Below are 144,179 nucleotides of genomic sequence, written 5' to 3' on the forward strand. Positions count from 1 at the left end.
AATCAATATTGCGGTTTTATGCAAATTATTCTTCGGCCTCTAAATCATACATGCAAAGTTACACGTTCATGGCATTTGGCAAACATGTAGAGGGTTAGTCAAAGTATCACTGAAACCAATCTTATTCCGATTGGCCAAAGGGGGGCGCTATACGAAGCGTCTGAAAATTCAAACTTCAAACGGGCATAAGTCATGACTCGTTTTGTTTGAAGACATGCAACTTGTTACACGCGTGCTTTGACTCAAGCGGAAGACATCTGTGTCGTTGTTAAGTAAGCTCCGCCCTTCAATTTTCCGCCATTTTGAGCAGTTTGTAAAACGCGAAACCCGCTTTTATTCTGGAATTTTCGCGTCACGTGCACAAAACTTTTTTTACGTGAACTTTGGACCGATATCTAAAGATCTGTCAGATCGGATTTCTTTAAAATTGAAACATGCTTTTTTAAATAATTCAATCAATATTGCATTTTTATGCAAATTATTCTTCTGCCTCTAAAACATACATGCAAAGTCACATTTTCATGACAAAATAGTGTAGAGGGTTAGTTCAAATATCACTGAAACCAATCTTACCCCAAATGGCCAAAGGGGGGCGCTATATAATTTTGAGCAGTTTGTAAAACGCTTAAACCCGTTTTTATTCTAGGATTTTTTTTTGCAATTTGCATGAAACATTCTACACACATCTAAGGACCTTTATCTAACATGCCTATGAAGTGCACACAAAGAAATTATAAAATTATAATAATAAATATAGCTGCAAGCAGCGATAAAGTGTCCAAAGCCAAAAACACTTCAAATCATGAACACAGCCTGGGATGTGCGTGAAATCTTGCAAGCACATTCCCAATAGGTCAAGGAACAGATACCAACCTTCTCACATTGGCCTGTTATAGCGCCACCAGCGGGTCAACTTTTGCATAACACATTTTTGGAACAAAATGGACCAATCTTTGACGTCAGTAACGTCAAAGAGAGCACTGCCTGCGATCTTGACATGTTGTGCTTTTATAGCCATTGTTTTCTGGCTTGAAGCGAGCCCACAATTGTTTCGAAGGAACAATATTTTTCTAGTTGTGGGCTCGCCTATAAGGCGAGCACACTTTAGATATTGTCATTATTTCTTTATTTATATACTAGTGCAAGTATCAAAAACTTCGGTTCCTTTCTACTCCTACATACTTAGTGAGAAAATGAAAATAAAAACATCAATGTGTTCAGTTTACAGTGGCGAAGTGTGCTATTACTTTTTACAGCAATCGGCCAAATGGTGGCGCTGTAGGAAGCCTTCGAAAGTGCGAACTTTGAACAGGTATAGCTCATGCTGTGTTATACATACAGCCATGAAACCTGTATACACTTATGCGTCTCCTCATGCCGAACAACTTTTACCCTCTAACTTTTGACCTCTGACCTTTAGGTCTCCCACAATTCGGAATAATATGAAAAACAGTAAAAATCTATCTCCTCCTGGGATTTTTGAGTTAAGCGCACAAAACTTTTTTCACATGAACTTTGGACCAATACGGTCAGATTGATCAACCAGATTTTTTTTAAAGTGAAACATTATTTTTTAATAATTCACTCAATATTGCAGTTTTATGCCAATAATTCTTTTGCCTCTAAATCATACATACAAAGTCACACGTTCATGGCATTTGGCAAAGATGTAGAAGGTTAGTCAAAATATCACTGAAACCAATCTTATTCCAATTGGCCAAAGGGGGGCGCTATACGAAGCGTTTGAAAATTCAAACTTCAAACGGGCATAAGTCTTGACTCGTTTCGTTTGAAGACATGCAACTTGTTACACGCGTGCTTTGACTCAAGCGGAAGACATCTGTGTCGTTAAGTAAGCTCCGCCCTTAGATTTTCCGCCAATTTGAGCAGTTTGTAAAACGCGTAAACCCGCTTTTATTCTGAAATTTTCGCGTCACGTGCACAAAACTTTTTTTACGTGAACTTTGGACCGATATCTAAAGATCTGTCAGATCGGATTTCTTTAAAATTGAAACATGCTTTTTTAAATAATTCAATGAATATTGCATTTTTATGCAAATTATTCTTCTGCCTCTAAATCATACATACAAAGTAGCATGTTCATGGCATTTGGCAAAGATGTAGAGTGTTATTCCAAATATCACTAAAACCAATCATACCCCAATTGGCCAAAGGGGGGCGCTATATCATTTTGAGCAGTTTGTGAAACGCTTAAAACCGTTTTTATTCTAGGATTTCTTTTTAGCAATTTGCATGAAATATTCTACACACAATCTAAGGACCTTTATCTAATATGCCTATGAAGTGCACACACACAAAAAATATAATAATAATTATAACTAGAAAAATATTGTTCCTTCGAAACAATTGTGGGCTCGCTTCAAGCCAGAAAACAATGGCTATAAAAGCACAAAATGTCAATATCGCAGGCAGTGCTCTCTTTGACGTTACTGACGTCAAAGATTGGTCCATTTTGTTCCAAAAATGTGTTGTGCAAAAGTTGACCCGCTGGTGGCGCTATAACAGGCCAATGTGAGAAGGTTGGTATCCGTTCCTTGACCTATTGGGAATGTGCTTGCAAGATTTCACGCACATCCCAGGCTGTGTTCATGATTTGAGGTGTTTTTGGCTTTGGCCACTTTATCGCTGCTTGCAGCTATATTTATTATTATTATTTTATTATTTTATTGTATGCACTTCATAGGCATGTTAGATAAAGGTCCTTAGATTGCGTGTAGAATGTTTCATGCAAATTGCTAAAAAGAAATCCTAGAATAAAAACGGTTTTAAGCGTTTCACAAACTGCTCAAAATGATATAGCGCCCCCCTTTGGCCAATTGGGGTATGATTGGTTTTAGTGATATTTGGAATAACACTCTACATCTTTGCCAAATGCCATGAACATGCTACTTTGTATGTATGATTTAGAGGCAGAAGAATAATTTGCATAAAAATGCAATATTCATTGAATTATTTAAAAAAGCATGTTTCAATTTTAAAGAAATCCAATCTGACAGATCTTTAGATATCGGTCCAAAGTTCACGTAAAAAAAGTGTTGTGCACGTGACGCGAAAATTTCAGAATAAAAGCGGGTTTACGCGTTTTACAAACTGCTCAAATTGGCGGAAAATCTAAGGGCGGAGCTTACTTAACAACGACACAGATGTCTTCCGCTTGAGTCAAAGCACGCGTGTAACAAGTTGCATGTCTTCAAACGAAACGAGTCAAGACTTATGTCCATTTGAAGTTTGAATTTTCAAACGCTTCGTATAGCGCCCCCCTTTGGCCAATTGGAATAAGATTGGTTTCAGGGATATTTGGACTAACCCTCTACATGTTTGCCAAATGCCATGAAAGTAACACTTTGCATGTTTGATTTAGAGGCAGAATAATAATTTGCATAAAACCGCAATATGAATTGAATTATTAAAAATTAATGGTTTAACGTACAAACTTCTCACCACATAGACTGTATAGGTATTGGTCCAAAGTCCATGTGAAAAAAGTTTTGTGCGCTTAACTCAAAAATCCCAGGAGGAGATAGATTTTTACTGTATTTCATATAATTCAAAATTGTGGGAGACCTAAAGGTCAGAGGTCAAAAGTCAGAGGGTAAAAGTTGTTCGGCATGAGGAGACGCATACGTGTATACAGGTTTCATGGCTGTATGTATAACACAGCATGAGCTATACCTGTTCAAAGATCGTACTTTCGAAGGCTTCCTACAGCGCCACCATTTGGCCGATTGCTGTAAAAAGTAATAGCACACTTCCCCACTGTAAGCTGAACACATTGATGTTTTTATTTTCATTTTCTCACTAAGTATGTAGGAGTAGAAAGGAACCGAAAATCCCGTCTACTTACTAGATAAATAAATAAATAAACTAGAAGAGAAAATTTCTAAGAAATTTTAAGTGTGCCTGCAGCTCGCTAAGTCTGTGCAACCTTGTGTAGCGGTTGGTGTTAGCATTAGCGTTATTTCATTTGACGCAACCCGCGTGTCTGTATGACAAACGGTTCACGAGATCAAGGGTCACTTCCTGTTTGGTGAGGGGCACTTCCTGTTTGGCGAAATAGGCCCCAATTAAGGTCATGGACGATTAATGAATTAAAGCTGCAAGCAGCGATGACCAGGCCCTCGCAGCTCTACCCACGTCACAAGGCCAGCAGCCAATCAGAAACCAAACAGGAAGTCAGCCATTTCGACTAATTAGTGGCGTTTTGGAGCATTTTTGGCCGTTATCACGGGTCGCACTTTAACGACAGTTTTTTGAGAAAAAATTGTTTTGTGAGAAAAAAAAATTGAGAAAAAGAAATTTTGAAAAAAAAATTGTGAGAAAAAAATAATTTTGAGAAAACAATTTTGAGAAAAAAAATTTGAGAAAAAAAAAATTTTGAGAAAAAAAAAATTGAGAAAAAAATTTTTTGAGAAAAAAAAAAATTGAGAAAAAAATTGAGAAAAAATTTGAGAAAAAAAAATTTTTGAGAAAAAAAAATTTGAGAAAAAAAAATTTTGAGAAAAAAAATTTGAGAAAAAAAAATTTGAGAAAAAAAAAATTTGAGAAAAAAAAATTGAGAAAAAAAAAATTTTGAGAAAAAAAATTTTTGAGAAAAAAAAAATTTGAGAAAAAAATTTTTTGAGAAAAAAAATTTTTTGAGAAAAAAAAATTTGAGAAAAAAAAATTGGAGAAAAAAAAAATTGAGAAAAAAAAAATTGAGAAAAAAAAATTTGAGAAAAAAAGAAAAGGTATGACACCAGCCGCAAGTCTGTACGACAAACGGTTCATGAGTTATAGAGGCACTTCCTGTTTGGTGAAGGGCACTTCCTGTTAAAGAGGGGGCGAGGCTTAATCAATTACAGCTCATCCCTATTGGTCGGAAAAAGACCAAAGTTGTGTGAGCATTTTACATTTTAAATGACGTTGCTAGGCAAAAGTATGGCAGAGTTATGTGGCGCCAAAGTTTCTGGGTTTTTTTCGGAGTCCCCCATTCAAAGTCAATGGAGTTTTTGGGCGTTGTTTTTTGCGAATTACATCGCAATCGTAAAGCGGATCGGAAAGAAAAGTAATAGCACACCATTCCCGGCCGAGCCGCACATTTTGATGTATATATTGCGGGGGTGGCGTAAATCGTGCGGCAGTTATTACGTGCCGAAGTTTCCCCCATTCTAAGTCAATGGGGTTTTTTGGCGTCGTTTTTTGCGTATTACGTCGCAATGGTAACGCGGATCGGAAAGAAAAGTAATAGCACACCATTCCCGGCCGAGCCGCACGTTTTGATGTATATATTGCGGCGGTGGCGTAAATTGTGCGGCAGTTATTACGTGCAGAAATTCGTGGCGAAAGACTTAATGACTTAATGACTTAAGTATGGCGGATTACAATAAGTGTTTTGCTATTGCATAGCAGGCACACTTAACTAGAAAATGTGCAATTTGGGAAATTGCGAGTGTGGTTGCCCGGCGCCCCCTATGGGTCGAAATGGAAATGCTTTTGGGGATTTGTTGAGTATACCACCCCCGACTAGTGGTTAAAATGTGGTGTTGACTGGATGTTTCGTTCCGGATTTATGGCTATTTTTTGCGAAACGGGCCCCTCCCGCTAACTTTGGAAGGCTGTTACGGAGGAACGGTATGGACTATCGAAATATCGCTTGAATATGTTCATCGCATGGGTCCAGAGATCATGTGTACTGATTTTTGTGATATTTGGAGAAAATATGTAGGAAAAGGAGCAAAAAGTGTGTTTTGAAGAAAATTCAAAATGGCGGAAAATCTATCCTGACGCAAATGGGCGGGGCCTATATGGGGAGATGCGTCATGACCCAAGGAATCCAGGGAAAAAGGAATTTTAATTTTCCGACCTACGGTTAGAGAGTTATAGGCCGAAACGTAAAGTGGGCTGTTATAGCGCCACCATCTGGCCGATTGATGTAATTATTTTTCAGTTAATCCTTAGAAGCACTAGGAATCTCCTCTCCAAATTGTGAAACTGTAGCCCTTAAGACTTTTGAGAGAAAAATACTTGAACTCGGCTCCCATTATAAGTCAATGGGAAAATTAATTCACTAATAAATTAATATCAATTAAACTATACAACTTTTCTCTTAGAAAAGTAATAGCACACTATTCCCGATCAAGCCGGTCGATTTGACATATGGCGCGAGTGTGTGGCGCAAAAACTGTGGGAGGAGATTCGCGCCGAAAAAAAGGTTACTCCAGTAAGTAAAGAATAATAAAGTTACCCTAGAACTATAGTGTGGTTGCCCTTACAGGGCAACCACACTAATAAAGTTTCCCTAGAACTATAGTGTGTTGCCCTGTAAGGGCAACCACACTAACTAGAAAATTTGCAATTTGGGAAATTGCGAGTGTGGTTGCCTGCCCCGCCCCGGCGCGAGTCGCGGGGATGCGCCGCCGGGACCCTGAGCAAAACGCGGGGGTCCGAGGGAGACGACGTCGGGACGGATAGCGCGGGGGCCGTGCGTCGCGCGATTAGAAAAGGTGCCGGTCGGATCCTGCGTTCCTGAAGTAAGGATATGGTTTATTGTTTTTAAGAAATAGGCTCCTCCCACGAGTTCCGCAAGGCGATTACGTTGTCGCGTCGCTCCCGAGATCGTTTGTGTTTCGTTTTGAGAGGGTCGTTCCCCCTGAAAAACGCGTTTTGGCATGAAACGGTTACGTTTAGCGCGTTTGTGGCGCCCCCTAAGGGTCGAAGTGGAAATGTTTTTGGGGATTTGTTGAATATCCCACCCGCGACTTGTGGTTAAAATTTTGTGTTGACTGGATGTTTCGTTTGTGATTTATGGCTGATTTTTGCGAAACGGGCCCCTCCCGCTAAATTTGGAAGCCTGTTACGGACGAACGGTATGGACTATCGAAATATCGCTTGAATATGTTTATCGCATGGGTCCAGAGATCATCTGTACCGATTTTTGTGACATTTGGAGAAAATATGTGGGAAAAGGAGCAAAAAGTGTGTTTTGAAGAAAATTCAAAATGGCGGAAAATCTATCCTGACGCAAATGGGCGTGGCCTATATGGGGAGATGCGTCATGACCCAAGGAATCCAGGGAAAAAATAATTTTAATTTTCCGACCTACGGTTCAAGAGTTATAGGGCAAAACGTAAAGTGGGGTGTTATAGCGCCACCATGTGGCCGAATGATGTAATTATTTTTTATTTAATTCTTAAAATTATTATGAATCTCCTCTCCAAGTTTTGAAACTTTAGACCCTATGGTTTAAGAGAGAGAAAATAATTGAATGTGAGTTTTTGCTATTCCCATTATAAGTCAATGGGGGAAATTAATTCACTAATAAATTCATATCAATTAAACGATACAACTTTTCTCTTATCGCAATAATAGCACACGATTCCCGATGAAGCCGGTCGATTTGACATATGGCGCGAGTGTGTGGCGCAAAAACTGTGGGCCGTGAAACGCGTCAAAATAAAGTTTATCTATAAGAAGAAAAAGAAAAAATTAAGTTTCCCGAGGACTATAGTGTGTTGCCCTGTAAGGGCAACCACACTAACTAGAAAATGTGCAATTTGGGAAATTGCGAGTGTGGTTGCCCGCCCCGGCCCGGCGCGAGCGGCGGGGATGTGCCTCCGGGACCCAGAGGAAAACTTTTGAGAGGGTTGTTCCCCCTGAAAAACGCATTTTGGCCTGAAACGGTTACGTTTTTCGCATTTGTGGCGCCCCCTAAGGGTCAAAGTGGAAATGCTTTTGGGGATTTGTTGAATTTCCCAGCCGCAACTTGTGGTTAAAATTTGGTGTTGACTGGATGTTTCGTTTGTGATTTATGGCTATTTTTGGCAAAACGGGCCCCTCCCGCTAATTTTGGAATCTTGTTACGGACGAACGGTATGGACTATCGACATATCGCTTGAATATATTTAGCGCATGGGTCCAGAGATCATGTGTACCGATTTTTGTGACATTTGGAGGAAAAATGTAGGAAAAGGAGCAAAAAGTGTGTTTTGAAGAAAATTCAAAATGGCGGAAAATCTATCCTGACGCAAATGGGCGTGGCCTATATGGGGAGATGCGTCATGACCCAAGGAATCCAGGGAAAAAATAATTTTAATTTTCCGACCTACGGTTCAAGAGTTATAGGGCAAAACGTAAAGTGGGGTGTTATAGCGCCACCATGTGGCCGAATGATGTAATTATTTTTTATTTAATTCTTAAAATTATTATGAATCTCCTCTCCAAGTTTTGAAACTTTAGACCCTATGGTTTAAGAGAGAGAAAATAATTGAATGTGAGTTTTTGCTATTCCCATTATAAGTCAATGGGGGAAATTAATTCACTAATAAATTCATATCAATTAAACGATACAACTTTTCTCTTATCGCAATAATAGCACACGATTCCCGATGAAGCCGGTCGATTTGACATATGGCGCGAGTGTGTGGCGCAAAAACTGTGGGCCGTGAAACGCGTCAAAATAAAGTTTATCTATAAGAAGAAAAAGAAAAAATTAAGTTTCCCGAGGACTATAGTGTGTTGCCCTGTAAGGGCAACCACACTAACTAGAAAATGTGCAATTTGGGAAATTGCGAGTGTGGTTGCCCGCCCCGGCCCGGCGCGAGCGGCGGGGATGTGCCTCCGGGACCCAGAGGAAAACTTTTGAGAGGGTTGTTCCCCCTGAAAAACGCATTTTGGCCTGAAACGGTTACGTTTTTCGCATTTGTGGCGCCCCCTAAGGGTCAAAGTGGAAATGCTTTTGGGGATTTGTTGAATTTCCCAGCCGCAACTTGTGGTTAAAATTTGGTGTTGACTGGATGTTTCGTTTGTGATTTATGGCTATTTTTGGCAAAACGGGCCCCTCCCGCTAATTTTGGAATCTTGTTACGGACGAACGGTATGGACTATCGACATATCGCTTGAATATATTTAGCGCATGGGTCCAGAGATCATGTGTACCGATTTTTGTGACATTTGGAGGAAAAATGTAGGAAAAGGAGCAAAAAGTGTGTTTTGAAGAAAATTCAAAATGGCGGAAAATCTATCCTGACGCAAATGGGCGTGGCCTATATGGGGAGATGCGTCATGACCCAAGGAATCCAGGGAAAAAATAATTTTAATTTTCCGACCTACGGTTCAAGAGTTATAGGGCAAAACGTAAAGTGGGGTGTTATAGCGCCACCATGTGGCCGAATGATGTAATTATTTTTTAATTAATTCTTAAAATTATTATGAATCTCCTCTCCAAGTTTTGAAACTTTAGACCCTATGGTTTAAGAGAGAGAAAATAATTGAATGTGAGTTTTTGCTATTCCCATTATAAGTCAATGGGGGAAATTAATTCACTAATAAATTCATATCAATTAAACGATACAACTTTTCTCTTATCGCAATAATAGCACTCGATTCCCGATGAAGCCGGTCGTTTTGACATATGGCGCAAGTGTGTGGTGCAAAAACTGTGGGCCGTGAAACGCGCCGAAAAAAGGTTTATCTAGAATAAATAAAAAAAAATGTGCAATTTGGGAAATTGCGAGTGTGGTCGCCCGCCCCGCCCCCTCCCACGAGTTTTGCAAGACGATTATGTTCACTAACTAGAAAATGTGCAATTTGGGAAATTGCGAGTGTGGTTGCTCGCCCCGCCCCCCTCCCACGAGTTTTGCAAGACGATTATGTTGTCACCTCGCTCCCGAGATCGTTTGTCTTTCGTTTTGAGAGGGTTGTTCCCCCTGAAAAACACGTTTTGGCCTGAAACGGTTACGTTTTGTGCGTTTGTGGCGCCCCCTAAGGGTCGAAGTGGAAATGCTTTTGGGGATTTGTTGAATATCCCACCCGCAACTTGTGGTTAAAATTTGGTGTTGACTGGATGTTTCGTTTATGATTTATGGCTATTTTTGGAAAAACGGGCCCCTCTCGCTAACTTCGGAAGCGTGTTCCGGACGAACGGTATGGACTATCGAAATATCGCTTGGTTATGTTTATCGCGTGGGTTCAGAGATCTTGTGTACCGATTTTTGTGACGTTTGAAGAAAATATGTGGGAAAAGAGGCAAAAAGTGTGTTCTGAAGAAAATTCAAAATGGCGGAAAATCTATCCTGAAGCAAATGGGCGTGGCCTATATGCGGAGATGCGTCATGACCCAAGGAATCCAGGGAAAAAATAATTTTTATTTTCCGACCTACGGTTCAAGAGTTATAGGGCAAAACGTAAAGTGGGGTGTTATAGCGCCACCATGTGGCCGAATGATGTAATTATTTTTTAATTAATTCTTAAAATTATTATGAATCTCCTCTCCAAGTTTTGAAACTTTAGACCCTATGGTTTAAGAGAGAGAAAATAATTGAATGTGAGTTTTTGCTATTCCCATTATAAGTCAATGGGGGAAATTAATTCACTAATAAATTAATATCAATTAAACGATACAACTTTTCTCTTATCGCAATAATAGCACACGATTCCCGATGAAGCCGGTCGATTTGACATATGGCGCGAGTGTGTGGCGTAAAAACTGTGGGCGGTGAAACGCGTCAAAATAAAGTTTATCTATAAGAATAAATAAAAAAGAAAGTTTCCCTAGAACTATAGTGTGTTGCCCTGTAAGGGCAACCACACTAACTAGAAAATGTGCAATTTGGGAAATTGCGAGTGTGGTTGCCCGGCGCCCCCTATGGGTCGAAATGGAAATGCTTTTGGGGATTTGTTGAGTATACCACCCCCGACTAGTGGTTAAAATGTGGTGTTGACTGGATGTTTTGTTCCGGATTTATGGCTATTTTTTGCGAAACGGGCCCCTCCCGCTAACTTTGGAAGGCTGTTACGGAGGAACGGTATGGACTATCAAAATATCGCTTGAATATGTTCATCGCATGTGTCCAGAGATCATGTGTACTGATTTTTGTGACATTTGGAGAAAATATGTAGGAAAAGGAGCAAAAAGTGTGTTTTGACGAAAATTCAAAATGGCGGAAAATCTATCCTGACGCAAATGGGCGGGGCCTATATGGGGAGATGCATCATGACCCAAGGAATCCAGGGAAAAAGGAATTTTAATTTTCCGACCTACGGTTCAAGAGTTATAGGGCAAAACGTAAAGTGGGGTGTTATAGCGCCACCATGTGGCCGACTGATGTAATTATTTTTATATTAATTCTTACAATTATTATGAATCTTGAAAGAGTTTTGAAACTGTAGACCCTATGGTTTGCGAGAGAAAAATACATGAATGTGAGTTTTTGTGATTCCCATTATAAGTCAATGGGGAAAATTAATTCACCAATAAATTAATATCAATTAAACGATACAACTTTTCTCTTAGAAAAGTAATAGCACACGATTCCCGATTAAGCCGGTCGATTTGACATATGGCGCGAGTGTGTGGCGCAAAAACTGTGGGAGGAGATTCGCGCCAAACTTTTGGTTACTCTAGAAAGAATAATAAAGTTTCCCTAGAACTAGAAAAGCAGTTCCTGCAGAAACTGCGTGGGCTCGCTCGAAACTGTTATGAAGTAATATAGTCCAGTCATTTTAGGGTTAGACCTAGAACAAATTGCAATAGTAGCAAACTCAACTGATTTTGTATCCTCATTATGTCCTTAGTGAGGGAAAAAAAGTCCCAAGGAATCCCACCGGGGCAAAGTTTTGAAAACGACCTACCTACCTTCAATTACTATACACTACAATATAACGGAAAAAATGACTGAAAAAAAATCTGCTTTAAGTGGGATATGAGGGGTCAAACTAGGTGTTTTTAATTATTCTGAATCCATTGCAAGCATTTGTTTTGCATGAAAAACATTCCTTGGGCTAAAAACGGACCCCAAAAGACTGAAAATTGATGAAAATTGATGAAAATTGACGTTTTGAGTGGCCATTTCTGGACTTTAATGTTATGTTGAAATGTTTGGGGGAAAATAAAAAAGTCCGAAAACCAGAAAAAAAATTACTTGAGGTGAATGGGGCGTCTGAGACGCGACCCGGCACTCAGAGGGCCATAAATGAAATTCTGTAAGTCTCTGTTTTATTTTAGTTGCACTTTACGAAACACGACGAGCGTGGCTACAAACGTGCCAAAAAACATGCATACATTTTAAATATTCTGGCCGTGAGGACGATTCGTTCAGAGAACTTCATTACTTTAAGAAAAAATCTCCTCCACTCTAGCCACACTCTAGGAATGGTTTTCCCGCCAAAAATACACCCCAAATACCCCAAACCACTCTACCTTTGGACTGCGATTGTGGAAGAACGGTATGACGTTTTCGAATACCGTTTGAACCATGAAGAAGTCCAAAGGCGTGTGAGCGTTTTTCAAGTTTGAATCGCGTTCCTACGTAAAAGTATGCCAGAGTAATGAGGCTATAAAGTTTTGTGAAAAAGTGAAAATTTGAAAGTCAGATCCCATTCATTCTCTATGCGATGAAAGATTTATGAATAAAGTTAAATATTTCAAACAGTATAAACTTTTAAATAATTTCGAAAACAACAATGAAACTTCAAACCTCGCTGAACATTTCAAAGTTGGAACGAAGTTTTTATGTGAAAGTATGAAAGAGTTATAAGAGCACAAAGAATTTGCACCAGAAAAGTGGGCACTTTTTTGCATAGACTCCCATTATAAGGAGGAAAAATTTAAGTTTAAAAGTTAAATATTTCCAAAAATATGAAATATTTTGAAAAGAAAAGTACAAGCACACATCACTGTAGAAAGCTGAACATGTTGAAGTTGAAGTGTGAGGGAGTTGAAAGATGCCGAAGAAAGTGGTCGGACCCTTGGAAGTTTTAAAGAAATAAATATAAACTGGGGTATAACAAGCTGGACTCGCCTTCAGCGAGCCCACAACTATAGTGTGTTGCCCTGTTGGGCAACCACACTAACTAGAAAATGTGCAATTTGGGAAATTGCGAGTGTGGTTGCCCGCCCCGCCCCGGCGCGAGCGGCGGGGATGTGCCTCCGGGACCCTGAGGAAAACTTTTGAGAGGGTTGTTCCCCCTGAAAAACGCATTTTGGCCTGAAACGGTTACGTTTTTCGCATTTGTGGCCCCCCCTAAGGGTCAAAGTGGAAATGCTTTTGGGGATTTGTTGAATTTCCCACCCGCAACTTGTGGTTAAAATTTGGTGTTGACTGGATGTTTCGTTTGTGATTTATGGCTATTTTTGGCAAAACGGGCCCCTCCCGCTAATTTTGGAATCTTGTTACGGACGAACGGTATGGACTATCGACATATCGCTTGAATATATTTAGCGCATGGGTCCAGAGATCATGTGTACCGATTTTTGTGACATTTGGAGGAAAAATGTAGGAAAAGGAGCAAAAAGTGTGTTTTGAAGAAAATTCAAAATGGCGGAAAATCTATCCTGACGCAAATGGGCGTGGCCTATATGGGGAGATGCGTCATGACCCAAGGAATCCAGGGAAAAAATAATTTTAATTTTCCGACCTACGGTTCAAGAGTTATAGGGCAAAACGTAAAGTGGGGTGTTATAGCGCCACCATGTGGCCGAATGATGTAATTATTTTTTTAATTAATTCTTACAATTATTATGAATCTCCTCTCCAAGTTTTGAAACTGTAGACCCTATGGTTTGCGAGGGAAAAATAATTGAATGTGAGTTTTTTCGATTCCCATTATAAGTGAATGGGGAAAATTAATTCACTAATAAATTAATATCAATTAAACGATACAACTTTTCTCTTAGAAAAGTAATAGCACACTATTCCCGATCAAGCCGGTCGATTTGACATATGGCGCGAGTGTGTGGCGCAAAAACTGTGGGAGGAGATTCGCGCCGAAAAAAAGGTTACTCCAGTAAGTAAAGGATAACTAGAAAAGAAAATTTCTAAGAAATTTTAAGTGTGCCTGCAGCTCGCTAAGTCTGTGCAACCTTGTGTAGCGGTTGGTGTTAGCATTAGCGTTATTAACATTAGCATTTTTGTGCATAAACTTTAACATTATTGTTCTTCATATGACACCACCCACATGTCTGTACGACAAACGGTTCACGAGAAAACGGGTCACTTCCTGTTTGGTGAGGGGCACTTCCTGAAAAAAAAATTTGTGAGAAAAAAAATTTGAGAAAAAAAAAATTTGAGAAAAAAAAAATTGAGAAAAAAAAATTTGAGAAAAAAATTTTTTTTGAGAAAAAAAAAATTGTGAGACAAAAAATATTGTGAGAAAAATAAATTGAGAAAAAAAAATTTTGAAAAAAAAAAAATTGAGAAAAAAAAAATTTGAGAAAACTAAAATTTGAGGAAAAAAAATTTTTTTTAGAAAAAAAAATTTGAGAAAAAAAAATTGAGAAAAAAAAATTTGAGAAAAAAAAATTTGAGAAAAAAAAATTTGAGAAAAAAAATTTGGGAAAAAAAAATTTGAGAAAAAAAAAATGTTTAGAAAAAAAATTTTGAGAAAAAAAAATTTGAGAAAAAAAAAATTTGAGAAAAAAAAATTGAGAAAAAAAAATTTGAGAAAAAAAAAATTTGAGAAAAAAAATTTGAGGAAAAAAAAATTTTTTTAGAAAAAAAAATTTGAGAAAAAAAAATTTGAGAAAAAAAAATTGAGAAAAAAAAATTTGAGAAAAAAAAATTTGAGAAAAAAAATTTGGGAAAAAAAAATTTGAGAAAAAAAATTTTTTAGAAAAAAAATTTTGAGAAAAAAAAATTTGAGAAAAAAAAAATTTGAGAAAAAAAAATTGAGAGAAAAAAATTTGAGAAAAAAAAAATTTGAGAAAAAAAAATTGAGAAAAATGACACCAGCCGCGAGTCTGTACGACAAACGGTTCATGAGTTATAGAGGCACTTCCTGTTTGGCGAAGGACACTTCCTGTTACAGAGGGGGCGGGGCTTAATCAATCATCCCTATTGGCCGGAAAAAGACCAAAGTTGTGTGTGCATTTTAAAGTTTAAATCACGTTGCTAGGCAAAAGAATGGCAGAGTTATGTGGCGCCAAAGTTTCTGTTTTTTTTTCGGAGTCCCCCATTCTAAGTCAATGGGGTTTTTGGGCGTCGTTTTTTGCGAATTACGTCGCAATGGTAACGCGGATCGGAAAGAAAAGTAATAGCACACCATTCCCGGCCGAGCCGCACGTTTTGATGTATATATTGCGGCGGTGGCGTAAATCGTGCGGCAGTTATTACGTGCCGAAATTTCCCCCATTCTAAGTGAATGGGGTTCTTTGGCGTTGTTTTTTGCGAATTACGTCGCAATGGTAACGCGGATCGGAAAGAAAAGTAATAGCACACCATTCCCGGCCGAGCCGCACGTTTTGATGTATATATTGCGGCGGTGGCATAAATTGTGCGGCACTTATTACGTGCCGAAATTTGTGGGATCATTATTATTATTATTATTATTATTATTATTAAGTATGGCGGATTACAATAAGTGTTTTGCTATTGCATAGCAGGCACACTTAATAATGACAATATCTAAAGTGTGCTCGCCAGGTACTGGCGAGCCCACAAATATAGCTGCAAGCAGCGATAAAGTGGCCAAGGCTAAAAACACCTCAAATCATGAACACAGCCTGCAATGTGCGTGAAATCTTGCAAGCACATTCCCAATAGGTCAAGGAACAGATACCACCCTTCTCACATTGGCCTGTTATAGCGCCACCAGCGGGTCAACTTTTGCACAACACATTTTTGGAACAAAATGGACCAATCTTTGACGTCAGTAACGTCAAAGAGAGCACTGCCTGCGATCTTGACATTTTGTACTTTTATAGCCATTGTTTTCTGGCTTGAAGCGAGCCCACAATTGTTTCGAAGGAACAATATTTTCTAGTGACAATATCTAACCGTCATATCAAGTTCTCCTCAAAACTTCGGTTCCTTTCTACTCCTACATACTTAGTGAGAAAATGAAAATAAAAACATCAATGTGTTCAGCTTACTGTGGCGACGTGTGCTATTACTTTTTACAGCAATCGGCCAAATGGTGGCGCTGTAGGAAGCCTTCGAAAGTGCGAACTTTGAACAGGTATAGCTCATGCTCTGTTATACGTACAGCCATGAAACCTGTATACACGTATGCGTCTCCTCATGCCGAACAACTTTTAAGCTCTGACTTTTGACCTCTGACCTTTAGATCCCTCAGAATTTGGAATTATATGAAAAACAGTAAAAATCTATCTCCTCCTGGGATCTTTGCGATACGCGCATGAAACTTTTTTCACATGAACTTTGGACCAATACGGTCAAACTAGTCTCGGCGGATTTCTTTTAAAGTGAAATATATTTTATTAATAATTCAATCAATGTTGCGGTTTTATGCAAATTATTCTTCGGCCTCTAAATCATACATGCAAAGTTACACGTTCATGGCATTTGGCAAAGATGTGGAGGGTTAGTCAAAGTATCACTGAAACCAATTTTATTCCAATCGGCCAAAGGGGGGCGCTATACGAAGCGTTTGAAAATTCAAACTTCAAACGGGCATAAGTCATGACTCGTTTCGTTTGAAGACATGCAACTTGTTACACGCGTGCTTTGACTCGAGCGGAAGACATCTGTGTCGTTGTTAAGTAAGCTCCGCCCCCCGATTTTCCGCCATATTGAGCAGTTTGTAAAACGCGTAAACCCGCTTTTATTCTGGAATTTTCGCTCCACGTGCACAAAACTTTTTTTACGTGAACTTTGGACCGATATCTAAAGATCTGTCCGATCGGATTTCTTTAAAATTGAAACATGCTTTTTAAAATAAATTCAATGAATATTGCAGTTTTATGCAAATTATTCTTCTGCCTCTAAATCATACATGCAAAGTAACATGTTCATGGCATTTGGCAAAGATGTAGAGTGTTAGTCCAAATATCACTAAAACCAATCTTATCCCAATTGGCCAAAGGGGGGCGCTATATCATTTTGAGCAGTTTGTGAAACGCTTAAACCCGTTAGGATTTTTTTTTTGCAATTTGCATGAAACATTCTACACACAATCTAAGGACCTTTATCTAATATGCCTATGAAGTGCACACACAAAAAAATAATTATAATGAATATAGCTGCAAGCAGCGATAAAGTGGCCAAAGCCAAAAACACCTCAAATCATGAACACAGCCTGCAATGTGCGTGAAATCTTGCAAGCACATTCCCAATAGGTCAAGGAACAGATACCACCCTTCTTACATTGGCCTGTTATAGCGCCACCAGCAGGTCAACTTTTGCACAACACATTTTTGGAACAAAATGGACCAATCTTTGACGTCAGTAACGTCAAAGAGAGCACTGCCTGCGATCTTGACATTTTGTAATTTTATAGCCATTGTTTTCTGGCTTGAAGCGAGCCCACAATTGTTTCGAAGGAACAATATTTTTCTAGTTATTATTATTATCATCAGTTTTGTGTGTGTGCACTTCATAGGCATATTAGATAAAGGTCCGTAGATTGTGTGTAGAATGTTTCATGAAAATTGCTAAAAAAAAATCCTAACGGGTTTAAGTGTTTCACAAACTGCTCAAATGATATAGCGCCACCCTTTGGCCAATTGGAGTAAGATTGGTGATATTTGGACTAACACTCTACATCTTTGCCAAATGCCATGAACATACTACTTTGCATGTATTATTTAGAGGCAGAAGAATAATTTGCATAAAACTGCAATATACATTGAATTATTAAAAAAGCATGTTTCAATTTTAAAAAAAAATCCGATCTGACAGATCTTTAGATATTGGTCACAAGTTCATGTCAAATTCCAGAATAAAAGCAGGTTTAAGCGTTTTACAAATTGCTCAAAATGGCGGAAAATCTAAGGGCGGCGCTTACTAAAAAAAAACACAGATGTCTTCCGCTTGAGTCAAAGCACGCGTGTAAGCAAGTTTCATGTCTTCAAACGAAACGAGTCATGACTTTGGCCGATTGGAATAAAATTGGTTTCAGTGATACTTTGACTAACCCTCTACATCTTTGCCAAATGCCATGAACGTGTAACTTTGCATGTATGATTTAGAGGCAGAAGAATAATTTGCATAAAACCGCAATATCCATTGAATTATTAAAAAATAATGTTTCACTTTAAAATAAATCCGACCAGACAGTTTGACCGTATTGGTCCAAAGTTCATGTGAAAAAAAGTTTTGTGTGCGTAACGCAAAAATCCCAGGAGGAGATAGATTTTTACTTTTTTTTCATATAATTCAAAATGGTGGGAGACTTAAAGGTCAGAGGTCAAAAGTCAGAGCGTAAAAGTTGTTCGGCATGAGGAGACGCATACGTGTATACAGGTTTCATGGCTATACCTCCAAACACAGCATGAGCTATACCTGTTCAAAGCTTGCACTTTCGAAGGCTTCCTACAGCGCCAATGTAGTAGAAATATTTATAGAGTAACAAATGTGTGTATATACTTGTTTTCCTTCCATTCAATCTCATTGAATGAACGGTCAACCAGCCTTCAAAGTGCACATGCTAATTCAACTCAACTGTCAATCTAACAGCTGAGCTGTCTCCCCCAAGCTTACTTCTTAGTCTGTCAGCAAATCCTTATTTCTGTAACTGTTTCTATGTTGCTGTGTTTAGAACATATCCTTATAAGACCATGTTAACATGTTAGAATAGCATCTTGGACTATAAGAGCTGTATGGTAATGGTACTAGGAAGGCTTGTGCCCGGAGGGGCTGACAGGAGAGGCCAGGCGGCCGGCTCCTCAAAGGATCTGTACTGCTGTTACATCTGTTCAACTTTTTGCCTCTTTGAATAAATCTTTGACAACTCTTCAAACCCTTCATCCTTGTGGAACATTAATTAATTTCTATCCATTTGGCCGATTGCTGTAAAAAGTAATAGCACACGTCGCCACAGTAAGCTGAACACATTGATTTTTTTATTTTCATTTTCTCACTAAGTATGTAGGAGTAGAAAGGTGCCAAAGTATTGAGGAGAACTGTCTGATATGACTGCCTGACCTACTGGATAAATAATGACAATATCTAAAGTGTGCTCGCCTTACAGGCTGTATAAGTAAGATGTTAATCTAGCGTTATTATCTACACATACAGTCTGAGGATGGTCGAATAATTGTTTATAAGATCAAAATCGATCGAGAAAAAACACTGAATCTTTTTCACTGGACGAGTTTCATCCTACCGATAATAGCACAGCATGACCAACCAACATATAGTCAGCCAGCCAGCCAGCCAGCCAGTCTTTTATACTGGCTGGCTGGTCAGACCACAATAACCAACTTCTCCCAGTGAGCAGCACGCATGCATATGCACAGCGTTGCTTGTCCCCATGGATTTACATTAAATCGGATGGAAGCGAGGACGAAAGCACGTGACATGAGATTGAACAAGATGGAGTCTAATATATTATTAATCTCTCAAGACAGACTCTGAAAAAGAGTGGGCGTTCCCTTTTATTTGACGATGGTTAGCCACATTTATATAATATTGATAGAATACTCATATTAGTTCTAAAGCCCCCTTTCCACTGGTCCAACTCCACACCACTCCACACCACACCGCCCACTTGTGCCAGGTTTTCCACTACAAGGACCTGGGTAAAGTGGTGTGAAAAGCCCATTTTCCACTGGCCCAACTCCACACCACTCCACACCACACCGCCCACTTGTGCCAGGTTTTCCACTACAAGGACCTGGGTAGAGTGGTGTGAAAGTGTTACTAAACAGGGTACTAAAAAGTATCCACTCTAGAGTAGGTCTGAGCTAGGCCAAACAGGGCCAAACACTTCATAATGACTGATCACTCACTGACTTTTCATTTAGACCACCAGGATATAGTTGTAATACATGATAATAGATTCTATTGTGTTATAACCACTATTATAATCTATTATAGTGTATTTTAATTATCATAGTAATACATTAATACTTTATAATGTATTATAATCACAGTTATAATCCATTACAGTGCATTAAAATTAGGATAGTTGTAATACAAATTTATATTGTATTATAATGACAGTTAAAAGGGTCAATTTGTTTCTTATCGATAGGGGTACTTTTTTGTAATGGAAAATGTAGATATTTTCATGTGGTGCGGTGTGGTGTGGTGTAGTGTGGTGTGGTGTGGTGCTAAAACTGCAGTCGAAAAGGGGCTAAAGTGGTACTAAACGGGGTACTAAAAAGTATCCACTCTAGAGTAGGTCTGAGCTAGGCCACACAGGGCCAAACACTTCATAATGACTGATCACTCACTGACTTTTCATTTAGACTACCATGATATAGTTGTAATACATGATAATAAATTCTATTGTGTTATAACCACTATTATAATCTATTATAGTGTATTATAATTATCATAGTAATACATTAATACTTTATAATATAATTATAATGTATTCTAATCACAGTTATAATCCATTGTGTGTGGTGTGGTGTGGTGTGGTGCTAAAACTGCAGTCGAAAAGGGGCTTAAGTGCAGTTTGTCTGCTCAAAACACACGTCCTCCAAGCCCACCGATAAACCCAGACTTAGGTTGAACACATTGTCCAGTCCACAGATTGAACTTTAGTTTGCATATATTTTACTTATCTACAAAGTGCATTGGTACAAACAGTTTCAGCTTCTGTTGCTGGCATTTTTTTGTGACTTTGGTTAAAAAAAAAAAAAAAGTCCACCTCATAAGGCCTATATACCCTTGCTGTCAATCAGCCAGGCCTGGGAGAGGCGTGCCCTTGGTGCCCAAAATCATAATTAAACGGTGAAATCAAAAACATGTTTTTCACACTTTTAGAGCATATCTGTAGTGATAATATGGCCATACCTAACACTAGAAGCAAAAAAAAAAAAAAAAAAAAAACTTTTTTGTGTAAATTTCTATCAAAGGTCCCTAAATGGGTCATTCTTCAATGACTTTCCTCAATTCACCCTTTGTCAAGTCCCGCCCGTTGTCCTGCCCCTCTCCACACCCATTGGTTGCTGTGTCTTGGTGGGACATTCAGTGGGACACTCCATCCACTACCATGTTAATTCAGTTGCTTCGTATTGTTATTCTGTGTGCTCAATTCTAATTTCAAACTTGGTTTCAGTCAAATGGAGCTGCTCAGTGGCAGCATAGTGAATCAGCATGTTTTTATATGTTTTTATTTCTCCATAAATTATGTTTTAGCAAATTCAACATAAAAAAGGCGGAACCAGGGCGGGACAAGGCAGATAGAGCCTGCTGGTTGGTCAGTCAGGGACCAACCAGAAGGCTAACGAAGGGTGAATTCAAAAAGTGATGACATAGACAGGTCTGCTTGCATATAAATGAACCTTTGATTGCATTCACCTGTTTGTTTCCCATTGCTGGCTCCCATTACTCCCATTACTCAGATGCTAAATCCCATCGCCTGAAGGGCAGGTCCCCTCGGATTGGTTCAGAAACACACAGGCTTCCTTTTCAAACTGAAACTTCAAAATAAAATACCCCAAATAGTCACGTCATTGGGTCTTTAACCAATACTAACTAATACAACTAATAATGCCAAATATACTAAATAATCACACATATGATAATGAAAATAACTATAATCTAACAAACAAAGGCAGTGCAATAGCTTTTACAAGTATTTTGCAAAAAAGGTACAGGAAATTACAGTTCAATACAAGGTCTGCTAAGAGGATTTTAAATCCATGAAAGACTATGGCTTGTTTCCATTGGGGTCCTTTGTACTCAATTCATTGTAACGGCGTGGTTCAACATAGAGCTTTAACATTTTTCATGACATCATTGTAATTTTTAACCAAACATTACCTTACATCACCTGTGATTAAATAGGTGTTAATGGCAATAGCTTCATAGGATTTTAGATCCCTCAAATGGTAAAAATGCTTTAATCTGCTACTGCTGATATTTATATTGGGGTTTTCATTTATGTTTTATTTCATTTTAATTCTTTTTAGAAGGTAAACTTGTCTACCGTACTCTTATAACATATTACTGTATCTTAAACCATGAATATGTAGGATAGGCATTCTTGATTTGCTATTGTTGATGTATATGGGTTTGACGCACATGTTCCTTTATTTGCATTTACTTCTTTATATGGTGAACCTGTATGTACACCCCTTTAACATATTACTGTATCCTAAACATGCAGGACAGGCACTCTTTGGTTTGTTATTATGCTGATGTGTTTGGGGCTTGTTGCGACCGAAGGTCGCATATACTCTGAAGAACCGTGTCGCTTGAGTGACCTTCCTTCCGTATCCTCGTGACTGTCCTTCCGTATCCTCTGTGATGTCAGTGTGATGTCAGCGAGTTGTGACATCACTTCCTGTACAGGGCGGCTACACGAAATGTGGATAACACTATATATGGAGATAGTCCAGTCCATCATGTCATATGGGACTACCGTCATAGAAAGTAGCCATTGTTAGGCCGGAGTCAATGGCTGTCTAAACATGGAGATGTGGATAACACTATATATGGAGATAGTGTAGTCCAATATGTCATATGGGACTACCGTCATAGACAGTAGGCATTGTTAATCCGGAGTCAATGGCTGACTGTCTGTACAGGAAGTGATGTCACATGACGTACTTTTTATGCCCATATATGAGTCCTAACATGGAGATGTGGATAACACTATATATGGAGATAGTCTAGTCCAATATGAACTACCGTCATAGACAGTAGCCATTGTTAGGTCGGAGTCAATGGCTGTCTGTTTGACTGTACAGGAAGTGATGTCACATGACATACTTTCTGTACCACATCCTTCTGTACCACATCTCCATGTTTAGGCAAACTCCACACAGAAAGGCCCTATCGCCAACCCAACCTAGGGTGTGAGCGATAGGGCCTTTCTGTGTGGAGTTTGCATGTTCTCCCCGTGTCTCCTAGGGTTGATACCCTCACAAAAACATGAACAAACTCCCCCCAGAATGACAACAACTAGAATCGTCAGAGAAACGCTGTGGTTGGCCAGATGGTCAAGAATTGGCGCAACCTCGCCCTTTAGGGCGAGGTTGCATGTCACCCTGAGGTCGCATTCCACCCTCAGGTGTCTTACTAGTAATTACAGTTTATTTTTATTTACATTCTCTTTATTTGGTAAATTTGAACACTTTTATAACATTAATGTATTTTAAACCTGTAGGCATGTATTAGCTTTTTTTTTTAGCTTCAGCCTATTCCTTTTGATCACCTTAAACAGTGTACGTCTAAGTGTCCTAACACATTATAAAGGTTCTTTCAGATTGACATTTGTTGTATGCGAGCTATTAAAGGCTACTTAACATGTTAATTCCATTTTTCTACTGTAATCCATAGAAGAGCTTGCATCTTGGGAATGGTCTTATTGTGTCTAAAATGACATCAACAAGAGCTATCAATTGGTTGTTGATACAAGTAGGCTACACCTAATTACAGGTAGGTCTAGTTACTCTTACTAATAATGCCTTTAATTATCAATTTTACTTTATCTGTTTATTTAGCTGGGACATATGGTAGGCTACTATAGGCTATAGGCTATTAATGTATTAATGAAAATACACTTTGTGTGTATCTACACCAGGGGTCTTCAAAAGGGGGTCCGGGACCCCATATGGGGAGGCACCAGATCTATGTGTGATAGGACCATTCTTTTAGAATAAATTAACAACCCTCTCATCCCTTTTCTGAGGAGAACTTTAGCCAAAAATAGCAGATCTACAAGCTTGTAGATCTGCTATTTTTGGCAAATAGGTTTGGTGTAGAGGTAAAAATAAGAGTGGACAAAGTACAGAGTAAAGGTTAAATTTACTAAGTAAATGATCAAGGACATAAGGAGTTAAATGTCTGAAAAATATAAAATAATATAAAAAACGCCCCCAAAAGCGCAGTTTTCAAACTCTAATGGGAGCTGGACAGCAGGTGGCTCTCCATGTCAGCATTTTTGACCCATGCACGTGTTCGGGGACACCTCCTCTTACACACCACACTCTCCGCTAAGCGGCAGAGGCGGCATTGCAAGTGCTCCTGGCCGTCCAGGGCCAAGCGCTCAAAACCGCTTCAAAAGGCGCCATTTTCAGACTCTAGTAGGCCCTGGAGAGCAGGTGGTCTTCGTGTCGGCACTTTGGACCCACACACGTTCGGGGAGATGTGTGTGTGTGTGTGTGTGTGTGTGTGTGTGTGTGTGTGTGTGTGTGTGTGTGTGTGTGTGTGTGTGTGTGTGTGTGTGTGTTTGTGTGTGTGTATATAAGCATTCAAAAGAAAAATCATAACACATTATAAACCATTCTATGACTTACTGTATATGGTAAAGGATAAATGCAGTAACACTGTGTAATTACTGTTATAAGCATTCATGAGTGCTCATAATGCATTCATAATACATTATGAACCATGTTACATTATCTGTTTAACATATACTCTTACCAGCTTGTCAACACTATACTATATACTGCTTGTTATAACAAAGTACAATTAATATCATGCAGAATTCAGTTCAACCTTTTGGTCCACAACAATATTTTCTGCTGTTCATGTGGCCCCATAGAACCTTTTGAAGCGGTTTTGAGCGCCTGGCCGCACTGGACGGCCAGCAGCAGTTGCGATGCCGCCTCTCCCACTTAGCGGAGAGTGTGGTGTGGAAGAGGAGATCTCCCCGAACGCGTGTGTGGGTCCAAAGTGCCGACACGAAGACCCGCCTGCTCTGAAAATGTCACCTTCTGAAGCATTTTTGAGCGCCTGGCTGCACTGGACGGCCTGCAGCAGTAGCAATGCCGCCTCTCCCACTTAGCGGAGAGTGTGGTGTGGCAGAGGAGGTCACCCTGAACGTGTGCATGGGACAAAAGTGCCGACACGAAGAGCTGCCTGCTCTCCAGTGCCCACTAAATTCTGAAAATGGCGCCTTTTGAGGACTTTTTGAGCGCCTGGCTGCACTGGACGGCCTGCAGTAGTTGCAATGCCGCCTCTCCCACTTAGCGGAGAGTGTGGTGTGGCAGAGGAGGTCTCCCTGAACGTGTGCATGGGTCAAAAGTGCCGACGTGAAGAGCCGCCTGCTCCCCAGTGCCCTCTAGAGTCAGAAAACGGCACCTTTTGAGGCATTTTTGAGCGCCTGGCTGCACTGGATGGCCTGCAGCAGTAGCAATGCTGCCTCTCCCGCTTAGTGGAGAGTATGGTGTGACAGAGGAGGTCTCCCTGAACGCGTGCATTGGTCAAAAGTGCCGACACGAAGAGCCGCCTGCCGTCCAGCACCCACTAGATTCAGAAAATGGCGCCTTGCTAGGCCTTTTTGAGCACTTGGCTGCACTGGACGGCCTGTAGTAGTAGTGTGGTGTGACAGAGGAGGACTCCCTGAACGCGTGCATGAGTCCAAAGTGCCGACATGAAGAGTTGTCTCCTGTCCAGTGTCCAATTTGTAAAGGCTATGCACTCTATTGAACATCATTTATCCATTTATATAATTTTGTTATTAAAACTTTTTTATTTTACCCAAAAACATAATTATCATTGTGTATGTTCGTATAAATGCTTAATCTATGCTTTGATTGTGCATATCATGGGAAAAAATATCGTTTTTCAACATTTTTCAATTGGCTGAGGGGTACTCTTATTCTGAAGAGAGATCCTTATATTCGCCAGTTTCACAGAAGCGAGAGACCTGCATCCATACCCGCCTCTCTTCAAGAGCTGCGTAAGCTGAGCAAATATAGAACTTCCGGTTTTAGAGATATCACACATAAGACTTCCGGTTTGATTTATTCGCCTTCAAAATAAAATGCTAGTAATTAATGCCATTGAAAAACGTTTAATTTGCAGATTATATGCTCATTAAAAATATTAATTAGGCATTTGAACAAAGTCATATAACAAAAAATATGTTTGTGTAAAAAAAAAGTTTAAACAAAATATATCTAAATTGATACATGCTGTACTGGAGTGCATAGCCTTTACAAATTGGACACTGGAGAACAGACAGCTTTTCGTGTCAGAACTTTTGACACACGCACACGTTCGGGGAGACCTCCTCTACCACACCACACTGTCCACTAAGCGGGAGAGGCGGCATTGCAAAATTAGCCGCCTCTCCCGCTTAGCAGAGGGTGTGGTGTGGTAGAGGAGGTCTCTGTGAACGCTTTGTGTCAAAAGTGCCGACACGAAGAGCTCTCTATTTTCCAGTGTCCAATTTGTAAAGGCTATGCACTCCATTGAAGAGCATTATCTATTTGGATGTAGGCTATATTTTTTTATTTTTACACATAGACATAATTTTCGTTGTATGGCTTCAATTAAATGCTTAATCTATATGTTTAATTTGTATATGATAAATCATATAGAAATTAAACGTTTTTCAATGGCGTTAGGGGTACCGTTATTCTGAAGAGATCGATCCCGGAAGTCTTATATTGGCTGGCACTAAATTTGCTCACCGAGCGAAAAGAGCAGGGTGAACGAACAGCGTGTATCAAAACATGATGATACAGTAAAGGTCAGTGTTATAGGCTACGTTTGCGGTGCACAAGCCTTTGTGTAACTGGCGTTGGACAGTAAAGAGTGACATGCTGTCTGGTTGTGAAAACGGGAGAAATAAATGACATTTTAAAGTTTTTTTGTGCGGGCTAATGCTAAGCTATGGAACCTAGAATTATATATTTGAACCTTAATTGATTGATTTAAGACTGTATTAGAAGTTTGCATAGGAAAGGGTTCAGCTTCATGACGGTACAGTTCACTAGTACAAGGTCAACCAAAAGGAGATCCTAGAAAACACTTGGCATATTTGTACAGGAAACCATCTAAGTAGGCGATCTCAAATAACATTGAATGACGTATACAGTACTATGTAGTAGATATAGTCAGAAAAAAGAAAACTGTGCAAAATAGGCCTACAGTAAAGAAGGGTCAGTGGGAAGGTAAAACTGGGCTAGGGTGTCTTTCTTTTCTTTTTTTTTACCAGTTACAAGTGTTTTTTTTTTTTTTCAATTTTAGGGCGATTTTAAATTAATTAATATTAAAGACATTGCAATGAAAAAGAAGAAGAAAGAAATACTATTATTGTTGAAGTTCTGTTGAGTTTAAGTGTTATTCTTCTTAACAAATCCTGATGATAAACTCTGGTATTCTATTCTATCTATACTGTAGCGAACCTGCAGATGAGAGATGACGTAAGCAATGACAAGTGTCACTCACAGACTGATGGCACACACCGGAGTTGAATGAGAGACGGAGCGCTGATCAGTCACGGCTGGACGTGATTGCTTGGGTGAAGGGACAATACAAAATGGTTTGCTCAGTACGACCGAGTCGTGTCTGGAGAGCGGAGCTCAGTCCACGTTAAAGAGGCTGCTAGCCTGCTGAGCTATATCAAGTGAACTTGCACTCACTACTGGGGGGTGGGTGCCGTTCGCACGCTGTTTAGGGCTGCCGGCGGTGAAGATAGTCAGTGGGTTTAGGGCCAGGTTCCTGCGTTAGGCAAGGCAAGAAGTTTGTAGCGGGGCTAATATAGGAGTGCTTTAAATCCGCTCTCCAGTTGGTGCGAGTGGTTTCCTATTGTCGACGGAGACTGCTCATACGGCGTTGGACGGCACTGACGCTGACTCCCACAACCACTGTCTAAAGCGGCCGTCCCACGCCAAGCTCAGACCCTGTGGGGGGTCTCCGAACATGGGAAAGTTAAGTACTGACTTGATTGGCTCTTTATAGGATGTCAATGACTGAATAGGCTTATGAATTATGCGGCTGATGATGAAATGTAATGCTGATGAATTGTAATGTTGATGAATTAATGGGGTTGAATTAAGGCTGATGAAATGTGCTTAGGCTCGTTATGAATTAGACTAGACTGTGATATGATTATGAATTTATGCTTTTAGAATATAGGACTATCTGCTGGCAGCTCTGGTACTGGGTGGGAGGGGCGATGAAATGATTTGGGTAAAGTAATGAAATGTGTATTGCTCTAGTTAACTAGTTTTATTATTGTGTCTGTACTCTACTCTGCCTTAGTAAAATAAAGTCTGTATTTTGATAATTGTGACACCTGAAGTTCTGCCTCCCTCATTATATGCTCACAGTAGAAATATTCTGTGGGCGGGCTCTTTACATTTCTCATACCTGAGACAAGGTTTATTACACTGGTGGCAGCGGCGGGATCTTGTATCTTCCAAATTTAACATTGGTAAAGTTAGCCCTTAGAATGTCGGAGGCAGACAATAACCTGTCACAAAGGCAGAATAATGCGGAGGTTAATGAGAACACACCTTCGACTAGTGCTAGTCACTCTGTGCGTCCTGCGAGTGGGCAGACCCCTCGCCCGGTCTTTATGCCTGAGACATTCACGGGAACAGGCCGTGAGTGGTCTGATTGGTCAGAACAGTTTGACTTAGCAGCTGAAGTGAATAATTGGGATGAGGGGCTCAAGCTCAAGTTCATGTCTCTCTTGCTGTCTGGGCGTGCCCGAGACATGTATAGTGGCTTGCCTGGGGAAGCTAAAAACAACTATGCACTGTTAAAAGCAGCTATGTCACGTTGTTTTGAGCCCTGTGACAGTGATGCTTTGAGGAGGCTCGCAAATAGAGCCTATCCTTCAGCTGATGACTGTACCCGCGATATGTTGGCCAGAGACCAATTCATATTGCATCTAGCTACAGGTGACTTTCGGGTCAGCTTACGAGCCGCTAAGCCTAAAACATTAGAAGAAGCCATTGAATTGTCCTCCGAAATGGAGCTGCTTAGAGATCTGGAACAGTGTCACGTGACTCCAGAGGCCAAAGTGATGGGTGTGTCAGTGGGAAAATCCAGCAGTGAGGAGCAGATGGGTGTCTTATTGGGGGTGGTGGAGGGATTAAGACAGGATGTTGCGAGTCTGCAAGTAACTGTTAAAAACATGCAATTCCCTCCAAGGGCACCTAAACCCTTGCAGCCCACAGAACACACCGGTGGGGAACGTGGGCGTAGTGTGCCATCTAGTGGGGCCGCCAGCCAGGGGTACCGAGACAATGGAGGGGGATGTTGGGAATGTGGATGTACCAAACACTTCAGACGTAACTGTCCATACCTGCAGGGAAACTAGAGGGGGCAGGTACCGCAGGCCAACTGCCTGCCCCCGAACACAATAAGACAACTGTGGCCGTTGCAGGTAATCATGGGAGTGCTGGGTATATTTCTGCAAAAGTAGGAGGGTTTGACTCATCCCTATTAGTTGACAGTGGCGCAACATGCTCTGTGATTCCCAAAGAAATCTGGTTGAATATCACTAATGGAGGGTCAAAATTGGAGGGACACCAAGGGGAGGTCTCTGCTGCAAATGGTGGGGGGATGGGAATTCTGGGGAAATGGCAAACTGTTTGTCAGTTTGATTCACTGGCAGTAGTTGCTGAGTTCTTAGTGGCTGATGTCCCATCTCAAGAAATCTTATTGGGATTTGACTTTCTCCACAAATATGGAGCTGTAGTGGATTTTGAAAAGAACGAATGTAGAATAATGGGCAAGTGTCTTCCCCTTATTGTGCCAGCAGACCTCGATAAACCCCAAGTTGTCACAGTTCCTGTGGACACTGTAATTCCCCCCCGCAGTGAAATCATTATTGAGGGAAGGGTGGGAAGCATTGTGGGGACTGGGCGAGAGGGGATGTTCGAGCCGGTTGAATCTGTGTCTGAACATTACAATGTCATGGTGGCCCGGGTGGTTTGTAGAGTAGAGCGGGGCTCCCTACCGGTCCGGGTCATCAATGTTACTGATGAGGCTCTCACTTTAAAGGGAGGGGTTAAAGTGGGTATGTTGCATACTAATGTTGAAGTGGGGACGAAGGCAGAACATTGGGGGATGGCGGATAAGGGAGGGGGCTTACCTGTACCTTGGTCCGCAGACTCACTATTAGACCATTTCGGGTTAAGACAGAAAGGTTTTGAGGCCCCAGAATTGACAGTTATCCAAGATTTACTGCACCAGAATTTGGAAGCATTCAGTACAGGAGATAATGATTTGGGAAGAACTCACTGTATTGCACATCAGATTGACACAGGTGAGGAGAGGCCAGTGAGGTTGCCGCCACGGCGTGTCCCACTCCATTTACAACATGAAGTGTCAGGACAGGTGAAGCAGATGCTCGACAATAATATTATTCGTCCCTCTCACAGTCCCTGGGCAGCCCCTGTAGTTTTGGTTCGCAAGAAAGACGGAAGTCTACGCTTTTGCGTTGATTACCGCAAATTGAATGATTTGACTCGAAAAGATGCATACCCTTTGCCACGTATTGATGATGCCCTTGACATCTTGAGTAAGTCGTGTTGGTTTTCCACTCTCGATTTAGCCAGTGGGTACTGGCAGGTCGAGATGGATCCCCAAGACAGACCTAAAACGGCATTCACTACACGCCAAGGCCTTTTTGAGTTTAATGTTATGCCTTTTGGTTTGTGCAATAGTCCGGGCACATTTCAGAGATTAATGGACCTGGTGTTGGCCGATCTGCAGTGGGTAACTTCTTTGGTTTATTTGGACGACATTATTGTGTTTGGTCGAAACTTTCATGAACATGCTGCAAGGTTAGGAGAGGTGTTGACTAAATTACGGCAGGCAAACCTCAAAGTAAAACCAGCCAAGTGTAACCTATTTGCTACGCAGGTTAAATATTTGGGTCACATTATCTCTGAGCAGGGGGTGCAAGCTGATCCAGCCAAGGTGGATTGTGTGCGACAGTGGCCAGTGCCAAAGAACCAGACTGAGGTCAGAAGCTTTGTTGGGCTTGCGTCGTACTATAGAAGATTCATAAAAGGTTTTGCAGACATTGCTCGCCCTCTGCATCAACTTACCGAAAAGGGTAGACGGTTTAAATGGTCTGATGGCTGTCAGGCAGCCTTTGAGTCGTTAAAACTTAGCTTGATGTCAGCTCCTGTCCTTGCCTACCCTGACCCCCATAAACCATTCATTTTAGACACAGATGCTAGTGATACAGGAATCGGGGCGGTAATATCACAGGAAGAGGGAGGGCAGGAGCAGGTCATAGCTTATGCCAGTAGGGCATTGTCCAAAGCAGAAAGGAAGTATGCAACCACTAAGAAAGAGTTGTTGAGCATGGTCATGTTCACTCAACACTTTAAACACTACTTATTGGGCAAAGAATTTGTGCTCAGGACTGACCATAATTCTTTGAGGTGGTTGCATAATTTTCAGGGCGTCGAAGGACAGCTAGCTAGGTGGTTGGAACAGTTGGCCAGGTTCCAGTATAAGATTGTGCATCGTCCAGGACGAGTGCATTCTAATGCAGATGCACTCTCTAGGTTGCCTGCATTTATGTCAGAGAGGGAGGCCCCAGTAACACAAGCTATACGTGCAGTACATCAGGCTCGTCCCAAGGGGCCGCCAGTTTTAGAAGAGGGAGATGAGTTGGTGCAGGCTCAGAGAGAGGATGTTGAGTTACAGCAAATTATTGCTCTTAAGGTGGGGAAGAAGAAGTGTGGGCAACCACCCAGAGAGTTACAGAAGTTTGCACCAGTATGGTCGCAACTGCAGGTGCAGGGTGCTAGGTTGGTGAGGATACCTCCTAGTAATTCAGATGCAGCCAATCAGGTTCAAGTTGTTCTCCCTAGAGCTTTGGTGCCTAAAGTGTTGGAACAGTTGCACAATTCAGTTACAGCAGGCCATTTAGGGGTACAAAAGTTGCAAGCTAAAGTGAAGGACCGTTTCTATTGGCTGGGGTGGTTCGGGGATGTTAAACGATGGTGTCAGGAGTGTGTTGATTGTGGTTCTCAGAAAACAGCTGGACCACAACGGCGCGCCCCTCTCCAGACATCAGTAACCTCCAGGCCATTCGAACGGGTGGCATTGGACATCTTGGGGCCACTGCCTGAGACTCCCAATAAAAATAAGTATATCTTGGTAATTGGGGATTACTTCTCCAAATGGACAGAGTCTTTTCCTATCCCTAATCAGGAAGCTCAGACAGTGGCCAAGGTGTTGGTAGAGCAGTGGGTTTGCCGATTGGGGGCCCCGCGCACTATTCACACAGATCAAGCTCGGAACTTTGAGTCTAACTTGTTTAAGGAAGTGTGCCAACTATTAAACATGCATAAAACTCGCACTTCACCTTATAGGCCAGAGTCTGATGGAATGATTGAAAGGTTTAATAGGACATTAATCTCGATGCTGGCATTGTTTGTGAAGGATAATCAGACAAATTGGGATGTGCTGTTACCCTATGTAATGTTGGCATATAGGAGCAGTGTACACTCAAGTACTGAATTTACGCCCTACAAGGTTGTGTTTGGCCAGGAGATAATTCTCCCGGTCGATCTGATGTTGAATCTTGGTGGGGGGGAGAAGTTCTCTACAGCTACAGAATATGTTTCTAGGTTGGCTGACACACTGTCCACAGTGATAGGTGCAGTGAGGCGACACCAGGTCAGGGCCTCAGGTAGGCAGAAGGAAGCCTTTGACGTTAGAGTCAGGTGGCAGTATTATTCAGAAGGGGAGCTGGTATGGGTCCGGTCTAAGGCTAAAAAGAAAGGTGTCTGTCCGAAACTGCAAAGGCGGTTTAAGGGCCCGTATAAGGTCCTAGAGAGAGTGACAGAAGTGTTATATCGGCTAGTGTTAGTTGAGGGAGGACCAGAGGTTGTTTTGCACTTCAACCGACTCAAACCTTGTCCTTCCCCCTTACCAGAGAGAGATGACCAGAGACAGCAGACGGTGCCTGCACAATCTGGGACATCTGGTGGTGCTGGTTGGACCCGCTGGCAAACACCGAACTCTGCAGCAAGGTCGGGAGGGGGAGACACAGACACACAGCGGCCAGAGAGAGCAGCAGTCCCCAGTCAGGGGGTCGGGGAAAGAGTGCAACAGACAGGAGCCCGGGTGGGAGACCAGCCTTCAGCAGAGCCAGGGGCAGCGACTCCAGGAACCAGCAGTCGTCAGGCCTTGGCAGGGGAAGGGCGAAGTATGAGACCCCCCTCGGTGGAGAATGCACAGACCCCCAGTCCGGGGGTTGGAGAAAGTTCGAGGGGGCGGCAGGTGCTAACATCCTCTCGTCAAGGACGACAAAGAAGGATACCCGGGTGGGCCAGTGACTACGAGCTCTGGTGACTCGGGGACGAGTCTCCTTTAAGGGGGGGAAGAGTGTAGCGAACCTGCAGATGAGAGATGACGTAAGCAATGACAAGTGTCACTCACAGACTGATGGCACACACCGGAGTTGAATGAGAGACGGAGCGCTGATCAGTCACGGCTGGACGTGATTGCTTGGGTGAAGGGACAATACAAAATGGTTTGCTCAGTACGACCGAGTCGTGTCTGGAGAGCGGAGCTCAGTCCACGTTAAAGAGGCTGCTAGCCTGCTGAGCTATATCAAGTGAACTTGCACTCACTACTGGGGGGTGGGTGCCGTTCGCACGCTGTTTAGGGCTGCCGGCGGTGAAGATAGTCAGTGGGTTTAGGGCCAGGTTCCTGCGTTAGGCAAGGCAAGAAGTTTGTAGCGGGGCTAATATAGGAGTGCTTTAAATCCGCTCTCCAGTTGGTGCGAGTGGTTTCCTATTGTCGACGGAGACTGCTCATACGGCGTTGGACGGCACTGACGCTGACTCCCACAACCACTGTCTAAAGCGGCCGTCCCACGCCAAGCTCAGACCCTGTGGGGGGTCTCCGAACATGGGAAAGTTAAGTACTGACTTGACTGGCTCTTTATAGGATGTCAATGACTGAATAGGCTTATGAATTATGCGGCTGATGATGAAATGTAATGCTGATGAATTGTAATGTTGATGAATTAATGGGGTTGAATTAAGGCTGATGAAATGTGCTTAGGCTCGTTATGAATTAGACTAGACTGTGATATGATTATGAATTTATGCTTTTAGAATATAGGACTATCTGCTGGCAGCTCTGGTACTGGGTGGGAGGGGCGATGAAATGATTTGGGTAAAGTAATGAAATGTGTATTGCTCTAGTTAACTAGTTTTATTATTGTGTCTGTACTCTACTCTGCCTTAGTAAAATAAAGTCTGTATTTTGATAATTGTGACACCTGAAGTTCTGCCTCCCTCATTATATGCTCACAGTAGAAATATTCTGTGGGCGGGCTCTTTACATTTCTCATACCTGAGACAAGGTTTATTACAATACTATAATTTTGCGAATGTCTGAGTGAGTGAGTGAGTGAGTGAGTGAGTGAGTGAGTGTCTGTCTGTCTGTCTGTCTGAAACAGCGTTTCTCCTCAGTGGCTGGAGCAATTGATCTGAAATCGCATCACAATTAGCATATGAACACACCTAACATAACTGTGAAGCCCGTTTGTCACTTTCACAAATCGTATGCTGTATATTAGCATTTTTATGGTGTATCTACTATCTATTCTGCATCTAGCTTGAGGCTAATCAATTCTGCATCTAGCATGAGGCAACATGTTTAACCAGCTCTGTGTGTGTGTGTGCAGGCGGGTGGGCGGGCGGGGGGGGGGGTGTGTGTGTGGGGGGGGGGGGGGGGGGGGGGGGGGTGGAACACAGTATCTCTGTAGCCATTAAACAAAGCGGGTATTTCTTACATTGATGCGCCTACATATTATCATGCAAACACCAGTTAAAGTTACTTTCCATCCCTCATAGACCCACACACATCCCATAACCCACACACTGCACATCATTTCGGAGCTCATATCTTTGAACGGGTAAGGGCTAGTTAGTTTAATTCCAGAGTCTGTGGAGTCCAGACTGCAAGTGAAACAAGAGGAACCTGAACACCAGCCAGAGCTCAGTAAGTTGTTTCACTGTCTCTCTCCTTCTTTGCTTTTTTCCAAAGGTGTTTATACCAGGGATTTTCAAACTTTTATCTTTTTTTTTTCTTTTTTTTTTACTCAGGGCACCCCTGTAAATAACCAGAGTTAGGGCTGAAGTAGGCTATTCTGTACATTTTTTATATTTTATTTTTTAGTTCACATCGTTACATGACGCAAATATGCCCATCTTTCTTTTCACAACACCAGACCAGAGGGTGCTCCACAAATCATGTTCAGCCCAGATTTAACTCTACAAAAGCCTCTTATTCGTTCTCCTGCAGTCTGCTATACCACCAACATGTGGAACGTCCTACCGCATGCCTTAAATGAGAGCAAATCCCTAGACTCTTTCAAAATAGGTCTGAAAGGTCACCTACAGTACAGGCTGCTTCTGAAGCCCATACCTATACCTCCCCTTTTCCATTGTAAATAGCTCTTATTTCTCTATTATTTATTCTTCCCTTGTTATTGTTTATGCTTGCTTTTTTCCCCCTTTTGTTACTGATAATTTACCTACTGTGTTCTATCCGTCTGTCTTTCAATATTATATGAGATGCATAAGTGGTTCCTGTGTAAATAAGCTGAAAATCTACTAGGATCTTCTTTTAGTTGACCTTGTACCAGTGATTTGTCATGAAACTGTACTGTTTCTATAAAAACTAATACATTCTTCAATCAATCAATCCACCTGAGATACGGTAGGGCCTTCCGAAACGGAAATTTCTCTGTGACATAGCCTACCGGGTAGGCTATGTCACAGAGAAATTTCCGTTTCCATCAGAACTGACTGAAAATATATTTATATTTGACGTTTAACCACTTGAACCCCTGCATCCCTATTCTACGGGGAAGGTTCACCAAAGGTAGCTGATCTACAAGCTCACAACAGGTCTCAACGAGACACGTTGTGAGCTTTGTAGATCTGCTATTGTTTTGGTGAAGAGAGTTAGCTGTAGATGGAAAAAGAACTCATCAAGTGCAGTGCAGATCAGGTCTGTTTTACAGCATCCAAATGACTGGCATCTCGGCACCCACTTTGGGAAATCCTGGTTCATACATTACAGCTATATGGACGGTGTTAAGCCATTGGTTTCCATGCTGCGAAAATGTTTTTTTTTGTCCCTTGTACGGGTCATTGTAGAAATCAACGTTCACTGCTAGAAATGGTACCTTCTCGAATGCTATTGGCTGCCAACGGTCACGTGCAACCGCAGGGATACTTGGGAGCATGTGGTGTTGAGCTTCCCAAATAAAGCACACGAAGAAGAACCATGACAAGCCTATGATCACAAGCCCCTCCTACAGCATACCTTGCTTTAACATCAAACATAACATAAATTGGACCATATTTTCACAAAACGCATATCATGGTGATTGAAATGAGGCTTTAAACTAGCGACAGGAACCATGAAGTACCTATGAAAATGGTTATTAAGGTAAGAAAATCGAATGTAAAAGTTTGGGGGGAATAGATTGGAACCAATGGAGAACAAGTTGTTTCTGGTACCAGAACAGCGCAACTAGTGGCCAATCATAGGAACTTTATGTTCCTTGTTGCTTCATTTTAAATCCTGACGCCTGTCCCCCTGAGGCAATTACTATAGATTTAACACTTACTACTGATCTGATGCCCAAATGGCCTTTCCTCTGGCGCCATCTTTTGGCCAAACTCTCCACTTGCACACATGGTGTCTCAAAAATGTAATGGGCAGATTCAGATCATCATGAAACTCGATCAGGCGCTTTAATGCTTCCTGGAAGATTAACCCTAACCTGTTCCAATGACCTACCATTTAGCGCCACCATCAGATAAAAAATAATGACGTTTCACACAAGGTTGGGGCTGCTCGATTATGGCATTTAAATATCTAAAATACGTTTGTTTTATATGATTATTTACTTCTTGAAACCAAAGTGTTGACAAACAGATGCTTTGGTTTTACCTTTTTTTCTTCAGAACGAAATATCTCACAGCTGAGATTGAGTTTTAGTTTTTAGGATTTTAGTAAGTGAAAGTGCAAAAAAAAGAAATGCATATATTTTTCAACCAGGTAAAAAAAGGCTGGCTACAGTATGAGATCTATTACGATACAATATGATATTACACTAATCTATTATAGTGTATTCTAGTTATCCTAGTAATACATTAATACTTATATAGTGTATTATAATCACAGTTATAATCCATTTTAGTTAGAGATGGTCCGATCAGGTTTTTTGGAACCGATCACCAATCACCGATCACCTACGTTTAATCACCCGATACCGATCAATCACCGATCCGATCAAGTTGGGCAATATTATTTCTATTTATTAAAACAATCAAGAAAGAAAAACCGTTTTCCCATAAAGACAGTGGCAATATTGTCTGCCATTCATTATTTTCAATGCAAAAAACAAACCATGTCACTCTCTTTCAATTATATACAATAACATTTCAGCTTACTTGGTTAATAGCATTTCTATTTAAAAGCAGAATCAATAATTGGCCTAATAGGCCCTTAAGATTGTTTTTCTGTACAGTATATTTTACACATTTGGGGTCCTTGCTCTTGGCATGAAAATGTTTGAGGACCACTGTTAAAGGGCCTACACCATGCTTTTAAAACTATATTTTTTGTATAAATATATGCTCAAAATTGAGTCTTAGACAGGTTTTAACCCTCAAAAAACACTCTGACCATTCTTTTTGTTTGTTCTAGCTCTACTATAATGAGGCTCTCCAGCTGCAATACCAAAACGGCCTCTGTTTGCTCAGGGGCGCATCTAGTGGGGTTTTTCCAGAAAAAAAATAAGTTTTTTGAAAAAGAAAGTTTTATGAAAAAAAAAAAGTTTTTTGAAAAAAAAGGTTTTTTGAAAAAAAAAAGTTTTTGAAAAAAAAAGTTCCCTAACATCACTAATTTTAGTGTATTATAATTAGGATAGTTGTAATATAAATGTATATTGTATTATAATCACAGTTAAAATGGTCAATTTGTTTCTTACAGATAGGGGTACTTTTGTGTAATGTAAAATGTAGATAATTTTAAGTGGTGTGTTGTGTAAGTGTTGTGTAGTGTGGTGCTAAAGCTGCAGTCGAAAAGGGGCTTTACTTGCAATGTAATGCTTACTTGCAATGCTTCCTCTGTTTCACATAATTTCTAAAACGAATGACACGTCAAATGACCAACTTCCGTAATCCAGAAGTTGGTCTTTTACTAAGTCTATACAGCCTTATAGTAAGTAGTAGTAAGTAAACTTTATTTATATAGCACCTTTCGAAACAAGGTTACAGAGTGCTTTACAGTATATAAACATTAACAAGTAACAGGGTAAAAATGTGATCAAGAATAAAAATACAAAAATACAATACAAATTAAAGCTGCAAGCAGCAATGACCGGGCCCTCGCAGCTCTACCCACGTCACAAGGCCAGCAGCCAATCAGAAACCAAACAGGAAGTCAGCCATTTCGACTAATTAGTGGCGTTTTGGCGCATTTTTGGCCGTTATCACGGGTCGCACTTTAACGATAGTTTAAAGTTTTTCTCAAAAAAAAATGTTTGAGGAAAAAAACATTTTAGAAAAAAAAAGTTTTGAGAAAAATTCTTTTTGAGAAAAAAACATTTTTTGAGAAAAAAAAAAATTTGAGAAAAAAAATTTGAGAAAAAAAAAATGTTTGAGAAAAAAAAAATTGAGAAAAAAACATTTTGAGAAAAAAAAATTTGAGAAAAAAAAATGTTTGAGAAAAAAAAAAATTTGAGAAAAAAAAATTTTGAGAAAAAAAAATTTTGAGAAAAAAAAAATTTGAGAAAAAAAAAATGTTGAGAAAAAAAAAATTATGACTCCAGCCGCGAGTCTGTACGACAAACGGTTAATGAGTTATAGAGGCACTTCCTGTTTGGTGAAGGGCACTTCCTGTTTGGCGAAGGAAGCGTCAATTAAGGTTAAGGACTCTTAATCAAGTCATATGATACCAGCCACAACTCTGTACGATAAACGGTTGATGAGTAACAGGCAAAAAAGGAACAATCAAGTTTCGGCCAATCAGAAGAGGGGGCGGGGCTTAGTTAAACCAATTAAGGTGAAGGACACTTAGTCAAGTCATATGATACCAGCCACAACTCTGTACGATAAACGGTTGATGAGTAACAGCCAAAAAAAGGAACAATCAAGTAAGGACCAATCAGAAGAGGGGGCACTTCCTGTTTGGTGAAGGAAGTTTGACCCTTCGCCACGGGCACGCCGTTTTACGAAAACTCACGATTTTGATAACTTTTCATCGTTAAGGTGTCTTGAGTATGCCGAGCGAACTTGAAGTTGATCCGATTAACCCCCTAGGAGGAGTTCGTTAAAGTGCGACACGTGAAAACGTCCAAAAATACACCAAAACGCCACTAATTAGTCAAAATGGCTGACTTCCTGTTTGGTTTCGGACGTGGCGCCGAGAGACTTTTTTGTGAGTCCGGACACAATACAGATGTGTACCGATTTTCGTACATGTAGTGAAACCGTATGGTGGGGCTTGAGGCACGAAGTTTTGTAGGGGGCGCTATTGAGCCATTAGGCCACGCCCCCTTTTGATTTTTTTAAATACGAAATTTTTCGCCACTTGTGATGTGTGTGCAAAGTTGCGCAACTTTTGGAGTACGTTTTGCGGCTCAAAAACACGATTCATTCGGCGGAAGAAGAATAATAATCTTTGCAAATACAATAGGGTCCTCACACACTGTGTGTGCTCGGGCCCTAAAAAGAAACTCAGGAAAAAGTACAATGACCTGAACAATGAGGCCAGTAAAAACATCATGAAGTAAAATTAATTTGAAACAGATGTGTTTTCAGCATATGTTTAAAACTGACGACTGACAGTAGTTTTTAATGGCAAAAGTAAGGCGTTCCACAAAGTAGGAGCCACCACTGCGAAGGCCCAATCTCCCTTCGTCTTAAGATTGGACACGGGGACTTCCAGAAGGCACTTGTTAGAGGATCTAAGTAAGCGATCCTCTAAGAGAGGGTTTAGGAGGCAATATATCAATAATGTAAAGAGGGGCCAGCCCATGCAACGCTTTATATGTAATCAAAGTATTTTAAAATCTATTCTAGCTTTTAATAGGTAGCCAGTGAAGTGAGGCTCACACCGGGGTTATATGTGCTCTACAGTTAGTGTTGGTGAGGATTCTTATAGTAATATATACTTGGTAGAAGGCTAGGGGGTATATATTATGGTGGGGTGAGATGGACCTATAAGAAAGTATGGCTGCAGAAACATTACAAGCAGATGGGCTACTTTCGTCTCATTCACTTTAGTTTAGATCATTATTTGCTTATTCTTAACACCACATGTGAGAAGTTATTAAAAGTCCAATTTCAAATCCTTCTGTTAATTTCAGACCAGTGTGTGGAGTCCAGACTGCAGGTGAAGATGAACTCTCCAGACTCAGCCAGGGACATTTCTATTAAACAGGAAGAACCTGAAGACCACCAACACTTCAGTAAGTTTAACCACTTGAACCCTAGCACCCCTATGCAGGGGGGAACATCGTGTCACAAGCTCACAACGTGTCAAACATTATGTTTTAATATATTAACTTTTTATAATTTCATGATTGAAATTGAATTCTTGCTGTGTTGACACTATATGTATTTTGTTAAAAATCATCCTAAAACGTTAAAGCCAGATTTGTCATAACTTCAGTTTCAAACACCCGTAATAACCAGTAACTTTACTTGTTTAGTCATTCTAAAGGTGCGTTCCCACAGACAATAAAATAGTCGTTCTGTAATTGCAAAGACGCGACTCGGCGTGGCGTTGCATCAAGTTGTACAAATGAGGCAAAGGAAGCGTTTTGTCGCTTCGGTACTCTTCACTCTAACTGAAAAATGGCAACAGAGGCAATGTTTGCTTCTCCATCACTTCAGACTTTGCACATTAAAGTTGTTATGTAAGAAATTATCTATATAAACTCACTACAAAAAGAAAGGAAACTTACTTCTGTCCATTATATCTCCTCTTTAATAATACCAATTTGTATTGTGTTTTATACTGTATACAGAGATACAGTTTGTAAGCATCGGTCATTCGTGGAATGAGCACCACAGCCAAACGTGTGGGTAGCGCCAACCCAAAATTCGCCAACATTCGGTCCATTATATCCCCGTTGAATTATTCCAAATGGTTGATTTGTCACCTTTACAACGTGGTACAGCTTGTAAGGATCTGGCATTCGTGGAATGAGCAACACAGCCAAATGTGTGGGTAGCGCCCCTCCAAAAATGGTCAAAATGGCCTGGTAGGCTTGCAATCAGGCATGCAAACTTGTAATTTTCGGCAAAAAAGAACGATCAATTTGAATCCAAATTGATCGTTTGTTTGATTTGTTCAGATTCGATGTAAAAATATTTAGGGGGGGTGTCTTGTCATCTAGGCTGCGTTGAGCAGCAGTGAGAAGAGGAGCACTTTTTTCTCTTCTTGGCTTCGTCCGTTTTGTCAGTGCAGTAGTGGTTAAGGTAGATGGGGAATATGGTTGTTTTATTTTTGAACAAATCAAGCGCTCGCTTTTTCTTGCCTGTGACGTCAACACCCATGCTTGACTCTGTCCAGTGCCCTGCAGCCGTGCAGCGCTGAGCGGAACGCTCAGCAGCCAGTCAGCACACAGCCACAGACGGAGCGGAGAGCTCAAATGGAGCACATAGTAAATAAACTTGGCTAGTTTTTCGTTGATAGTGTGGTGTAGTTGTGGATTGGACTTTTTAATTCGCTTGAACACATCGCTTCTGCATCAAGGCAGTGACGTGACATAATCGATTATAGCCTACGTTTGTTGATTTTCCTCAACAGTGATGTGATAGCTTAGCTACATGCTAACGCTAAATCAACGCTATCATGCCGTTCCATCTGCCTCTTATTAGATTTCTCACATTTATTATAAGATGAGGCAGAGAGAGAGAGAAAAAGAATGATGCAGCGAGTCACAGACAGTTCTCAAAGCGGAGAATACAATAATTTCCCAAGCACTGGGTTGGGACGCATTGTGGGTTGCGAAAACATTTTTATGGGTCCCTTAATGTTTGGTTTCCTACATTTAGTTTTGTATCATTTAAAAACTTTCAAAAAACACATATAAGAAATGATCTTAGAAAACACACGCCTATTTAAGAAGTACTGAAAATAGCCGATCTACACGCTCACAGCGTGCATTGTGTCTTTGTCTATGCCTGTCTATTAAAGACAAGTCCCTAAATATTATAGGATATTCCTAACTATATCTGTAGGCTATATATCTAGAACAATCAGTGGTAGGCAACAAGTCCAATTTTGTGAGTGAGTGAGTAAGTCACTGTTTTACCCAGTTAGAATCGTGCAAATTCACCCGACCCGACCCGGAAAAAGTCAAACGGTTTGCGCCGCGCATATGCGCGCCCTACATTTTTGCCCCAGGAAAAGTCGTCACCTTTTTCGACTTGGGGCTGTTTGCATGTCTGTGCATACTGTTCTTTTGGTGTTCACCTTTGTTGCTTGGTTCATTGATTGATTGCACTCTCTGACAGTATTAAAGAGGGAGAAAAACACATATTGGACATTTTTACACGTTGTTAATGATAAGCTCAGTGTCAGGGAAGCCCAAAACGAGAGTCAATGCCAGCAGAACAGTATTGCTAGCCATTTTGGCAAAACTTTGGTCGGCGCTACCCACACGTTTTGCTGTGTAGCTCATGTCTCGAATGCCCAATGCTTACAAGCTGTACCTTGTTGTAAAGGTGACGAATCAACGATAAGAAATACATAAAACACAATACAATTTAGTATTATTATAGGGGAGATATAATTGACCAAACTCAAGTTTTGAGTTTATTTTAGTCTTGTTGAAGCTTTCTTATTTTCAGGCATACAACTGCTGTATTAAAACTTTATTAGAATACTTTACTGTTTTCATGCATAGTATGTGTAGTAATTGACAGCATGGAGAGATAATTAGCCATCACAACACCCAGCGACCAATATGACACGATTCAAGCGCTAGAAAGATATTTTATATTTCGGTGGCAATGCACCTTAAGTAGATAGATAGATAGATAGATAGATAGATAGATATATACCTTTATTATCCCAAGGGGGAAATTCAGTTGTCCAGTTGTAGCACAGCAGTATACAGTTATTTACAAAATTACTAAGTTACAGAGAAGTACAAAAAAAGATAGATAAGAGGGAAAAAAAACAAGAGCAGTACAGTACCAATAAAGAGAAGGTGCATCAATAGAGGGGGCGAATAATATATAAGTAGCCTATATATCCATAAAGTGTCTTACAAAAAGAGACCGAAGCAGTCAATGCTAGTTAGTGCAACAAGTGTCTCACTGTCATTGTTAAACAAAGCAAAAAAACCTAGTAGATGATACCTCATTTTGTGCACGGATTACAGAACATGGAGGATGGAAAATGGTATTCACTAGGGATGTTAAAAATCAACTCGAAAATCGACTGATGCTCACCGCGACTCAAAAAGTATGAGTCGGAAAAAAATATATATATTTTTTTTCTAAGGTTTTAGAAAAAAAGTTCCCCCCCAAACATGTTTTAATCGATTGTTCAAAAACATTATAAGCGTTAATGTTTTCCAATTGTGAGAGGACCGGTGTGTGTCTGTGTCGGAGACAAGTGCATCTCTGTGTTGTGCATGCATATGCATCGCAGATTCGCATGCGTGTGGCGCTAGTCAGGGCCGCAGACTACTGTTTGAGAAACACTGCTGGACTGGTCTGATGCGCGCGTCATAGCAGTGCGTGCTGACTGGATGCGTTTTGTTTACCTCGATCCTGCCTTTGCATTCATGCTTGACACGAAAGCTCGCTTGTTAATGGCAGCGTCGCCTCGTGTGCGGTGATTTTGTCAAGATTGACAATAAAACACAACACAAAATACTTTACTCATCGTTAATGTGACACACTCGTGGATGCGGTCAGGGAGGGAGAGTGAGGCAGACCAAAGCTCCACATTTGATACACTAGCCTGGGGTGCCAGCCAGAGCGATCCCACTACGTTCCATGGACTTTGTCACTCCGCTTCTAGTCTCTAGAGAACAGACTCCATGCTAACGGAAGGAAGAGCAATTATTTATTATAATTATTATTAGGGCTTTGAGTCAAGTTCTGATGGGTGCAGCTGCATAAGTTGTGTTGCTTAAAGTAATGTGCCGTTGTGCTCTCCTCTCAGCTGCTGCTTAGCGGGAAAAAAAGTGAAAAAAATGTATATCGAGGCGTCGATTTTCGGCCTCTGCGCGTCGATTCACAATTAATGTGTTGATTAACATCCCTAGTATTTACACTCAGGAATCCAGAGTTGACTGTCATGTTGTTTTTATGCTCCTAGATATCCTGACTGTGCCTCCACACATTAAAGAAGAACAGGAGGAGCTACTTCAAGAACCAGAGGAGCCTGATGGGTCAATGTTGACATTGCTAGCAGTGAAAAGTGAAGTCGATGTCAAAGACATCTCTTCACACTGTGCCGAAGTTGAAGTTAAACTTGAATCTGACTCTGAATTCACTAATGACAGTGATCATTGCGAGGAGACCTGTGGAGGTTAGTCAATGTTGAACACATGACCTACTTGTGTGGGGGAAATTGGCCTTAAAGGGGAGAACCACCCATTTTCTAAGGATTTTTTGGGGGCTTTTATGCCTTCATTTGATAGGACAGTAGACTGACAGAAAATGGGGGGAGAGATGGGGAGTGACATCCGGCAAAGGTTGTCTATTTTCACATTTAGGCTAGATCAGATCTCAGTTGGTAGGCGGTCGCCTAGTCCGCCTAACGCTGCGTACGCACCTGTTTAAGTTATGTGGAAATGGCTTGCAAAGTACATCCTACAGTCCTAGGCAACACAGGAGGGGGAGGGGGGGGGGGGGGTTATTAATAACATAGGTCAATATTGTAAATGGGTGGTTCTCCCCTTTAAACAAGAGAGAGAGGAGAGAAATATCAACAGAGAAGCTGTATGGCTGATGGAATATTTTTGATCTATCTGTACACACCCTTTTAACCTCCCCCTCCCCTCCCTCTCTGTCTCTCTCTCTCAGGAGTGAAGTCCCAGCCTTCTCAGACCAAGGTCTTCTCCTGTTCTGAGAGTCCATACACCCTCACATCTAAGGTCTTCCTCCATAAACACAACGACCTCTACTGCCAAATGCAGAGGAATGGACACATCAACCCAGCAACCTGTGAGAAAACCACCAGCTCAACAACCAGCCAGAAACGAGGAGACACTGATGAACAGAAATCCTCTGGTCATCATCGATATAAGCAACCTGAAGAACTTAAGGCTTACATAGACTTCCTGAAAGACTACCAGTATGTCCACACTGGAGAAAAACCTTTCCACTGTGAACATTGCGACAAGAGTTTCAGCGAGTCTGGTTCCCTGAAGAGACACCAGTATGTCCACACTGGAGAAAAACCTTTTCAATGTAAACATTATGACAAGACTTTCATTTCATCATATGAACTGAAGCAACACCAGAATGTCCACATTGAAGAAAAAACATTCCACTGTGAACATTGCGACAAGAATTTCAGTCAGTCAGGTCACCTGAAGACACACCAGCGCGTCCACACTGGTGAAAAACCTTTCAAATGTAAACATTGTGACAAGAGTTTCACTCAGTCAACTCGCATGAAGATACACCAGCGCGTCCACACTGGAGAAAGACCTTTCAAGTGTAAACATTGTAACAAGAGTTTCAGTCAGTCGCGTTCCCTGAAGACACACCAGTTTGTCCACACTGGAGAAAAACCTTTCCACTGTGAACATTGCGACAAGAGTTTCAGCGAGTCTGGTTCCCTGAAGACACACCAGTATGTCCATACTGGAGAAAAACCTTTCCACTGTGAACATTGCGACAAGGGTTTAATTTCATCATATGAACTAAAGAAACACCAGCGTGTCCACACTGGAGAAAAACCTTTCAAGTGTAAACATTGTGACAAGAGTTTCACTCAGTCAACTCACATGAAGACACACCAGCGTGTCCACACTGGAGAAAAACCTTTCCACTGTGAACATTGCGACAGGAGTTTCTCTTCGTCATCAAACATGAAGACACACCAGCGTGTCCACACTGGAGAAAAACCTTTCAAGTGTAAAAATTGTAACAAGAGTTTCACTTGGTCAAAAAACCTGGAGAGACACCACCGTGTCCACACTGGAGAACAACTTTTCCACTGTGAACATTGCAACAAGAGTTTAATTTCATCATATGAACTGAATAAACATCAGCGTGTCCACATTGCAGAAAAACCTTTCCACTGTGAACATTGCGACAAGAGTTTCAGTCAGTCCTGTTCCCTGAAGACACACCAGCGTGTCCACACTAGTGCTTCATCAGTGTGGAGTAAGTAGTAGGATATAAAGGAAATAGTATTTATCTAAATAAAATAATGTAAATACATGTTAAGAAAAAGATCCACGACAGTATTTTGAAATTGATCATAACAGTCCAAATGACCTGATTCTTCATCAGGCCAAAATGGTGGCAACAAAATGGGCTATTTTGCTTTTGCATGTTTGCAAATACTATTATTCTTGACACCATCGGGTCTTCAGTTATTAAAGCCCTTATTCAATTGCTTCATTTCAGACCAGTCTGTGGAGTCCAGAATGCAGGTGAAAATGAACTCTCCAGACTCAGCCAGGGACATTTCTATTAAACAGGAGGAACCTGAAGACCACCAGCAACTCAGTAAGTTTCATCTGCTTATTCTTTCTCATTTTTAGTTCTGTTGTAGGGCTCAAGGGCTTTCACAATATTTTATCTATACGATAATCATGACAATATCTAGATCCACCCATCATTACAATATCTCTGAAAATGTATCTTTTAGGGCACTCGGGTGGCACAGTGGTATAGTACCTGCAGCCCAGGAGGTAGTGGATTCGAATCCACGGTGGTGCATCCGGCTTTGCCCGAACATGGGCAAATTGTGTTCGTATGGATGCTCGGTTCATATGAACACAATTCGCCCATGTTCGGAAGCCGGGTGAGGAGAGTGATATCACTGCACATATTCCTACGGGCTGGGGTGGCTCCTGTCAGCAGGGCGTTTTGGGTGGGAGGAGTAAAATACAACAGCAGTGGAAACACAAACGTTTTTGCGGAGGAATTAATTGGTATAAAAAAGGTCTATATAATTAACTTTTTTAGCGCCGGTCGACTTTTGGATCGACTATGTCATTATGGACGTCCCTGCCGGTCGACTTTAATATAAAAGCATTGTTTAAGCTTTTATTTGGGTTAATAGACGGAGCGAAACGGTTTCCTTACCTTCAGCTGGTAATAACACGAGACCGTGAAAAAAAAGGATACGATTATGACGTCACCGCTAAACCAGGCCTTCCTGTTTACATTAGCTTCTGCTTGCCGTTAGGCTCAATGCAAACCATCCGACCCTTACGCAGCTTCACTAGGTCGGATTTTGATTCTTAAACTTTCTGTGTGGCGTCTGTATACGTTCCGCTGCCCAGACCGATGGTGGTTTTAGACGATCAAGCACAAATTGAACAGGATTGAGTACAGATGGCAGCCCGCGGATCTCCCATTTTGAGTCAATGGAGCGACGTCACTTTCCCATCCTTTAATCATGGTTTAAACATGGCTTCTTCTGAAGGTTTTAGTGTTACGATGGCGCACTCTAGTGGTCTTTTCGTGGTGGTTTATCATCATGGCTTTGAAAACAATGAAATTATATCCTATCATGTTGATAAAATATAGCTATTTCCTGGCGTTATTAGCGCACATTCATATTTTAAGTTGGCTGCAATGGGTAATACTAATTACAATTGTTATATTTGTAACATTCATTGCCTTATTACTTTTTCTAAAACGTCTAGTTCCATTCCTTGATTCTGATTCTCTGGTTTCCCTTTAATTGCTGTGGTATATGAGACTATAACCCACACCTCTAATCAGTTTATATCAAACTCAGGTGTGTTATTTCTTCCCACTGTGTTGTGAAGCTAGACTAGAGAACTTGATTGCAAGTAACAGGTGTGCTGTTTCTGCAGCCTTCCCGGGAACTACTTTCTTGTGCTGGGGACTACTTTCTTGCAGAGCAGAGCTTATAGTGAATTATTAGTGATAGAACCGTTTTAATTGGTACATGTCTATGATTTTTCATGTTGCCATATTGCAACCGTTTTAGAAAAGCAATGAGCCACGCGAGGCTTGTGGTTATCCTTATTTTACACCGGCTGACACTCGGCTGCGCCTCTTGTCTCCCTACGCCTCTCAGCCGGTGTAAAACACCAGGTAACCACTCGCCTCTTGTTGCTTATTGCTTCAATGTATATCCAAAAGCACATCCTCTTATGCCATTCACCGCCTGCAGCTGGTGCAGAATGCGGCGGCCAGGCTCATTATTGGGACAAGGAGGTCTGAACACATAACCCCAGCACTGGCCGCACTATGTTATTTATAGGATAGATTTTAAAATGTTATTATTAACTTTTAAAGCTTTAAATCTCTCTGAACTGGTGGAACCCTATGTGCCTGTCCGTCAACTGAGGTCCTCCAACTTAGCACTTCTAGAGGTTCCGAATTCAAATATGGTGACCAAAGGGGACAGGGCATTTGCCGTCATGGCCCGACCTTATAGAACAGCCTTCCTGTGGAATTCAGGCTTTCTGGCTCCATAGCCATATTTAAATCTAACTTAAAGACTTACTTTTATAGAAATCCTTTTTAACCCCATAACTGACCCCTTTGTGATACTGCTGTTTTGTGTTGTTTTTACTCTATTTTGTTTTTGCTGTAATTTTATGATATATGCTTCACTAATTGTTTTCATCATGTTGTTAAGCACTTTGTAACATTGTTTAAAAAGGTTCTATATAAATAAAGTTTATTATTATTATTATGTGCAAATGCAATGTAAAAGAAAAACTGCATCATATCACTTTAAATGTTTTGCAGCTTTACATTGTAAAAGTTAATGCACTATTATTATTGACTGCAACCCATCACCTATATACAGTAAATGTTATTGGTCTAAAGGCCCTCTTACATCTAACAACTTTGTAAAGATTTTGGAAAGATTTGGAAAGATTTCTAAAAGACTACCCTCTCACACTACAAGATTTTAAAAAGACTCCCTAAAGACTTAAACGATTTCAGTTGTTAAATGTGAGATGCCTCTAACGATTTTGTAAAGACTGGTTCAAGATTCCCTTGTATTTACTGTAATAGGCCTATTATAGCCATGCCCATGTGTTCATATTCCTCTGACTAGCTCACACACACACACACACACACACACACACACACACACACACACACACACACACACACACACACACACACACACACAGAGAGAGAGAGAGTGGTATAAAGTAGCTAAGTACATTTACTTAAGTACAATTGAGGTAATTGTACTTTACTTGAGTATTTCCCGTTTTCAGTACTTTTACTTCTACTCCACTACATCAGAGGAAAATATTGTCACTGTCACTATACACGACTTTGAAAACTTTTGTTACTAGTTTCTTTGCAGATATAAATTATAATATTATAAAACATCAAGCCAATCTACAAGCTCACAACGCGTCGCATCACAGTATTGCAGTATGAGTACTTTTTCCATCACTGCGTCTGACTGCATGCCCACACACCGAGCTCCGCCCTCCTCCCTCAGCCCTATCTCTCCCCTCTCCTCTCCATAGCCGGCGCAGATTGATCCTGTCAACTTAACTTATTTTCAAATTCTCATGTTTGGAAAAATACGCGGTGAAATAAAGGGCTACCGTAGCCGAACCAACAGCTACTAGTAGCGAGTCGACCAGGCTGGCAGCTCAGCGTTTTGGAGAATGAACTGGCTTTTGTTTTGGCTCAAAGCATTCTGTTTTGGTTGTTACCTCATTGTATTCATTCAGACTCAGCCCCGATTTGTGAAAATATCAAACCAGTTTGATATTGTCGTAACAGAATCTGGGTCTCAAGTCGGGGTAAAAATCGAGTCGGACCACTACCTCACATTTAACGATTGAGTAACGACTGAATCACCGGAGCGCGGCGCGACTCGCCTCGATTTTATTACGACTGAGAAATCTTTTCCAAGTTGTTAGATGTAAGGCTAGCTTAAGAGGATTTTGCACCAGAAGAGTCGGAGTGCGGTGGCAACAGAAAGTTGACCTACCGGTACTCAAAAGTAGACCAATCACAGCTGTTGTCATCAAAAAGAAGCACATCTGTCCATGAAAGCCTTGCAGGCTTTCATGGACAGATGTGCTTCCTGGTTAAAACTTGGGTCATAGTTGAGAATCTATTAATGTAAATTAATGTTGTTTTTCATGGTGTGGCTCAGTTGGAAGCAGGCCATCTAGAAATGGGACATGTGAGAACAAATCTTTGTCAACCCTTTTCTCAGCGGGATCCACCCTATGTTCCCCAGGTTCTATGTTCCCCAGGTTCTATGTTCCCCACAGGTTAAAAAGCGCCAGGTTAGCATTCACCAGCGTTAGTTGTATTGAGGTTAGGGTTAAGGTTAGGTTTAGGTGGTAAATGGGGAACATAGAACCTGGGGAACATAGAACCTGGGGAACATAGGTACGGTACCTCACAATAGCTCACTAATAGAAGGTTGGCTCACTAACTATAGAAGGTTTTAGTCTTTCTATCGGATCAGGCACCCTGAACAGTTTTAAATTTGCTTGATTCAATATTTAGATATTTAATGTAAATGTTACCAGGCCCTACTCCTCCAGGGCTTCTCCCCGTACACACCCATTGTAACTTCAAACTCCATTTTAACCATGATAGATACATTAAAAACACAGCCTGCTCACGTATTAGGAGGGTAGTATGAGTCACCAGAAAAAAAATAATGGGTGTCTATCATCATGGTTAAAATGGAGTTTGAAGTTACAATGGCTGTGTATATGGGGAGAAGTCCTGGAGGAGGAGGGCCAGTGCCATGGCACCGCGAAACAAACACTAATAGATTGTAGCTTTTAACTCGCTCTTAACGCTTCCAGTGCCAGCCCCTAGATGGCGCCATAGAATGCCAGGCTTTCTCCCATAGGCGACTGCATTAGCATCCGGGGACTCACGTTGCAGTGACGCGCGTGCTCACGTTAGTGCACGTCATGGAAAGGTCCCGGATGAAAAGGGCTACAGAATAGCTATTAGCATTTTGTCATTTTAAAGATCATTTTTAGGCGATTTCGCCGTAAATAAACCTCGGCGCGCCTCCCTAAAAACACAATCCAGAGATATGGCCCTTCAAAGATGTGGTTTTTCATTGGATTCGGCGGTGATTTCGCGGCCACGTTACTCGCTACGGCTGGCCGGGGGGCGGCCGGCCATCGGCCACTGGATTGAAAATTTAGGCCCAGGCTTCAGAAGGCCTCGGATCATTTTATTCATTTCATTAAAAAAGCCGAACATGTTCGGGATAGGCACACTGGACTACGTTCCGGAAGCGGCGCTGAACATTCGGTGAACATTGGGGGGCTCAAAAATGTATTTTAAACCATTTTTAATGGAATATATCGTCGGACCATGTAAAATGGCTAGCTGGCTAGCGTAGGACGAGCCAGGACCACCCACGGCTCTACAAGCAGCTCAGGGTAAGTAAAATAATAAAAAAAAAAACTTGTATTGGATTGAAATAAAGCCGAACATGTTCGGGATAGGCACTCAACCAGTTAATAGATGTAACATCGCCTGAATCAATGTTTTTGTTTGTCTATTGTTTATTGCGAGCGCAACCGACGGAGCGGGAGAAGTAGAACGTTTTTCTTTTTTTTTTTTTTCAGCAGGGAATATGTTTGCAGGGACACCTCCTTGAATTTTCTCTGCTTCATATCTTGACCAGGCTTTTCTCTTCACAGATGAGTAAGCTTGGCTAGCCAAGGCTACTTAAGAACATACTAAAGTTCTAGGAAAATAAGGTTTATTTTCCAAAACCTTTAGTTTATTCTTAACAGGACTGGTGCCAACCCCGAGTTTCCGGAGTTTGTATTGGTGCCACCCCTGTGCCAACCCCGAGTTTCCCGAGTTTGGGCCGTTTTTTTTTTTTTTCTTTTTTTTTTTTTTTTTTTTTTCAAAAATGTTTTTTGGACCTCCAGAAATGTATTGGGTATGATCGCGATCGCGAAATTGCATGTTTAACGCCCATACCAACCCATTCTTTCAACATGGCAGCCATGTTTGTTTACATCTGAAGAAAACATAATGGCTGCTAGATCATGAATGCCTGAACGAATTTCCAGATTTTTTTGTTTGAAAGCTGTGAACAGAACATGATCTAGGCATGGGCGTGCATGGATCCGTGCACTATGAATTACATGAAAGTCTATGGAGACCATGGCATCTTGGACTTTTTAAGGAGATTTATTGATGTTGGGTCATCTCTGATAATTCCTAGAACTTTAGAACATACTAAAGTTCTAGGAAAATAAGGTTTATTTTCCAAAATCTTTAGTTTATTCTTAAAGGGGCACTCCACCACTTTTCAACCTATGTTCATATAATTGGTCCTCACTCAAAAAAAGTTTGTTTTTATTTATTTTTTATTTATTTATTTTTTTCAGAGGAGGGCTGTGGGCAGGTCACCCATCGTCTTGTGACATCATCGATTGCCAATCCAGCTTATAGAACCTGCAGGCTTTCTATTCCTGAAAAGTTGCAATTTTAAAGTGGAAGCCATTGTTCTCGCGATAATAAAAATCTATATATATATATTTTTTCTTTTTCAAAAATATTGATTAATTGTTTTGGGGGAAAATGATGATGTCACAAGACGATGGATTCTGCACTTCCCACAGCTCTCGAAAGTCTCGAAAGACTTGGACTGAGTAGGAAAACAAATGTGATATTTTATCATGAACATTAGTGAGGACCTATTATATGAAGACAGGTTGAAAAGTGATGAACTACTCCTTTAAGCATGCATAGTTGGGTCATTTCTGATAATTCCGTGACCGTGAGAGCAAAGGTCCGTTTCTCATTGGATTTGTCACAAATTGAGCTCCCACGCCCCTCGCAAAAAATGCGGGCAAAATTTGTAAGAGCCCAAAATCCAAAATCAGCTATGACGAAAAATGTTCAAGGGTTTGACCTACGGTGATGAGTAGAACTAGTTTTCTGTGACTTTTTGGGTTGAGGAATCTATAATTGATGTTAATTTAAAGATTTAACCTGTTTTTTGAGCGGTGCAAAGCGCTCCTATGTCCCGCTTTTTTACCAAAATGATGATGTCACTAATGATGATGACATGAGTTAGCCAGACCAATGAAACACTTCGATTCTGTTGATTTGTCCATGATGTCATAGGCACAGAGGCACCCGATTGGTTCACCCTGATTTAGAACGCGTTTAGGCCGGAGAAAATACGTCATAAAACATGATGTCATAGACACAGAGGCACCTGATTGGTTCACCCTTTAAGCCAGGAAAAAAATAAACATGGTGTCTAATCAAATGCACAGACCAATGAATTTGAATTTCAAAATTGTATTCGATGAATATCACCCACAAGCAGAGAAAATAACCACACTTTTAGACAGACTGTGGATAATTTCACAGGTTATAAATGACAGGCAGCTAATACAAGTTTAAAATAAACAGCCTTTGAAAAACCTCTTAGGTGTTACTCGTGGCCATGAGCTCTAGAGGCAAATAAGGTCACATATCGTTGTGACTTGGTTGTCTAACTGACGACAAGGACCACCAGAGTCCTCAGGCTCTGGTAGCAGAGTTGGTCCAAACCTCTTATAAGGTCTCGGTGTAGATGCGATATTACTAATATATTCATCTTCTGGCTTCTTTGGTTCTCAAATGGTTTTCCCTTCAAATATTTTGGCTTTGCCGAAATAATTAGTAGAGTGTCATAAACAAAAATAACTACACTTCAAAGTATCTAAATATCCATCCATCCATCTTCAACCGTTTATCCGGAATCGGGTCGCGGGGGTAACAGTTCCAATGACTTCCAAAACCGGTCATGTTATAAATTGACCAAACTGAAAGACCATTGAATTTGAATTTCAAATTTGTATTAGATGAATATCACTCATAAGCAGAGAAAATAACCAAAATTTTAGACGGACTGTGGATAATTTCACAGGTTATAAATGACATGCAGCTAATACAAGTTTAAAATACAAATGAACAGCCTTTGAAAAGGTCTTGGTCTTGGCCTTATGCTCTAGAGGCAAATAAGGTCAAATCTGTACGTAGCTCTACTTATTTTGGAAAAGATAAGTATCCACACGCTTCCCCTCTGCTCCAAGGCTCCACCATGGTCACCTTGTCCTAATGGCTGGTTGGTCTCTCCTGGGTCTTCCCTCTTTTGGTTTCCTCTCCCAGTAAGTACCCCCACAGACAGATCCACTATGGGTAGACAGATCTACTATGGGTAAACAGGACACCCCCACATAGAGTGCCTGATTAATTGTGGACCACGGGTGTCCCTGTCCTGATCTCGGTCCTGACACTTTTCTATTGCTGTCCCTTTTGACTGGATCTTATGTTATGTTTGCTATATACCATCTATTGTGATGTAGACATGACATCATATACATGATTGAATAGGTTTATATTGATAATGTATATTGTGAATGTTAACCTAGTGATTGTGAATGCTAACGTGTCGATGCTGATAAATGCTGACTTGGTGATTGTGAATACTAAACTGCTAGTGTTGAATTTGGCTAATTTATGGTTAGAACAGCTAGCTATTGATGGACACACACACACACACACACACACACACACACACACACACACACACACACACACACACACACACACACACACACATATTAACCATATTTATATGTAATGTGTGTAATAATAAAGATATTATTTCATATCTTCAATTTAAAAAGAAAAGGCTTGAAAATCGAAGTCCACAATATATCATACTCCCTAAATATTTTTGCACCACTCACTTCGCACAGGTGCGATTTTTTTAAATTCTGATCTGAAAGTTATTACACAGAGGTCATCTCAAAGGTCATTTCAAAGGTCAAAAGGGTCACCTTTTGTCTTATACAAATAAGACAAAAGGTCTTAATAAACCGCTACACTTCATCAGAATCTGTTGATTCTCCACACTGGCTCCACTCATCATCAGTACTACTGTCATCTGAAGAGTCACATAAGTTGGGAGCTGCTGGGGCAATGGGGGAAGGGTGTGACGCACAGGACGGCACTTCCCATTCACAAGTTCCGAACCATAACCCAAGGGGTAAGGGATGCTCTAGCAGGTCGTAATGGAGCAGGCAAAATGTAAGGTAGTTTGTCCTTTCAAAATGAAGATTCAGTGAGTCATCTTCAGGTGGAAGACGGAGTGTAAATTGTTTCTTATAAGTTCCACTTTGAAGCTATGGCCTGCCCACGGGTAAAAATTGATCTGGAAAAGCCCTGTTGACTATCATGTTCTTTTTCTCCTCCTAGACATCCTGCACATGGTTGTGTGTAAAGAGGAGGTTTCTCCTGAACAGGAGAGGAGCCCCAGTCTGCTCCAGGAGGAACCAGAGCCCCAACAGATTAAAGAGGAACAGGAGGAACCAGGGCCTCCACACATTAAAGAGGAACAGGAGGAACCAGGGCCTCCACACATTAAAGAGGAACAGGAGGAACCAGGGCCTCCACACATTAAAGAGGAACAGGAGGAACCAGAGCCTCCACACATTAAAGTGGAACAGAAGGAACCAGGGCCTCCACACATTAAAGAGGAACAGGAGGAACCAGAGCCTCCACACATTAAAGTGGAACAGGAGGAACCAGAGCCTCCACTCATTAAAGAGGAACAGGAGGAACCAGAGCCTCCACACATTAAAGAGGAGCAGGAGGAACCAGAGCCCCAACAGATTAAAGAGGAACAGGAGGAGCTACTTCACAGACCAGAGAAGCCTGTTGATGAAGACATCTCTTCACATTGTTCTGAAATTGAAGTTGAGCTTGAATCTGACACTGAAGTCACTGAAGACAGTGATGATTGGGGTAAGACAAGTGGAGATGTCCACACTGGTGAAAAACATTTCCAGTGTAAACTCTGTATCAAGAGTTACAGCTGTTCATATCGTCTCAAGATACACCAGCGTGTCCACACTGGAGAAAACACATTCCACTGTGAACATTGCGACAAGAGTTTCATTTCTTCATATCAACTGAAGAGACATCTGCGTATCCACACTGGACTAAAACCTTTCCAGTGTAAACTCTGTATCAAGAGTTATAGCTGTTCATATGAACTGAAGAGACATCTGCGTATCCACACTGGAGAAAAACCTTTCCAGTGTAAACTCTGTAACAAGAGTTATAGCTGTTCATATCGTCTCAAGATACACCAGCGTGTCCACACTGGAGAAAACACATTCCACTGTGAACATTGCAGCAAGAGTTTCATTTCATCATATGAACTGAAGATACACCAGCGTGTCCACACAGGAGAAAAACCTTTCCGCTGTAAACATTGTGACAAGAGTTTCAGGGTGTCTTGTGACCTGAAGAGACACCAGTGTGTCCACACTGGAGAAAAAACATTCATGTGTAATCATTGTAACAAGAGTTTCAGTGAGGCTGGTGCCCTGAGGACACACCAGCGTGTCCACACTGGAGAAAAACCTTTTAAATGTAAACATTGTAACAAGAGTTTCAGTCAGTCAGGTTCCCTGAAGAGACACCAGCGTGTCCACACTAGTATTTAGGTACTCGAGTCATGACTTGTCTTGAGTCCGGTCTCGAGTCCAAATTGTCATCGACTCTGTCTCGCCCATGACTATTCAGTCTTGGACAAAGGGACTCGGGACTCTTCCCCAACCGAGTCTACTAGAGACAAGAGTCAATACAGTGTAATGAAATATTTACATTATGAGCCATTATTACATTATGAGTTGCTACAAGGCTAAGGTTCACACCCGCAGCCTGAGGGCCCCAGAGCTGAAGAAGATCCAAGTCCTGAGCACTGGGGTGTTTGGCATAAGGTGGTGAAAGCTTTTATTTATGAGGTTATCAAGTGCTATTCTTTTTATATACATTTTATTCAGATCAAACGGTATCAGTAATAACTAGAAAATATTGTTCCCTCGAAACAATTGTGGGCTCACTTCAAGCCAAAAAACACAAAATGTAAAGATCGCAGGCAGTGCTCTCTTTGATTTGAGGCATTTTGTTCCAAAAATGTGTTGTGCAAACGTTGACCCGCTGGTGGCGCTATAACAGGCCAATGTGAGAAGGGTGGTATCTGTTCCCTTGACCTATTGGGAATGTGCTTGCAAGATTTCACACACATTGCAGGCTGTGTTCATGATTAGAGGTGTTTTTGGCTTTGGCCACTTTATCGCTGCTTGCAGCTATATTTATTATTATTATTATCAGTTTTGTGTGTGTGCACTTCATAGGCATATTAGATAAAGGTCCGTAGATTGTGTGTAGAATGTTTCATGAAAATTGCACAAAAAAAAAAATCCTAACGGGTTTAAGTGTTTCACAAACTGCTCAAATGATATAGCGCCACCCTTTGGCCAATTGGAGTAAGATTGGTTTTAGTGATATTTGGACTAACACTCTACATCTTTGCCAAATGCCATGAACATAATACTTTGCATGTATTATTTAGAGGCAGAAGAATAATTTGCATAAAACTGCAATATACATTGAATTATTAAAAAAGCATGTTTCAATTCTTAAAAAAAAGAATCCGATCTGACATATCTTTAGATATTGGTCACAAGTTCATGTCAAATTCCAGAATAAAAGCGGGTTTAAGCGTTTTACAAATTGCTCAAAATGGTGGAAAATCTAAGGGCGGCGCTTACTAAACAAAGACACAGATGTCTTCCGCTTGAGTCAAAGCACGCGTGTAAGCAAGTTGCATGTCTTCAAACGAAACGAGTCATGACTTATGAAGTTTGAATTTTCAAACGCTTTGTATAGCGCCCCCCCTTTGGCCGATTGGAATAAAATTGGTTTCAGTGATACTTTGACTAACCCTCTACATCTTTGCCAAATGCCATGAACGTGTAACTTTGCATGTATGATTTAGAGGCAGAAGAATAATTTGCATAAAACCGCAATATCCATTGAATTATTAAAAAATAATGTTTCACTTTAAAAGAAATCCGACCAGACAGTTTGACCGTAATGGTCCAAAGTTCATGTTAAAAAAAGTTTTGTGTGCGTAACGCAAAAATCCCAGGAGGAGATAGATTTTTACTTTTTCTTTCATATAATTCAAAATGGTGGGAGACTTAAAGGTCAGAGGTCAAAAGTCAGAGCGTAAAATTTGTTCGGCATGAGGAGACGCATACGTGTATAGGTTTCATGGCTGTACCTCAACACAGTATGAGCTATACCTGTTCAAAGTTTGCACTTTCGAAGGCTTCCTACAGCGCCAATGTAGTAGAAATATTTATAGAGTAACAAATGTGTGTATGTACTTGTTTTCCTTCCATTCAATCTCATTTAATGAACGGTCAACCAGCCTTCAAAGTGCACATGCTAATTCAACTCAACTGTCAATCTAACAGCTGAGCTGTCTCCCCCAAGCTTACTTCTTAGTCTGTCAGCAAATCCTTATTTCTGTAACTGTTTCTATGTTGCTGTGTTTAGAACATATCCTTATAAGACCATGTTAACATGTTAGAATAGCATCTTGGACTATAAGAGCTGTATGGTAATGGTACTAGGGAGGCTTGTGCCCGGAGGGGCTGACAGGAGAGGCCGGGCGGCCGGCTCCTCAAAGGATCTGTACTGCTGTTACTCTGTTCAACTTTTTGCCTCTTTGAATAAATCGTTGACAACTCTTCAAACCCTTCATCCTTGTGGAACATTAATTAATTTCTATCCATTTGGCCGATTGCTGTAAAAAGTAATAGCACACGTCGCCACAGTAAGCTGAACACATTGATTTTTTTATTTTCATTTTCTCACTAAGTATGTAGGAGTAGAAAGGTGCCAAAGTATTGAGGAGAACTGTCTGATATGACTGCCTGACCTACTGGATAAATAATGACAATATCTAAAGTGTGCTCGCCTTACAGGCTGTATAAGTAAGATGTTAATCTAGCGTTATTATCTACACATACAGTCTGAGGATGGTCGAATAATTGTTTATAAGATCAAAATCGATCAAGAAAAAACACTGAATCTTTTTCACTGGACGAGTTTCATCCTACCGATAATAGCACAGCATGACCAACCAACGTATAGTCAGCCAGCCAGCCTTTTATACTGGCTGGCTGGTCAGACCACAATAACCAACTTCTCCCAGTGAGCAGCACACATGCATATTGTGGTGGTTCGTTCGGACACCGCCCGCCAGGTAGGCCCTGCATGTCAAAGAAGCGCACCCTGGATGGGAGAGCGAGCCCTAGCAGACCAACACACTGTGTGGGCCAAGTGATTGACGGGCGTTACCTGCCGGCCCACATGCTTCATCAGGCACAAGCGTATGCACCTGTGGGCCCCACCCAACACAGGGGTGCATAAGTACTGAGCTCGCTCTCCCCTTCAGTCTGTGCTGGGAGTCTCTGACAAGCTGATCATGGGCAGACAGGCGGTAAGAGCCACCATATTTCCCTCTCCACCGCATGTTACTGTGTAAAGTGCATTATAGTAATGTTCCTTCTACTCATTACTTCTAGGCATGGACTGGGAGCGGACTGACACTGAGGAGTGTGTACCTGGATCAATGAGGAGCGCAAACCTGACTCACTGTGGAGTGTGTACCTATCACTGGAGAGTGTGTACTCGGCGAGCTGAGGAGAAGGACCTGGAAAAGGAGACCACAGCCTTACCTTCCGGACCCCCAGCGAGCCACCCCTATTCCTATTTTGTTGAGTATATCTCACTTCCCTTAAAACCATACTAGTATCCGGAAATTCTCTGGCCCCAGGCCCATTATACCCCGTGTTCATTTTATTTAGAAGATAGAGAATTAGACGGATTTGTGTAAGAGCGGGCACCTACTCACCTATTACCTGTCACCTGTGGAAAAGAACTATACTCACCTATTACCTATGGGGGAAGAGATACTTTACCTGTCACCTGTAGAGAGGAACTATACTCACCTAGCGCCTGTGGGGAAGAGAGACTATACAATGGAATTATACTCGCCTGTTTCCTGTGGAGGGAAACCCCTTTAAAGTAACTCTTACCTACCCCCCTGGCCCCCCCACGAAGAGGAGAAACGACAGCCCCGTACGGGGAAAACCTTGTGTTGATTTATTAAAAGACAATTTCAGTTATTCACATTTATGTTGTTCATTCATGCTACGTTGCATTACAATGCTGTTGTAAAATAAGAACTGTTCAATAAATGCCCGAGTTGGCAACACTGTCTTTGCTCTCTTGTGCCTTGGTTTGGGTTCAGTCTCCACACATGGTGTGCAGAATACGGGTACTGAACCTCACCTAGACGCAATATGACAACCACACCGGCCCTAAACGCTCTGTTACAGAGCCAGGCCGAATTACAGCAAGCGGTGACTAAATTAATAGAGAAAATCCAAATTGACCAAAACGTTAATCCCACACGTCCGCCTGGAGAAGTGTTAACGAAACTGTCCCCCGATGATGATATTGAAGCTTTCCTGGAGGTGTTCGAGCGCACCGCTGCCCGGGAACGATGGCCCGTCCCCGACTGGGGCAGCATCATCGCTCCTTTCCTCTCAGGAGAAGCCCAACGTGTGTGCCGTGACCTACCCCTGGCAGAGGCCCGTGAATATAGGCGCCTGAAAGCAGCTATCTTGGCTAGTCAAGGTTATAGTATGCCGGCCCGAGCCCAGCGCTTCCATGGGTGGAACATGCAAGCGGCGCTGCCGCCTCGGCCCCAAATAGCCGCTCTCCTCCGCCTAACTCATGGGTGGCTGACTACGGCCGGTGACCCGCCACTGATTGAGAGAATTGTCATAGACAAATGTATACGTTCCCTGCCGCCTGATGCCCGCCGCTATGCCTCACAGGTGAGCCCAAATTCCGTGGAGGCCCTGGTTGCGCTCCTGGAAAATCACCAAGTGAGTACAGAGATGATGAGAAGCACAAAGTCAGAGATTCCCAGAGGGACGGGGGAGGCACGTTACAACCGGGACCGCTCACGGCCTCCGGCTACTTCCCTGTCGCCTACTACTACGAGACGAGCCGCCACAGAGCGGACTGCCCGAAGCCAACCGCAGACATCACGCCGGTGCTACGTCTGCGGGAAAGCGGATCATATCGCATGGTCCTGCCCGGACCGGGACCGGGACCGGGACGTATCCATGCCATCCGCCACCGCCGCCTCCGACGGCCGACGCCCCTGCCTTCACTCCGGGAGCCAGCGGCGGTGCCACTCCAACCTGCCGGTGAGAATTGACGGAGTGGACACCCAGGCTCTTCTCGACTCGGGGAGCGTCGTCACGCTGGTACACGCTGAGCATGCCGGGCGTCCCACCTCCAGCCGTATGCCGGTCAGCTGTGTGCATGGGGATGTGCGCTCCTACCCAACGACGCTGATACGCGTCCAATCCACCAAAGGAGATGTCGAAGTGGAAGCTGGAATTGTACCTAACCTACCGGTCCCCCTGCTCATCGGCACGGACTGTGTGCTGTTTGAGAGACATTGGAACCCGGGGGGCAGAGGACCGCCGCGGCCGCGGCGAAGAAGAAAGATCCGGCCGGGCCCCCGTTGGAGGAACTCATTGCCCGCGTGCCCGGTCTTCCGCGCCGAATCAGAGGGACCAGAGAGCGAACCCTCTCCAGACGAGGAGCTGCAGGGAGATGCACCCGAGGCGGAGGAAGCGCCGCGGGGCACCTCGTCAGAAGAGCCAGAGCCGGTGGCGTGGCCTGACTTCCCCGAAGAGGAGGATGAGAGCTCTCCGCTCAGAGGGGACTTCGCCACACAACAGTGGAACGATCCGAACCTGGAAAATGCTCGGAGGAACGTCAGCGCGATTGATGGGAAACTATGTGAAGGGGTGAGTGAATTAATTTCCCCCTATTTCTTTGTGCGGAGGGATTTACTGTATAGAGGGTGGCGGAACAACACTGGGGACGTGATAGAACAGCTGCTCGTGCCAAAAGAATATGTCACCAGAGTATTGTATTTGGCCCACACGCACCAGCTGGGGGCGCACCTGGGCGTGAAGAAAACCACCGATCGCATCAATGCACGGTTTTATTGGCCAGGCATAAAACGAGCAGTAGAGGACTTTTGCAAAGGCTGCGGTGTATGCCAGCTCACCGCACCCCGTCCTTTCCAACGTAACCCTCTCATACCTATGCCTATCATTTCCACCCCATTCAGCCGCATTGGTATGGATATAGTCGGCCCCCTCCCCAAATCGGCTCGGGGACACAAATATATATTGGTAATACTAGACTATGCAACACGGTACCCTGAGGCAATACCCCTGAGAGCCGCTACAGCCAGAGCAGTGGCGCACGAGCTCTTCATGCTATTCAGCCGGGTCGGAATAGCCGATGCCATTTTATCGGATCAAGGCACATGTTTCATGTCTCGCGTCATCACCGAACTCTATAAATGGCTTAAAATAGATAAAATAAAGACCTCTATCTTTCACCCGCAATCGGACGGATTAGTGGAACGCTTTAATAAAAGTTTAAAGCAGATGTTAAAAAAGTTGATAGATATAGATGGCAAAGATTGGGATCGCTTGATTCCGCTGGTGTTGTTCGCCATACGGGAGGTGCCTCAAGCGTCTACGGGGTACTCCCCGTTTGAATTGCTATATGGACGGCAGCCACGGGGGCTGTTGGATATAGCAAAGGAAACATGGGAAAGCCAACCTTCCCCACATCGTTCTGTCATTGACCATGTTGAACAATTACAGGAGAGAGCCAAGAAGATCTGGCCGCTCGTTCGTGAACACATGGAACAAGCGCAGCGCGCCCAGTGCAGGGTGTACAACCGAGGCGCCACGCTGCGGAGCTTTGAGGTGGGCGAAAAAGTGCTGGTGCTCATTCCCACGAGCGAATGTAAATTTCTCGCAAAATGGCAAGGGCCATACGAAATTATGGAGAAACTGGGCCCGGTCAACTACCGCGTGCGCCAAATAGGGCGGCGGAAAACTATGCAAATTTACCATATTAATCTGCTGAAAAAGTGGCACGTTGTGCCTCCTGTCGCTCTCCCGGCCCTACTAACCACTCTCTCCTCTCAGAACCCGCCTCCAGTCCCTATTGGAGAGGATCTGTCCCCAGCTCAGGCGCAAGATATACGTGAGCTTCTGAGCAGGAATGCGGACCGGTTCTCAGAACTGCCGGGCCGTACCCACGCTATTGCGCACGACATCCAAACAACCCCGGGGAAAATAGTGAGACAACGTCCGTACCGTATCCCAGAGGCCCGGCGAGGAGCCGTAAAAGAGGAGGTAACAAATATGCTACAACTGGGAGTTATAGAGGAGTCACACAGTGCCTGGTCGAGTCCCATTGTGCTGGTCCCCAAGCCGGACGGCACAATCCGGTTCTGCAATGATTTCCGTAAATTAAATGAGATTTCAAATTTTGATGCTTACCCCATGCCCCGGGTAGATGAATTAATCGAGCGGCTGGGCCCCGCTCGATTTGTAAGCACCCTCGATTTGACAAAAGGCTATTGGCAAGTGCCCCTTACAAAAGAAACCAAAGAGAAAACAGCCTTCTCTACCCCTGAAGGGCTGTTCCAATATACTGTCTTACCGTTCGGGGTACACGGTGCCCCCGCAACATTTCAGAGACTCATGGACCGAGTATTAAGGCCCCATCATCTCTATGCCGCCGCATATTTAGATGACATTGTGATCCACAGCAGCACCTGGGAGAATCACCTCCATCACATCGAAGCAGTCCTGGGAGCTCTCCGACGAGCGGGTCTGACCGCCAACGCCAAGAAGTGCCGAATAGGTCTGTATGAGGCCGACTATTTGGGTTTCACTATTGGGCGCGGGTGCGTAAAACCCCAATTACGCAAAGTGGAGCGTATACGCGAATGGCCCAAACCCGTCAGCAAGAAGCAGTTAAAGTCATTCTTGGGAATCATGTCCTACTATAACAAGTTCATAAATAACTATGCTACCCTTGCAGCTCCCTTGTACGAGATGACCCGACAAAGTCGGCCCAATATGCTGCGCTGGACAGAGGAGACCGAGGCCGTGTTCCGAGGCCTCAAACTGAAGCTCTGCGATGAGCCGGTCCTAAAAACCCCGGACTTCGGTAAGAATTTTCTACTCCACACCGACGCCTCGAACACAGGCCTCGGGGCCGTGCTCTCGCAAGTCATTGATGACGAAGAGCACCCAATAGTCTTCATTAGCAGAAAGCTCTTAAAGCATGAACTTAATTATGCAACGATAGAGAAAGAGGCTCTTGCTATTAAGTGGGCCATACACCACCTACGCTATTATTTGTGGGGAAGGCGTTTCACTCTCATAACGGACCACGCACCATTGAAATGGATGGCTAAAAGTAAGGACACTAATAAGAGAATAACACGTTGGTTTCTGGAGTTGCAGGATTACAACTTTGAGGTGGAGCATAAACCAGGGAAGGATATTCCCCATGCCGATGCCCTGTCCAGGCTCTATGAGGAAGAGCGGCAAGTTTGCGAACCAGTAGCAAACTTAAGGGGGGGGATATGTGGTGGTTCGTTCGGACACCGCCCGCCAGGTAGGCCCTGCATGTCAAAGAAGCGCACCCTGGATGGGAGAGCGAGCCCTAGCAGACCAACACACTGTGTGGGCCAAGTGATTGACGGGCGTTACCTGCCGGCCCACATGCTTCATCAGGCACAAGCGTATGCACCTGTGGGCCCCACCCAACACAGGGGTGCATAAGTACTGAGCTCGCTCTCCCCTTCAGTCTGTGCTGGGAGTCTCTGACAAGCTGATCATGGGCAGACAGGCGGTAAGAGCCACCATATTTCCCTCTCCACCGCATGTTACTGTGTAAAGTGCATTATAGTAATGTTCCTTCTACTCATTACTTCTAGGCATGGACTGGGAGCGGACTGACACTGAGGAGTGTGTACCTGGATCAATGAGGAGCGCAAACCTGACTCACTGTGGAGTGTGTACCTATCACTGGAGAGTGTGTACTCGGCGAGCTGAGGAGAAGGACCTGGAAAAGGAGACCACAGCCTTACCTTCCGGACCCCCAGCGAGCCACCCCTATTCCTATTTTGTTGAGTATATCTCACTTCCCTTAAAACCATACTAGTATCCGGAAATTCTCTGGCCCCAGGCCCATTATACCCCGTGTTCATTTTATTTAGAAGATAGAGAATTAGACGGATTTGTGTAAGAGCGGGCACCTACTCACCTATTACCTGTCACCTGTGGAAAAGAACTATACTCACCTATTACCTATGGGGGAAGAGATACTTTACCTGTCACCTGTAGAGAGGAACTATACTCACCTAGCGCCTGTGGGGAAGAGAGACTATACAATGGAATTATACTCGCCTGTTTCCTGTGGAGGGAAACCCCTTTAAAGTAACTCTTACCTACCCCCCTGGCCCCCCCACGAAGAGGAGAAACGACAGCCCCGTACGGGGAAAACCTTGTGTTGATTTATTAAAAGACAATTTCAGTTATTCACATTTATGTTGTTCATTCATGCTACGTTGCATTACAATGCTGTTGTAAAATAAGAACTGTTCAATAAATGCCCGAGTTGGCAACACTGTCTTTGCTCTCTTGTGCCTTGGTTTGGGTTCAGTCTCCACAATATGCACAGCGTTGCTTGTCCCCATGGATTTACATTAAATCGGATGGAAGCGAGGACGAAAGCACGTGACATGAGATTGAACAAGATGGAGTCTAATATATTATTAATCTCTCAAGACAGACTCTGAAAAAGAGTGGGCGTTCCCTTTTATTTGACGATGGTTAGCCACATTTATATAATATTGATAGAATACTCGTATTAGTTTTCTAAAGCCCCCTTTCCACTGGCCCAACTCCACTCCACACCACACCGCCCACTTGTGCCAGGTTTTCCACTACAAGGACCTGGGTAAAGTGGTGTGAAAGTGGTACTAAACGGGGTACTAAAAAGTATCCACTCTAGAGTAGGTCTGAGCTAGGCCACACAGGGCCAAACACTTCATAATGACTGATCACTCACTGACTTTTCATTTAGACTACCATGATATAGTTGTAATACATGATAATAAATTCTATTGTGTTATAACCACTATTATAATCTATTATAGTGTATTATAATTATCATAGTAATGCATTAATACTTTATAATATAATTATAATGCATTATAATCACAGTTATAATCCATTGTGTGTGGTGTGGTGTGGTGTAGTGTGGTGTGGTGTGGTGCTAAAACTGCAGTCGAAAAGGGGCTTAAGTGCAGTTTGTCTGCTCAAAACACACGTCCTCCAAGCCCACCGATACACCCAGACTTAGGTTGAACACATTGTCCAGTCCACAGGTTGAACTTTAGTTTGCATATATTTTTACTTATCTACAAAGTGCATTGGTACAAACAGTTTCAGCTTCTGTTGCTGGCATTTTTCTGTGACTTTGGTTAAAAAAGAAAAAAAAAAAGTCCACCTCATAAGGCCTATATACCCTTGCTGTCAATCAGCCAGGCCTGGGAGAGGCGTGCCCTTGGTGCCCAAAATCATAATTAAAGACGGTGAAATCAAAAACATGTTTTTCACACTTTTAGAGCATATCTGTAGTGATAATATGGCCATACCTAACACTAGATGCCAAAAAAAAAAACATTTTTGTGTATATATTAGTTTCGGTATATATCAAAGGTCCCTAAATGGGTCATTCTTCAATGACTTTCTTCAATTCACCCTTTGTCAAGTCCCGCCCGTTGTCCTGCCCCTCTCCACACCCATTGGTTGCTGTGTCTTGGTGGGACATTCAGTGGGACACTCCATCCACTACCATGTTAATTCAGTTGCTTCGTATTGTTATTCTGTGTGCTCAATTCTAATTTCAAACTTGGTTTCAGTCAAATGGAGCTGCTCAGTGGCAGCATAGTGAATCAGCATGTTTTTATATGTTTTTATTTCTCCATAAATTATGTTTTAGCAAATTCAACATAAAAAAGGCGGAACCAGGGCGGGACAAGGCAGATAGAGCCTGCTGGTTGGTCAGTCAGGGACCAACCAGAAGGCTAACGAAGGGTGAATTCAAAAAGTGATGACATAGACAGGTCCGCTTGCATATAAATGAACCTTTGATTGCATTCACCTGTTTGTTTCCCATTGCTGGCTCCCATTACTCCCATTACTCAGATGCTAAATCCCATCGCCTGAAGGGCAGGTCCCCTCGGATTGGTTCAGAAACACACAGGCTTCCTTTTCAAACTGAAACTTCAAAATAAAATACCCCAAATAGTCATGTCATTGGGTCTTTAACCAATATCAAACTAATACAACTAATAATGCCAAATATACTAAATAATCACACATATGATAATGAAAATAACTATAATCTAACAAACAAAGGCAGTGCAATAGCTTTTACAAGTATTTTGCAAAAAAGGTACAGGAAATTACAGTTCAATACAAGGTCTGCTAAGAGGATTTTAAATCAATGAAAGACTATGGCTTGTTTCCATTGGGGTCCTTTGTACTCAATTCATTGTAACGGCGTGGTTCAACATAGAGCTTTAACATTTTTCACGACATCATTGTAATTTTTAACCAAACATTACCTTACATCACCTGTGATTAAATAGGTGTTAATGGCAATAGCTTCATAGGATTTTAGATCCCTCAAATGGTAAAAATGCTTTAATCTGCTACTGCTGATATTTATATTGGGGTTTTCATTTATGTTTTATTTCATTTTAATTCTCTTTAGAAGGTAAACTTGTCTACCGTACTCTTGAAACATATTACTGTATCTTAAACCATGAATATGTAGGATAGGCATTCTTGATTTGCTATTGTTGATGTATATGGGTTTGACGCACATGTTCCTTTATTTGCATTTACTTCTTTATATGGTGAACCTGTACACCCCTTTAACATATTACTGTATCCTAAACATGCAGGACAGGCACTCTTTGGTTTGTTATTATGCTGATGTGTTTGGGGGCTTGTTGCGACCGAAGGTCGCATATACTCTGAAGAACCGTGTCGCTTGAGTGACCTTCCTTCCGTATCCTCGTGACTGTCCTTCCGTATCCTCTGTGATGTCAGTGTGATGTCAGCGAGTTGTGACATCACTTCCTGTACAGGGCGGCTACACGAAATGTGGATAACACTATATATGGAGATAGTCCAGTCCATCATGTCATATGGGACTACCGTCATAGAAAGTAGCCATTGTTAGGCCGGAGTCAATGGCTGTCTAAACATGGAGATGTGGATAACACTATATATGGAGATAGTGTAGTCCAATATGTCATATGGGACTACCGTCATAGACGGTAGGCATTGTTAATCCGGAGTCAATGGCTGACTGTCTGTACAGGAAGTGATGTCACATGACATACTTTTTATGCACATATATGAGTCCTAACATGGAGATGTGGATAACACTATATATGGAGATAGTCTAGTCCAATATGTCATATGGAACTACCGTCATAGACAGTAGCCATTGTTAGGTCGGAGTCAATGGCTGTCTGTCTGACTGTCTGTACAGGAAGTGATGTCACATGACATACTTTCTGTACCACATCCTTCTGTACCACATCTCCATGTTTAGGCAAACTCCACACAGAAAGGCCCTATCGCCAACCCAACCTAGGGTGTGAGCGATAGGGCCTTTCTGTGTGGAGTTTGCATGTTCTCCCCGTGTCTCCTAGGGTTGATACCCTCACAAAAACATGAACAAACTCCCCCCAGAATGACAACAACTAGAATCGTCAGAGAAACGCTGTGGTTGGCCAGATGGTCAAGAATTGGCGCGACCTCGCCCTAAAGGGCGAGGTTGCATGTCACCCTGAGGTCGCATTCCACCCTCAGGTGTCTTACTAGTAATTACAGTTTATTGTTATTTACATTCTCTTTATTTGGTAAATTTGAACACTTTTATAACATTAATGTATTTTAAACCTGCAGGCATGTATTAGCTTTTTTTTTTAGCTTCAGCCTATTCCTTTTGATCACCTTAAACAGTGTACGTCTAAGTGTCCCAACACATTATAAAGGTTCTTTCAGATTGAAATTTGTTGTATGCGAGCTATTAAAGGCTACTTAACCCTTAAGTGCTGTTCGGGTCATTTTGACCCGTTTTACATTTTCATTTGGAAAAAAAAGGTAGACGTTTACATTTTTTCCACCTGAAACTCACTGGCCTTAAAGATTCTTCTGAGATGAACATGCAAAAAAAATATTTTTGCACTACACCCATGCTACACCCCCCTCAAATTTTTTGAACCTTTAGTGCTGTTCGGGTCATTTTGACCCGGAAGCACAGATGCACAGAAATACACAGTATTATGCCAAAACACAGACACACAGACACCCCCACTTCTAACACCCCCCTTCCGAAGCCCCATTCCGAACCCTCCCCCCACCCCCCACACCCCCCCCCCTCCCCACACCTAACCCCGCCTCCCCTGATGCACAGAAATACAAGGAATCATGTACAAACACAGATACACAATCACCCCCTAACCCTTCCACCCCTGCCACCTCCAACCCCCTCACCTCACCCTTACCCCCTCCCCTCCAAAACACCCAACCCAAACCACCCCCCCCCCCACCCCGCCACCCCAGATGCACAGAAATAAAAGAAAGCATGTATACTAACACAGACACACAGTCACCTACTTCCCCCCCTCCTCCCCCCTCCTATCGCCCTCACACCCCCCCCCCCCCCCACACACACACCCTTCACCCCCTCTCCTCCTCACCCCTCCCCTCCTCACCCCTCACCCTCACCCCTCACTTATCTGAAGTTTTCCTTGTGACTGTACTGTATCTTAGGGGAACTTTTACATTATTTTACATAAACATAAGGTGCTGTAAAGTATAACACTGTAATTCAGGGGTGCTGTGGATGAAAATGTTGTTTACAGGGGTGCCCTGAGACCAAAGTGTTTGAAAACCTCTGTCCTAGTGTATTCATTCAAGTGTATATTCATATGTGACGTTCATGTGTTTTCACATGTGTGTTCAGCTCTATGTGAGAATGATGTCTTGTTATTGATTGATTATGTTTTCCTATAAGCATGAGCAATATTGCCCATTATTAAATAAAGTAGTTTTTTTTTTTTACATGAATTTCAGCTAAATCAGTAAAAACGCCTAGCTCTTTCAGTGTTTAATGTGATATAGCAAAGCAGAAATGCAAACATTTACCATATATATCATATGAATTGTTTGGTATTGAGTCAAAGTCAATGTATCATGATGATTTGTTAAGTTAAAATTTATATTAGTGTTGTTTTTTTTAAACCAAATATCCCCCGGGTCAAAATGACCCGAACAGAACGAAGGTGTAGTGAATCTGAACAGAACTTAAGGGTTAATGTTAATTCCATTTTCTACTGTAATCCATAGAAGAGCTTGCATCTTGGGAATGGTCTTATTGTGTCTAAAATGACATCAACAAGAGCTATCAATTGGTTGTTGATACAAGTAGGCTACACCTAATTACAGGTAGGTCTAGTAACTCTTACTAATGCCTTTAATTATCAATTTTACTTTATCTGTTTATTTAGCTGGGACATCAGGTAGGCTATAGGCTATAGGCTATTAATGTATTAACTCTTCCCACGCTTTGAACGTTCACGTTCGCCCGATTTCGCAAGACCTTACCGCCAATACGGCGCTCGTTCGGTTCGTTCGTCTGATGACTGTAAGCTGATGAGGGGTCGCGCGGCCGTCTACTGTAAACACATTTTCCGCGGTGATGGTGTAAAAAATCCATTATGCGTTAGATCAACGGAGAACAATTCACTTCCTTGTTGATTTCCTCCGGCTGTAAGGCTCTATGGCCAGTGACTGGTCTTCTTCTTCTTCAACACATAACAGGCAAATTCACATTCATTCTCGCATGACGCCGCCCTCTGCTGCCTGGCAGACCAAAGTGCACTATTGCACAACCAAAAAAAATAAAAATAAATAAATAAATGTCTGTCTGTCTATCTACTATAACGTCGCAAAGGTAAGCCGCTTTTTGATGGCGCCAGACCCAATAAATAAATAAATGATCTGGCAGTAGGAGAGTTAATGAAAATACACTTTGTGTGTATCTACACCAGGGGTCTTCAACAGGGGGTCCGGGACCCCATAGGGGGAGGCACCAGATCTATGTGTGATAGGACCATTCTTTTAGAATAAATTAACAACCCTCTCATCCCTTTTCTGAGGAGAACTTTAGCCAAAAATAGCAGATCTACAAGCGTGTAGATCTGCTATTTTTGGCAAATAGGTTTGGTGTAGAGGTAAAAATAAGAGTGGACAATGTACAGAGTAAAGGTAAAATATACTAAGTAAATTATCAAGGACATGAGTTAAATTTCTGAAAAATATAAAATAATATAAAAAAACGCCCCCAAAAGCGCAGTTTTCAAACTCTAATGGGCGCTGGACAGCAGGCGGCTCTCCATGTCGGTATTTTTTACCCACGCACGTGTTCGGGGACACCTCTTCCACACCACACTCTCCGCTAAGCATTGCTGCAACTGCTGCAGGCCGTCCACTGCAGCCAGGCGCTCAAAAAGGCCTCAAAAGGCACAATTTTCCGACTCTAGTGGGCGGTGGAGAGCAGGCGGGGTAAACAGACACTTTTTACATGTGCTCCCCTCTAGGCGAACTAAAAGATATATCAGTAAAAATGTACACATTTCCCAGTAATGTGGGATGTTTCCTAACAATGGAAGTTATCAGAACATATTCAAGACAAAAGGCAGAGAAAATGTGATTGTTTTAAAAAAAGTGGTCTTGTGTCTCAGTTTACCCCAGGGGTAAACTGAGACAGACCAGAGAAATCAACGGGTGATCCACTCACTTTTTTCACTTTAAAACTACCATAAAAACACAAAAACCCAGTTAACCGGGTTAAATATGCGCAATACAAAAATGTACATAGCAGACATTCTTTTAATAGGCTTTGTCCTGTCATTTCCACCCATGTGTCAAATAATGTGACACATGAAGGAAAAAACTAAAAACCCTATAAAAAATATAGTTGATCCTTATGTAATTTCTCCTGTAGAATCTTTTTCTGCAAAGTATATTGTTGTATTGTGCATAACTAATGAAATAATTCGCATATTTAGTCAAATGTAGTCAAATATGCTAATTATCTCATTAATTATGCACAATACAAAGAAATATATATCAAAAATGGATTCTACAGGGGAAAATACATAAGAATCAACTGAGAAAAGTTTGGTACACTCTTTAATCAGGTTTTTACAGCTTTCTCCCTGTCTTTCATGTTGGGATAATGTGAGATAGTTTCTCACTTTACCCCGAAGCAATTGTCTCAGTTTACCCCACAGCCACATTTTGGGAAAAGGGATTTTTTTTTTTATCAATTCAGTGTAATCTTCAGCTAGCATCTATCTACGATTTATAGTTGGTAGTTCAACAACATGTATGATATAAAATGTTCTCCCTGCATCAATTTGCTTTGACACAACAGCTGATTATGTTGACAGCAAGAAAATTTACTTTTACATGCAAAAAACACATTTTTGTGAAAAAAGCACGTTTTCTACAGCGCTATCAGGTCTCTCTTTTCATGACAAGTGTGAAATTCAAGGGGCTTGAAAACATAATGGTCACATGACCACAAATGTGTTCCATTGCCAAGATAAATGGAGCGTCTCAGTTTACCCGGTGTCTCAGTTTACCCCGCTCTCCCCTATGTTCGTTTAAATGCTTAATCTATGTTTTGAATGTGCATATATCATGGGAAAATGTATCGTTTTTCAAAATTGGCTGAGGGGTACTCTTATTCTGAAGAGATATCCTTATATTCGCCAGTTTCACAGAAGCGAGAGACCGCTGCAGCCATACCCGCCTCTCTTCAAGAGCTGCGTGATCTGAGCAAATATAGAACTTCCGGTGTTAGAGATAGAACATATAGGACTTCCGGTTTGATTTATTTGCCTTCAAAATAAAAAGCTCGTAATTAATGCCATTGAAAAACGTTTAATTTGCAGATTATATGCTCATTAAAAATATAAATTAGGCATTTGAACAAAGTCATATAACAAAAAATATGTTTGTGTAAAAAAAAGTTTAAACAAAAAATATATATAAATAGATAAATGCTGTTCACTGGAGTGCATAGCCTTTACAAATTGGACACTGGAGAACAGACAGCTTTTCGTGTCAGAACTTTTGACACACACACACGTTCGGGGACACAGACATAGAAAGGTAGACGCCTCTTCCGACTGGGGGGTGCTGGTCCAAGACTCCTGGCAAGCCTCCCAATAACTCTATGCAAGCCTCCAGAATTCTGAGGCGGGGCTCTTGGGAATTCTGAAGGACGCTTCCTTGTGCGTCACAGAATGGGAAGCTCGGTAGTCCAATCAGATGCAGTCCTGGCAGGACTCCCTCTTTCCCATTGGAGGGGGCAGAGTGCCTTCCGCAGTTCCACAGTTATGCACTTCCGCCAGGGGTGTTTGACCAGTCGCGCTAATGAACTGCAGCGGTGGAGGAGGTATCTAGCTTTTTATATCTGTGTTCGGGGAGACCTCCTCTGCCACACCACACTGAGGCGGCATTGCAAAATTAGCCGCCTCTCCCGCTTAGCGGAGGGTGTGGTGTGGTAGAGGAGGTCTCTGTGAACGCTTTGTGTCAAAAGTGCCGACACGAAGAGCTCTCTGTTTTCCAGTGTCCAATTTGTAAAGGCTATGCACTCCATTGAAGAGCATTTATCTATTTGTATATTTCTTTATTTTTACACATAGACATAATTTTCGTTGTATAGCTTCAATTAAATGCTTAATCTATAGGCTATGTTTAATTTGTATATGATAAATCATATAATCGTTTTTCAATGGCGTTAGGGGTACCGTTATTCTGAAGAGATCGATACCGGAAGTCTTATATTTGCTGGCACTAAATTTGCTCACCGAACATAGCCCGAAAGGAGCAGGGTGAACGAACAGCGTGTATCAAAACATGATGATACAGTAAAGGTCAGTGTTATAGGCTACGTTTGCACAAGCCTTTGTTGCACAAGCCTTTGTGTAACTGGCGTTGGACAGTAAAGAGTGACATGCTGTCTGGTTGTGAAAACGGGAGAAATCCATGACATTTTAAAGTTTGTTTGTGCGGGCTAATGCTAAGCTATGGAACCTAGAATTATATATATTTGAACCTTAATTGATTGATTTAAGACTTTATTAGAAGTTTGCATAGGAAAGGGTACAGCTTCATGACGGTACAGTTCACTGGTACAAGGTCAACCAAAATGAGATCCTAGAAAACACTTGGCATATTTGCACAGGAAACCATCTAAGTAGGCTATCTCAAATAACATTGAATGACGTATACAGTACTATGCATATAGTCAGAAAAAAAGAAAATAAAACAGTGCAAAAAATATAGATATAGGCCTACAGTAAAGAAGGGTCAGTGGGAAGGTAAAACTGGGCTAGGTTTTCTTTTTTTCTTTTTTTACCAGTTACAAGTGTTTTTTTTTTTTTTTCAATTTTAGGGCGATTTTAAATTAATTCATATTAAAGACATTGAAATTAAAAAGAAGAAGAAAGAAATACTATTATTGTTGAAGTTCTGTTGAGTTTAAGTGTTATTCTTCTTAACAAATCCTGATGATAAACTCTGGTATTCTATTCTATTAGTTTCATTCCAGAGTCTGTGGAGTCCAGACTGCAGGTGAAACAAGAGGAACCTGAACACCATCCAGAGCTCAGTAAGTTGTTTCACTGTCTCTCTCCTTCTTTGCTTTTTTCCAAAGGTGTTTATACCAGGGATTTTCAAACTTTTATCTTTTTTTTTTTTTTTTTTTACTCAGGGCACCCCTGTAAATAACCAGAGTTAGGGCTGAAGTATTCTGTAATTTTTTTTATATCTTATGTTTTAGCTCACGTCGTTACATGACGCAAATATGCACATCTTTCTTTTCACAACACCAGACTAGAGGCAGCTCCACAAATCATGTTCAGCCCAGATTTAACTCTAAAAAAGGCTCTAATTCGTTCTCCTGCAGTCTGCTATACCACCAACATGTGGAACGCCCTACCGCATGCCTTAAATGAGAGCAAATCCCTAGACTCTTTCAAAATAGTTCTGAAAGGTAACCTCGTAATAGACTAAGCCCATACCTATACCTCCACTTTTCCATTGTAAATAGCTCTTATTTCTCTATTGATAATTCTTCCCTTGTTATTTTTTATGCCTGCTTTTTCCCCCTTTTGTTACTGATAATTTACCTACTGTGTTCTATCCGTCTGTCTTTCAATGTTAAATGAGATGAATAAGTGGTTCCTGTGTAAATAAGCTGAAAATCGACTAGGATCTTCTTTTAGTTGACCTTGTACCAGTGATTTGTCATGAAACTGTACTGTTTCTATAAAAAAAAAAAAAAAAAAACGAATACATTCTTCAATCAATCAATCCACCTGAGATACGGTAGGGCCTACCGAAACGGAAACTTCTCTAGTAGGCTATGTCACAGAGAAATTTCCGTTTCCATCAGAACTGACTGAAAATATATTTATATTTGACGTTCAACCACTTGAACCCCTGCATCCCTATTCTGTGGAGAAGGTTCACAAGTAGCTGATCTACAAGCTCACAACACGTCTCAACGAGACACGTTGTGGGCTTTGTAGATCTGCTATTGTTTTGGTGAAGAGAGTTAGCTGTAGATGGAAAAATAACTCATCAAGTGCAGTGCAGATCAGGTCTGTTTTACAGCATCCAAATGACTGGCATCTCGGCACCCACTTTGGGAAATCCTGGTTCATAAATTACAGCTGCTAAACTGTGCTATAAACACTCTTTGTCCCTGTAGCAATGTGTTTATGGAGGAATACCTGAGACAAGAGGGCATGAAGGCAATTCATAGACTGTAAAATAATATGGACGGTGTTAAGCCATTGGTTTCTATGCTGCGAAAATTCCACTTTTTTGTCCCTTGTACGGGTCATTGTAGAAATCAACGTTCACTGGTAGAAATGGTACCTTCTCGAATGCTATTGGCTGCCAACGGTAACGTGCAACCGCAGGGATACTTGGGAGAATGTGGTGTTGAGCTTCCCAAATAAAGCACACAAAGAGGAACCATCACAAGTCTATGATCACAAGCCCCTCCTACAGCATACCCTGCTTTAACATCAAATATAACATAAATTAGACCATATTTTCACAAAACACATATCATGGTGATTGAAACGAGGCTTTAAACTAGTGACAGGAACCATGAAGTACCTATGAAAATGTTTATTAAAGTAATTTCGGGGGGAATAGAATGTAACCAATGGAGAATGTTTATTAATGTAATTTCGGGGGGAATAGAATGGAACCAATGGAGAACATGTTGCTACTGGTACCAGAACAGTGCAACTAACGGCCAATCATAGGAACTTTTAGTTCTGTGTTGCTTCATTTTAAATCCTGACACCTGCCCCCCTGAGGCAATTACTATAGAGAGCTAACCTCGCCTCACCAGGCTTTCCCTTGAGAGAAAGCCTGGTCTTCGTTTACTAAACGGGCCGTTTGATCCGGTCGGGAACGGAAGAGCTCCTAAGTTTTTCTGTAGTCCAAAACGGACTACACTTTGGCCGGAAACAACGACCGGAAACAGTTTCAACCCAGTTTAGCGCATGCGCAAGTAGTTAGCGCATGCGCAAGTATGCCAGCCCAGGCTAATAGAGAGCTATTTAACACTCACAGATATAAAAAGCTAGACCTCCTCCGCCGCTGCAGTTCATTGGGGTGACAATGAACAAATAGGACTGGCGGAAGTGCGTAACTGTTGAACTGCGGAAGGCACTCTGCCCCCTCCAATGGGAAAGAGGGAGTCCTGCCGGTCCTGCATCTGATTGGCCTACCGAGCTTCCCATTCTGTGACGCATAAGGAAGCGTCCTTCAGAATTCCCAAGAGCCCCGCCTCAGAATTCCGGAGGCTTGCATAGAGTTATTGGGAGGCTTGCCAGTCCTCTTTGACCAACACCCCACACCGGAGTAGGTATCTAGCGTTTTATATCTGTGTTTAACACTTACTACTGATCTGACGCCCAAATGGCCTTACCTCTGGTGCCATCTTTTGGCCAAACTCTCCACTTGCACACAGGGTGTCTCAAAAATGTAATTTATGCGATTATGGCATAAATGATCTGAACTACTTTTTTTTTTTATATGACTATTTACTCCTTGAAACCAAAATGTTTGACAAACGGATGCATTGGTTTTAACCTTTTTCTTCAGAACTAAATATCTCACAGCTGAGATTGAGTTTAGTTTTTAGGATTTTAGTAAGTGAAAGTGCAAAACATATATATTTTCAGCCAGGTCAAAAAAGGCCGGCTGTATGAGATCGATTACGATATTTTATCCACACGTGTTAGTTTGAGGATATGTTTTGGATCACAGCCTGGTGTTTGAACTACACTTACGCAACGTAATGTTTACTTGCAAAATGTTTTACATAATTTCTAAAACTAATGACAAGTCAAACGACCAACTTCCGTAATCCAGAAGTTGGTCTTTTACTAAGTCTATACAGCCTTATAGTAATATATACTTGGTAGAAGGGTAGGGGGTATATATTTTGGTGGGGTGGGATGGACGTATAAGAAAGTATGGCTGCAGAAACATTAAAAGCAGATGGGCTGCTTTCACCTCATTCACTTTAGTTTAGATCATCATTTGCTTATTCTTAACACCACTTGTGTGAAGTTATTAAAAGTCCAATTTCAATTCCTTCTGTTCATATCAGAGCAGTGTGTGGAGTCCAGACTGCAGGTGAAGATGAACTCTCCAGACTCAGCCAGGGACATGTCTATTAAACAGGAAGAACCTGAAGACCACCAACACTTCAGTAAGTTTAACCACTTGAACCCTAGCATCCCTATGCAGGGGGGAACATCGTGTCACAAGCTCACAACGTGTCAAACATTATGTTTTGATATTGTTTTATAATTTCATGATTGAACTTGAATTCTTGCTGTGTTGACACTGTATTTCGTTAAAAATCATCCTAGGCAATGAGGTCTTAGGGTCGATCCATACCGTTATAAGGAGCCTAACTAAGTTCGGTTCGGCCCTAGGCGAACCCAAATATGGTTCACATCCCCCGGTTCGGGGGGGCGTCAACCTACTAAATTTAGTGCTGACGAAATGTTGTGACCTCCCGACTTCATTTCGGTACTCAGCGGTGTCTTCTCATTCATTCAGCCCGGCTTCACGTTCATATTCTCGGCTGTGAATCCAAGGAAACAGCGGTCGTTGGGAGGGAGACACGCCGACTTCCAAATGCTTGTGTGGCCGTCTTTTGGGCATCGCAGAGCGGACACAAGTCAGCCTGGCTCTGGCTGGAGACGAAGAGTGGTGGACTGGGAGGCGCGCGCGCGACACACACACACACACACACGCCTTTGCTGCGTGTATCGCTGCTAACGCGTCGCCGACCGTTTTAAAGAGAAAAGAAGAGCTTAAACACAACTTTGCTATTAAATTGCTAGTGTTCCGTGTTGATATGTTTTCCTTTTCCACGACGAGTTGTGACTGCGTGATGACATGCATGCAGCAAGGGAGGCGGCACGTCTATAATGTGAGCTTGTAGATTAAATGTTTTTGACAGAGCTCGAGCCGAGCGTTTGTGAGTGTGAGTGAGAGAGAAGAGACCTCACTGGTGCTGCTGCCTGCTGGAGCTGCTACTCACTGGACCTCCAGTCATTCAGTGTGCAGCGCGAGGGAAGGCAATATATATATCCGCCATGCAATGCTCATTCATCGGCCACAAACGTCGTCATGCCACGGACCTCCAATATTTACATGCGACTTCGGCACTAGCCGTTAAGAAAGTATGGATGAAATCACACCCGAACCTAAATAATTTCGGGTCGGGGCGTCCTCCCGAACCGAAATTAGTCGGCTCCTTATAACGGTATGAAACGACCCTTATGCACACCTGATAGGCTTAGCGACGGGTGCGTAGGCAGGGTTCATGTAAACTTTCAATAATGCATCAATAGCACATATGACCCGCACACCATCTTACACTTGGCCAAAGCACTCCTTTTATTTAATAATGCAGCGTTTCGGTCAACGACCTTCTTCAGGCATATCTGCTAACAGATTGTAGCAGGACAGCTAAATACACACACAGAGATCTATACAACCAATCACAGTCTCCCTCATTACAGAGATGAGCCTCAACAGGTGGTGATCATTATGTTAAAGTGATCTTGTCATCACCGTCAGTATATAGAGCAGTAGTTAATACATATCTCAAATTCATTATACAACTTATACAAAACAGTGGATCACAATGTATGTCAACTATATCAATATATTATAAGAAAAACAGCAATTCAATCAGAAAAAAGCTAGAAATCATCCTAAAACGTTAAAGCCAGATTTGTCATAACTTCAGTTTCATAGAAAATAAAATAGTTGCTCTGTCGATGCAAAGACGCGACTTGGTGTGGTGTTGAATCAAGTGGTACAAATGAGGCGAAGGAAGTGTTTTGTTGCTTCGGTACTCTTCACTCTAACTGAAAAATGGCAACTGAGGCAATGTTCGCTTCTCCATCACTTCAGCTTTTGCACATTAAATTTGTAAGAAATGATCTATATATTTTAGTCTTGCTGAAGCTTTCTTATTTTCAGGCTGTATTAAAACCTTATTGGAATACTCAACTGTTTTCATGCATTGTATGTGTAGTAAAGACGGCATGGACAGGTGATTAGGTGATCACGCAAATGAAGACGTTTTTTTGCCATCACAACACCCAGCGACCAATATGACACGATTCAAGTGCTAGAAAGATATTTCATATTTCGCTGGCAGTGCACCTTAAAGCAGTAGTTCACCCCAAAACGACTTTTCTATTGACTACTCACACCATGGGGACTTGCGTTCATATTTCTTTGTATTTGTCGCATTCCTAAGACAACATCTTGATTATAGTAAATTTACCCCCACTGATTTCCAGATGGGGACACAAATGCATTCGGATCCCCATCCGGAATCAATGGGTGTACATCTATTGTAATCAAATCATTGATTGATTGATTTTTATTTGGATCTCTTTTAGCCATCGGCTACTCTTCCAAGAGTCCAGCAAACACAAGAATACATTACATTACAGCATTCATAGTACATTTATAATACAAATGAGTTTCATCATAAGAATCAATACAGTTCCACTCACTCTTTCAAACCCACACAAACACACACACACACTACTGCACCCCTAGGATGCCCATAGTGGACTCTGCATCATTGTCATTAGGAATGAGACGAAACACTAAAAATGTTATTGAACTCAAGTCTCCATGGGGTGAGTAATCAATAGAAAAAAAGTCATTTTGGGGGTGAACTACTCCTTTAAGTAGATGATGCCTCATTTTGCATAAAGGGCGAGCTGGAAAAGTGGCATTTGACATGTGTCAGGCATGTGCCTGTTGCCAAAGTGGCATATGCTGTTGCCAAAGTGGCATATGCTGTTGCCAAAGTGGCATATGCTGTTGCCAAAGTGGCATATGCTGTTGCCAAAGTGGCATATGCTGTTGCCGAAGTGGCGCGTGCTGTTGCCGAAGTGGCATATGCTGTTGCCAAAGTGGCATATGCTGTTGCCGAAGTGGCATATGCTGTTGCCAAAGTGGCATATGCTGTTGCCGAAGTGGCATATGCTGTTGCCGAAGTGGCCGAAGTGGCATATGCTGTTGCCGAAGTGACATGTGCCTTTGCCAAAGTGGCATGTGCCGTTGTCAAAGTGGCAGGTGCCGTATGCCATTACCAAAGTGGCATGTGCCGTTTACAAAGTGGCATGTGCCTTTGCCAAAGTGGCATGTGCTGTTGTCAAAGTGGCATGTGCTGTTGCCGAAGTGGCATATGCTGTTGCCAAAGTGGCATATGCTGTTGCCGAAGTGGCGCGTGCCGTTGCGGAGTGGCATATGCCGTCGCCGGAGTGGCATATGCCGTTGCGGGAGTGGCATATGCTGTTGCCAAAGTGGCATATGCTGTTGCCGAAGTGGCGCGTGCCGTGGAGTGGGAGTCCCAGAGTGGTGCATGCCATTGCCGGAGTGGCATGCGTGCCGAAGTGGCATATGCCATCGCTGAAGTGGCGTGTACCTTGTCCGTTTTACTTAACAGATTCAAAACATAATTTGTGGTTTACAGTCTGGTAAAGAAAGAAATATATATCTATATTCAAAATGTTAAAATATGGACTTAAAGGGATATTCCACGTTCAACAGGGAAACAGTGGAAGGGCTTCTCTCCACATACACACCCATTGTAACTTCAAACTTCATTTTAACCCTGATAGATTCATTAAAAACACCCATTATTTTTTCTGGTGACTCATAATACCCTCCTAATATGTGAGCAGGCCGTCCATAACTGTTTTCATTTATTTTTTATAATTATTTGGGGAAATGGAAAAAATGAAATACCAATAATAATTATTAAAAATAAATGAAAAAGGTTATTGAAAAAAACACAGCCTGCTCACGTATTAGGAGGGTAATATGAGTCACCAGAAAAATAATGGGTGTTTTTAATGAATCTATCATGGTTAAAATGAAGTTTGAAGTTACAATGGGTGTGTGTGGGGAGAGGCCCTGGGCCTGGAGGGCCTGGTAACATTTACATCAAATATCTAAATATTGAATCAAGCAAATTAAAAACTGTCCAGGGTGTTCATAAAAGCCTGATTAGACAATAAAATTACCAAAAGTTTTTTGAAAGTGGAATATCCCTTTAAGATCTCAGGTACTCAATTACTGAATGTCAAGTCTCCAGGTTTTCTTCAGAATATGCATGATACTAATTTACTATGACACATTAGGAGGCCACTAGGAGAGTGCATGGGTCTCAGACTCATTTTCAAGGCTCTCCATAACACATAAGAGTGTACAAATGGAACCAAATGATTTGGTTCCATTTGTAGACATTTGTTAAAGGTCTGACTGTCTGAATGAGGCATTAGGCTATAGAAGCCTACAACTCCTGTAGAAAGTCCTACAAGTCACCAACCCCCTCCCTGACCTATTCCCTGGACTTGGCTCCACCCCTCACCTGCTCCCACTCAAAACTCCACACCTGCTCTCACTCAAAACTCCACACCTGTGCCCACTCACCCAATCAGTGACTGGTGTATATATGTTACAGTATGTTCAAGAAACCAGTAAAAGTTGTCAAGGAGCACTCGTTTTGACGTTCACCACACACTAATCACCACCAGATGGCGACGTCAGCCACTGCTCTGCCATTCACCAGAGTGTATATAAGAGAGTTACGTCACGCTTTGAACTCGCCGCAGACCGGAAGTGTTTACTCTTTATTTACTAGCCTAGCCTAGCCTAGCCTAGCCATTAGCTCCATTGTAGTCACTTGGACAGGGCGTTTAACGTGCGCTTGCCCAGGCCGTAACGATTGCATTCACCACGGCTTCGTAACTCGCGCGGCGCTCCGCCGGCCGCGCGGCCCTGGCCCGAAGGTCCGCTGGCCTTCGCGCCGCTTGGGGCTTCGTGGACCCAGGGGGGCCTCGTAACTCGTTTGGGCTTCGTGGATACAGGGGGGCTTCGGTAGCCGCTCGCAGTGTCGTGGACAATAGAGCGGCGCACCGCCTGGAGTACGTTGTTGTGGCGACCGCTTGCTCCGCCCCGTGCCGCACCACGAGTGCTCCGCGTCTCGAATGTGCTGTTTCTCTAATATACTATGACATATATACAGCTTCAGTGCCTAGCCATTAAGTTTGGCGGAGGCAGCACAACACCTACCTACAAGCCCTGTCCTGGAGGCTCATTCCTAGTTATGCGTCACTGAAGTGAGTGTTGATTCTGCCTATGTTGCATTTTATTGGTCATTTGTGATTGATTAATTTAAAAACTAAACTAAAACTAGTCAAACATGTTTACTTATTTGCATTCGCAATAACATTTATTCGTGTGCATGTGCGTGTGCACGTGATGTGATTGTTGCGTGCACTTGACAGCACTAAATTAGCGTTCCACCAGAGAGAAGTTAAAAGCACAACTGGTGTAATAGTCTAATAATTGTAATAGTTTAAAAAGTGTAGTGTTACAAGGGTAATGGTGCAGTTTAGAATGAGAAACGGCACATCATGTCTCTGTCCGTCCGTGTGCGTTTTTTTACTAAGGGTTTGCCATTCTGAAATCACTGTGATGTCAGGGGAACCACACTAACAGAATCCCTTTTATACCCATACTGTATATGGAGATCCCTGATGTCATCAATATTAAGCCCATATCTAACAGGACTTCATATGGGAATGCCCATATATGGAGGCCACATCGGGCACATACCACACTAACAGAATCCATATATGGCCAAGACAGATGGCCACGACAGCCCATATATGTGTGTGGCTGGTTCTACAGACAGATCTCCATATATGGGCATAAAAGGGATTGTATGTATGATGTCAGATGTCATAGACGTAATAGGACTTTCACATAACGAATAACTGAGTAAGCATGCATGTTTGGGGTTTATAGTACGATTAGTGTTAATTTTGCGGCTTTATCAACCACTTAAAGCCATACTGTGTAAGTTGCCCAACTAGTGGTCATTAGCCCTATAGCAAACCGCGGTCGCGTCCGCGTCTTTCGTCCGTTTTTCGTACCTTCAGACCCCCGCGTCTGCCTCCACCTCGCTGAGATCTATCTTTTAAGGGGTCCCTTGTTCCTGTGCGTTCAGTAATTCCAGAGATACGGACTCCTTCACCCTGCCTGGTAGGCGAAATTACCTAGAGAAGGGATGGTACAAACGGGCGACAACAAATATGGCTGCCATAGCGACCCCACTTCAAGATGCGCTGTGATTGGCCGGCAGTTGTATAACCCTCGCTGTGATTGGCCGGTAGTATGATGACGCAATTTTCGCGCGAGATCCGGTCCACGGCAAGGATCTCAGTTTACATATAGAGAAGGCTTTACAGGCTGAAATTCACGGCGCGGATCTTCTAAAACTTTTGTGATTTAATAGTTAGGAGAATTTTAAGATTTGTTTTATAAAAAAAGTTACATAGTACAACTTTAAATCCCAGCATCGGTTTCATGAGAAAAGCTTCCACTGAAAATAGCAGATCGACAAGCTCACAACGTGACGCAATGCGTCGCATTGTGAGCTTGTCGATCTACTATTTTCAGCTGAAGCTTTCCCCATAAAAAAACAGATAATTTGAGGTTACTTTTGTAACCCTGGGTTTTATAGCAATCAATACTAGTATTGAGCCCTGAGGGACTCTGGTTACCTATGGGGTTCAAGTGGTTAAGCTACCACCTCTCCCTAAAGGGCGAGGTCGCGACAATTCTTGGCCATCTGGCCAATATACAGTGATGTATATCGGACCAGTTACCCATATATGGAGATGCATGTACTGTATATGGTAGGGGTGTAACGATATAGTAACTGTATCGAAATATCGTTTTTAACTTAAAAAATCGAAGTAAATGGAAATGAAAACAGCTAAAATCGAATCGTATCGTTTTATTTTGTATCGTATCGAATCGGCAGTACAAAGAATCGATTGTATCGATACTACCTACTTGGGCATTGTATTTAGCATTTTTAAGAAGAAAGAATTTAAAGGAGGGGTTTAATTACTTTTCCTTTCCATATAGCTACACTGGTCTATCGATAAATGTGTGTAATCTCTGGGTTCATGTCAAGGTGCAGGTTTATCAATATACAATGTCCATGTATTTGGCTTTTTACTTATTTATATCCATAATAATACATGTTTCCCTTAAAAACCTGCACTATCCACACCTTTCACACAGATTTAATGTCTTTGCTAAATAGTTACTATATCGATTTTAAATCATTGAATCGAATCGTATCGTAACGCCATTAATGAACCAATATCGTCCATGTATCGTATCGTCAACCATGTATCGTGATATGTATCGAATCGCTATTAAAATGTATCGTTACACCCCTAGTATATGGTGATATGCTGTGAGAGCCCAAACATGTGAAAGTCCTATGATGTCTATGACATCTGACAAATACCCTCTTATGCCCATACATGGAGATCTCTGTCTGTAGAACCAGCCACACAGATATGGGCTGTCTTGGCCATCTGTCTTGGCCATATATGGATTCTGTTAATGTGGTATGTGGCCGATTTGGCCTCCATGTATGGGAATTTCCATATGAAGTCCTATTAGATATGGGCTTAATATTGATGACATCAGGGAATTCCATATGTGGGCATAAAAAGGTCCATGTGGTTCATTTGTATAACTAATAGGGCATAGGGCTATATCAAACATTTTGCTAAAGTTACTTTCCTTATATTATGTATTTAATTAGGAAGTCCTTGACAAGTTCATATCATAGGCATGCTGCATGCTGCTTTCAAATTCATTTTACTAGTCTACACAGAGTAAGATAATATGGGTTTATATTAATTTAGTCAGGAACATTCACGTCAAGTCATTTAACCATTTATTGCAAAATAGAATACACAATAAGCAGATTTAACCATTTATTGCATAAATGGAATACAGTTAATCTTGGCGAAGGGCTCCGCGATAGGAGATGCTCCCTGTAATTTTGTGCAAGCTTTTCTGAGCATGCTAAGCAAAATCAGGGAACGTAATCAATACCCCCCATAGGGATACAATAGCAGAATAAAGGCAAACATTGACGTGTAACTTAGTCAAAATTACAGTATTTGAGCTTAACCACATTGACATGTAACTTAATCAGACAATCACAAGTATTGAGCTTAGCCAGACTGATCGTGCAAAGGTAGAGGCTGGGGTGGAGGAGGCAGCAAGCAGCAAATGATTCCGAGGCTTCGGAAACCAAGCATTGGTAGAGAAGCAAACCATATTTAAAGGAGCCTTCCCTACTGATTGAGCTTTGATTGGAGTATGATGTGACATACGTCATGTGACATAATGACAGCAGATATGTTAATGAGGTATGAGAACAGAGCTGACTGACATCTGACTACAGCTGAGCAGCGACTTGACTCACATGTCCTGCATAAACTAACGCTAAAGCTTCATTTGTGGGCTCGCCTGAAATTATTATTTCAGGCCAGCATCATTATTTATTTATCTATCAAGTTCTCCCCGACAGTACAAAGGCAGGGCCCTTAGCCAATGAGGTACCCAAAGGGTAGATATCTGTGCCCATACATGGTGGAGTTAAAATAATAACTAAAATATAATTCAAAGATACTGGTTTCCTGTGGGACCACAGGGTTTAGGAGGCAGTATTGGTGATCTGTTTAAAGGAGGACTTCACCACTTTTCAACCTGTCTTCATATAATGGGTCCTCACTGTTCATAAAATCCACCAGTGACATTGTTTGACTTTTTAAAACAATATTTTTGGGGAAAGAATTGCAACTTTTCAGGAATAGAAAGCCTGCAGTTTCGATTAGCTTGGATTCCCCATTGATTGATTGGATTTGACCCATAGGAGAGCCTACAGCTCTTCTATCAGACCCAGACTGAGTAGAAAAAGATTGTGCTATTTTATCATGAACATTAGTGACTGAGGACCTATTATATGAAGACAGGTTGAAAAGTGGTGAAGTCCTCCTTTAAGCAGCATTTTTATTTAGGTTTAGTCATAGTATTTTGAATTAAAACATCCTTTATTAGTAGTCCTGACTAAATCTACAGTTGATTTAGTCCAGTGTTTCTCAAATGGGGTTACGTGTACCCCTAAGGGTATGCAGAGGCACTACAGGGGGTACTTGAGAGATGGAAATTGATAGAAATGGAAACATTGATTTTACTGATAAAACTTGACAAATGTACAGTACGTGAACATGCTGCTGTAAAGCTCTAAAGACCCACTCCACACCTCCTTTAATTATCAGAAAAAAAAATCTGATCAATAAAACTATATGCTACGAATCGTCCACACCCTGAAAATGTTCCTAAATGAACTTATGGGATCCTAAACTTTACCCCTCATTTAGAATGCCAGGATCTATTAATATTCCACTACAGTATGTCACACCTAATATGCCCCATCCCTGTTATCAACCCCCAATTGCAATATTAGACTAATTATGTCTTATCAGGGCTCAACATTTTGAATAGGCCTATAGCCTACTTTTTAATGTCTGCTATATGTTTATTATCATTAGAGTTTCTAAGTTATTATGAATTGCAATGTAAATATTGTAACCTAGTTTTGATATAATTTTTTGATGTACGCAGGGATAGAAAACATTTAATTGTGTTCTGTCCAAATCTGATCCTAATCCTGATCTTTTCCTGGTATGTTTCCCAATCAGAGGCTGACTTTGTGCATGCATAAACATGTGAGATGGGAGGGGACTAAGCTCCTTGAAGACGACGTGATTGGCCTGTCCCTGGCTGGGCCTGGATGACATCACAAACGGAACTGTGTGTACAGTCTATGTGTCAAACCTGCTGTCATAGGGGCGGGCCAATGAATTGCAATTGGATGCTTTATACTATAGCAATGCTAAGTGACAAATACCACTAAGATTTTCATAGAAAAGCTCCAAAAACATATTAAATACTCAAAAAACATGATTTGGCCAGAGTGGGTCTTTAAACCAAGTTAAGTAAGAATTCTGACTAGCAAATGTTACTGAATAGAAAACAACATTGACATGAAAAGTGATTTTTTTGAGATGTCAGTATATTTCGATCAAAATGTTATTAGGTTTTTGTCGCATTCCTAAGAATAAAATTTGATTACAATAAATGTACCCCGATTTATTGGAAATGCAACAAATACAAAAAAATATTACTGAACTCAAGTCTGTTGTGAGTAATCAATAGAAAAAAATCATTTTGGGGGTGAACTACTCCTTTAAAGGGGATACTTGGATTCAGAAATCAGGAAAAGGGGGTGCTGAAGCCCAAAACGTTAACCACTGATTTAGTGGACTAAAATGTATTTTGGTGGGCCTTAATGGGTGTTGTAATGGCTGATTTAGTGATTTTGCACTTGGTTGCATGCTGAAAATAGCTATATAGAAGCTCATAACGTGCCGCACTGTGACGCATTGTGAGCTTCTAGATCTGCTATTTTCAACTGTGCTTTACACTAAAGCACAGTTGGATGTCATTTATTGTTTTGTTTTGCCACTCAAAATGCATTATTGCCACCATCTTTCAAAAAAGGTTGGGGTCCCATTGACTTAACAGAAAGAAAAACTGCTTTATGTAGAATGTGAGGGGTCAAACTTTTTTTTTTTTTTTTTCATGATTCTGAATCCATTGCAAGCATTTGTTTTGCACGAAAAGCATTCCTTGGGCTAAAAACGGCTCCCACAAAACTGTGGAAAGTGATGACTCATCACTAAACCATAGTTTTGTGGGGGCCGTTTTAGCACAAGGAATTTTTTCGTGCAATACAAATGCTTGCATTGGATTCAGAATCATGAAAAAAACCCTAGTTTGACTCCTCACATGCTACTTAAAGCAGATTTTTTATTTTCTATAAAGTCATTGGGACCCCAAATTTACTTTTTTTAAATGGTGACCATATTGCATTTTTTGAGTGGCTAACATGCTCTTTGGAAATGGCATATGCTATTTGGTAAACGGCACATGCCAAAAGCCACTTTTCAGAACGGTATATGCCATTTTGGAATCGTCACATGCCAAATGCCACTTTTTGATGCCACTTTTCAGAACGGCATATACCGCTTTGGAAACGGCTTATGCCATTTCGGAACGGCACATGCCAGGCACAAGCAAAATGCCACTTTTCGGAATGGCATATGCCATTTTGGGAACAGCATATGCCATTTTGGAACGGCACATGTCTGACACATGTTAAATGCCACTTTTCCAGCTCGGCCTCTCTCTCATTTTGTGCACGGATTACGGAACATGGAGGATGGAAAATGGTATTTACTCTCAGGAATCCAGAGTTGACTGTCATGTTGTTTTTATGCTCCTAGATATCCTGATTGTGCCCCCACACATTAAAGAAGAACAGAAGGAGCTACTTGAAAGACCAGAGGAGCCTGATGAGTCAATGTTGACATTACTAGCAGCGAAAAGTGAAGTCGATGTTGAACACATCTCTTCACACTGTGCTGAAGTTGAAGTTAAACTTGAATCTGACACTGAATTCACTGATGACAGTGATCATTGCGAGGAGACCTGTGGAGGTTAGTCAGTGTTAAACACATGACCTACTTGTGTGGGGAAAATTGTCCTTAAAGGTGATATACACCATGCATTTAAAAAGTATTTATGTCATATTGTTTATGTCCCAAAAAACGTTTTTCAAAAGGTTTGAGGCTAAATTACCACTCCTGAATAGAGAGCCTCTCTCATTTTTGAATGGCTCTCAGAGCATTTTCAGCTGCAGTATAAAATTGGCCTGAGGGGGGGGTGGCGCAGTTCTGCCTGTTGTGTGTGCAGATATGCACCCCAACCAAACACTACACGAAAAATCTTAAAAATAAAAACAATAATAATAATGATAAAAAAACGATTATAGTTATAGTTTTCTTTTTAACATATTGCAATCATTATAAACAGAATATTATTATCCAGCCATCTAGGCTACATCTAGAGAGCAGCTCCATGGGTTTAAGGGTTAATCTCAAATCTCAGGGTTCACGCAAAGTTCACCCAAACTGAAAGTGAAAGTGCCAGTGCACATTGCAGCATGTCAGGCGCATCGTTGTCCACAACAAGACTGGACTATAGCCTACTACAGATTAGAATAGTTGTTTAACAGTTTAACAAGGTAGCGCGATTAAAGCAAGCAGAGGACATCCCGGTTCTGGACAGATGATTAGAAGTATTTAAAAGACGGTGGATTGTTTTGAGCTAGCCTGATAGCCTAGGCTAGGCTGCCTAGCCGACCCTGCAAATGGATTATTTTGTACTTTGTTTAACGAGAGATACAGCAGATACCAGCTTGGTTAGTAAATATGTCCAATTCCTTTAATATCATTACCATAGCAGCTACAATGGATGTGGCAATTGTGAAATGCTGTGTTGCTGCAACGTGCACACACGTGGGTTTGTGTGAGTATACGTTGTCATGGTAATTTTGCTGCTCAGCTGCAGTGAAAAGCCGTCTTTATTATTAAATAATAGCTTAAGGACTAGTGGACTAGTCAACTACCAGTGGCATCAACTAGTCGATCTGTAAAAAATACTAGATGTGAAAGCCCTAGTGTATGTTAATCTGACATTAGTTTACTTCTTGGAAATTGGGCATTTGTGACAGGAGGTTATTGTGGGCTCGCCTGTAAGGCGAGCACACTTTAGATATTGTCATTATTGTGGGCTCGCCTGTAACAGGCGAACACACTTTAGATATTGTCATTATTTATTTGTTTATTTAGTAAGTTCTCCTCAATACTTTGGCACCTTTCTACTACTACATACTTAGTGAGAAAATGAAAATAAAAACATCAATGTGTTCAGCCTACAGTGGCGACGTGTGCTATTATTTTATACAGCAATCGGCCAAATGGTGGCGCTGTAGGAAGCCTTCGAAAGTGCGAACTTTGAACAGGTATAGCTCATGCTGTGTTTTAGGTACAGCCATGAAACCTGTATACACGTATGCGTCTCCTCATGCCGAACAACTTTTACCCTCTAACTTTTGACCTCTGACCTTTAGGTCTCCCACAATTTGGAATTATATGAAAAACAGTAAAAATCTATCTCCTCCTGGGATGTTCGCGTCAAGTGCACAAAACTTTTTTCACATGAACTTTGGACCAATACGGTCAGATTGATCAACCAGATTTTTTTTAAAGTGAAATATAATTTTTTAATAATTCAATCAATATTGCGGTTTTTTGCAAATTATTCTTCGGCCTCTAAATCATACATGCAAAGTTACACGTTCATGGCATTTGGCAAAGATGTGGAGGGTTAGTCAAAGTATCACTGAAACCAATTTTATTCCAATCGGCCAAAGGGGGGCGCTATACGAAGCGTTTGAAAATTCAAACTTCAAACGGGCATAAGTCATGGCTCGTTTCGTTTGAAGACATGCAACTTGTTACACGCGTGCTTTGACTCAAGCGGAAGACATCTGTGTCGTTGTTAAGTAAGCTCCGCCCTTCGATTTTCCGCCATTTTGAGCAGTTTGTAAAACGCGTAAACCCGCTTTTATTCTGGAATTCACGCTCCACGTGCACAAAACTTTTTTTACGTGAACTTTGGACCGATATCTAAAGATCTGTCAGATCGGATTTCTTTAAAATTGAAACATGCTTTTTTAAATAAATTCAATGAATATTGCAGTTTTATGCAAATTATTCTTCTGCCTCTAAATCATACATGCGAAGTAACATGTTCATGGCATTTGGCAAAGATGTAGAGTGTTAGTCCAAATATCACTAAAACCAATCTTACCCCAATTGGCCAAAGGGGGGCGCTATATCATTTTGAGCAGTTTGTGAAACGCTTAAACCCGTTAGGATTTTTTTTTGCAATTTGCATGAAACATTCTACACAATCTAAGGACCTTTATCTAATATGCCTATGAAGTGCACACACACACACACAAAAAAATGAATATAGCTGCAAGCAGCGATAAAGTGGCCAAAGCCAAAAACACCTCAAATCATGAACACAGCCTGCAATGTGCGTGAAATCTTGCAAGCACATTCCCAATAGGTCAAGGAACAGATACCACCCTTCTTACATTGGCCTGTTATAGCGCCACCAGCGGGTCAACTTTTGCACAACACATTTTTGGAACAAAATGGACCAATCTTTGACGTCAGTAACGTCAAAGAGAGCACTGCCTGCGATCTTGACATTTTGTACTTTTATAGCCATTGTTTTCTGGCTTGAAGCGAGCCCACAATTGTTTCGAAGGAACAATATTTTTCTAGTTTATATACTAGTGCAAGTATCAAAAACTTCGGTTCCTTTCTACTCCTACATACTTAGTGAGAAAATGAAAATAAAAACAATGTGTTCAGTTTACAGTGGCGAAGTGTGCTATTATTTTCTATAGCAATCGGCCAAATGGTGGCGCTGTAGGAAGCCTTCGAAAGTGCGATCTTTGAACAGGTATAGCTCATGCTGTGTTATACATACAGCCATGAAACCTGTATACACTTATGCGTCTCCTCATGCCGAACAACTTTTACCCTCTAACTTTTGACCTCTGACCTTTAGGTCTCCCACAATTCGGAATGATATGAAAAACAGTAAAAATCTATCTCCTCCTGGGATTTTTGCATAACGCGCACGAAACTTTTTTCACATGAACTTTGGACCAATACGGTCAGACTGTCCGGTCGGATTTCTTTTAAAGTGAAATATATTTTTTTAATAATTCAATCAATATTGCGGTTTTATGCAAATTATTATTCAGCCTCTAAATCATACATGCAAAGTTACACGTTCACGGCATTTGGCAAAGATGTAGAGGGTTAGTCAAAGTATCACTGAAACCAATTTTATTCCAATCGGCCAAATGGTGGCGCTGTAGGAAGCCTTTGAAAGTGCAAACTTTGAACAGTTATAGATCATGCTCTGTTTTAAGTACAGCCATTAAACCTGTATACACGTATGCGTCTCCTCATGCCGAACAAATGTTACGCTCTGACTTTAACCTCTGACCTTTAGATCCCCCAGAATTTTGAATTATATGAAAAACAGTAAAAATCTATCTCCTCCAGGGATTTTTGCATAACGCGCACAAAACTTTTTTCACATGAACTTTGGACCAATACGGTCAAACTGTCTGGTCGGATTTCTTTTAAAGTGAAATGTATTTTTTTAATAATTCAATAGATATTGCGGTTTTATGCAAATTATTCTTCTGTCTCTAAATCATACATGCAAAGTTACACGTTCATGGCATTTGGCAAAGATGTAGATGGTTAGTCAAAGTATCACTGAAACCAATTTTATTCCAATCGGCCAAAGGGGGGCGCTATAAGAAGCGTTTGAAAATTCAAACTTTAAACGGGCATAAGTCATGCCTCGTTTCGTTTGAAGACATGCAACTTGCTTACACGCGTGCTTTGACTCAAGCGGAAGACATCTGTGTCTTTGTTAAGTAAGTTCCGCCCTTAGATTTTCCGCCATTTTGAGCAGTTTGTAAAACGCTTAAACCCGCTTTTATTCTGGATTTTACGCGTCACGTCCACACAACTTTTTTTACATGAACTTTGGACCGATATCTAAAGATCTGTCAGATCGGATTTCTTTAAAGCTATACTGTGTAAGTTGCTCAACTAGTGGTCAGTAGCGCTATTGCTTTTTTCGTCCGTTTTTCGGCCGGAGTCGTCGCGGACCACCGCCGCGAACCACCGCGACCGATAGTAATCCGTGGAGGGGTAGAACGCATGGTAGAACGTAATTTTCTGGCCAGGATTTGTGGATTAAGAGGTTAAAATCCTTCACCATGGTAAACACTGTAGCCAAGCGGAGGCGCTTCCTGGAGACCAGAGCAGATAAGCTGTGATTGGCCGGTAGTGTACCATGTGTGCATGATCGGCGATGTGATTGGGCAACGTATACACAACGTATACAGATGATGCAGATTACGTCATTTTGGCGCGAAATCCCGCCCCTGTCACTGCTAAGAAGAAAACATATAAAGAGAAGGCTTCAGAAGCTGAAAATAACGGAGTGGGTGTTCTAAAACTTTAGCGATTTAACAGTTAGGACAATTTTAAGATTTGTTTTATAAAAAAAGTTACATGGTACAACTTTAAAATTGAAACATGCTTTTTTAAATAATTCAATGAATATTGCAGTTTTATGCAAATTATTCTTCTGCCTCTAAATCATACCTGCAAAGTAACATGTTCATGGCATTTGGCAAAGATGTAGTGTTAGTCCAAATATCACTAAAACCAATCTTGCTCCAATTGGCCAAAGGGGGGCGCTATATCATTTTGAGCAGTTTGTGAAACGCTTAGACCCGTTAGGATTTTTTTAGCAATTTGCATGAAACATTCTACACCCAATCTAAGGACCTTTATGTAATATGCCTATGAAGTGCACACACACAAACAAATAAAAAATAATAAATATAGCTGCAAGCAGCGATAAAGTGGCCAAAGCCAAAAACACCTCAAATCATGAACACAGCCTGCAATGTGCGTGAAATCTTGCAAGCACATTCCCAATAGGTCAAGGAGCAGATACCACCCTTCTTACTTTGGCCTGTTATAGCGCCACCAGCGGGTCAACTTTTGCACAACACATTTTTGGAACAAAATGGACCAATCTTTGACGTCAGTAACGTCAAAGAGAGCACTGCCTGCGATCTTGACATTTTGTACATTTATAGCCATTGTTTTCTGGCTTGAAGCAAGCCCACAATTGTTTCGAAGGAACAATATTTTCTAGTTTAATATGGGATTTTATTTATTTTTCATTAATATATATATATATAAAGCCGAACTAGTTCGGGATAGGCACTGTATGAGTTAATAACATAGGTCAATATTGAACATGGGTGGTTCTCCAGAGAGAGAGAGAGAGAGAGAGAGAGAGAGAGAGAGAGAGAGAGAGAGATCAACAGGGAAGCTGTATGGCTCCTAAATCAGGGACTTCTTTGATGATGGAATCTTTTCAATCTCTATCTGTACGCACCATTTTAACCCCCCCTCCCCTCCCCTCCCTTCCCTCTCTGTCTCTCTCTCTCTCAGGAGTGACGTCCCAGCCTTCTCAGACCAAGGTCTTCTCCTGTTCTGAGAGTCCATACACCCTCACATCTCAGGTCTTCCTCCATAAACACAACGACCTCTACTGCCAAATGCAGAGGAATGGACACATCAACCCAGCAGCCTGTGAGAAAACCACCAGCTCAACAACCAGCCAGAAACGAGGAGACACTGGTCATCATCATCGATATAAGCAACCTGAAGAACTCATGGCTTACATAGACTTCCTGAATCATCAACCAAAAGAACAGAATCAATGTGAACACTGTGACAAGAAATTCCATTGGCCATCTGACCTGAAGATACACCAATGTTTCCACACAGGAGAAAAACCTTTCCAGTGTAAACATTGTAATGAGAGTTTCTCTTCGTCAACAAACCTGAAGACACACCAGCGTGTCCACACTGGGGAAAAACCTTTCAATTGTAAACATTGTAACAAGAGTTTCAGAGAGTCACGTTCCCTGAAGAGACACCAGTATGTCCATACTGGAGAAAAACCTTTCCAGTGTAAACATTGTGACAAGAGTTTCATTAAACCATCTGACCTGAAGACACACCAGCGTGTCCACACTGGGGAAAAACCTTTCAATTGTAAACATTGTAACAAGAGTTTCAGAGAGTCACGTTCCCTGAAGAGACACCAGTATGTCCATACTGGAGAAAAACCTTTCCAGTGTAAACATTGTGACAAGAGTTTCATTAAACCATCTGACCTGAAGACACACCAGCGTGTCCACACTGGGGAAAAACCTTTCAATTGTAAACATTGTAACAAGAGTTTCAGAGAGTCACGTTCCCTGAAGAGACACCAGTATGTCCATACTGGAGAAAAACCTTTTCAATGTAAACATTGTGACAAGAGTTTCACTCAGTCAGGTTCCCTGAAGACACACCAGTATGTCCACACTGGAGAAAAACCTTTCCAGTGTAAAGATTGTGACAAGAGTTTCAGTAAATCATCTGACCTGAAGAGACACCAGCATGTTCACACAGGAGAAAAACCTTTTCAATGTAAACATTGTGACAAGAGTTTCATTAAACCATCTGACCTGAAGACACACCAGCGTGTCCACACTGGAGAAAAACCTTTTCAATGTAAACATTGTGACAAGAGTTTCAGTGAATCATCTGACCTGAAGGCACACCAGCATACCCACACTGGAGAAAAACCATTCAAGTGTAAACATTGTGAAAAGAGTTTCACTCAGTCAACTCACATGAAGAGACACCAGCGTGTCCACACTGGAGAAAAACCTTTTCAATGTAAACATTGTAACAAGAGTTTCAGTCAGTCAACTCACATGAAGACACACCAGCGTATCCACACTGGAGAAAAACCTTTCAAGTGTAAACATTGTAACAAGAGTTTCAGTCAGTCACGTTTCCTGAAGACACACCAGCGTGTCCACACTAGTGCTTCATCAGTGTGGAGTAAGTAGTAGGATATAAAGGAAATACTATTTATCTAAATAAAATAATGTAAATACATTTTAAGAAAAAAATCCAGGACAGTATTTTGAAATTAATCCTAACAGAGTCCAAATTACCTGATTCTTCATCAGGCCAAAATGGTGGCAACAAAATGGGCTCTTTTGCCGTTGCATGTGTGCAAATACTATTGTTATTCTTGACACCATCGGGTCTTCAGTTATTAAAGCCCTTATTCAATTGCTTCATTTCAGACCAGTCTGTGGAGTCCAGACTGCAGGTGAAGATGAACTCTCCAGACTCAGCCAGGGACATTTCTATTAAACAGGAGAAACCTGAAGACCACCAGCACCTCAGTAAGTTTCATGTGCTTATTCTTTCTCATTTTTAGTTCTGTTGTAGGGCTCAAGGGCTGTCACAATATCGTATCTATACGATAATCATGACAATATCTAGATCCATCCATCATTTCAATATCTCTGAAAATTAATCTTTTAGGGCACTCGGGTGGCACAATGGTATAGTACCTGCAGCCCAGGAGGTAGTGGATTCGAATCCACCGTGGTGCATCCGGCTTTCCCTGAACATGGGCCAATTGTGTTCGTATGGATGCTCGGTTCATATGAACATCAATTGGCCCATGTTCGGAAGCCGGGTGAGGAGAGTGATATCACTGCACACATTCCTACGGGCTGGGGTGGCACCTGTCAGCAGGGAGCCCAACTTGATTTGGCCGCTGTGGCCACCCCGAAGGTCGTCGGCTCAGGCGCCCAAGCTAGATCATTAGAGCAAGCCCTGGGCTACATCTGTGCAAAATTTTGCGCACAAATTTGCACAAAATTAGCATTTGCTCCCCTTAAATCCCCACACTAGTTCCACTTTGAAGCTCTGGCCTGCCCACGGGTAAAAACTGATCTGGAAAAGCCCTGTTGACTATCATGTTCTTTTTCTGCTCCTAGACATCCTGCACATGGTTGTGTGTAAAGAGGAGGTTTCTCCTGAACAGGAGAGGAGCCCCAGTCTGCTCCAGGATGAACCAGAGCCCCAACAGATTAAAGAGGAACAGGAGGAACCAGAGCCTCCACACATTAAAGAGGAACAGGAGGAACCAGAGCCTCCACACATTAAAGAGGAACAGGAGGAACCAGAGCCCCAACAGATTAAAGAGGAACAGGAGGAACCAGAGCCTCCACACATTAAAGAGGAACAGGAGGAACCAGAGCCCCAACAGATTAAAGAGGAACAGGAGGAGTTACTTCACAGACCAAAGAAGCCTGTTGATGAAGACATCTCTTCACATTGTTCTGAAGTTGAAGTTGAGCTTGAATCTGACACTGAAGTCACTGAAGACAGTGATGATTGGGGGAAGACAAGTGGAGATGTCCACACTGGTGAAAAACCTTTCCAGTGTAAACTCTGTATCAAGAGTTACAGCTGTTCATATGAACTGAAGAGACATCTGCGTGTCCACACTGGAGAAAAACCATTCAAGTGTAATCATTGTAACAAGAGTTTCATTGTATCTGGTCACCTGAAGAGTCACCAGCGTGTCCACACTGGAGAAAAATCATTCCACTGTGATCATTGCGACAAGAGTTTCATTTCATCATATGAACTGAAGAGACATAAGCGTTTCCACACTGGAGAAAAACCTTTCCACTGTAAACATTGTGACAAGAGTTTCAGTGTGTCTGGTGACCTGAAGAGACACCAGCGTGTCCACACTGGAGAAAAACCTTTCCACTGTAAAAAATGTGACAAGAGTTTCAGTGAGTCTGGTTCCCTGAAGAAACACCAGCGTGTCCACACTGGAGAAAAACCTTTTAAATGTAAACATTGTAACAAGAGTTTCAGTCGGTCAGGTTCCCTGAAGAAACACCAGCGTGTCCACACTGGAGAAAAACCTTTTAAATGTAAACATTGTAACAAGAGTTTCAGTGAGTCTGGTTCCCTGAAGAAACACCAGCGTGTCCACACTGGAGAAAAACCTTTTAAATGTAAACATTGTAACAAGAGTTTCACTTGGTCAGGTTCCCTGAAGAAACACCAGCGTGTCCACACTAGTCATTAATTGCCTGTGTATTAGTAACATCACGTGAATAGCCACTATTTAATGGATGTGTATGTCTGATGTTCCAGTTCTTTGCCCTGACGAAGACCGCAAGGTCGAAACATGTAGGTTTTTAGACAATAAACTTTGTTTTATTTTAAACTCCTCGAGTGCTCGGATCTCCTCTCTTTTTTCTACAAAGTGTCCACACTAGTATTGAAGTACTCGAGTCAATGACTTGTCTTGAGTCAGGTCTCGAGTCCGAATTGTCATTGACTCTGTCTTGCCCTTGACTATTCAGTCTTGACTCGGACTTGGACAAAGGGACTCGGGACTCTTCCCCAACCGTGGCCACTAGGGACAAGAGTCAATACAGTGTAATGAAATAATTGTATTATACCCATATTATGAGGAGCCCTGTGATTTTATCACGTTATGAGTTTGTTTTACATTATGAGCCATTATTACATTATGAGTTGCTACAAGGCTAAGGTTCACACCCGCATCCTGAGGGCCCCAGAGCTGAAGAAGATCCAAGTCCTGGGCACTGGGGTGTCTGGCACACTGCATAAGGTGGGGAAAGCTTTTATTTCTGAGAACTATCAAGTGCTATTCTTTTTATTTACATTTTATTCAGATCAAACGGTATCAGTAATAAGTACTGTATAAGTAAGATTTTAATCTAGCGTTATTATCTACACATACGGTCTGAGGATATTAGAATAACCGTTTATAAGATCATAATCGAACACTGAAACTTTAAACTGGACGAGTTTCATCCTACCGATAATAGCACAGCATGACCAACCAACCTACAGTCAGCCAGCCAGTCTTTTATACTGGCTGGCTGGTCAGACCACAATTACTAACTTCTCCCAGTGAGCAGCACACATGCATATGCACAGCGTTGCTTGTCCCCATGGATTTACATTTACAATCGGATGGAAGCGTGGACGAAAGCACATACCATGAGATCGAACAAGATGGAGTCTAATATATTATTAATCTCTCAAGACAGACTCTGAGGAAGTCAGAGTAACAAAAAGAGTGGGCGTTCCCTTTTATTTGACGATGGTTAGCCAGATTGATATAATATTGATAGAATAATTTTATTAGTTTTCTAAGTGCAGTTTGTAGGGCTGTAGGCTCTAAACAAACGTCCTCCAAGCCCACTGATACACCCAGACTTAGGTTGAACACATTGTCCACTGGTTGAACTTTAGTCTGCATATATTTTACTTATCTACAAAGTGCATTGGTACAAACAGTTTCAGCTTCTGTTGCTGGCATTGTTCTGTGACTTTGGTAAAAAAAAAAAAAAAATCCACCTCATCATCAGGCCTATATGCCCTTGCTGTCAATCAGCCAGGCCTGGGAGAGGCGTGCCCTTGGCGCCCCAAAATCATAATGAACCAATATCAAACTAATACAACTAATAATGCCAACTATACTAAATAATCACACCTATGATAATGAAAATAACTATAATCTAACAAACAAAGGCAGTGCAATGGCTTCTACAAGTATTTTGCAAAAAAAGGTACAGGAAATTACAGTTCAATACAAGATCTGCTAAGAGGATTTTAAATCCATGAAAGACTATGGCTTGTTTCCATTGGGGTCCTTTGCACTCAATTCATTGTAACGGCGTGGCTCAACATAGAGCTTTAACATTTTTCACAACATCATTGTAATTTTAACCAAACATTACCTGACATCACCTTTGATTAACATTTAACGTTATTATACATTATTACCAGAAGGCAGTGAAAGAATGTTTGCTTTTCACACGGAATACAAACAGAACCACATGGACCCTTACAGGTCCATTTGAGTCCATGTGAGGATTTGGCTTGATTTATTGAATATTTTATTTATTCAAAAATTAAGAACAGTACAAGTATAGTCAAAAAGAAGGGGGGAAAGTACATTCGCCAAGGCAAGGTAATCCCATATAAACTAGGGATGTTCAAAATGATACATCTCTGCTTACCTTGTACAATACGCTTATACTACCTTATCTGTCCTACTGTTTGGAGGTGTGGGGAAATACATACAGTAGTAACCTTCATCCATTATCCATAATACAAAAGAGAGCAATAAGAATAGTACACAAGGTAGGGTTTTATGAGCATACACATAATCTATTTTTGAGGTCATTGAAGCTTGCTGACTTCAAAACTGCTCAACTAATGTTTAAGGCAAGTAATAAATTACTTCCCGCAAACATTCTGGAAATACATTTTAAACAAGCAAGTGCTCAGACCACTCGAAAGAGTATGTGCATTTCAGTTTGTGGAGTAAATATTTGGAACAGTAATATTATCTTAGAATTAAAAAATATATATACTCAAATCCAATGTCCTGGCTAAATACAGTAAAACATTGTCTTTTTTTTATTTTTGTCTATTTGAGTTTTTTTTTTATTTATTTTTTTAAATATTTTATATTATAGTGACAACATTTACTCTATAGCAGTATAAAAGTCAAATCACATATGCTTATTAAATAGGTGTTTGGCAATAGCTTCATAGGTATTTTAGACCCCTCAAATGGTAAAAAGAAATGCTTTAATCTGCTACTGCTGATATATTGGGGTTTTCATTTAAGTTTTATTTCATTTTCATTCTCTTTAGAAGGTAAACTTGTATACCGTAACATATTACTGTATCTTAAACCATGAATATGTAGGATAGGCATTCTTGATTTGCTATTGTTGATGTATATGGGTTTGACGCACATGTCCCTTACTTGCATGTACTCCTTTATGGTGAACCTGTACACCCCTTTAACATATAACTGTATCCTAAACATGCAGGACAGGCACTCTTTCATTTGTTAGTGTCTCCACCAGCCGAAGGCATGGGGGAGAGTATGTTTTCCCCTTCGTCCGTCCGTGCGTCCGTGCGTCCTCGCAGTTTGTGTGCACCTAATCTCAGTCGCCGTTGGCCCGGTCGCTGCCAAAGTGAGCGCACATTCCCTGGATGCCAATCTAGAACCTCTGTCCTACATTTTTCAAATGGGCCTGTTCTAGCGCCACCTAGTGGCCGATGTTCGCAAAACAGATTTCTTTGGACTACTCTTACAGATTTTGTCCAAAAATCCTACAAATCGGTAGGCAGTATCTCGACAGTCATGTGATCGAGACAGATCTGTCCGATTTTGCATATTACATCCTGATTGGCTAAGATTGGCTTCCAAAGTTTGTAGGATTGAGCCGTTTTGAACAAAATGCCTCAAATCACAAACGCAAAGTGCAATTATCATGAAATCGCGCACACACGTTCCCACTAGGCCGAGGAAGAAATGCCACTTACATTTTTAAAAATCAGCCTCATGGTGGCGCTATAACAGGCCGATTTGTGGTTTTACCTATAACTCCACCGATCACTTTCAAACTTTGTAAGCACACTCCCTAGAGGACGCACAGCCTGGTGGAGACCTGTGCTCGGAAGAGCACTGCTTCTAGTTATGCTGATGTATTTGGGGTTGTAATTACAGTTTCTTTTTATTTACATTCTCTTTATAAGTTTGAACACTTTCAACATTAATGTATTTTAAACCATTAATACGTAGGATAGGCATTCATAAGCTTTTTTTTTAGCTTCAGCCTATTCCTTTTGATCACCTTATTAACTCCCCGACTGCTTTGGACGTTCCTGTTCGCCCCAATTCTCAAGAGACCTCCGCGCCAATACGGCGCTCGTTCGCGTTCGTTCGTTCGTTCGTTTACCTTGTTGAAGCTGATGAGGGGTCGCGCCGCCGTGTACTGTAAACACATTTTCCGCGGTGATGGTGTAAAAAATCCATTATGCGTTAACATCAACGGAGACCAATTCACTTCCTTGTTGATTTCCTCTGGCTGTAAGGCTCTGTGGCCAGTGACTGGTCTGAATGTACGGCAACACATAACAGGCAAATTCACATTCATTCTCGCATGACGCCGCCCTCTGCTGCCTGGCAGACCAAAGTGCACTATTGTAACGTCGCAAAGGTAAGCCGCTTTTTGATGGCACCAGACCCAATAAATAAATAAATAATCTGGCAGTAGGAGAGTTAAACAGTGATTATGCTTTTGTGGATGACTTGATATGCTTGCTACTGTGAGTTGATCAAATAAACTAAACTAAGCAGATCTACAAGGGCAATTGGTATGAATGTGTGCATTGTGTTGAATATATGTGATAGATATGAATTATGATACATAATTGTATGATTGGTGTATGAGGCTCATATGACCATATAAGGTTATATTATGAACTCCTATCTGAACTTACAGTATAGGAGACCATGTTTTGGTTATACTGTATGTCACTAGTGGAAAATTACCAACACTCAACGTGTCTGTCTTCTTGTTATGATCTGGGAGCGAATCAATGAGTCCCACGGATCTTACTTGTCATATACTGTATTCTTTATATAATACTGTATGTAACTTCCATCTTGGAGAAGAGAGAGAATTTTACCAAGCTGCCACTATGGTATGCTCGCTGTTTGTCTTCCTTGTCTGACTCTTCAAATACAACAATTTAAGATATAGACCTTTGTCTTATTTTGGTTATGGATTTATACATTATCCATATTTTATTTAACTTATTAATTAGTTTATCCAACAATGTGTGCATCATTTTTTTTTTTTCAAAACAGATTCTCCAGAGTGCTACAGAGTTGATGTATTTATTGTATGTAGGCCAACCCAGAAGTTATGCCCATCATGAGCTCCACAACAGATGTCTAGTTTAAAGATGGGGTTCCATGATGACAAGACACCAAACAACCTTCCATTGACAATGCATTAGTACTGCGCCCCCAGTGGCCATTCTCACACGATAAGGAGAAGATGTTCACGCATGGTGGTGTTTTGTCGTTGCCGTGTTTCTTGGCCAAAAGACAGGCTGTGGTTGAGCTAACGACAAAAAAACAAACAACCTTGCATTGACAATGCATTAGTACGGCGTTCCCAGTGGCCATTCTCAGACGATGTTTCACGCATATGTGTGAGTCCAGCCCAAGAACGTATGGCTGTAAGGCTGAGGGAGGTGACTTCACGCCTGCAGCCATACCCGCCGCGAGTATTCCTACCGTAGGAGACGGGGTTGCATAAATTAGAAGGCGCGGCTTGTGATTGGCTGGAGTGGAGGTCTGGAGCGCTCGGCTATGGTCACTTGGACTGCGCGGGCGTTTATCGTGCGCTTGCCCAGGCCTTGGGCATAAATATAACGATTGCATTCACCACGGCTTCGTAACTCTGGCCCGCTCTTCGCGGGCACTCGCGCCTGCGGCGCTCGGGCGCGAAGAGCAGGACCAAGGTCTGCTGGCCTTCGCACCGCTTGCAATGTCGTGGACAATAACTGTGACATATCTAACCATAAAACGAGCGCTCCTTCAAACACCGTCTCCTACGTTTGGAGCATACCCGCCTCTCTCTTCAAGAGCTGCGTGAACTGAGCAAATATAGAACTACCGGTGGTAGAGAGAGTCGGAAAATATAAGACTTCCGGTTTGATTTATTCGCCTTCAAAATAAAATGCTTGTATATAATGCCATTGAAAAACGTAGAATTTGCAGATTATATGCTCATTAAAAATATAAATTAGGCATTTGAACAAAGTCATATAACAAAAAATATGTTTGTGTAAAAAAAGTTTAAACAAAACATATATCTAAATAGATGATGTTCACTGGAGTGCATATATCCTTTACAAATTGGACACTGGAGAACAGACAGCTCTACGTGTCAGAACTTTGGACACACGTTCGGGGAGACCTCCTCTACCACACCTCACTGTCCGCTAAGTGGGAGAGGCGGCATTGCAAAATGTGCTGGCCTACCAGTGCAGCCAGGTGCTAAAAAAGGACTCAAATGGCACTGTTTTCCGACTCTAGTGGGCGCTGGAGAGCAGGCGGCTCTTCGTGTCGGCACTTTTGACACACGCACTCGCTCACAGAGACCTCCTCTGTCCTCTACCACATCACACTCTCCGCTAAGCGCGAGAGGCGGCATTGCAAGTGCTGCTGGCCGTCCAGTGCAGCCAGGAGCACAAAAATACTTCAAAAGGCGCCGTTTTCCGACTCTAGTGGGCGCTGGACAGCAGCTTGCTCTTCGTGTCTGCACTTTTGACACACGCAAGCGTTCACAGAGACCTCCTCTACGACACCACACTCTCTAAATGCTTAAGAGTAGTTCATCACTTTTCACCTCACTAATATTCGTGATAAAATATCGCAATTTTTTTCTAGTCTCCTAGGAGAGCTGTGGGAAGTTCAGAATCCATCGTCTTGTGACATCATCATTTTCCCCCAAAAAATGTAATCAATATTTTTGAAAAAAATATTTAGATTTTTATTATCGCAAGAATAATGGCTTCCACTTTAAAATTGCAACTTTTCAGGAATAGAAAGCCTGCAGTTTCTTTAAGCTGGATTGGCAATTGATGGTGTCACAAGACGATGGGTTTCTGACCTGCCCACAGGCCTCCTCTGGAAAAAAAAAAAAAAAAAAAAAAAAATATATATATATATATATATATATATATATATATATATATATATATATATAATATATATATATATATATATATATATATATATATATATATATGAACATAGGTTGAAAAATGGTGGATTTCCCCTTTAATCTATATGTTTAACGTACGTGTATATGATATATCATATACAAATTAATCGTTTTTCAATGGCGTTAGGGGTAGTCTACTCTTATTCTGAAGATATTGATACCGGATGTCTTATATTTGCTGGCACTAAATTTGCTCACAGAACATAGCCCGAAAAGAGCAGGGAGAACGAACAGCGTGTATCAAAACATGAAGATACAGTAAAGGTCAGTGTTATAGGCTACGTTTGCGGTGCACAAGCCTTTGTGTAATTGGTGTCGGACAGTAAAGAGTGACAGGCTGTCTCGTTGTGAAAACGGGAGAAATCCATGAACAATTAAAGTTTGTTTGTGCGGGCTAATGCTAAGCTAAGGAACCTAGAATTATTATAAATATTTGCCCGTTAATTGATTGATTTAAGACTTTATTAGAAGTTTGCATAGGAAAAGGTACAGCTTCATGACGGTACAGTTCACTGGTACAAGGTCAACTAAAAGGAGACCCTAGAAAGCACTTGGCATATTTGCACAGGAAAACCATCTAAGTAGGCTATCTCATATAACATTGAATGACGTATACACAGTATTGGCTACTAGTATGCACCAGTAAGACTCCCTAATCGGGAGATAAGCGACTACTATGCATTAGATAGTCTGAAAAAAAAAGAAAAAAGAAAACAACAGTGCAAAAAATATAGCTATACAGTAGATAATTACAAAGAAGTGTCACTGGGAAGGTAAAACTGGGCTAGGTTTATTTTTTGCCAGTTACAAGTGGTTTTTCAGGACGATTTTAAATTAATTAATATTAAAGACTGCATCACACATTGAACTGAAAATAAGAAGACAAAAATACTGTTATTGTTGAAGTTGTTATTTTTCTTCACAAATCCTGATGAAACTCTGGTATTCTATTATAGTTTCATTCCAGAGTCTGTGGAGTCCAGACTGCAGGTGAAACGAGAACACCAGCCAGAGCTCAGTAAGTTTTATTTTTTTTTATTTTTTTTCTACTCAGGGCACCCCTGTACATAATGTTTTCATCCAGAGTTAGGGCTGAAGTATTTTTTATTTTTTTTTAGCTCACATCGTTACATGACGCAAATATGCACATCTTTCTTTTCACAACACCAGACCAGAGGCAGCTCCACAAATCATGTTCAGTCCAGATTTAACTCTAAAAAGGCTCTAATTCGTTCTCCTGCAGTCTGCTATAGGCTACCACCAACATGTGGAACGCCCTACCGCATGCTTTAAATGAGAGCAAATCCCTAGACTCTTTCAAAATAGGTCTGAAAGGTCACCTACAGACGGCTGCCTCTCGAACCTCGTTATAAACTAAGCCCATACCTATACCTCCCCTTTTCCATTGTAAATAGCTATTATTTCTCTATTATTTATTCTTCCCTTGTTATTGTTTATGCCTGCTTTTTTCCCCCGTTACTGATAATTTACCTACTGTGTTCTATAGAGAAAACTGCTGCGCCCTTGTTTGTCCTTTGTCTTGGTTTAACTGCAGGTGCGGAGGTCTGGAGGAAATGAAGGAAGGCTGGTAGAGGACTCGCACACTGCATATATATTTCAGGAATACTCCTTAGACTGAGACTTAAATATAATTTCTTTTATTTTTAGCCCATAGTGTCAGGTGCCCAGTGCAAAAATTAAAAAAAGCAAACGTTTCGGTCCTGGGACCTTCGTCAGTGCTTTACATGTAAAGCACTGACGAAGGTCCCAGGACCGAAACGTTTGCTTTTTTTAAAAAGGTAAAAAAAAGCCTGGTTACAGTATGAGATCTATAGTGTATTCTAGTTATCCTAGTAATACATTAATACTTATATAGTGTATTATAATCACAGTTATAATCCATTTTAGTGTATTATAATTAGGATGGTTGTAATACAAATTTATATTGTATTATAATCACAGTTAAAATGGTAAATTTGTTTCTTACCGATAGGGGTACTTTTGTGTAATGTAAAATGTAGATAATTTTAAGTGGTGTGGTGTGGTGTAGTGTCGTGTAGTGTGTTGCTAAAGCTGCAGTTGAAATGGGGCTTTACTTGCAATGTAATGCTTACAGTACTTGCAATGCTTCCTCTGTTTCACTTAATTTCTAAAACGAATGACACGTTAAACGACCACCTTCCGTAATCCAGAAGTTTGTCTTTTACTAAGTCTATACAGCCTTTTAGTAAGTAGTAGTAAGTCGACTTTATTTATATAGCACCTTTCGAAACAAGGTTACAGAGTGCTTTACAGTAGTACACACAATATAAACATTAACAAGTAATCAGGGACCATGAAGTAAAATTAATTTGAAACAGATGTGTTTTCAGCATATGTTTGAAGCTGTTGACTGATAGTAGTTTTTAATGGCAAAGGTAAGGCGTTCTACGTTCTACAAAGTAGGAGCCACCACTGCGAAGGCCCGATCTCCCTTTGTATTAAGATTGGACTTCCAGAAGGCACTTGTTAGAGGATCTAAGTAAGCGATCCTCTAAGAGAGAGTTTAGGAGGCAATAGGTCAATAATGTAAAGCGGGCCAGCCCATGCAACGCTTTATATGTAATCAAAAGTACGTTTGTATTTTAAAATCTATTCTAGCTTTTAATAGGTAGCCAGTGAAGTGAGGCTAACACCAGGGTTATGTGTGCTCTGCAGTTAGTGTTGGTGAGGATTCTTAGAGTAATATATATACTTGGTAGAAGGCTAGGGGTTGTATATTTGGGTGGGGTGGGATGGACGTATAAGAAAGTATGGCTGCAGAAACATTACAAGCAGATGGGCTACTTTCATCTCATTCACTTTAGTTTAGATCATTCTTTGCTTATTCTTAACACCACTTGTGTGAAGTTATTAAAAGTCCAATTTCAATTCCTTCTCTTCATTTCAGACCAGTGTGTGGAGTAGAGGTCTTCGGACCTGCCCGAGATCCGAAATTACCCGCGATCCGAACCGAACCGAGCCGGGTAACGGGGCCGTTTTCGAGCTTTTACCGCGGGGCGGGCCGGGGCCGGGGCCGTCTGCCCCGGTTCCCCGGGTATCTCCTGTTACCCGAGTGGAGCCGAGACAGAACGAGATTGAAGTGAAAGTGAACGCAACAACTGCACCAAATAGATAACGCCACACGATGGCACTAAAGATGCAGCATGTAATCTGTTGCATTGGTTGTGAGAACTGAGAAGTAGAACTCACTCAGTCACAACAACACTCACTGTATCAGTTGGATTGTTATTATTATCAAAGATATTAACGTAACGTTTTGGTTAACGGTTTACAATGGAGTTGTCATTGCGTGTTGTCATGCTCTGCAGAGCAAAATGGACACTCAAAGCAGAAAGATATAATGAACAACACATGCGACAGAAAACGATAGCATTAGCATTGGCTAGCCAAATAAGAAGGAATAAAAACATGGATTTATTTGTATTTACAAACTGTCCGCATTGACTTACTGGTCTGGGAAAAGATCATCTTTTGGCGAGAGGCACAGCGCCGCTGACAGCAACAGCAGCACCGTGGCGACGTTAGGTAAGAAATATGTCTGATACAACTCTTAATATAATAACGTTGGCATTCTTTCATTTCGGGGCGACAGGTTCGGGTCTCGGATCTCTCGTTCTGCTCGGGTATCGGATCCAATTTTTCTAATAACAGGCGGGGCCGTTCGGATCGGATCCATCACGTCTCGGGGCTGATCGGGTAACGGTTCTCAAATTCCAAATGATAGACGGGGCCATATGGGTCCGGGTCCGTTTCCCCCGGGTCCTTTTGGGTTCGGGTAGTTCAAATTGGACCCGTGAAGACCTCTAGTGTGGAGTCCAGACTGCAGGTGAAGATGAACTCTCCAGACTCAGCCAGGGACATGTCTATTAAACAGGAAGAACCTGAAGACCACCAACACTTCAGTAAGTTTAACCACTTGAACCCTAGCATCCCTATGCAGGGGGAACATTGTGTCACAAGCTCACGTGTCAAAAATTATGTTTTAATATTGTTTTATAATTTCGTGATTGAAATTGAATTCTTGCTGTGTTGACAGTATACGTATTTCGTTAAAAATCATCCTAAAACGTTAAAGCCAAATTTGTCATAACTTCAGTTTCAAACAACCGTAATAACCTGTAACTAGTAACTGTACTTGTTTAGTCATTCTAAAGTTGCGTTCCCACAGAAATAAAATAGTAGTTCTGACATTGCAAAGACGCGACTCTGCGTGGCATTGTATCAAGTTGTACAAATGAGGCGAAGGAAGCGTTTCGTCGCTTCGGTACTCTTCACTCTAACTGAAAAATGGCAACAGAGGCAATGTTCGCTTCTCCATCACTTCAGCCTTTGAACATTAAAGTTGTTGTGTAAAGAATTATCTATATAAACTCAGCACAAAAAGAAAGGAAACTTGACTTCGGTCCATTATATCTCCCCTTTAATAATACCAATTTGTATTTTGTTTCATATCATTTTTATCGTTGATTCATCACCTTTACAACAAGGTACAGATTGTAAGCATCGGACCATTCGTGGAATGAGCACCACAGCCAAACGTGTGTTAATTAGTGGTTAACGTGTCGGTCCATTATATCCCCCATTTAATTATTCCAAATGGTTGATTTGTCACCTTTACAACGTGGTACAGCTTGTAAGGATCTGGCATTTGTGGAAGGAGCAACACAGCCAAACGTGTGGGTAGTGCCCCTCCAAAAATGGTCAAAATGGCCTGGCAGGCCTGCAATACTGTTCTTTTGGTGATCACCTTTTGTTGCTTGGTTCATTGATTGATTGCACTCTCTCACAGTATTAAAGGGGTAAAAAACACATATTGGCCATTTTTACACGCTCAGTGTCAGGGAAACCCAAAACGAGAGTAAATGCCATCAGAACAGTATTGCTAGCCATTTTGGCAAAACTTTGGTCGGCGCTACCCACACATTCTGCTGTGTAGCTCATGTCTCGAATGCCCAATGCTTACAAGCTGTACCTTGTTGTAAAGGTGACGAATCAACGATAAAAATTACCGGTACATAAAACACAATATAATTTGGTATTATTATAGGGGAGATATAATTGACCAAACTCAAATCAACTCAAAGCGTTAATGTTTTCCAAATGTGAGAGGACCGGTGTGTGTCTGTGTCATGTCTGTGTTGTGCATGCATATGCATCGCAGATTCGCATGCGTGCGGCGCTAGTCAGGGCCGCGGACTACTGTTGGAGAAACACTGCTGGACTTGATTGCGTGTCATAGCCATGTGTGCTGACTGGATGTGTTTTGTTATGCTTGACACGAAAGCCCGCTTGTTAATGGCAGTGTCGCCTCGTGTGATTTTGTCAAGATAAAACACAACACAAAATACACTACTCGTCGTTAATGCGACACACCCGTGGATGCGGTCGGGGAGGGAGAGTGAGGTAGACCAAAGCTCCACATTTGATACACTAGCCTGGGGTGCCAGCTAGAGCTTAGAAATTCAGCCCGAGCCCGACGGGACCCGACGGGTCGGCGCGGCGCGGGCTGGGCCGGGCTCAAATTTCCATGTATATGACGGGCTATGGGTCGGGTCGGGCTTTTATAATCCGGTAGGCAAGCGCAGCGCAGTATCATGATGTCTCTGTGACTGTGTAAACTGCGCGCTCATGACTCTATGGCTGCACCGCTGCGCTGTTTCGCAACTTGACAGTTGAGCGTGAGTGTGTGTGTGCGTGCGCTGTGTGTGTGCGTGTGGCTGGCTGCTGTGGCGTGTGCAGTGCATGCATGCGCTGCCAGCGCTGGTCGAGCAGAGCAGAGCGGAGGACATCGTTGAAACAGTCCACAGACACTTTTTGTATCCTAATAATCATAATAGACGTTGTGTGAACGTTGTAGCTATAATAGCCTGTGCGCCTGCTGTCTGATTTAGCGGCGGCCGTCAGCTGTGTTTTCCAGCAAGGCTTTTTGATTGATTGAAGAATTAGGCTCCGATGTTTTTGTTCCATAATTAGCACGGTACTTGCTACAATGTCTTATATAGGTCTATATAAAGACAGTTGGAAAAGGACTCTATTCTTAACAAATCACCATATGAGAAAAAAGGCTGCTGCAGCAATTAAGCTTGTTTATAATGTCGGGCTGCGGGCTGTGTCGGTCTCCAATTGTCAATTATGTATCGGGCTTTGGGCCGGGCTCGGGCTGCCGTTCTGTGGGGTGGGTTGGGCCGGGCTAATTTTTTTTGGCCCGATCTAAGCTCTAGTGCCAGCCAGAGCACTCCCACTACGTTCCATGGACTTTGTCACTCAGTCTCCGCTTCTAGTCTCTAGAGAACAGACTCCATGCTAACGCAAGGAAGAGCAATTGTTTATCATAATTATTATTAGGGCTTTGATGCAAGTTCTGATGGGTGCAGCTGCATGAGTTGTGTTGCTTCAAGTAATGTGCCGTTGTGCTCTCCTCTCAGCTGCTGCTTAGCGGAAAAAAATTGAAAAAAAGCCTTGGCGCGTCGATTCGCAAATAATGCGTTGATTAACATCCCTAGTATTTACACTCAGGATTCCTTAGTTGACTGTCATGTTGTTTTTATGCTCCTAGATATCCTGATTGTGCGTCCACACATTAAAGAGGAACAAGAGGAGCTACTTCAAGAACCAGAGGAGCCTGATGGGTCAATGTTGACATTACTAGCAGTGAAAAGTGAAGTCGTTGTCAAAGACATCTCTTCACACTGTGCTGAAGTTGAAGTTAAACTTGAATCTGACACTGAATTCACTGATGACAGTAATCATTGCGAGGAGACCTGTGGAGGTTAGTCAGTGTTAAACACATGACCTACTTGTGTGGGGAGAATTGGCCTTAAAGGGGACAACCACCCATTTTCTAAAGATTTTTTTTTTTTTTTTTTTTGGGGGGCTTTCATGCCTTTATTTGATAGGACAGTAGACCGACAGGAAATGGGGGGAAAGATAGGGGAGTGACATCCGCCAACGGTTGTCTATTTTCTAATTTAGGGTAGATCAGATCTCAGGTGGTGGTGGTGGTGGGGAGAGAGAGAGAGAGAGAGAGAGAGAGAGAGAGAGAGAGAGAGAGAGAGAGAGAGAGAGAGAGAGAGAGAGAGAGAGAGAGAGAGAGACTCCTAAATAAAGGACTTGTTTGATGATGGAATCTTTTCATTCTCTATTTGTACGCACCCTTTTAACCTCCCCCTCCCCTCCCTCTCTCTCTCTCTCTCTCTCAGGAGTGACGTCCAGGCCTTCTCAGACCAAGGTCTTCTCCTGTTCTGAGAGTCCATACACCCTCACATCTCAGGAATTCCTCCATAAACAAAACAACCTCTACAGTCAAATGCAGAGGAATGGACACATCAACCCAGCAGCCTGTGAGAAAACCACCAGCTCAACAACCAGCCAGAAACGAGGAGACACTGATGGACCGAGATCCTCTGGTCATCATCGATATAAGCAACCTGAAGAACTCAAGGCTTACATAGACTTCCTCAATCATCAACCAAAAGAAGAGAATCAATGTGAACACTGTGACAAGAAATTCCGTAAACCATCTGACCTGAAGACACACCAACGTGTCCACACTGGAGAAAAACCTTTCCAGTGTAAACATTGTAATGAGAGTTTCAATCGGTCAGATAACCTGAAGACACACCAACGTGTCCACACTCAAGAAAAACCTTTCAAGTGTAAACATTGTAGCAAGAGTTTCAATTGGTCAACAGACCTGAAGAAACACCAGCGTGTCCACACTGGAGAAAAACCTTTCAAGTGTAAACATTGTAACAAGAGTTTCTCTTCGTCACAAAACCTGGAGATACATCAGCGTGTCTACATTGCAGAAAAACCTTTACACTCTGAACATTGCGACAAGAGTTTCAGTCAGTCACGTTCCCTGAAGACACACCAGCGTGTCCACACTTGTGCTTCTTCAGTGTGGAGTAAGTAGTAGGATATAAAGTAAATAGTATTTATCTAAATACAATAATGTAAATACATGTTAAGAAAAATATCTGGGACAGTATTTTGAAATTGATCCTAACAGTCCAAATGGTGGCAACAAAATGGGCTATTTTACCTTTGCATGTTTGCAAATACTATTGTTATCCGGGTCTTCAGTTATTAAAGCCCTATTCAATTGCTTCATTTCAGACCAGTCTGTGGAGTCCAGAATGCAGGTGAAGATGAACTCTCCAGACTCAGCCAGGGACATTTCTATTAAACAGGAGGAACCTGAAGACCACCAGCACCTCAGTAAGTTCCATGTGCTCAACTCTTTCTCATTTTTAGTTCTGTTGTAGGGCTCAAGGGCTGACACAATATCTTAACAAAAATATCTATATCCATCATTACAATATCTCTGAAAAATAATCTTTTGGGGCACTCGGGTGGCACAGTGGTATAGTACCTGCAGCCCCGGAGGTAGTGGATTTGAATCCACCGTGGTGCATCCGGCTTTCCCCGAACATGGGCCAATTGTGTTCGTATGGATGCTCGGTTCATATGAACACAATTGGCCCATGTTTGGAAGCCGGGTGAGGAGAGTGATATCACTGCACATATTCCTACGGGCTGGGGTGGCTCCTGTCAGCAGGGAGTTTTGGGTGGGAGGAGTAAAATACAACAGCAGTGGAAACACAAACGTTTGTGCGGAGGAATTAATTGGTATAAAAAAGGGCTATAGAATTAATACTAATTACAATTGTTATATTTTTAACATTCATTGCCCTATTACCTTTTCTAAAACGGCTAGTTCCATTCCTTGATTCTGATTGGCTGGTTTCCCTTTAATTGCTGCGGTATATGATACTATAACCCACACCTCTAATCAGTTTATATCAAACCCAGGTGTGTTATTTTCTTTCCACTGTGTTGTGAAGCTAAACTAGAGAACTTGATTGCAAGTAACAGGTGTGTTGTTTCTGCAGCCTGGCCGGGAACTACTTTCTTGTGCTGGGCACTACTTTCTTGCAGAGCAGACCTTATAGTGAATTATAAGTGATAGAACAGTTTTAATTGGTACATGATTTTTCATGTTGCCATATTGCAACCGTTTTAGAAAAGCAATGAGCCACTCAAGGCTTGTGGATATTTGTATTTTACACCGGCTGACTGTGTTTTTTTTTTTTTTTTTTTTATATAATGTTTTTTTTTTTTTTTTTTTTTTTTTATAAAAACACGGCCTAAATTAGGAGGGTAGTATGAGTCACCAGAAAAAAATAATGGGTGTCTATCATCTTGGTTAAAATGGAGTTTGAAGTTAAAATGGGTGTGCATATGGTGAGGAGCCCTGGAGGAGGAGGACCTGGTAGCATTTTCATCAAATATCTAAATATTGAATCAAGCAAATTTTAAACTGTTCAGGGTGTTCATAAAAGCCTGATTAGACTATATAATTACCAAACGTTTTTCTGAGCGAAAGAAATTGACACAAGGGTTTTCAATGGATTCTGGTAGTATTGGGCATGCTAAATAACATACTAAAAGTCTACCAAAATCTACCTCCCAGGAAGCCATCATTTTCAAGATGACGTCCCAGATGGCTGTGGGGATCTTAACACTTTGAGTGCCAGCCCCCCCTGGCCCCCGTCCCTTACCAGTGCCACCATTAGGTCCCATTCATTTCTGCCCCAATTCCAGGGAATAAATTGGAAATGATCCGATATTCACATCGGAACAAAAATTGGAGATTTGGTAAAAGAGGATTTCTTTTTTTACCAGAAAAATTTTGGAGTGATTTCGATAAGCGGTTTTGGAGATAGGTGCAGCAGAGTGCACACTGCAAAAACCAATGAATAGCCTCAGAAATCTAGATTCTGAGATATTTGAGTTCAAAGAAAAAAAACTTTAGGAAGCCATAGCAACAAATTGGTAAATGGTAACGGAACAAGAGTACCCTTGACAGAAAGAATGTCAAACCAGCTTTCATTCGGTGCAAAAAAAGTTTAAAAAATATTGTACCATCGTCTAGTTTCAAGGGGGCAAAGTGAAAAAGTATGGAATGACTCAGAAGGTGGAAGTTGTCTTACAGTTTGATAGAACTATGCACTGTGAATTCACTGTGTTTTTACCTGGTCTAGAAGGTCAGGAAGACAAAAAGTCAGAAAAGCGATGTCAACCTTTTATTTTATGGCAACATCGAACCCTAACCCTGGTGAGTACCTCACACATCCAGCATGAACATATTTATGTTCAACAATATTTACAAATATTAAAAAAAAAAAAAAAAAAATCACAAATATGACTTCACAAAAGTAAAATAAAATAAATGTGCAGCAAGTAAAGAATAAATAAAATAATATAAAAGTCAAAATAAAGTACTGTATTCTAAGGCAGGCAGCACAACAATGTCTATTTGTAGTTGGCCACTAGATGGTACTGTTCACCCTGTGTGTGTGTGTGTGTGTGTGTGTGTGTGTGTGTGTGTGTGTGTGTGTGTGTGTGTGTGTGTGTGTGTGTGTGTGTGTGTGTGTGTGTGTGTGTGTGTGTGTGTGTGTGTGTTCATTGTTCTGGGAAACGAGGAAGAGAAGTCCCAGAAGTTCTTCAGCTCCCATAGAGTGACATTGGTCCAGGAAGCGAACCTACAGTGACCTGACCTGACTCCTCCGCTATTGCTATCTCCGCCATCATACTGTCCTCTGCGTTGTCATTGGTCTGGTTGCAGATCGTCTCCAGCAGCTCATGGCGTAGCAGGGAATGGGTAGACTGTGGGATCCCATCCTTCCTCCATCCAGTCAGACTCCACGGGCCCTGTATATGATAGAAGAAAAAAAAATACTAAATGATACGTCTGTATACGTCTGAAAACAGCAGATCTACAAGCACACAACGCCTCGCACCGCGAGGCGTTGTGTGCTTGTAGATCGGCTGTTTTCACTAGTCTAAATAATTTCAAATGTATATATGTATATATACGTGGCCACTGAATTCTATGGGCTCTGCTTTGATACAAATCTACAGTAACTATCTGCTGGCAGAGCCTATAGACTGACATAACTACTGTAGATTTGTAGATCGATTTGATAGATTATTATGTCACACACACACACACACACACACACACACACACACACACACACACACACACACACAGATTGTATTACTAAACTATCTATCTAGGTATACACACACGCTAAAAAACTAAACTATAAAGAAATGTATTCTTACTGGAAGAAGTTGGTGGAACTTACAGCTACTACAAACCATGGATTGACATCTAGACCTACTGCACATACAGTATTTCAAAGTAGCGTATTTGATAGGGATTATGCACAATAGCGTCTGTCCTGTTGAAATAAGCCATGAATATGTAGCGGCTACATATTCATGGCTTATTTCAACAGGAACCACACTATGCATCTCATACAGTGGTGTGTTCTAGACTCATATTTTATTGTTAGTTACTAGTTAGTGCCTAAAAAGGAGATCGGCTGTTGTTGTAGATCGGCTGTTTTCACTAGTCTAAATAATTTCAAATGATAAATGCAAAACGAGCGGTTTTGGACATAAAAAGTTTTCACTCCCTCCATCACGGAGGTATAGAGGCCGACGCCGAGCGGCGCCATGCCCAGGAGGGTCTCCCAAATCGGGCTTGAGTTGTGGAGGGTGGTCGCTAGTGCTTTGGAGGTTCCAGGGCGAGCGCCCCCACCCCGGGGCTCGCGATCAAACCTTTTGGGAACCACTGTTCTATACTAGGCTGTGATGTGATGTCCTTGGCTCATTATCGCCAAAATAAACAATGTTCTAAAACGTGAGTGGCACGTAGTATGCAGTGAAGAATATAGCCTAAAATCAGCGTTTCTGAATGTCGACTTTACAATGAAATGGATGCTTCTCTCGTTTGGGTCGGGACCCATTTGTGAGTCACGGAGGTATAGAGGCCGACGCCGAGCAGCGCCATGCCCAGGAGGGTCTCCCAAATCGGGCTTGAGTTGTGGAGGGTGGTCGCTAGTGCTTTGGAGGTTCCAGGGCGAGCGCCCCCACCCCGGGGCTCGCGATCAAACCTTTTGGGAACCACTGTTCTATACTAGGCTGTGATGTGATGTCCTTGGCTCATTATCGCCAAAATAAACAATGTTCTAACGTGAGTGGCACGTAGTATGCAGTGAAGAATATAGCCTAAAATCAGCGTTTCTGAATGTCGACTTTACAATGAAATGGATGCTTTTCTCGTTTGGGTCGGGACCCATTTGTGAGTCGCGGAGACAGTTTTATGGTTTATGGGCCATATATTTCATACATTTTGATACATTATACAGCACTTATCTCATATAACATTGAAAGACAGACGTATAACAAAGTGAAACGTAGAGAACATACCGCAGCACAGCTCAGCAGTGCATCCTACAGGGCGCGGGGAGAAACCGTAGCAATCGGTGGTCTGTCCCTGGCAGCATGCATGCCTCGCCGTAGAAGGAGCCCTTCTGGCCGCCAGAACCAAAATCGAGGCCGTGGATGTACCAGCGGAGGTCCTCGCTGATGAACCGATCGCCCGTAGAAGGAGCTCTTCTGGCCGCCAGAACCAAAATCGAGGCCGTGGATGTTCCAGCCGAGGCCTTCGCTGATGAACCGATCGCCCGTAGAAGGAGCTTTTCTGGCCGCCAGAACCAAAATCGAGGCCGTGGCCCGTGGGTGTAGCAGCCGAGTACCTCCGTGATTTTAGCCTGGCCCGTGGTGGCGATGTGTTCTTTTTTTTTTTTTACAAAATGGACCCCCCCTCCAACCTAAACAAAGCAACTAGCCCTTCCCCCACTCCTCCTTGCTAAAACCTCTACATTCCGATCTCTCTCTCTATCTCTATCTCTCTAAATAATACTAAATCTAATGATTTTATAACTAAATTCTCTACTTCTGATTCTCGCTCTTTCTCTCAATATATCTATCTCTCCCTCTGATTGCTGTGTGTCCAGTGACTTTGTTGTGTATATAATGGGCCTCTAGAGTCTAGACCCTTGTTTCTGGGGGGAACCGGCCAACCGGAGTGCTCGAATTTGGTCACATGACGTGTGACTTCACAATCCCATAGCCCAGAGGGCCCTGTCTGTGCTGAGGGCAAGATCAGACTGTGTGCTACTGTAATATGAAAAAAAAGCATCCGACGTCATATGACGCCAATATTAATTTCTGGCATCATTGCCAAGGTCGTGTCGGACGTCATATGACGCCCTGGCACTGAAAGTGTTAAAATGGCTATATCCTGAATGGAAAAAAAAATAGCAAATTACTTTTCAACTGATTCTGGTACTTCTGGACATACTTAACTCATTAAAAGCCAACCCCGCGATGTCGCGGGAAAAGTAATAGAGTATCTATAGTGCCATCCACGCGATGTCGCGGGAAAAGTAATATATTACTGTAACGGCGAGTAAAAATACCTAGTACAATGGCCGACGCTCCGGAGACGAAATCCGCGCTGATTTGTCATCATCACGGCTCCACGAGCACACAATAGTCATCCCATAACATTGAGGTGGACGGGCCGCCTCATCTTTAATGTCCATTATCTCAAAACTACACTTTAGAAGCGAAGATGGAGGCAGATGCTCGCTTATAAAACACATGTATAAACGCTACGAGCCGATCCAGCATGGCTCCACATAAACAATGATCGGTTCAGTCGAAGGATCCGATGACGTCAGACCGGAAGTACTTCCGGTGGCCTTCAAAATAAGACAAAATAAGAGAACGGCCGTGAATGGGGGGGGGTGGGAGGCACTCTGGATATTATAATCCGTTAATGTCTGAGGCTTTTAATGAGTTAAGAACCACCCTGGGCAAGTTATGACTTCCGGTTGGTTCTAGTAGAAGTGCTGCGATTAACGGAAGTTACGTCATGCAGTGCGGGTCTGTTTACACTCCCCAGCAAAACAAACACAAATAGATTGTAGCTTTTAACTCGCTCTTAATTGGTGTAACATCACTTGTTTTTGTTTGTATATTGTATATTGTTTATTGCGAGCGCAACCGACGGAGCGGGATAAGTAGAACAGATTCTTTTTCAGCAGGGAATATGTTTGCAGGGACACCTCCTTGAATTTTCTCTGCTTCATATCTTGACCAGGCTTTTCTCTTCAGAGATGAGTAAGCTTGGCTACGCGAGGCTACTTAAGAACATACTAAAGTTCTAGAAAATTAAACCTTCCGGAAAGGCTTCATTTTCAAGATGGCGTTACTGGCGTCCATGATGGCTGCTGGGACCTTAAAATGCCTATAAACTGGGATTTAATTTGGGGGGAAAAAGTAACATAATTATTAGTAACATAATTCATTGAAAAATCTCTTCCATCAATTATTTGGGGTTTCAACCATATACTGACCTAACTCTTTCTCAGCCACGGGGAGCCACTTAATTTTAAAACCGGATTAAACCGTACTTATTCTGTACTTAAATTAGCCGACCGGAATTTTCCGTACTAGGTAATTAATTATAATTATAAACGAAATAAATGATAATGATTAAAAAAAAAAAAGATCGGTAGCTGTCCTCCATCTCTTCTTCGACTGATCTAAAAGGATCATTCTCTCAACCCTCTGAACCGGAAGTACTTCTGGTAGCTTTCAGCCAGCATAGCCACAGTCCCGTCCAATTTCATTGTAGGAGGAGGCGTTAGCATAGCATCTGTCCGTGATGTTTTCGATCAGAACAAATTTGACATGCATGGCGCTTCATACGGAGTGGATTACATTTGGTTACCTCGATGTGCACGGATTGTGCACGCAAAGCGCACGGGGGAGATGCCTCCGGCAAAATCCCCACTATATGCCAATGCAGATCGAGACACTTCGCTGGTGAGTAAACAGTGGGGGATCGAAAGAAGAAAAAAAAGAACGGTGCCATCCAAGAAGGACGGGGGGGGGGGGGGCGCGCTGATGCTCATAATCATGATATTACATCTCAGATCATAATACAATAATAGAAATTTCCAGCTAGTCCACAGACAAGCCATTCTGGCCAGGCTGGGAAAGTGTTTTTAATGTTGGATTAATTGCAAACAGACCACTAGGTCTGTTTATGACACTAGTCACGCCGCCTTTCCGGAAGGTTTATTTTCCAAAACCTTTAGTTTATTCTTAAGCATGCATAGTTGGGTCATTTCCGATAATTCCGTGACCGTGGAGACTGAGCAAAGGTCCGTTTCTCAGGCCGGCTTTACACTGCCACTGAAATCTAGTCTGAATCAGATCTGAGTCAAAAGTGGAATCCGTTTTTTTTTAATAGTCTAAATCCACACAGGTCACATGCAGGTAACATGAAATCCGATTTTGAAAAACCACATCCAGAGGTGGTTTCAAATCCGATCCATATCTGAATCTGAGGACATCTGTCTCAGTCTGAAAGCAGTAACCACATCCACCCCATAGAGTTATACGCAAGTCACATGCAAGTCACATCAAACTGACCAAAGTCACTTGTAGTGCGACCCGAGCGCGGAGCGCCCCCACTGTAATGATGTCATTACAGAGCGCGAGTATTTACTATTTGATTACAGCGCATATTACAGCGCGCTGAGCACATGAGAAAAACAAGAGAGGAGAGAGAAAACACGTGATCTAAATAGATAAAACCAGAGCGAAGAGCGAAACACAAGAGTAAAAAAAGAAGAGAGAAAAACAATATTGTAACGTGTGTTTGTTTTTGTTGTAGTCGCTTGTCTGTTTCCTGAACGTGATCAACTAGTGTCAACGGTGTGACGTATCGCCATGACGCCAACATCGTTACCACGGTAACTAAAGCAGATATGTCGACGCAGGGCAGATTTGGGCTGACGCTGTTAAAATTAGTCAGAACGCACAGATCCGATCTGGTCACTTGCAAATGCAGTAAGTCAGGCCATAAGATCAGATTTGAGAACCAAATCGGATTTGGGCTGGATTTGACTGCAGTGTAAATCCGGCCTCAGTGGATTTGTCACTTATTAAGGTAACATTATTAAGGTGACATTGAGCTCCAATGCCCCTCGCAAAAATGCGGGCAACATTTGTAAGAGCCCAAAATCCAAAATGGCTGCCATCAGCTATGACGAAACATTTTCAATGGTTTGACCTACGGTGATGAGTAGAACTAGTTTTGTGACTTTTTGGGTTGAGGAATCCATAATTGATGTTAATTTAATGATTTAACCTGTCTTTTTTTATTCTGATCTGAAAATAATGATTACACAGAGGTCATCTCAAAGGTCACATTTTGTCTTATACAGTGATTATTTATCAGACTAATAAACCGCTACACTTCATCAGAATCTGTTGATTCTGTTGTGTCACATCAGTTGGGAGCTGCTGGGGCAAGGGGGGAAGGGTGTGACGCACTGGACGACACTAACCATTCACAAGTTCCCAACAATAACCAAGGGTAAGGGATGCTCTAGCAGGTCGTAATGGAGCTGGCAAAATGTAAGGTAGTTTGTTCTTTCAAGATGAAGATTCAGTGAGTCATCTTCAGGTGGAAGACGGAGTGTAAATTGTTTCTTATGAGTTCCACTCTGAAGCTCTGGCCTGCCCACGGGTAAAAACTGATCTGGAAAAGCCTTGTTGTCTATCATGTTCTTTTTCTGCTCCTAGACATCCTGCACATGGTTGTGTGTAAAGAGGAGGTTTCTCCTGAACAGGAGAGGAGCCCCAGTCTGCTCCAGGAGGAACCAGAGCCCCAACAGATTAAAGAGGAACAGGAGGAACCAGAGCCTCCACACATTAAAGAGGAACAGGAGGAACCAGAGCCTCCACACATTAAAGAGGAACAGGAGGAACCAGAGCCCCAACAGATTAAAGAGGAACAGGAGGAGCTACTTCACAGACCAGAGAAGCCTGTTGATGAAGACATCTCTTCACATTGTTCTGAAGTTGAAGTTGAGCTTGAATCTGACACTGAAGTCACTGAAGACAGCGATGATTGGGGGAAGACAAGTGGAGATGTCCAAACTGGTGAAAAACCTTTCCATTGTAAACTCTGTAACAAGAGTTATATCTGTTCATCTGAACTGAAGAGACATAAGCGTGTCCACACTGGAGAAAAACCTTTCCACTGTAAACATTGTGACAAGAGTTTTGGTGTGTCTGGTGACCTGAAGAGACACCAGCGTGTCCACACTGGAAAAAAACCTTTCCACTGTAAAAAAAAATTAAAAAGAGTTTCAGTGAGTCAGGTCACCTGAAGACACACCAGCGTGTCCACACTGGAGAAAAACCTTTTAAATGTAAACATTGTAACAAGAGTTTCAGTCAGTCATGTTCCCTGAGGAGACACCAGCGTGTCCACAATGGAGAAAAACCTTTCCACTGTAAATATTGTGACAAGAGTTTCAGTGTGTCTGGTGACCTGAAGAGACACCAGCGTGTCCACACAGGAGAAAAACCTTTTAAATGTAAACATTGTGACAAGAGTTTCAGTCAGTCAGATTCCCTGAAGAAACACCAGCGTGTCCACACTAGTATTGATGTACTCGAGTCAATGACTTGTCTTGAGTCAGGTTTCGAGTCCGAATTGTCATTGACTCTGTATCGCCCTTGACTATTCAGTCTTGACTCGGATTTGGACAAAGGGACTCGGGACTCTTCCCCAACCTTGTCCACTAGGGACAAGAGTCAATACAGTGTAATGAAATAATTGTATTATACCCATATTATGAGGAGCCCTGTGATTTTATTACATTATGAGTTTGTTTTACATTATGAGCCATTATTACATTATGAGTTGCTACAAGGCTAAGGTTCACACCCGCATCCTGGTGGCCCCAGAGCTGAAGAAGATCCAAGTCCTGGGCACTGGGGTGTCTGGCACACTACATAAGGTGGGGAAAGCTTTTATTTATGAGAACTATCAAGTGCTATTCTTTTTTATATACATTTTATTCAGATCAAACGGTATCAGTAATAATAAGGACTGTATACGTAAGATGTTAACCTTCATCCATTATCCATAATACAAAAGAGAGCAATAAGAATAGTACACAAGGTAGGGTTTTATGAGCATACAAATAATCTATTTTTGAGGTCTTGTACATTAAAGCTTGCTGACTTAGTTGATTTCAAAACTGCTCAACTAATGTTTAAGGCAAGTAATAAACTACTTCCCGCGAACATTCTGGAAATACATTTTAAACAAGCAAGTGCTCAGACCACTCGAAAGAGTATGTGCATTTCAGCTTGTGGAGTAAAGATTTGGAACAGTTTGACATAAGAGATTAAACACAATAGAATTATCTTACAATTTAAAAAAAAAGACTCAAATCCAATACACCAACACAGCGTTCTGTCATCAGCGCGTCATAGCTGGGGGCGGAGTCGAGCGTGGGGGAAAATATTTACCAACACCTATTAGTAGAATGGGGTTTTCCGTGTTTTTCAAATCCGATTTTTTAATAGTATAGTGATGTTTTAATTAATTGCAATGTCTTACATTGATTCCTTGGTTGCCAATGGACAAAAAATGATGCATTTAAAATTAAACAGCATTGGGATTAAATATTGTCTGATATTATTAAGGATCATCAAAGACCATGGGTTATCTAGACTATCCGTCTGTTATTAGACACTGTTACATTTTCTACATGATAAATTAAACTTATGTCAAAAAACGAAAAGCACAATTATGCAATGATGGTTATAGAGCACATTAAATGAATTCCAGTTGTCTACAGCCATTAACAGCTTGTTATCATGCAAGGATTTACACACTGACACGACGCAACACAATCCTATCCTAGTTTCAAACCCGCAGAAAATACTTTTAAACTGGCGTCGATCCTGCAATATATTCAAAGATCAGGTCTCTATCCTACTCACTACGACGTGTTCTATAAACATCATTGACGACTTAACGACTGTTGTTTTTTATGATATTATAGTAAGTTTAACTGATCATATATTGTAATTGTGTCTCTACCAGGTTAAAGACATAATGTAAACAGGTTTTGTAGCATAGACAGGGTGCTTATTGTGCAACTTTGACGCATGCACAGGGGATAATCTGAGTCTGATTATAAACCACTTAATTACATTGATTCCTTACTGCAAATGGGCAAAAAACTATCTGCAGTAGCATCGGGATTAATTATTGTCCTTATAGGACTGGTCGGATCAATGCCATGGTTATCTGACTGATTTAATCACCTGGTAAGAGACACACTTTCACATTTTCATGAACATGATCCGATATCAAAAAACAAAGGCCATTAATTCAGCAATGATGTTCATGGAACACGGGAAGGACACAGGAGGAGGATGCCATTGTAAGTGTATTAGGCAATGGGAATGGTTTAATATTGTGGCACGTTTAATTGATTATCTCATATTAATATTAGTGTCTCTATTGAACACTGCATGTGCAAACATGTTTTTGTAACACAGGGAGTAGAGTAGATGGAGAGAAAAACAGATCTCCGATCTCATCTCATGCTTGTGTAACTTGGAGATAGCCTACAAACAGGACAGATCTCCCCATCTCAGTCAGTGCTTGTGTAATTTGCGGGAATATATTAATTTGACTCTGATTACAAACCACTTTACTCCGACTTCTATGTCCTATATGCCAGGGAGAACATAACCCAATTGCGAGCTTGTTGATTTTTGGCACTGCATAGATTGGCAATTTGGTGTAGTAGACTGAATATGTGGTCAAAGTAAAGAGTAACATTGGGTCCCGTTTTATTCCAGAGGTTTTGAAGAGGCAGGAGGAGTAGTTTAGACGAGGTGGCGAGCTACAGTAGCTCCGTAGAGCACAGCGGTGCGTTAGCCAGTCATTCATAATAGGCTTGTTATCTTAATAAGTGAACTTTTATACCATACTCTTAACATATTACTGTATCTTAAACCATGAATATGTAGGATAGGCATTCTTGATTTGCTATTGTTGATGTATATGGGTTTGACTCACATGTTCCTTTATTTGCATTTACTTCTTTATATGGTGAACCTGTACACTCCTTTAACTACTGTATCCTAAACATGCAGGACAGGTACTCTTTGGTTTGTTATTATGCTGATGTATTTGGGGCTTGTAATTACAGTTTCTTTTTATTTACATTCTCTTTATATGGTAAATTTGAACACTTAACATTAATGTATTTTAAACCATTAATACGTAGGATAGGCATTTATAAGCTTTTTTTTAGCTTCAGCCTATTCCTTTTGATCACCTTAAACAGTGATTATGCTTTTGTGGATGACTTGGTATGCTTGCTACTGTGAGTTGATCAAATAAACTAAACTAAGCTGATCTACAAGGGCAATTGGTATGAATGTGTGCATTGTGTTGAATATGTGTGATAGATATGAATTATGATACATAATTGTATGATTGGTGTATGAGGCTCATATGACCATATAAGGTTATATTATGAACTCTTATCTGAACTAGTATAGGAGACCACGTTTTGGTTTTGGTTACAGGCCTACTGTATGTCACTGGTGGAAAATTACCAACACTCTACGTGTCTGTCTTCTTCTTATGATCTGGGAACGAATCAATGAGTCCCACGGATCTTACTTTTCATGTACTGTATGTAACTTCCATCTTGGAGAAGAGAGAATTTTTCCAAGCTGCCACTATGCTGTTTGTCTTCCTTTTCTGACTCTCTTCAAATACAAGAATTTAAGATATAGACCTTTGGCTCGTCTCTGTCTTATTTTGGATATGGATTTAGGCTATATAGGCCTATCCATAGTTTATTTAACTTATTAATTAATTTATCCAACAATGTGTGCATCAGTTTTGTTTGTTTTTTCAAAACAGATTCTCCATAGAGTGCTACAGAGTTGATGTATTTATTGTATGTAGGCCAACCCAGAAGTTATGCCCATCATGAGCTCCCACAACAGATGTCTAGTTTAAAGATGGGGTCCCATGATGTTTTTCATCTCCCCTAAAACATGATCATCAGGTATGATAATACCAGTAAGACTCCCTAATCGGGAGATAAGCGACCGTCAGGTCGCAGCGTGATTTTAGGGCAAAATGTGTAGGAGCAGTGTCCAAAAATGTGGGTGAAAAAAAATCGGCCTGATGGTGGCGCTATATGGGACATCCATATTGATGAGATGAGTGTAGACATACTGTGTACCGATGTGTGTGATTTCAGGGCAAAGATTGTAGGAGCAGTGTCCAAAAATGTGTTTTAAAAAATCGGCCTGAAGGTGGCACTATATGGGACAGATCCATGTTGATGAGATGAGTGTAGACATTAGCCGCAGTCCAATCCGAAGGGTTCACACTTTGAAGTGCGCATTTCAAGGGCTATGACGTCACTGGGCCGCGCCAAATAGCAATCTACAAGCTCACAATGCGTTGCGTTGCGACGCATTGTGAGCTTGTAAATCTGTGACCAGTGACGTCATAGCCCTTCAAATGCGCACTTCAAAGTGTGAACCCTTCGGATTGGACTGTGGCTATACTGTGTAGCGATGTCAGTGATTTTAGGGCAAAAATTGTAGGAGCAGTGTCCAAAAATGTGTTTTGCAAGAATCGGCCTCATGGTGGCGCTAGAAGAGGGCCATGTGAGAAATGAGGGGTCGGGTCTCCGCGCCGCCGAGGCGGACGAATAGGTACCGGCCCCGGCTCTCCCGGTCGCTCCTAGCCCGAGTTACGGCATTTTATGTGCGCTGCAGTGGCAGGGGATCCTCCAATGGGGGCGCCACCACTTTTGCATCCATTCTGGAGCACCAGGAGTCGGTGGTCCCCGGAAATTCCCCGTGAGCAGCCCCGTTGGGGTGGTCATTTGGTCATTTTTGCACATTTGGTCATTTTTTTACATCTGGGGGTCCCCCAGGGTCCCTGGAGCTCCGGGGGTCCTTGGAGGTTGTAGTTTGGCAGAGTGTGTGCAAAATCTGGCATGGATCGGGTCAACGGTTGCAGAGATATGAGCAGGAAAAAAGTGTGACGTGTGAGGTTTGACAGACTGACGGACGGACGGACGGACGGACTGACTGACGGACTTACAGCTGGTGGAGGTTTTGACAGTAACTGCGACCTGACAGTCGCAACTAGAAGGTAGACTTTTTTTTTCTCACAGAAAGTGTTAAAAAAAGTACGTGGCGAGTGGTGACCCATCTGAAGGAATACAGGTCCTCTCGCCAAATTTCCAACTCGACAAATGACGCAAATGAATTTTCTAGGGCAGCTCGCCAACTTGCGTGGGCATGGCATGTCGCCCCGTGGGTTAGGATGCCTCGCCAAATGCTCCAAGGACAGGTCGCCAAAACAGCTTGGATGGCTCACCCCTAAGCCACGGACTGTGATATAAACAGTGGTGGAAAAAGTACTCACATGTTGTACTTAAGTAAAAGTATCAATACTGCACTGTAGATGTAGGCCTACTCTGTTACAAGTAAATGTCCAGATTTCAAAATGTACTTGAGTAAAAGTATGAAAGTATTGGCATCAAAATGTAGGTTTAAGTACCAAAAGTAAAAGTACTGAATGTTTGAAAATAGCAGATCTACAAGCTTGAAGATCGGCTATTTTCAAATATCCAAGGTATAAAATGGGGCTAAAGTGGTCCATGCATTTTTATTTTATAATAGCCTATTCGAATTTTTATCGGCAAAGTAATTAGTAACTAAAGTTTTCAAAAATTGTAGTGGAGTAAAAGTACAATATTTGGATCTGAGATGTAGTGGAGTAGAAGTAAAAGTATTGAAAATTGGAAATACTCAAGTTAAGTACAGCAGCATTATTATAACCATTAGCCTACTTACTATAAAATATACTTTAACATATTATAGCCTACAAACAGCTTTCACTTGATGGACGCTGGATTTCTTTCTTTCTTTCTTTCTTTCTTCTGCTTTTCTTTGTGCATGGAATGTAGCTACATAATAGCACAATATCACATACTTATGGGTCATTGCATAATGCAGGCGCATGACCCATTAATCAACACCTCACTGGATGTTTCATTGAAGGTGCAAAGTGCTTTTGAGAACAAAAGGTGACAGATTGGAATTAATCTTGTCAGTAGGGGGCAGTATTTGATAAATTATATGTGTCTTTTGTTATAGGAGTCGTTCTGAAGGAAAACTGTGAGGACCACCATTTGATAATCTTGAAATTAAATGTGTGAAAGACACATATAATCAAATAAAGTTTAGCAAATAGCAAATTTAGCTATTTAACATTTCTTAACACAAATCTTCTCTTCTGTGGGTCCCTGGCACAAATAATTCTCAGATGGTGGGTCCATGGGGCCAAATATTGATTATGATGGTCCATCCTCAAATGTATAAACAGTGTTGTGAACTGTTCTTTTAACTGCATCAATTTGATCTCTTGCCATGTTTCCTTTCATATATATCTTTCCCACACACACACACACACACACACACACACACACACACACACACACACACACACACACACACACACACACACACCCTACTGGTTGGCGAGCTGACTCAGGAATTTTGCGAGATGTCCGCGACTGGTTGGCGACCTGTCTTCGGCGACATGTCCCGCAAATTTGGCGACTTGGATTTTTGGCGAGCCGACTGGATACCATCTGAAGTTGGCTACACCCACAGTGTTGTGGAGGGGATGAGTTTATGATGTCATTAAAACAGTGTTGTTTTTTTATTTTATTTTTATCAGGCCTTGACTCTTTCAGGAAGTTTCAGCTTTCAGGAAATAAGCAAAAATACACAGGGAAGATGCGATACATTACAACCACTGCTGGGGGTCTTTTAGATGTTAACTCCATATTAGACACATACCCAACTATTACAGCAGCTCTAAGCATGTGTGGACTGTGGATGTGTGCACTTGAATGTACAGGCACTAGAGGTTCGCGGGCCTTCGGCCCGCTTCACATCTAGTTAAAAAAAAAAAATAATAAATAAAGTTAAAAAAAAAAAAGTTAAAAAAAAAAGTTAAAAAAAAGGGGCGGAACTATTGTGCCGCAGCGCACGTTTCCGGTCGGACATATTTGACCGCCGGACGCACTTCCGGTTTGGAACTCCGTGTGGCACGTGATCAGAGAGAGAGTGTGTGTGTGTGCTGCTATTTGTCTGCAGTCACTGACTCACACAGGCAGCAGCAGCAGCAAACACAGTGGTGTCAAATTTCTCTCTCTCTCTCTCTCTCTCTCGCTTGCCCGCACCCCCTCCCCTGTTGCCTCCTCTCTCTCGTGCTTAGCGAATGAGCGGACGGCATAGGGTTATGGGCGGTATTCCTTACGTTCCCCTCCCCCCTCCTCTGAGTTTATGAGCACTGTCACGATACTCCGTCAGGACTGGCTGCTCTTCGTGAGGCAAAAGGTGAAACTTTGTTAAATTGAAATAAATGCGGTTCAAAGAGTGGTATGTTTAAAATGTGGACAGTGCAAAATTTTCACGCTTGTTTGACGTGGTGGCTATGTTTGTGAGAGGTATTGTGAGAGAATGGAGCTAAACATTCTGTTTGAAAATTGCCACCACTTTGTGTTTACTCTTTTGTATAATAACTAGAAGTTTGCGGCCCTTCGGGCCGCAAAAGTCTAGAGTTCAGGCCGCTTTTTTTGAGAAAAAAAGTTTTTTGAGAAAAAAAAAGTTTTTTGAGAAAAAAAAAGTTTTTTGAAAAAAAAATTGTAAAAAAAAAAAAATTGAAAAAAAAAAAATTTGAAAAAAAAATTTTTTTGGGGGAAAAAAAACGCTTGCGCACACACACGCACGCACGCACGCACGCACGCACACACGCACGCACACACACACACCCCCCTCTGTTGTAATTCGATACTCTACTCTGCTCAGCTCCTCTCCCCCCTTCCTCCCCCTCCCTCCCTCTGTAACTTGATACCCTGATGATCATTTTGACGTTTCAGCACTGGCCAGAATGTTCAGAATACTATGTCAGGACTGGCTGCTCTGCGTGAGGCGAGATGTTGTTAAATTGAAATAAATGCGGTTCAAAGAGTGGCATGTTTAAAATGTGGACAGTTGTAAATTTTCACGTTTGTTCGACGTGGTGGCTATGTTTGTGAGAGGTGTTTGTGAGAATATGTAGCTAAACATTCTGGTTTAGGTTTGCCACCAATTGCTCCAGTATAGATGCTTGATAAAAAAAAAAAGATGGGTCTGCATATGGGTATCTGTTAACAATCTCCAGCATATGGCTGCAAGGCTGAGGGAGGTGACTTCATGCCTGCAGTAGCCTACTGTCAGAATCCAGGAGATTTATTTTTGGGGGGTGCGCGGAACTCCCCAACCGGGGTCTGGGGGGTCCTCTCCCGAAAACGTATTAATAGATATATTTTGATCATTTTCCTGTGTTCTGTCCAGTGTACAATTTGTAAAGGCTATGCACTCCATTGAAGAGCATTTATCTATTTAGATGTATATTTCTCTATTTTTACACATAAACATAATTTTCGTTGTAGGTCTATAGCTTCAATTAAATGCTTAATCTATATGTTTAACGTGTATATGATTCATTGTTTTTCAATGGCGTTAGGGGTAGGTTACTCTTATTCTGAAGAGATCGATACCGGAAGTCTTATATGGCACTAAATTTGCTCACAGAACATAGCCCGAAAACAGCAGGGTGAACGAACAGAGGTCCGCGAAATGAGCAGCAAGAACGTTTCCGGTCTGGGCGCAGGCAGAAATAAGCCAGGCTCCAGCCTTCAAAATAAAAGTGCGGTAAATAATGTTTATTTAAAAGACACAAATGTATTTAAAAGATGAGTATATGATGTATGTCTCTATACTAGTGTACTTCTAATTGTCCTAACACATTTTCCAGGTTCTCGACACAAAGCCATCTGCTCTCCAACGCCAACTAGAGTCTGAAAATGTCAGAAAATTACACTTTTTTGAGCGGGTGGCTGCACTGGAAAGCCAACAGAAATTGAGGGGACGCCTCCCCCGCTTAGCGGAGAGTGTGGTGTGATAGTGGAGGTTTCCCCGCACGCGTGCATGTCTCCAAAGTGGCGACACAAAGAGCCGTCTGCTCTCCAGCGCCAACTAGAGTCTGAAAATGTCAGAAAATGTCACTTTCTTGAGCGGGTGGCTGCACTGGAAAGCCAACCGAAATTGAGGGGACGCCTCCCCCGCTTAGCGGAGAGTGTGGTGTGATAGAGAAGGTTTCCCCGCACGCGTGCATGTCTCCAAAGTGGCGACACGAAGAGCCGTCTGCTCTCCAGCGGCAACTAGAGTCTGAAAATGTCAGAAAATGACACTTTTTTGAGTGGGTGGCTGCACTGGAAAGCCAATGGAAATTGAGGGGACGCCTCTCCCGCTTAGCGGAGAGTGTGGTGTGATAGAGGAGTTTGTTTACGAATCTCCAGTCAGCACTCCACTCCTATGGGTGTCGCTAGCGCACACTCAAGAACAACAGAATCACTCTTAAACTCCCGTAGGACAATTCTCATTGGCCGAAGGGTTTGTCCGTCAAATGTCGTACCCGCTCAGAGGCGGGCCCCTATAAATTCCCCATCCGCCGGATGTTCCCCCTCTTTCGCTTTCTGCTTCAACGGACAGCTTGTTTCACTCACTCGCTCCAACGAAGTCTTCAGCAATTAAGAAGTTTTACAGTACTCTATCGTTACTCAAGGATTCGTCTCGTCTGCACTGACTTTGACAAGTAAGGTCGAGCCACCCAGTTTCGAGACTTAATCCATTTTCTCCGTGTTTCTCTGTATTATTCTCTGTTAGCCTAGCTCGCTAGCTACGTTAGCTTGTTTACGCTCACAGCCTCGTGTTAGCGTTCTCTTTGTTAGCTTGTTAGCTTGTTTAGCAGCTATGGCTACGGCTAGCACTACGCCCGCCGACCGTGCATGCGCCACTCCGAGATGCCCCTTTCTCCTGGAGTCGGCTGACATGCACCAGAAGTGTGTTCGCTGCAGGACCTGGGCCCACGCCGCCGACAGCCTGTTGCCCGATCCGAGCTGCAGCGACTGCCACCGCACTCCGGTGCTGGTTAGGCAGCGACACGCCGCGCAAGCGGCTAGTCTATTCAACATCATGGCCGAGTTCCACCCCGGCCCCTCTTCAGGGACCGCGGAACTCCAAACCTAATCTCCCGGCCCCTCTTCAGGGAACCGGAGGATGCAGGCCTTGTCTCCTCCTCTCTCCACCCGGCGCCGCCGCTCTCCCTTCCCGGCCCTCTCCTACTCTAGCGGGGGCAGTGGTGGCTCGGGCCTGGCCTTTACCCAGAGCCTCTTCAGACGCTGGTCAGACGAGGAATTCGATGACGACGAGGAGTATGATTCAGAGGTCGTCGAGTGCGAAGAAGTCGACGCACCGATGGACACACAGACGGTGGATCCGGAGATCATCATCTCCGTCCCCGAGGGCGATTCCCCCCTGTCCATCTTCCCTTCTGTTGCCGCCGTGGCGGGGGCTGCCGCCCCCGGCTCAACAGACGCCCCCCCGCCAGCGGGGGCTCCAGAGCAGGGACTACAGGAAGGCTCCGCTTCCTCCCCTAACACCTCTGGTCAACAGCCTGTCGACTCGGTCTCCATTGAGGGACAGGCTCCCCCCCCCCTCCTCCCTAGAGGGGGGCACTGGGTCTGATGCGGTCTTCACTGCCTCTCAGACCTCCTCTCAGAGCTCCATGGGACCCGCTCCTGCCTCCTCCGGTGCCATCCCAAGACCCAGCAGCACGAGCTCCCTCTCCCAGGCCCCCCCTACTCTTCCGGAGGCCTGGGCTGTTCTAGAGAGGGCCACCCGCTACCTGGACCTGCCTGTAGCCTTCGCTCCACAGGCAGAGAAGGCCAAGGTGCACCGCCTGGGGAAGGTTCGCCAGGCTCCCCCTCCACAGGTAATGTGTATGCTCCCACAGATCCCTGGTTTCCAAGAAGCGCTGCACGAGACCTGGGAGAAGCACTGGGACCCAGACAAGCTCCCCTATTCTTCGGAGTTCGTGGGTGGCCCAGAGATCGGGGTCCCTTCCTGCCCCAAGATCAGCCCTGTCCTGGCCAATACTCTGCAGGCCAAGTTCTTCAAGAAGAACCCCAAGGCTACCAAGGGGCCCTTCATCCTGAGACCCGCCCCCAAGCTGGTTGACAGCTTCGAGGAACAGATGTCCAAGGGCGCACGTGACACCTACAGGTCCATCGGCCACTCTGCTAGGGACCTCAACGTCACCGGCCTCCTGGGAGCCTACATCCAGAAGCAGGTACAGAACGCAGCCAGCTTCCTGCCCCCTGCTGTTTCCACAGAACTCCTGGCCTCTGTGGACCACATGATCGACGCCAACTTCCATGCCATAGCCTGGGCAGGCCGTGCCATGGACCTCATCATGCAGCAGCAGGCTCTCCGGTGGCTCACTCCAGTCGCACCGGTCAAGGATTTCGAGGAGAGAGAGGAGCTCCTCAAGCTCCCTAGCTCCCCCAGAGAGATCCTGGCGGACGGGTACCAGGTCTTCCAGAGGCAGGCTGCAGCCCGCAAGGAGACCCTGGAGATGGTGCAGGATCTGATGCCCCCTCCTGCCAACCCAGTCCCAGCTAGAGGCTCCTACGCCAAGGCCGCCTCCAAGCCACGAGCTCCCCGCTCCCACAACAGCAACAGGGGCTCCAAGACCTCGGCCTCCTCTGGTTCCAGGTCCTCCTCCAAGTCGGGCCGCCGTCATCCTAGCCAGGAGCCGCCCAACCAAAGGCCCAGGGAGGAAAACCCTCAGCGTCCACCTTACCGCTCCACGAGGGGTCGAGGGAGGCCTCAGCGGAAGTGACACTCTGGGGAGGGGAAAGCAGGGGATATTTCTAAGTTCACTTTATTCAAAGCATGTAACTCTGCCTCCTACTATTTCTGTCAGCCAAAGTATTCACAAAAAACTGACAGTAAAAATGTGTGTGCCAGAAAATGGTGTGGTTCTTCCTCTCGCACAGTCGACACAAGTAGCTCTAGATGGTCAGCCCCTTCGGGCTCTTCCTCACAATCTGCTAACTTCACAGACACACAGTCCACACACAGCTGCTCTAAAGGTTACAGGGGTTCTGCCTATTCAGGTGCCTTTTCCCAGTGTAAATCTTCAGTCTCACAGTTCTCCACTAGAGAGCAGCATAGCTTCCCCTCCACACTCTCTGACTGCTCCAGGGTTATTCCTTTCTCCATTGCAAGACTCTCTGCTAAAGGTATCTATGAGCCCCCTCGGGACATTTTCAGACAGAAAAGACGAGCTAAGGTTAAAACATACGTTTCCGCGGGGTTTGGAGACGTTTTCCTTAGGCCCTCCTCGGGCGAAAGTCAGAAAAGTCTTTTTTCCTTGTGTTCCCGCACCGCTAGCCCCGTGCCACGTGACCGGCCCTCCTCAGGTGCGCTCGGTCCGTCGCTCGAGCCGTCCCGCCCGGACGGTCTCTCGGCAGCAGGTACGCTCGTTTTCCTCTCCGGATCCCGAGGTGCGCTCGGTTTCTCCCCCGGCTCCGCGGGGACCCGAGGTGCGCTCGTTTCCTCTCCCGGCTCCGCTGGTTCCCAAGGTACGTTTGTTTCCTCCCCCGGCTCCGCTGGATTCCGGGGTGCGTTCGTTTCCTCCCCCGGCTCCGCTGGGGTCAGAGGAGCGCTCGTTTTTCCCCCCGGCTCCGCCGAGGAGAACGTCACGCGTCCGGCCGACGTCATCACGTCGGGACGTGCCGACGGAAGTAAGGCCCCTCGAGGGGCGCTCGGTAAACGGCACCGTGCGTCCTACGAGAGCGGTGCCGACCAGTTTTCCTCTCTACACTCCCCTGGCAGACTGTTTTTCTCAATGGAAGCGGTGCAATCCCAACCCTTGGATCTCTCGCACCATAACAAGGGGCTACAGGATTCAATTCTACAATTCCCCCCCTCTGACTTCCAGAGTTCTCTTCACCAGGGAAACGGGCCGCAAAGCAGCCGCGTTACGAAAGGAAATACAGGCTCTTCTTCTCAAGGGCGCGATAAGGGAAGTCCCGTGGTACGAGACTCGGCTGGGGTTTTACTCCACCTATTTCCTCGTGCCCAAGAAGAAGGGAGGGCTTCGGCCCATTCTAAACCTGAGCGTTTTGAATCAGTATCTGAAAACCTTCAAATTCAAGATGCTGACTCCCGCCAGCCTTCTGCGTTCGGTGAGAGTGAACGACTGGTTCACCTCTCTGGATTTAAAGGACGTTTACACACGTCTCCATTTATCCCCCTCACCGAAAATTTCTAAGGTTCGCCTTTCAGGGGAAAGTGTACGAATACACAGTTCTCCCCTTCGGCTTGTCCCTGAGTCCTCGCGTCTTCGTCCTGGTGACCAAGACGGCGCTCGAACCTTTGCGGCGTCAGGGCATCAGGATAGCAAACTACCTGGACGATTGGTTGATTTGCGCAAGCTCCAGGCAGGAGACGGCGCGTCACACCAGGTTGGTGTTGGACCACCTACAGTCCTTGGGGTTTTGCATCAATTTCGAGAAAAGTGTGCTCTCCCCGTCTCAGAGAGCCACCTTTCTGGGGACCATTCTGGACTCTCAGTCAATGGTCGCCCGTCCCTCGCAGGAGAGGATAAAGAAGTTTCTCTCCTGTGCAGCCTTCTTCCAGAGGGGGAACTCAGTCCCTTACGAGAAGGTTATGCGCCTCACAGGTTTCATGGCCTCAGTCCTGCACCTAGTGCAGCTGGGGCGTCTCAACCTTTTCAAAGGTGGATGTTATCCCTTCGGATTCCTGCCACCGAGGGCCGCGCTCTGGTAACAGTCTCTCGCAGAGCAGTGGAGGCCCTTCTACCCTGGCGGCGAGCCGACTTCCTGTCGGCCGGAGTCAGGATGGGGGAGGTGATTCACCGCAAGGTGATCACCTCGGATGCCAGCCTTTCAGGTTGGGGTGCAACCCTGGAGGGGCGCACGGCAAGGGGCCTTTGGGGCCCAGAGATGCGGCACCACCATATCAACTACCTGGAGTTGATGGCGGTGATGCTGGCTCTCAAACACTTCGAGCCCCTGATCCTGGGTTGGCACGTCCTAGTCAGGACGGACAACACCACGACGATGTGTTATGTCAACAAACAGGGGGGGCTGAGGTCTCGGGAGCTAGACAGCTTAGCTCGGGACCTGGCACTGTGGTGCCACGGTCGACTGCAGTCGATCAGGGCTTCTCATGTTCCAGGCCTCCTGAACAGCGGTGCAGACCTGCTGTCCAGAGGGGAGCCTCGGTACGAGAACTGGTCTCTCCGCCCCTCAGTGGCAGAGGAGATTTGGCTCAAGTTTGGTGGCAGACTTGTTCGCGTCATCAGAGAACGCGAAGTGTTCTCTGTTCTTTGGCCTGACGGGGACTCCCCCGCTGGGTCTGGACGCTCTGTCTCACAGCTGGCCTCAGGGCCTGCTGTATGCCTTTCCACCGTTAGAGTTGATTCGTCCGACCCTCGAGAGGGTCAGGCGTTACTCGCTGGAGTTGCTCTTGGTGGCGCCGAGTCAGGGGACTTGGAGTTCCCTGGTAGCGCCTCTCCTGGTCGGTCAGCCGTGGCGTCTGCCCCTACTCAGGGATCTGGTGAGCCAGGCGAACCAGGAGATCTTCCACCCAGACCCCCAGCGCCTAGACCTGTGGGTCTGGCACCTGAAAGGGAGAGGCTGAGGGCAGCCGGTCTGGCCCCTGCGGTCATAGACACGATGCAGAGGGCCAGGGCCCCTGGTACACTTGAGGTGTACAGGGGTAAATGGGAGGCCTTCGTCTCTTGGTGCAGTTCGAATCGCCCTTCGGTGGTTCCGTCTTCTGCTTCCTTGAATGACCTTCTGGAGTTCCTGCAAGCCTGTGTGGCCCAGAAGTTAGCAGCCTCTACTATTAGAGGCTATGTGGCCGTCATTGATGTTTGTCACAATGGTTTCGAGGGTTCTAAGCCTTCTAAGAACCCTTGGGTGTCACAGTTTTTGGCTGGGGTCAAACGGGACACCGCTTCGGCTAGACCCTTGGTCCCCTCCTGGGATTTGGAGGTGGTCTTAAGAGGTCTGAGACAGGCTCCCTTTGAGCCTTTGGAGAGTATCTCCTTGAAGCTCCTTAGCTTTAAGACGGCTCTTCTCCTGGCCTTGACTACAGCCAAGGGTCAGTGACCTTCGTGCTCTCTCTGTGGCTGAGGGCTGTATGAGGTTTTCTGGGGACGACCGTAAAGTCTTACTCAAACCTCACCTCAAGTTCTTACCTAAGAACGGGAGGATTCAGGAAGTTCCGGTGGAACTTCTGGCTTTTCATCCTCCTCCCTTCGCTTCGGAGGAGGATAGGAAGTTGAACTGTCCTTGCCCGGTTAGGGCACTGAGAGTTTACTGTGAGAGGACTAAGGACCGTAGACAGTCAAGTAGTCTTTTTGTCTCACATGGTAAGTCCACTGGTAAGACAGAGATCGCTAAGTCGACTCTATCTGGGTGGATTGTAGAAGCCATTAATTTGGCTCATGACAGTGCGAAGGTGCCTAGGCCCTTCGGCCTAAAAGCCCATTCGACTAGGGGAGTGTCCTCTTCTTGGGGTCTCGCTAAGGGGACTTCCATTCAAGAGGTGTGTATGGTGGCTAACTGGAAGTCGCCTACCACTTTTGCGGCTTATTATCACTTGGACCTGGCGCCTCATTCCTTGGCGCATTCCGTCCTTGAAGTGGCCGCTTCCTCCCCTTCCTTCTGAGGTGAGACTCTTAGTAGTGTTCTCCCTCAGTTTGTTTTGTAAATGTTTTCACACTTTTTCTTCGGTCGTGGTGGAGGGGGGCCCTTTTCCTGGGTTAACCCTTCGGTTTTACTTGGGGCAGACTAGGATTGAGGTGGGTCCGGTGGGCCTAGTCTGTAAGGGTTCTTTAATTCTCTTTTGGTCGTTTCCGCTTCCGGGAGTTTATGTTTCCCATAGGAGTGGAGTGCTGACTGGAGATTCGTAAACAAACACAAGTGTTTCGTATGAAACACCTGTTTGTTAAGAATCGGAAGGAAGCACTCCACTCCGGTGAGGACCCTGTTCGTGAGTTTGCGCAGAGCTCTCTCAAGAGGGGGAACATCCGGCGGATGGGGAATTTATAGGGGCCCGCCTCTGAGCGGGTACGTCATTTGACGGACAAACCCTTCGGCCAATGAGAATAGTCCCCTTTCTGGGCCCGCCCCTTCCGCTTCCGCCACGTGACCGGCAGACATGATGGAGTCACCCAGAATGTAAACAAAAGGACCTCCCACGCTGCTAACAATGGACGCGCTGAGCCATCTCACGCTCCCCGAGAGGCAACGATATGACGATAAAATCAAATTAATCGGCGTCGATCCATACAAAATTAGCAAGAGCGAGTCTAGTGCGAACAAGGGAGGGGCGGGCGCGCAGAGGCGTTCTGTGTACTTCTATTCCGGTTCGTCCACAGAGTCAGACACAGTGTTGTGTTGACATTTTCTCCGTTAGATAACAATGCTTTCTTTTCACTTTTTTCTACTTTTATCACTTGTCAAAAGACGTTTTATTTGGATGGTTCATCTTTTTACCGTTCATTTTTTTTGTTGGTGTTGTCATCGGTTTTTATTTATAAAGGGAAACAAGATATGTATGCTACAGTCTTCACACAGCAGAGCAGACAGAGAGAGGTAAGATAACGCTATTATTATCATAAAATACAGCAATCTATCTAATAAAACGTTTGTTAAATGTGCTTACCAGTAGTGTCTTTTAGGGTTTGGGCCGGGGTCTTTGTTTAATATTAACGCTAGCCTCATTAGCATCTTAGCTCCGTCTATAATAGGTTACATCATCAGACTGCTGGTTCTCTAAGTGGGGTCCGGGGACCCCCAGGGAGTTCCAGGGGGTCCCCAGCTGAATTATAGTTAGGAACCAAATGGACCCTAATGCCTCGTGCACACTACAGATATATAGTTGAACGTTTAGCTTGGTAATTCAATGTTATCTCTATGGAGCATCTGAGCATCTCCTGCATCTTAAAGCTGGTTTCCATTGAGATTACATTGAATTACCAAGCAAAACGTTCAACTATATATCTGTAGTGTGCACGAGGCATTAGGGGTATGTAACTGTACAACTATATATCTGTAGAGTGCACGAGGCATTAGGGGTATGTAACTGTACAACTATATATCTGTAGAGTGCACGAGGCATTAGGGGTATGTAACTGTACAACTATATATCTGTAGAGTGCACGAGGCATTGGGGGTATGTAACTGTACAAATCATTTGGTTCCATGTGTACACTCTACTAACGTATGATTTTACAATATAAATTGGGGTCTCAGAGATACAAATGCTATTACATGGGGGTCAGTAATGGATGTCAAGCTGGGGGTCCTTGAAATTAATTTGTGTCATCATCATGTTTGTTCCCCCCTATAGACTCGTTTATAGAACTTTAATTTTTAACTAAAATATGAACAACCTCGTTTCCTGACAACCATAGGCTGCTAAAGACCCATTTAAGTCATATTTCACAACAAAGTATAAAGTTAAATAACTAAATTGTTCACAGTGGAAAAAAATAACACTTTCTTTCTTACCCTTTCAGGTCATCACAGTCTGCAATCAAGGTCTGCAATAATGTCCATCAATAAGAAGAATTGTAATTCATTATGCTGCTATATATTTGTTTTCAGCTTTAATGTATTCCCATAGAAGTATAATATTCTGTACTACTAACCATGTTCATCATTTTCGATTAAAACACATGAATCATGACATGTTTACGTCTTGTGAATTATATCAGCTTTATTCAAATGCATTCAGACAATACAGGCAATATCATTTCACAGGCAATTAGCCTTTTATTTAGGAAAACAATAGAATGTAGTCTTGTATCAGCTTTATTCAAATGTATTCAGACAATACAAGCAATATCATTTCACATGCAATTGGCCTTTTATTTAGGAAAACAATAGAATGTAGAGTATTGTATTTTGGGGGGATTTTGTTTGCATATTGTAAATCAAATTGAATAAGGTTCTGAATAATGTAGGCATAGCTATAGAATAGGCAAAGACAAATGTGTGTTGTGAATAGAATCAATAGTTTCCTTCCCAATAAAGTACAGGGGTGTGAGTTTTCCTGAACCAAACAGTCGTCAACCTCCCTCACCACGAAGGACCACAGAAAGTTTGTTGTTCCTTCTTTGAGCTCTTTCAAGAGGTTGAATTCTCAAATCTGATTGCTGCTACATCCTGCCATCGGAAACCCTGATCGGCTGATGTGGTCCATGTCATCGCAGTTCCTGAAAGAAAAATAATTGTACCCAAGACTATGTATATTATTAAATGTATTTTTATGTATGGTAAGAACAGATATTTACTGTTATTATAGCTATCATTTTACAATGTTAATGAAACTGGACTTAGTCAAAAGTAAAGTTGTTTATAACATGTACTGTAGACTATTTTTACTTAGTAAAATCTTCCATTTTAATTTAATTAAAGAATACATTTAACCAAATGGACCTGTAAAGGTCTACACTCAGATTGAAATTAACATTGAGGATTTTTACTCTACTTGTACAGATTGTTTGGTCCCCATATACTTGTTTGATAATCACCAAATTAATAAGAGGTAATAAGAATTGACTTGTATTATCCCACATTCCCACTGGACCCCATTTAGGCCAGTGACCCCATAAGAGAAATGTTATACGGCTCTAGCAGTGATTCCCAACCATTTTAATTTCAAGGACCCCCAGTTTGACATCCATTAGGCTACTGACCCCCATGTAATAGCATTTGTATCTCTGAGACCCCAATTTATATTGTAAAATCATACGTTAGTAGAGTGTACACATGGAACCAAATGATTTGTACAGTTACATACCCCCAATGCCTCGTGCACACTACAGATATATAGTTGTACAGTTACATACCCCTAATGCCTCGTGCACTCTACAGATATATAGTTGTACAGTTACATACCCCTAATGCCTCGTGCACTCTACAGATATATAGTTGTACAGTTACATACCCCTAATGCCTCGTGCACACTACAGATATATAGTTGTACAGTTACATACCCCCAATGCCTCGTGCACACTACAGATATATAGTTGTACAGTTACATACCCCTAATGCCTCGTGCACTCTACAGATATATAGTTGTACAGTTACATACCCCTAATGCCTCGTGCACACTACAGATATATAGTTGTACAGTTACATACCCCTAATGCCTCGTGCACTCTACAGATATATAGTTGTACAGTTACATACCCCTAATGCCTCGTGCACTCTACAGATATATAGTTGTACAGTTACATACCCCTAATGCCTCGTGCACTCTACAGATATATAGTTGTACAGTTACATACCCCTAATGCCTCGTGCACACTACAGATATATAGTTGTACAGTTACATACCCCTAATGCCTCGTGCACACTACAGATATATAGTTGAACGTTTTGCTTGGTAATTCAATGTAATCTCAATGGAAACCAGCTTTAAGATGCAGGAGATGCTCAGATGCTCCATAGAGATAACATTGAATTACCAAGCTAAACGTTCAACTATATATCTGTAGTGTGCACGAGGCATTAGGGTCCATTTGGTTCCTAACTATAATTCAGCTGGGGACCCCCTGGAACTCCCTGGGGGTCCCCGGACCCCACTTAGAGAACCAGCAGTCTGCTGATGTAACCTATTATAGACGGAGCTAAGATGCTAATGAGGCTAGCGTTAATATTAAACAAAGACCCCGGCCCAAACCCTAAAAGACACTACTGCTAAGCACATTTAACAAACGTTTTATTAGATAGATTGCTGTATTTTATGATAATAATAGCGTTATCTTACCTCTCTCTGTCTGCTCTGCTGTGTGAAGACTGTAGCATACATATCTTGTTTCCCTTTATAAATAAAAAGCGATGACAACACTAACAAAAAAAATGAACGGTAAAAAGATGAAGCATCCAAATAAAACGTCTTTTGACAAGTGATAAAAGTAGAAAAAAGTGAAAAGAAAGCATTGTTATCTAACGGAGAAAATGTCAACACAACACTGTGTCTGACTCTGTGGACGAACCGGAATAGAAGTACACAGAACGCCTCTGCGCGCCCGCCCCTCCCTTGTTCGCACTAGACTCGCTGATCGACACCGATTAATTTGATTTTATCGTCATATCGTTGCCTCTCGGGGAGCGTGAGATGGCTCAGCGCGTCCATTGTTAGCAGCGTGGGAGGTCCTTTTGTTTACATTCTGGGTGACTCCATCATGTCTGCCGGTCACGTGGCGGAAGCAGAAGGGGCGGGCCCAGAAAGGGGACTTCTTCTTCTTCTTCTTCTGTTGGTTTCCGGCAGGCTGTACGCTGAAGCGTAATGCTGCCCTCCACAGTTCAGGGTTATATTGCGCTCCTTAAGAGCGCTACGCTTTAGCGATTTAGAAGTCCACACATATTTATAAAATACACCTAAAGTGCTCCCCTCCGATATCCCTACCATATTCAGCGCATTCCGGTTATTCCCCAGACTCAGACCCAGCGGCCTGAACTGGAGCAAATCCTCCTCTCAATACATTATCGAGGTCCTCTCCACTAACATCCTCCACCTTCAGGAATCTCCTGGCCGCATCCAATATCATTTTTATTCTTTCCGACTTTCCCTTCATCTCCATCGCACAGTTCACCACCATGGCGATGAACGCCAGAAATTGTCTCTTATCCAAGCAGATTGTTTGCTCATCTCTCCTCGTTTTTTCCTTCCTTTCCTGTTTTCCCTTATCCCTTTCATTTCCTTCCTCCACTCTCTTTGCTGCTTCTGCATATGTTAGTTTCTTTTCAACTCTGATTTTATTCACTTTTTCTTCCCTTCTTCTGGTCGGACACTGCGTCGACCCTGTGTAATGATTCCCATTACAGTTTACACACTTTGGTTCTGTTTTACATTCTTCGCCGTTGCATTTCTCCTCTCCACATCTGCCACATTTCTTGGCTCCTCTACAGACGGCTGCGACATGTCCAAATGCCTGGCAGCAGAAGCATCTAAGCGGGCCTCTCTCAAACGGCCTAACCTTATATGTCACATAATCCACATATATCCTTTCAGGTAGCTCTCCACTAAACGTGATACAAACTGACTGGGTATCCTCACCTTTCCCCTCTCTGAATCGCTTCAGTCTCCTCACCTTCCTGACGTTTACCAGATCCCAAAATAGGTCCAACTCCATAGATAGTGGCACCCCTCTTATCACCCCAAGCATGGGCTTCGTTGCTTCCGACCCAAGATCAAACATTTTCACTTGACAACCCGCGAATTTCTTGATTGACAATGCTTCCATCATCTGACTCTCTGACTTGCACTCGATCACCACTATTCCACTTCGGGCTACCCGAACTGAGTTCACCTCTCCCAACTTCTTTCCCACAAACACTGCAACCCTATGTCGGTCCTTAAATATCCCATCCACATTATTGACTGGTCTCATTCCTACTGTGTAGCTTTCCTCCACCTGACTTTCACAGTCACTTCCCGAGCTATTTTCATTCCTCCTTCTCTTTTTCTCTCTTGAGTCCTCCTCGGTTTGCATTTCGCTCTCCATTTCGCGTCCGGAAGCCACGTCACCGCGACACTTCCTCGTCCGCTCAGGAGCTCGCTCTGGCCTCCCAGAAAGGGGACTATTGTCCTACGGGAGTTTAAGAGTGATTCTGTTGTTCTTGAGTGTGCGCTAGCGACACCCATAGGAGTGGAGTGCTTCCTTCCGATTCTTAACAAACAGGTGTTTCATACGAAACACTTGTGATTTCCCCGCACGCGTGCATGTCTCCAAAGTGGCGACACAAAGAGCCATCTGCTGTCCAGAGTCAAATTTGTAAAGGCTATGCACTCCAGTGAACAGCATTTATCCATTTATCATGTTGTTATGTTATTAAAACCTTTCTTTTTTACCCAGAAACCTGATTTGCATTTTGTATGTTCGTTTAGATACTTAATCTATATTTTTAACGTGGATATTATGGCAACATTATCAGTTTTTCAACGTTTTTCAATGGCTTTAGGCTAGGGGTACTCTTATTCTGAAGAGATCGGCGCCGGAAGCTTTATTTCTGCTAACGCTATTTCTGCTCATTTCTATGGGTCTGGTTGTTGTTGCTGTAGCTTAGCTGTTAGCCTCGTAGTAGTCTGCAAACTTTTCAAAGTTCAACCTATTATATATAAATAACTCTTATGAGTTCAACACAACAGTCTTTTTAAAGACTAACAAGATGGCCAAGACCAAGACTTGCGTTATTGGAGGGTGCAGTAACTCCAACGACGATGGAGTACGTTTACACGTTTGGCCGAGGAATGAAAAAAATGCTCGCAAGTGGGACCGCATTGTGAAGATCAAGAGGGCGGACTGGAGGAAGGGGAAGCCTGGCGTTTCGATAATATGTGGGGCCCACTTCACCCCGAGCGACTACGATGGCTATGGCCAGTGGAAAGCTGGACTAAGATCACGACTGTTGCTAAATAAGGATGCGGTTCCCACAGTCAATGTCGGTGGTTCACAACAGGCTGCTCCATCAGCCACAGTCACCTCGCATTCACAATCGAGAGCCTCTGCCATGATGGAGATCAACCGGGTGAGTGCATGTCTGTCTAATTAAGGGTGCGTTCGGAAACCCGCACCGGGTGTGTGCTCGGTGTAGTGAGTGCAGTGGGCGTGTCGTTGTATAGTGCGTTCAGTGTGGCTTATTTACGAACGACCAGTTTTAAGAGGCAGCTGTGTGCTTTTTCAGTAGCCTAAACTTTCTGAAAAGCAGCAGTTGCTAAGTATGCTAACGTAACGTTGCTATTGAAAGGAGATGTAATTCATAACATTGGCACACCTGCTGTTAGTTTACATCTTTATGCGTGTGAAACTATCAAGCCCAAACGACCAATTAAGCTGCAAGTGCTGTATTTTGCTGTCATTTCCTCCATTGTTCACAGCTGAGAAGCATTCGAGACACGGCCATGAAAACCAACCAATCAGAACACCGAACCACCGCACCACACCGCCTAACCCCGTCTT

At 42.5% G+C, this 144,179-nt stretch overlaps 1 protein-coding gene across 1 annotated transcript; it reads left to right on the forward strand.

Annotated features, from left to right (window-relative positions):
* Positions 1 to 45,635: 45,635 nt before the first annotated feature.
* LOC308299988 (uncharacterized protein) lies at positions 45,636 to 112,688 on the forward strand (the record flags this gene model as incomplete). The annotated part of the gene is made up of 7 exons (XM_080743754.1): positions 45,636 to 45,970; positions 46,217 to 46,318; positions 55,034 to 56,183; positions 60,599 to 60,834; positions 94,293 to 94,481; positions 111,607 to 111,948; positions 112,675 to 112,688. The coding sequence occupies exons 1-7, from the start codon at positions 45,673 to 45,675 to the stop codon at positions 112,686 to 112,688; spliced, it is 2,331 nt and encodes a 776-aa protein (XP_080599880.1). The 5' UTR covers positions 45,636 to 45,672.
* Between the last annotated feature and the right edge of the window lie 31,491 nt (positions 112,689 to 144,179).

The sequence above is a fragment of the Nannobrachium achirus genome, assembly GCF_963921795.1.
Source record: "Nannobrachium achirus genome assembly, chromosome: 15".
Classification (NCBI taxonomy): Eukaryota; Metazoa; Chordata; class Actinopteri; order Myctophiformes; family Myctophidae; genus Nannobrachium; species Nannobrachium achirus.